Source organism: Xenopus laevis, chromosome 6S, assembly GCF_017654675.1.
Source record: "Xenopus laevis strain J_2021 chromosome 6S, Xenopus_laevis_v10.1, whole genome shotgun sequence".
NCBI classification, from domain to species: Eukaryota; Metazoa; Chordata; class Amphibia; order Anura; family Pipidae; genus Xenopus; species Xenopus laevis.
In genome coordinates, this window is record NC_054382.1 from 113,733,937 (window position 1) to 113,854,294 (window position 120,358).

At 41.2% G+C, this 120,358-nt stretch overlaps 3 protein-coding genes across 3 annotated transcripts; 1 reads left to right on the forward strand and 2 right to left on the reverse strand.

Annotated features, from left to right (window-relative positions):
* Positions 1-7,489: 7,489 nt before the first annotated feature.
* Positions 7,490-13,756, reverse strand: LOC108695387 (fibrinogen silencer-binding protein). Its single transcript, XM_018223863.2, has 2 exons — positions 12,979-13,756; positions 7,490-9,097 (listed from the first exon to the last, which is right to left on the reverse strand). Exons 1-2 carry the CDS (start codon positions 13,350-13,352, stop codon positions 8,575-8,577), a joined length of 897 nt encoding a protein of 298 aa, XP_018079352.1. The 5' UTR covers positions 13,353-13,756; the 3' UTR covers positions 7,490-8,574.
* Positions 13,757-35,266: 21,510 nt separating this feature from the next.
* Positions 35,267-83,259, reverse strand: virma.S (vir like m6A methyltransferase associated S homeolog). Its single transcript, XM_018223864.2, is given in 25 exon segments — positions 35,267-35,641; positions 37,908-38,048; positions 39,247-39,581; positions 39,669-39,832; positions 40,033-40,129; positions 42,246-42,406; positions 42,607-42,756; positions 44,639-44,771; positions 49,659-49,876; positions 50,098-50,347; positions 51,555-51,790; positions 52,976-53,520; positions 55,076-55,169; positions 55,609-55,691; positions 57,308-57,462; positions 66,062-66,553; positions 66,895-68,041; positions 68,796-69,068; positions 70,693-70,818; positions 79,357-79,531; positions 80,060-80,108; positions 80,946-81,032; positions 82,194-82,309; positions 83,072-83,145; positions 83,148-83,259. Coding segments are annotated over 25 exon segments (5,553 nt in total). The 5' UTR covers positions 83,245-83,259; the 3' UTR covers positions 35,267-35,486.
* A 40-nt stretch (positions 83,260-83,299) lies between these two features.
* cibar1.S (CBY1 interacting BAR domain containing 1 S homeolog) lies at positions 83,300-106,223 on the forward strand (the record flags this gene model as incomplete). Its single annotated transcript, NM_001095659.1, is given in 10 exon segments — positions 83,300-83,390; positions 85,519-85,648; positions 86,455-86,689; positions 87,894-87,962; positions 89,411-89,512; positions 91,852-91,857; positions 93,606-93,710; positions 94,407-94,520; positions 97,698-97,802; positions 105,972-106,223. Coding segments are annotated over 8 exon segments (765 nt in total), but the record flags the coding sequence as incomplete, so codon positions are not given.
* Between the last annotated feature and the right edge of the window lie 14,135 nt (positions 106,224-120,358).

Sequence of the window (120,358 nt, forward strand, 5' to 3'; positions counted from 1 at the left end):
AATGCTTTGTCTGCATTTTCACACGATAAGCCAAGAGTATTTAATGCTTGGACTTGGCTTACTATACACAGAGGCCTACAGATTAATTGGTGTGAAATAGAAGCATTCATTTTGTTTCTCTCGTGGGCAGCTCTTTTCCTGATGCGAGTTGCTAGGCAGCACACACACTGGAGATTTAATCCCAGATAAACAAGAGGAGAGTCATGTAAATATCATGACAGTACAAGATCCCAGATAAACAAAAGAGAAGACAGAAATCTTGGGATGGAGATCTAGCAGGGAATACAGAACATGCAGATGCTCTCACAAACACACAGGGGATGAGGGAGCCTGAAACAGCAATAATTTAGAAAAGTATCTCCTAAAATAAAATGTTAAATTAAGGTTAATGTTATAAAATATATTCTAGTACTGGCTCATAATGAAAGTGCCTTCTTGGAGTTCTTGTTGTTGTGCCTTCTTGGAGTTCTTGTTACTAGAGGCATTGGTCGTACAGGCATCTCCAACGAAATGCAACTGTCACTGATCACTTTTCATTGTGGACAATGGGAAACATCCTTAGTAAAGTTGATCATACACTGGACAACACTCTTTGGTAACAGACTGATCGGCCATAGGCTGAATGGAATGTTCGGTTGGCCTAACACTGTGGGGCACATTTATCAGAGGTTGAGTGATAGAGTTTTTTTTTTATTCAATTAACTTGAATGAACTTGAATGGTATCTTATATAGGAAAAGAATTGAACAGGGAGGCTATTAACATCTTCAAATGGGTCAACCATTGACTTCTACTTGAACTCAGCAGGTGGCGACCTATTGAATTCGAGTTACTTTAAGGGTCGAGGTATGATAAATCTCGAATTTGAGTTTGGATTTCCCCAACTCGAATTTGAGAGTTTTCGACCAAAAAATTAAACTAAAATTCGAATTCACCATTCAAACCTTATTAAATCTGCCCTTGTATGTTGTATGGGCAGCTGAACACATGTCCTTCCATTCATCCAAGCTGACAGTTTGAATGATTAGAACAGTAAAGGCCATGTCACACCAGCGGTTTTCTCCCCTGGTGTATCTATGCCAGAGGAGGAAACACTGATCCCCTTCATTTTGCCCCCAAATCACTGTGCTTTAACAGGTACATTGGCCTATAAGTGCACAGGTGGGTGCGTATTTTGTTGTGAAACTGTTTAGCGCTGAAGTCTGCCTTAGCTGTACACTGACAGGCTGTCAATGCAGAGTTATTTTAGGGCAGAATTAAGCAGATTCGTTTTTTCTCCCCCAGCATACATACTAGGGATGCACTGAATCCCAGATTCAATTCAGAATTTGGTCAAGGTCAATCATTTTTGTCACTGGAGTTTCCCAGTATTGTTAGAAGTGTCAGCGACACGCACATGCTCAGTGTGCTTTAAGCTGTTAAGCTTAGGGGTCGGGTTTGTTGAAAATCATCAAGCAGTAATCTAGGCTTCCCTGTCATATAAGCTGATGCTACAGGGCTGCCTATTATATTCTGATGCTAATTGTGTTGGTTTCTGAGCTGCCACAAACCAATAATCTAAATTATTTACTAATCAGCCGCATATTGTGTAATTTATCTTTTATATAGACAGTCCCTAAACTCAGTGACAGCAGCACAGAGCTTGTGCAGTGAATCAGCAGAAAAGTAGATTGCTACTGGGGCATCTTTGGAGACACAGATATTTACTGCTAAAGGACTGTGGTTGCCTTGGGCTGGTACAGAAGCCCTAAACATACTGCTTTGGCTTGGAGGTATGAAAATCAGGTTTACCGCCAAACAGAACCTCCTGTAGGCTGCCAGTCCATGTGGGGCTACCAATAGTCAATCACAGCCCAGAATTGGCACCTCCAGGAACTTTTAGCATGCTTATGTTATTCCCCATGTTTTTGTTTACAATTGAATGTGGCTCATACATAAAAAAAAAAAGTTCCTTTATCCCTGCTCTGGGCACTGATCAACATGCCATAGACTTGTTGAGATGTGAGTCTCCCCTCAAAAAATCTATTAAGCCAATGTATATTGATTTATCTAGAGATGAGTGACAAGATGGTCGAACGGACCCACTTGTCTGGATATTTTGAACCACATTTTCCAGGGATTTTATAAGGGTTTTTACTGGTTTTAGTTTTTAATGCATGAGCCACCTAGTAGGAGAACCTAACATGCTTAAGGATTGTAACTAATAATTAGTATCATGTAAAAAAAGATGTATAAACACATTAGAACAGACGCAAGGTATATCATAAAGGCAACAGATTTTGTTTTTAAATTAAATTCTCTTTACTGAAACTCAAACATAAGAGTGCACATTCATATTTCAAGTTCTCAGGTTACCGTGCCTGGCTTCAATGCAGAAAGCTGTGTACAGAGCAACTAAATCCTTTGTCTCTACATAAGTTTGTCCAATTCTAGATTTTGGGAATGAGGGGAAATAAAAACAAACTTAAAAAGATAGGGGTTAACAAAACTTAAAATCAGACAATTCTCTTCAATGGCGTGTTGCCACTGAGCCGAATTAAAGGAACAGTTTACTGTAAGATTAACTTGTAAGATGACTGACAGGGCAACCCTTTTGAAATAAAAAATAAAGTGGTAGAACGGTGATACCTTTATTGGCTAACTAATATAATCATAGCGAGTTTTCAGATCATTTTAGTTCCTTTTTCAAGCTGATTACAATGAAGCTGTGGTTTTCTCTGGAATACAGACAACATTCAGCTCAAAGGTTTAATGACCAACAAAAAGGAACATCAATCGGTGTGTCAAAGTCATTTAGGAGGGGATCTGCAAGAGACAAGCTGATAACGTACAAGATAATGTGGGTTAAAGAGGCTGAGTATAAATTAGGGCTGAATGAATTAAATTCCATATGATCCAGATACACATGTTGGTATTTCTGACCAGGTGCAGGCCTTTCTCAGTCCATATAATTATAATAAATCCAAGGCCCAGGTTTAGTCCCTTTTCCAAAGAATTGAAAGTTTCCATTAGTTTGTACTCCCACACTTTTCTTTCATTATCTGTTTTAAAATTGCCCTTAAGAACCAAAATTCTTAAATCTTGTATGGAGCAATGAGGGCCATTGAAATGATTTCTTATCGGTGTGTCGAGTTTTTTATTGGTTACAGTGAATCGATGGTGTGTATTTCTCTTTCTCAGACTTTGCTATACAGTCCCCCTGTCATGCATTTAGTGCATTGTATTAAAGGAGAAACAAACCCTTGCTACTAAAATCCCCTACCCTACATAGACCCCCTCCCTGCCCCCAATCTACAGACGCTAATAACAAGAAGTGCCTTATTGCACCCCACCAAAAATTGAACATAATCCTGTCGCAAAAAATAATGCCCACGCAAATGCCCTCAGACAAAATACCAATTACTGACAAATTAGAGGAGTACAGCATCCACGGCCGCTACAACTGTTCTTCTTCTAATGTGATGTACTTAAAACAATGCGCTTAATGCATAACAGGGAGACTATGGGGTTACGGGTATATTTATCAAAAAATTAAGTTAATAGTGAAATTCCGCCACTAGAGTGAAATGCCGCCACTCCCCATTCATTTATATGGGACTTTTAAAGGCGTATTTATCAAAGGGTGAACTTTCATTTTCACCCCATTGATAAATACGCCTTTTAAAATCCCATAGAAATGAATTGAGAGCTGCGGAATTTCACTCTAGTGGCGGAACTTCACTCTTTGATAAATTTACCCCTAAATCGAAGAGACTTGGGAGAAGTCTGAGAGAAATACACACCACCGATTCACTGTAACCAATAAAAAAACTGGACACACCGATAAGAAATCATTTCAATGGCCCTCATCGCTCCATAAAGGATTTAAGAATTTTGGTTAAGGGCAATTTTAAAACAGATAATGAAAGAAAAATGTGGGGATACAAACTAATGGAAATTTCAATGTTATGGAGAATGGACTATGTGGATCTGGACTAAGAGATCATATGGAATTCCTTTTATTCCACACTCCATTAGTTCAGCCCTAATTTATATTTAGCCTCTTTGACCCACCTTATCTTGTACCTTATCTGCTTGTAGCTCCCCTCGTAAATGACTTTGACACCTTACACATAGATTGATATTACTTTTTGCTGGTTATTTGACCTATGAGCTGAATGTTGTCTATATTCCAGAGAACATCACAGCTTCATTGTAAACAGCTTGAAAAAAGAACTAAAATGTTCCGAAAGCTTGCTATGATTATCAGGGCCGGCCTTAGGCCTATTGGACCAATTGGGCCCAATAGGGCCCCGCACCTCTGGGGGCCCCGCACCACAGGGCAGCACAGATAATATTTCCCTCAGCACATGATGCTGCCTGGCCTGCCCCCAACTTTGAGAGTCCAGCCCATCCCCAAATCCATAGGTCCAGCCCACCCCCAACTCTGATAAGCCAGCCTATCCCCCAACTCCATAGGTCTAGCCTGCCCCCAACTCTCATAGGCCCAGCTTTCCTCCAACCTTGATAGGCCCTGCCTGCCCCCAATCCAACCAAGCCTGCTCCCAAGCTGAATCGGCCCAGCCTGCCCCAAACTAATTGGCCCAGTCCACTCTCCTATTTCCTCCCTCTCTCTCTTACCCTGTGTGCCCCTATTATGTGCCCCTATTTCATCCCTCTCACTCTCTTACCTTGTCTGCCCCTTTCCTTTCTATTTTGTGCCTGTATGCCCTTATTTTCCTAAATACTTGGTGTGTCAGTAGCCAGCAACACTTTGTCTAGGGGCCCCGCCAACATGGTCCCAATTGGGCCCCACATTTGATAGGATCAGCCCTGATGATTATCTTCGTTAGCCAGTAAAGGTATCGCCTTTATATCACTTTGTTATTTTTTATTTCAAGAGGGTTGCCCTGTAACATTTTTACTGGCTAACACGTTACAACAACTTTACCTGCAGTTAATATGACTTATTAATACAGGTATGGGACCTGTTATCCAGAATGCTCGGGACCTGGGGTTTTCCGGATAACGGATCTTTCCGTAATTTGGGTCTTCATGCCTTAAGTCTACTAGAAATTCATTTAAACATTACATAAACCCAATAGGCTGGTTTTGCTTCCAATAAGGATTAATTATATCTTGGTTTGGGTCAAGTACAAGTTACTGTTTTATTATTACAGAGAAAAAGGAAATCATTTTTAAAAATTTGGATTATTTGGATAAAATGGAGTCTTTTGGGAGTAATTCGGAGCTTTCTAGATATTGGGTTTCCGGATAAGGGATCCTATACCTGCACTGTATTTTCTTCAGTTTTCAATCCAAATTGGTGAGATTCTGATCTCTAGCTGCCCCCTTGCCCTAGCAACCTGTTAATTGTATGAATGGCAAGTGAAAGATGAATAGGAATGTGTATGAGTAGACAGATATGTCATGAAAACTATTAATAACTATAAAAATATAGCCTCAGGGTTTTTGACTGACCCCAACAGCAAGCATTTTAAAAGGCATGCTAGAGGGAAACAAAATATAAAGGCAAACATTTAAAAAGCAAAATGTCTCATTAACAAATGTTAATGTTAAAATCTTTAAGGAGGAGGTAAAATCATACAACTAAAGGTGGCCATACACGGATAGATCCGCTCGTTTGTCGATGTCGCCAAACGAGCGGATCTCCCTCCGATATGCCGACCTTGAGGTGGGCAATATCGGGCTGATCCGATCGTGGGATCCTTCACGTTCGCAAACGGGCGGTCGGATCGCGGGACCGCATCAACGAACAGATGCGGCCGCGATCCGACAGGATTTTTAACCCCATCCGATCGAGATCTGGCCGACTTTCGGCCAGATCTCGATCGGGGAAGCCCGTCGGGGGCCCCCATACACGGGCCAATAAGCTGCCGACTTGGTCTGATTTGGAAGCTGTTATTTAAAGAGTTAATATCCCTAGAATAATCCTTATAGTCCCTGCTAATTACTATATGGGCGAATGTATCAATACAGGTCCCAGACAATAGCCCGTAGCTGCCAGACAGTAGAATTTCTTTAGGGCAGGGGCACACAGGTAGATTTGGTCGCCTGGCGACTGATCGCCTCTTCTTCGGGGAGACAATCAAAATGCCTTCCGCCTGCTGAAATGAAAAACCGCCTGTGGCAATGCACTTGCGGTGCTTCGATTTCCGAAGTCGTCTGAGGTTTCCTCGTGATTAAACTTCGGATTAAACTTCGGAAAACGAAGCGCCGCTAGTGACATGCCACAGGTGATTTTTCATTGAAGCAGGTCGAAGACACAAGGAAGCAATTCGGGGAGATTAGTCCCCCCCCCAAAAGAAGAGGCAATTAGTCACCGGGCAACTTAATCTCCCCGAATCTCCAGGTGTGCCCTTACCTTTAGACTAGGGAAAGCTGTAACCTGGCATCGACAGAAACCATGATTAAATGAACTAGCTGGAATTCAACCAACCATAGTTCCTACTTAGTGTCAATGATATGCAGCATGGCATATGATGTGCCAGTTCATGTAATCAGGAAATTTAACTAAAATGCTATGTCTAAATAGACCAGAAAATAGATTAGGATTTAGATAAAGCCCATGTTTTATTCTTTAACAATTGATAATTATTTAGCTCCCCTCCCATCTCATTGTTATCTGATATATGCCCTGAAAGCCAAATGAATGATCGTGGGGGTTTGGCCCTTCAAGGTCCACATATCTGGTGATGTGGCCACACAAGCAGTTCTAGCTGAGTATTATCTTATAAAACATAAATAATCTTGTAAACTCTAAGGGGTCATTTATGATTTACAATGCCCTCTGCATTGGCGCTCTGTTTCGGAGCACGGAAACCTGCTCCTAATCCCAAAAATACAACTCTGACTGAGTCAGTCGGTGATTGTTGGGAAAGAAGAAACATGTAGGTGTACCCCCTCCCTCCCCTGAATATGTGCATAATTTAGATTTGTTAAAAGAGCACGAAGGGTGGTGGCAGACGGGGAGATTAGTCGCCCAGTGACAAATCTTCACTAATGCTGGTGACTTATCTCCCCAAAATGCCTTTCCGCTGGCAAGAATACGAATCATCCGACGAGATGGCACACAAATCACTTCGGATTTCTGAAGTTGCCTGAAGTTTCCTTGTGAGGCAACTTCGGAAAACCGAAACAATCTGAATGCCATCCCGCTGGCGATTTGTATTCTAGCCAGCTGGAACACATTTCGGGGAGATATATTTGCTACTGCGGGCGACTAATCTCCCCAAAATGCCTTTCCGCTGGCAAGAATACGAATCCTGGCGGGGTGGCATACAGATCTTTTCGGGTTTCTGAAGTTGCCGCGCAAGGAAATTTCGGGCAGCTTCGGAAATCCAAAGTGATTTGTATGCCATCCCGCCAGTGATTCGTATTCTTGCCAGCGGGAAGGCATTTCAGGGAGATTATTCGCCCTCAATATCAAATATATCTCCCCGAAATGCCTTTCTGCTGGCAAGAATACGAATCACCGGCAGGTAGGGCTGTCATCTGGCCGGTATTTTGCCGGCCTGGCTGGTATAAATTATGCTTGATGCCAATGTTATTAATAGGAAAAAACGGCAAGAATATAGGAAGACCGATATTTCCAGAAAAGATGGCAACCCTACCGGCGGGATGGCCGCTGACAAGAATACAAATCACCGACGGGATGGCAAACGAATCACTTCGGATTTCTGAAGTTGCCCGAAGTTTCCTTCTGTATGCCACCCTGCCGGCGATTCGTATTCTTGCAAGCAGGAAGGCATTTCGGGGAAATATATTTGCTACTGCGTGCGCCTAATCTCCCCAAAATGCCTTCCCGTTCACAAGAATACAAATCGCCAGCGGGATGGCATACAGATCTCTTCGGTTTTCCGAAGTTGCCTTGCAAGGAAACTTCAGGCAAATTCGGAAATTTCTGAAGTGATTCATATGCCATCCTGGCGGTGATTCAATTCTCGCCAGTGGGAATGCATTTCGGTGAGATTAGTTGCACACAGTAGCAAATATTTGTCACCGGGAGACTAATCTCCCCGTCTGCCACCACTCTAAGGGCTGTGCTCTTATGTCTCTAAGTGCTCAAGCACTTGCGATTGGGAGAAAGTAAACTGTTACTGTTACAGTGCTCTCAGGAAGAAGGTCTTCTTGAGTGATCCCCAAATGATAGTGTCTGTATCTGCCATAGGTAGTTTTCATCTGAAGAAGGTTATTTTGACCAGTACAGTTGTCCCTGAGCCTCCATGTGGCTAATGTCACACAGGGCTGAAACTCTTGCATTTTGGTGCTGAAATCCACTCCTTTTGCCTGCACCCAGGATGATGCAGCCAAGGTGAGGGGCTGATTTCAGCATAGGGGTCAATTCTCTGCCTGAGTTTTTCAGCAGACCAGGTTACAGCCCCGTGTTACATTATCATTGTACTTCATCATAGAATGAAAGCCAACATATGAATGCATTTAACCAATATTCCAGTCAGTATAAGTATCCATAGATGTAAACAATATTTGCAAAAAAAAAACCATTTGTCTCTTTTGTAAACAACAAATAATTAAAACAATAATTAAAAAAAAAAAACCTTCAACAAAAAAAGTTTTATAGATTGCTGTATTCAGGCAGATCATGTCGCAGTTTCAATGCCTTTAATTTTTCCACCTTGATTTTTGCCTTTAATAGCTCCTCTTCTAGGTGTTGCCTTCTCTTCAAGCCTTCCCTCTTCTCCTTGATATAAAGCCCGTATTGTCTCTGATTGCTCAGAACGATTTCATGTTCTTTCTTCACCATTTGCAGGGTCTCAGGACTGCAGCCACAGGTTGATCTTAAACGTTCCCCAGTGTGACTGAAGCATTCCTCTATCCTTGGGACTGGGGGAGATATTGATAACCTCATGTCCACAGAGGAAAGGGAAGGAGATAATGATCCCTCTAGTGTATGCTGAAACGGCTGATCCTCAGGTTCTTCGATCTCAGTGGAAGGTGGAGGCTCTATGAGCAAAGATGGAGGTGGTTTCACATCTTCCTCCTCTGGCTCTAGCTGAACTGTAACAGAAGCATGTTGCTCTTGTAAAGGCAGTGACTGTGAGCTTAATCCCATATTCTCCTCTGAAGAAACTGGATCACTAAAATACACAAAAAATATCAGGTTACTCAATTATTCCTGTACAGGCAACACATATAGTTGAATAATTATTAAATCAGACCGATATCTATCAGGAACCTTTATGTGGTCCTCTTCAGAATTGTCTCTACAGTCCTGTAATGTGGTCTCATCATTGGCTCCAGTGTCGGACTGGGACACCAGAGGTCCACCCAAAAACCTTTGATTAGGGGCCCACCAATTAATCTTAGACCAGGGGCCCACTCTTTGTACTATTATTCTTCCTTTCCACACTCATCTATTCTCCTTTTCTTTACATACTTTAATCTATTATTCCATCTATTAAGCCACTTTGTTCTCATAGAAATAGGGAATGGCCATGAAATAGACCAAATATTTAGCAGCATGAGGGCCCACTGACACCTTGGCCCACCGGGAGTTTTCCTGGTATCCCTGTGGGCCAGTCCGACACTGATTGGCTCATAGCCTTATTGATTGCATTGGCCTGATTTGAGCCAAGTGGCTAAATTGTTTGGTGACAAGGATGTTTCAGTGTATGGCCAACTTAAATGGATACTGTCATGGGAAAAAATGTTTTTTCTAAACACATTAGTTAATAGTGCTGCTCCAGCAGAATTCTGCACTGAAATCTGTTTCTCAAAAGAGCAAACAAATTTTTTTATATTTAATTTTGAAATCTGACATGGGGCTAGACATATTGTCAGTTTCCCAGGTGCCCCTAGTCATGTGACTTGTGCTCTGATAAACTTCAGTCACTCTTTACTGCAAGTTGGAGTGATATCAGCCCCCTCCCTTTCCCCCCTCTGCCTGGTAGATCTAAGAACAGCACTCAAGAGTAAAATCCAGGTCCCACTGGGACATAACCAGGTACCTGACTGGTTGCTGTGGGTTATTGCACCTGTCTAAAATGACAGTGTATTAGAAAATAACCCCCTTTGGATATAAGTGTCTGGTTGCTAGTGCTGATCTAGGCAAGGCCCAGTCTTAGCTACTCATCAACGAGATTGGCACATGTGTAGGACAATGCCAATAACATAGGAGAGAGGTATACCCCTTCAGCTCTGCCGGCGGATTAACCTACACTAGTTCAGTGGCAAAGGATAAAACAAGGATGTCTGTTTAGAAACCCTGGAAGCTGCCATACTGCTTTTCTGAGCTTAGACTCTGTTCATAGACATCAAATATGGCCTTTTTAATTATTATTTTTTTACTACTAGATGGCGCTGTTCTCTTGGTTTTGAACAACTGCACAAGAAAAACGGTATCCTCTATTTAGAAGATCAATAACTACCCTGCTATTTCCATTAAATGCCTTACACGAAACAGAGTGCATTTATAACAGTTGGATCTCTTGTGGAAGCACCGCAACAGGACATTATATCCGTACAACTGTTTGCAAAAATGGATTGCTATTAAAAGCTGAAGTTATGCAACAAAATCCCTTTACTGTAGTGCAGATTAATTGGGTTTGAGTAAGCCTTAATAATCCTACATTTACCTGTACTACTACCCATGAAACTGCAATCTGTGCAGCCCTTCTGTTTCTGAATTAGTATCACTCAAGAGCTTTCAGAGGATGCTGGGATTTGTAGTTTAGCAGCAACTGGAAAGCAACAGGTTGGAGCTTTACTCTTGTTGCCTGAATGTACTATAGTACAATATGCTTTACATATTATAAATATGATGCTTTCTGGCATGAAGACCCTTGAAAACACTAGGGAGTTTCCTTGTTGCAAACATGTCCTAAGCTTCCAGGAGCCACATAAACAAAGGTTTGTCTGGGCTGGCAGGCTTACATCCTAGGACTGGAATTTCAGGTTTGGGCTGGTATGCGGAAAGGGAGCCTACACTGCAGGGCGGCAGGAGAACTGCTGCACAGAATTCCTTTTTTGTCATTATGCTGACTTGTGTTTTTCTGCAGGATAAAGCTGAATTGTGTGTACATTAGAATAACGAGACTGGGGGAGTGCAGTGTCTTCACACCTGTATACGTTGCACTAGTGACACCTTTCAAGCATTTACAGCCGGGGCTGATGGATCCGTATGTAACCTTTTGCATTTAGGTACAAATGTAGGACCTGCAGCAGGAAAAATAAAATCAATATGCACAGACACAAATTGTACTGGGTTTTGCCATAACACAATGTCAATTTAAACGGATTAGATAAAAATGAGCCGTTGAGGAAAACAAAAAAAATCTGATGTGTTAAACTGTCATTTTTAAAGCTCTTAAAGGGCCAGTAACATAAAAAAGCTGTTTGAATTCAATGGTGGGGGTCAGATGCAGATCAAGGCTGTCTACATATTTGTAGAATGAAAAGCTCTCTATAAAGTAGCACTGCTACTGTCAGTTGATACTTCATTTGAAGGTGTTAGGCAACCGATAGGGACATGTAATAATATATAAAGGTATGGGACCTGTTATCCAGAATGCTCAGGACCTGGGGTTTTCCGGATGACAAACCTTTCTGTAATTTGGAACTTCATACCTAGAAAATCACATAAACGTTAAACAAATCCAATAGGCTGGTTTTGCTTCCAATAATGATTAATTATATCTGAGTTAGGATGAAGTGCAAGGTACTGTTTTATTATTACAGAGAAAAAGGAAATCATTTTTAAAAAATTTGGATTATTTAGATAAAATGGAGTCTACGGGAGATGGCCATTCCACAATTCGGAGCTTTATGCAGAACGGGTTTCCAGAAAACAATACTGTTTCATTATTACAGATAATTTTTAAAAATTTGGGATTATTAGAATAAAATGGAGTTTATGGGAGACGGGCATTCCGTAATTCGGAGCTTTCTGGATAACGGGTTTCCCGATAACGGATCCCATACCTGTATATTCACTTTATGCTTCTCCTAGCCCTTTAATATAAAAACGAGAGAGGTAAATTGTTTTAAAAAGCCATTCCAAGGTTCCTCCTGTTAGGATTTGCTAAACATTTTTAAGAGGCGGATAAACTGATTAAATACTAATAGTGCTAGAGTGCTGCAGTCTGTAAGGCCAGTCTTAAGGGCCTAAGTTTCATGGAATATAGCCCCTAGTCCAAAAGGGCTCTCGAAATCGAGAATAAACTAGTCCAAAAGGGCTCTCGAAATCGAGAATAAACTGATTAAACACCATGGTACTGACAAGTGTATACGCAGTTTTGCCGTTAAAGCATACACAGTGGGGGATAAATAATTATCTTATAAATCAAAACTATGTGGATTTTGCAAAAAGAGTAGTGGATCCACAATCCAAAACTAGAGTGTTTTTAAAATATTTAAATAAGGACTACCAACATTCGAAAGAATACAATTTCTTTGGAAATATGGTAGTGGTTCCATGGAGCGGCACTCCAACATTGGTGGTAGAAATTGGAAGACACCTGTGCCATGTACCCACTTGTATGAAATCACGTGAGCGATGATTACCTGCACTTCCAGATATATAACGAAGGGCAGAAACCCACAACTAAAAATCAATGGCACTACAAAAACGAAGTGGGAGGACAATCTCTGCTGTAGCACTTTTTATGGAATAAAGACTTTCCTTCCCCTCTGCTTGAGGAATCCGTTTGTATAACCTAAAATCACACATCCATTCATTGGCAGGCCTCTTACTGACCACACTAAGGGGCAGCCTGAATGAGGACATTTAAGAAGGCATTTGCTAATCTCTCATTCAAGCAGCTGGTAATACAGTGAAGGCTTTTGTATGGCACACGCTGTAGTAATAAGTGTATTCATGATGACCTCTATACACAGTACTCCTCCTATATTAGGGCTAGTATTTTGCAACAGTGTTATTTACAAGCTGTGTAGCTAACCACATACATACACACAGGATAGATATATTAGTTACGCTTTATGCTACACAGAGGTATCTTACCTTTGCACTATGCTGATGTCTCGCCCAAAGCACAAGCCTCCAAATTGTGGGATGATCTGGACAAGTTTCTTTGTGGCCTCTGACACAGTCGTCTGGTAGTCAGCCTGAGATGTCTTGCACTGCATCAGCTCCTGCTTGCCGTACTCCTTCAGCCTCTTGTACAGCGTGCGTAAACCCTGCGGCGTGCGCGGCGGCCGCCCCGTCCCCATGGCGTTGTACTTTTCGGTGATGATCTCCCAACAGTTGTTTTTTTCTATGATGACTGAGTGTTTGTTGGTGTGCTCCTCTAGCACCCCTATGTATGGCTTCACCAGATTCAGCAAATCGAGCTTTTCAAACACTGTAAAATTAGACGAGCGAGCTTTCCCCGTCATTTTCCAGTTCTCCTTTTATTAGCAGCCAGTTCCTGGAGCCACCATTCAGCCTTGAGCTCTGCACAGCTCTTTTTCCCCCCACAGACACACAAACACAACAAAATCAGGCTTAACTAGGTTAGTCTCGCTTAGGCCTACGCCTACATGGGAGGGTTTATTAAAATTCCTTCAGCTTAATCTGACACAGGTTCAGGAAATCTTGTTTAAGACAGGCCTGACCTACATAAGACTTTGTGAAGAATGCTGAAAGACGCCAGGATGATAAACCTCCCCCCCACACACACACAATAATCTAATGCTCTGCAATAAGAGAGAGAGAGAATTTATAAAATGCAGATTAAAAGATAAGCGTGCTTTACTTCTTACACACCTTTCTGGATGTGAAATCCTGGCACCAATGTTAGGGCACGTTTACAGGGAGCCTGCAAACTTAGCAGTCGGTATTTATTGACTTGGACTAAATAATCCAGGTATATAGGAGGTGAGAGGGAAAGAGAAAAAAAAAAGAGTAAGGTTTTAAAATAAACGTGTGACGTGTGTATGAGAACCCCTGCTGGGGCCCCAATCAGCCTCTGTTCAGGCCTGCACTATTTGCATAATGCTAGTCCTGCTGTCAATCAGGATCTGTGCTTCCCCTAGCTGCTTAGGTTACACCCAAGGCTCAAACTCCACAGCAAAGCCCAGCCTCATCTGCATTGTACCTTCTGCTCAGCCATGGGGGGATTAAGGCGTTAGGGGGGGATTAAGGCGTTAGGGGAGTCTGTCTCTGCTGCAAAGCAAAGGGAACAGCAGCAAGAAAGGAAAAGACAAGGATTATTCATTGCAAATGTTTTGTTTTGTAATCATTCGCCTCCGCCAAGGGCAGAAAGAGATGCTGCTTTAACCCTCTAATTGCCAGGGCATTCCCTGATTGAAGGCTAAAACCGCATGGTTCTATAGTCAAAAGTGTAGCCAGATTCCCAATATAGTCAAGGCTTCTGAATTTCACGGGAAGCTTATGGTTGTCATCGTTTGTTGAGCACACATGATTCACCCAAATAAACATAAGAGAAGGGGCGCACTAAAAATTGTATCAGCACTTTTAATCAAAGAAAGATATATTGCACTTACAATGTAGCAGACATTGATTGGTCATCAATAAAGCCTGTCAAATCTGTTTCCCCAACGTGTTTTGTTGTGTCCCGACTTTCTCAAGAGTGATGGCGCGCTGTCACCCAAAGCCCTGCAGGCTAATTCATGTGTTTTCTAGCTCTGCTGGGGCAAAAAAAACGAAAAATGACTCCTGCGTAGACAGTTATCACCTTGTTTTACTGGCACGTTAAAGGTGGCCACACACAGAGAGAACAGCTCGTTTGGCGATGTCCCCGATATGACCGCATTGAGGTGGGCAATATTGGGCTGATCCGATCGTGGGCCCTAGGGCCCAATGATCGAATCATAATGAAAGGAATATGGGATGTTGGATAGCAGGACCGCATCAACAAACACATGAGGCCCACGATCCGACGGGATTTTTACTCCTGCCCGATCTACATCTGTCTGACCAGATACTGATCAGGAAAGCCCGTCGGAGGGCCCCACACATGGGCCAATAAGCTGCTGACTCGGTCTGTCTGCAGCTTTCATTGGCCCGTGTATGGCCAGCTTAAAGGGGTTGTTCACCTTCAAACAACTAGTTGTTTTACGATAGATCACCCAATTACTTTAAATTTTCTATGTGTCACTGTTTTTCTAATATTGAAGGGTAAAGAGGTTTTTTTTCCATCTTCTAAAGCAGCTCTGGGAGGGGGGGCGTCGACCCTGTAAACTGTTCTAAATTGATACATTTAGTTGATACTTTTTTTTTTTTTTGTCTTTGTCCCTGTTGAGCAGAATCTCTGGGTTTCATTACAGGCAGCTGTTAGAATTGATACAATAGTTGCTGATACTCCAGAGATGCTGCTGAGAAATGGATCAACTAAATATTGCAGAATTGTAACGGTTTAGAGTCTGCGCCTGAATTACTGAGCTGCCAGACTGAAACACCAGAGTGAGAGAAGCTGTGATTGCTCAGGAGAAAACCTCTCACAAAGACACTGATAAAACAGTGACACCCAGTGGCCAAATTATCATGGCATTTGTGAAAGTCATGCTTTGATTTATTGAGCAATTACATCTCACCACTGACCCTCTTTATACATGCCCAGATTTGGTTGGGCAGTGTGGCTGATATTAACCATATTGCCTGACGATTTGGGCATGTATCGTCAGTCACAGGACCAACTTCAAAAATCCCTCTTCAGCTCTCTTCTTGCCATTTCCCCTCTGTCTCATGTCTTCCCTCTATCCCTCTTTTATGCCCCTTTTTCTTTAATTCCCACTATGAACAGAGCTTGTGTATTGTCTCTGGTTTCAATGTGGGAAGCAGCTATACGATGTATAAAAGTTAATTTGTAGAAGAGCGCATAAGGCCAAGTTAGAGTCCAAAACCTAAACTATGCCATGTGGCACTTGGCTGCACAACTTGAGCCACCATTTTATAATGCGTGCCTTTTCCGGAAAGCCGGAAAGATGTGGGAGATGATGTCACAGGGGCATGGCTATGACTTCACAGGGCGGGTGGGACTATGAAGTGGCAATTGGAATTGGAAAATGGGCAGGCAAGCGTATGCCCCAGCTTGCTCTCTATGGGCGTGCATGTGACAGCATAGGATCTATAACAGGAACTAGAGATGTGCGGGTTGAGAATTTCTCGACCAGCACCCGACCCTAACCCACCCCCTCCCGAACCGCTCCTGGCCTGGGCCCGCTCCTGCCCTCTTTTTATAGATCCGCACCCGCCCCACAGTGACATCACAAAAGGGGTGGAGGTAGGCAGAAGTCTATAAATTCCAGTGCAGGAAGCCAGCAGTACTAGGTCATGGTTGCTGAGAGCAGAAAAAGAGCTCGACCCGCACCCGCCCGCAATCCGAAGATTTTGTGCAGGAGTCGGCCCAAACCTTCCCGACCTGCGGGTTTCGGGTCGGCCCACACATCACTAACAGGAACGTATGAAGCAAATGCACACCCTTACTTTTCCCAGTGTATTTGGCTTGGTGCACTATGATAGAGGGTTTGGCTACCTCCAGTATGGCTAAGAGAGAGAAATTTACCTGCACACAAGACTGTTTGCAGAGCAAGCCCTTGCTGTTTAATAACATTATTATTAATATTATTATTAATAATAAACAGCAAGGGCTTAGCCTTGTAAACAGAAGTCTTGAGTGACTGTGAATTTCTCTCTCTTAGGATAGGATCTGTGACATAGGACTTATCAGCCTGCACCTCCGGTGAAGAAAAGGTTTTTTGCATAATAGGTTCCCCTTAAATGAAAACTTATCTGCGCACCTTCCATTTCCAACCAATAGCACCCATCCTCGATAGGGATGTCGCGGACTGTTCGCCCGCGAACTAATTCGCGCGAACATCGACTGTTCGCGTCCGCCAAATGTTCGCGAACGTCGCGCGACGTTCGCCAATTTGGGTTCGCCTTAGCTGGCGCTTATTTTTGACCTCTCACCCCAGACCAGCAGATACATGGCAGCCAAACAGGAAGCTCTCCCTCCTGGACCACCCCCACACCCCCTGGACCACTCCCCTTCCATATATAAACTGAAGCCCTGCAGCGTTTTTTCATTCTGCCTGTGTGTGCTTGGAAGAGCTAGTGTAGGGAGAGAGCTGTTGAGTGATTTGAGGGACAGTTGATAGTAACTTTGCTGGCTAGTAATCTACTTGATACTGCTCTGTATTGTAGGGACAGAACTCTGCAGGGATTTGAGGGACATTTTAGGTTAGGTAGCTTTGCTGGCTAGTAATCTACCTTCTACTGCAGTGCTCTGTATGTAGCTGCTGTGGGCAGCTGTCCTGCTGCTGATCTCTCATCTGCTGACTGCTGCCTGTAACCCAATAGTCCTTGTAAGGACTGTTTTTATTTTCTTTTTTGTTTTTTTACTTTGCTACTATAAGAGCCCAGTGCTATTAGTCTAGCTGTGTTGGGGAGTGGGACTGGTGTGCTGCTCCTAGTAGTTCAGCACCAACCAGAGTAATTTTTTTTTTTTAATATATATATATATTTTTTTATTTTACTTATCTTACTGTTCTTTAACGTGTCCAGTGCTGTTTGCTGTTCTTCATAGTAGTGCACCAATAGTAGTGCACTTGCAGGCATTGTTTGCCCAGTGTGTTCTTCAAACAACTGCCACCTAGCTGTGTGAGCTTGTTCACATTCTGTCTAAATATCAATAATAATACCGTCTCCAGAAACACCACCTGAGTGACGTTTTCCAAGCAGCAATAATATATTCCGTATCCACTGCTGTAGAGTATACGTTGACCTTGCAGACATTGTTTGCCCAGTGTGTTCTTCAAACAACTGCCACCTAGCTGTGTGAGCTTGTTCACATTCTGTCTAAATATCAATAATAATACCGTCTCCAGAAACACCACCTGAGTGACGTTTTCCAAGCAGCAATAATATATTCCGTATCCACTGCTGTAGTGTATACATTGACCTTGCAGACATTGTTTGCCCGGTGTGTTCTTCAAACAACTGCCACCTAGCTGTGTGAGCTTGTTCACATTCTGTCTAAATATCAATAATAATACCGTCTCCAGAAACACCACCTGAGTGACGTTTTCCAAGCAGCAATAATATATTCCGTATCCACTGCTGTAGTGTATACGTTGACCTTGCAGACATTGTTTGCCCAGTGTGTTCTTCAAACAACTGCCGCCTAGCTGTGTGAGCTTGTTCACATTCTGTCTAAATATCAATAATAATACCGTCTCCAGAAACACCACCTGAGTGACGTTTTCCAAGCAGCAATAATATATTCCGTATCCACTGCTGTAGTGTATACGTTGACCTTGCAGACATTGTTTGCCCAGTGTGTTCTTCAAACAACTGCCACCTAGCTGTGTGAGCTTGTTCACATTCTGTCTAAATATCAATAATAATACCGTCTCCAGAAACACCACCTGAGTGACGTTTTCCAAGCAGCAATAATATATTCCGTATCCACTGCTGTAGTGTATACGTTGACCTTGCAGACATTGTTTGCCCAGTGTGTTCTTCAAACAACTGCCGCCTAGCTGTGTGAGCTTGTTCACATTCTGTCTAAATATCAATAATAATACCGTCTCCAGAAACACCACCTGAGTTGTTGTTGTTGTTTTAAAAAAAATGCCAGGCAAAGGCAGGCCGCCACGCAGAGGTACTAGGGGCCGTGCTGCTATGCTATCCTGTGGCCCTAGGAAATTGCCCAGTTTTACAAAGGCAATTACCATGAACTCCCAAAATGCTGAAGAGGTAGTTGACTGGCTTACACAGCACACCCCATCCTCTACCGTTTCTAACTTTGCCACAACATCCTCATCCTCCTCTGCTATGGGCACCCCACGTAACACTTCCTCCACCACCGGCGCCCCTTCTTCACTGGAGTCAGAGGAGTTATTTACACATGAGTTTCTTGAACTGAGTGATGCGCAACCATTATTGGCAGAAGAAGATGAAGGCGATGAGGACGTTACACCAGATATAATTCTGGCAGACAACACAACAGAGATGGACATAATGAGTGATGAGGAGGTTCTGCCACCACCTCTACTCCTCCTTCGCTCTCTACCTCGTCTTCTTCCTCTGCTTCCTCCTCCTCTGCTGCTGGGTCCTCCTCCTCCACACCTGTGCACCCCCAGCTCCCCCTAGGCTATTCGACGTGCCAGGTACGCCGTTGTCATGCTGTCTTGGGGATGACGTGCCTGGAAAGCAGAAACCATACCGGATCTGTACTCCTGTCATCTCTGCAGTTACAGGCCGATCGGTGGTTGACCCCACACCAACTGAAGATCGGAAAAGTGGTGTGTGACAACAGAAGCAATCTGTTGGCAGCACTGAGACTGGGCAATTTAACACATGTGCCCTGCATGGCACATGTTCTGAATTTAATAGTCCAACGTTTTGTCTCGAAGTACCTAGGATTCCAGGACATTCTCAGGCAGTCCAGGAAGGTGTCGGCCCATTTCAGACGTTCCTACACAGCCATGGCACGCCTTGCTGACATTCAGCAGCAGTACAACATGCCAGTCAGGCGTTTAATTTGCGACAGCCAGACTCGCTGGAATTCAACGCTCCTCATGTTTGAACGTCTGCTGCAACAACAAAGAGCCGTCAATGAATACCTGTTTGAACTGGGTGGTAGGACTGGATCTGCAGAGCTGGGGATTTTTTTCCCCCGTTACTGGGTGCTTATGCGCGATGCCTGCAGGCTCATGCGCCCTTTTCAAGAGGTTACAAACATGGTCAGTCGCACCGAAGGCACCATCAGCGACCTAATACCCTTTGCTTTCTTCCTGGAGCGTGCCGTGCGATGAGTGACAGATGAGGCTGTAGACCAGCGTGACGAGGAGCAGGAAGCGCACGATTTCTGGTCGGAATCACCAGAACGAGCCCAGGCACCTGCTGCAACGCAGGGAGAGGTGTCAGAAGTGGAGTCAGAGGAGGAAGGTGGCTTTGTGGAGGAGGAGGACCAACAGGAGCATGCTTCCCAGGGGGCTTGTGGTGACCTTTTGGGGACCCCTGGTCTTGTACGTGGCTGGGGGGAGGAGACCGTGGATGATATAGTCCTTGATAACGAGGAAGCGGAGATGGATACCTCTGCATCCAACCTTGTGAGAATGGGGTCTTTCATGCTATCATGCCTGTTGAAGGACCCCCGTATCAAGAGGCTTAAGGAGAAGGACCTGTACTGGGTCGCAACGCTACTAGACCCTCGGTACAAGCATAAAGTGGCAGAAATGTTACCAACGTACCACAAGTCCGAAAGGATGCTGCATTTACAAACCAGCCTGCAAAACATGTTGTACAATGCTTTTAAGGGTGATGTCACTTCAGGAACTCATCAACATTCCAGGGGCAGAGGTGCCAGTAATCCTGCCACGAGCGCACCTGCAAGGATAATGCACTTTGGCCACTCTGTAACGTCAGACATGCAAAGGTTTTTCAGTCCAAGGCAGCGCCAGAACCCTTCGGGATCCACCCTCAAAGAACGCCTCGACCGGCAGGTAGCGGACTACCTGGCATTAACTGCAGATATCGACACTCTGAGGAGCGATGAACCCCTGGACTACTGGGTGCGCAGGCTTGATCTGTGGCCAGAGCTGTCACAATTTGCCATGAACCTCTTGTCTTGCCCCGCCTCAAGTGTCCTCTCAGAAAGGACCTTCAGTGCAGCAGGAGGGATTGTAACTGAGAAGAGAACTCGCCTAGGTCACAAAAGTGTGGATTACCTGACCTTTATTAAAATGAATGAGGCATGGATCTCGGAGGGTTACTGCACGCCGGAAGACTTGTTCTGACTCCCCATGCAGCTGTGCTTCTCTGCACGCCGCATGACTCCACACACAGCTGTCCTTTAGCGTCCTCCTCCCTCCGCCACCGTTACAAACTGGGGTGCAAACCCTACTGGTTTCATTTTAATCAAAACTTTTTGGACAGGTAAATCCTGAGTTTTTCTGGCCTCTGTGCTTCAGTGGCTGCAACCAAAAAAATTCATATTTTCAGCATTTATATGGCATATTTTTTCTGGCCTCTGTGCTTCAGTGGCTGCGACAAAAAAAATTCATATTTTCAGCATTTATATGGCATATTTTTTCTGGCCTCTGTGCTTCAGTGGCTGCGACAAAAAAAAATTATATTTTTAGCATTCATATGGCATATTTTTTCTGGCCTCTGTGCTTCAGTGGCTGCGACAAAAAAAAATTCATATTTTCAGCATTTATATGGCATATTTTTTCTGGACTCTGTGCTTCAGTGGCTGCGACAAAAAAAAATTATATTTTTAGCATTCATATGGCATATTTTTTCTGGCCTCTGTGCTTCAGTGGCTGCGACAAAAAAAAATTCATATTTTCAGCATTTATATGGCATATTCTTTCTGGCCTCTGTGCTTTAGTGGCTGCGACAAAAAAAAATCATATTTTCAGCATTTATATGGCATATTTTTTCTGGCCTCTGTGCTTCAGTGGCTGCGACAAAATTTTTTTATATTTTTAGCATTCATATGGCATATTTTTTCTGGCCTCTGTGCTTCAGTGGCTGCGACAAAAAAAACATAATTTTTCAGGAAAGTACACATGCCTAATTTTTCAGGGTTCTGCAACAGTGGCAAAATCGCATCTTTTATGGTCACCGCAGGTGATCAATAAAGTAGACCAAAACTGGGCCCTCACTGCAGAATCAGTGTTTTTTGGTTCACTTCACTGTACATTGAATTACCTCTGCCTGACCGTGCACGTGCGCACAAGCACGGTGACTGCTAAACACACCACTACAGAAATATTGCCACCAACAGGACGAACATCCTGGAGGTGACAAGCTCAACTAGTAATTAAAAACTATTATTTGCTCACTTGACGGTATCATTCATGAAAGCTCTTTGCGTTTTTTTGCGTTGCAGTAAGCGCCGCGTTTTGTCTTTGCGTGTGAACAGGCTGTAACCTTTACACGACTTGATTGGCATGTAGACGCCGGACGTTTTAAAGCAGTTTATTACACAAGTTTAGAAATGTAGTGTGATTTCTGCCCTTTACAGCACAAAACGCAGCGCTGTGTCAACAATGTATTTTTCAGATACATTTTTGCCCTTGATCCCCCTCTGGCATGCCACTGTCCAGGTCGTTGCACCCTTTAAACAACTTTAAAATCATTTTTCTGGCCAGAAATGTCTTTTCTAGCTTTTAAAATTCGCCTTCCCATTGAAGTCTATGGGGTTCGCGACGTTCGCGAACTGTTCGCATTTTTGACGCAAGTTCGCGAATATGTTCGCGAACATTTTTTCCGACGTTCGCTACATCCCTAATCCTCGACCACATTACTGGGCAAAAATAAAAGTCCAGAATTTCAATCTGCAGAATTAAGCAAAGGAATGCACCAAATCCACTATTTGGGATTCGGCCGAATCCTTTGTGAAAGAATACCCAAACCAAATCTGAATTTGTATATGTAAATTAGGGAAGGGAAAAACAAATGTTACGTCCTTATGTGAAGAAAAGTCATGTGATTTCCCTTCCCACCCCTAATTTACATATGCAAATTTCGATTTGCATTTGGTTCGGCCAGACACAAGGATTTGGCTGAATCCTGTGGGAAAAAAGCCGAATCCTGAACCAAATCTTGGATTCAATGCATCCCTAATTATGCATTGTGGTCAGTGTGTCATGCCTAGGGCTGCCATCTGGCTGGTATTTTACCGGCTTGGCCTGTAAAAATGATGTTAATAAAGAAAAAAAATATAGGAAGGCCGATAGGTGGCAACCCTAGTCAAGCCCAGTGTCTTTCTGATGGCAGCAACTGTGGACCATTGCATGCCCAATGGAAGCCAGGACCGGATCAGATACAACCGCCAATGGCTGCCAAAGTGACAGACTTTGGAACAAACATTGTATCATCCAAACTACCCCATGTGCATGTTTTGTTTTGATATTTTTTTATAGAGACCTGCAATGTTCAGATGAATATGTTTCCCTTACACATATAAAGTAATTGCTGAAAATGCCCCAGAGCAACAAAATACATCTACTTTCATAGTTAGAGAGGTGGAGATTGTCTTTCAAGGATAAACTTTATTGCTGATGGAAAGGCATAGCTGCTCACCTGCTCTAGCACCACTGGAAGGTTGATTGCACATAAGTAGTACTTTAACAGCCTTTGCTTATTTATGGTTTTGAATAGTTGTAAAGGTCAATAAGCACCTGAAGATGAAATACTCTGAAGCATGTAAACATCTATAATGGTGTAATTAGAAGCTCTGTAATTAAGTTACAAGTCTTACCTCAAAAATATTTGAGCTAGGTCTATTATATTGCAAATTAAAATATACAGGTATGGGACCTGTTATTCAGAATGTGCCAGATAATGGATCTTTCTGTAATTTGGATCTTCATACCTTAAGTCTACAAGAAAATCATTTAAACATTAAATAAATCCAATAGGCTGGTTTTGCTTCCAATTAAAGGGCATGTAAAGGCCAAAAAATAAAACCCCATTTTTACTTTCTTTAATGAAAAAGAACCCTATCTCCAATATACTTTAATTAAAAAATGTGTACTGTTTTTATAAGAAACCTGACTGTATGCAGTGAAATTCTCCCTTCATTTACTGCTGTGGATAGGAATTGTCAGATGGTCCCTAACTGCTGAGCAGGGAAACAATCATACTTATGAACAGCAGGGGGAGCCCCCGCCTTACTTCCCAGCCATGCAGAACTCAAGCAGCTTTGTTTATGACGATCCCTAAGCAGCCCAGACCACACTGAGCATGTGCACAGTCTTAGTCTTGCAAAGATGTTTAACAAAGTTACAAGATGGTGACCCCCTGTAGCCAACTTTGAAATCATACATTTTTTGTTTTATTAGGGTTGTGGTGCAGTAAGTTCATGTTTATATTTAGTATACAGAATACAACATTTATAGCCTTATTCTATTTTAGACTTTATATGCCCTTTAATCATATCTTAGTTTGGATCAAGTAGAAGGTACTGCTTTATTATTACCGAAAAAAAGGAAATTGTTTGATTTTTTGGATAAAATGGAGTCTATGGGAAACAGCCTTTCCGTAATTCAAAGCTTTCTGGATAACAGAATTCAGGATAACAGATCCCGTACCCCCTTTAAAAGTAGGGAATATATAATAATTTATATTAAAAGACAATTTACGTTATGTTAAAATTAGGGATGCACCGAATCCACTATTTCATTCTTTGTGAAATATTCGGCAGAATACCAAAGCGAATCCTAATTTGCATATGCATTTTATATGCAAATTAGGGGCGGGAAAGGAAAAAGTATTGTCTTTGTTTTGTGATATAAAGTCACGTGATTTCCCTCACACCCCTAATTTACATATGCAAACTAGGAGTCGGATTCGGTTCACAATACAGAAGGATTCGGCTGAATCATGATGAAAAAGGCCGAATCCAGAACCGAATCCTGGATTCGGTGCATCCCTAGTTCAAATACAATTTACTTTCTCTTTATGTTAAAATAGATTTGACTCTAATGATGTAGAAACAGGCAATTTTGTACACGGACAGTTATTTAAAGCAGCATTTATGTTTAATAATGTACAGTGAAACTTTACTGGCCATGGAAACATTATATCTTGTCCATGAACTGCAATGAACTAGTGACTCCTGTGGTTAAAACGTCATTAAAATAGTTCTATGTTATAGTGCCCAGTGCTAAACTCCAAGACAGAAAATGCAAATACAGTAGTGTGCAATTTTCGGATGGAAAGTGCCATTTCGTCAGTGCAGTGTTTTCCCCCCCAGAATTCCAGAATCATTGCACGTGCACACTGAGTTGGAAACGCCTGCAAAGAACATTATATGTTGCCACATCCAGGGTAGTGTTAAAGTGACCACAGACATATTAATTATGATCTTTCCACCAAGAAAGATCATTTGTTTTCAATACAGAAATTTAGGGGCATATCTATCAATGGTCGAGTATAGAGTAAATAGAGTTTTTTTTTACCTCGAATGAACTCAAATGACCTCAAAACGTATTTTATTCAAGAAAAAAATCAAACGTTTAAAACTCGAACGAATGTTACCGACCCGAAAACTAGAATCAAAATCGCTGGCACTCGATTCACTGGGCCTCTGCCATTGACTTCTACATGAACTCGGCAGGTTTTAGGTGGCGTACTATCGAATTTGAGTTGTTCCCAGGGTTGAGGTGTGATAAATCTCGAATAGAAATTCGAGTTTGGATTTTTCCCAACTTGAATTTGTGAGTTTTGACCAAAAATCCAACTGGAAAATTCGAATTTACCATTCAAACTGCCCCATAGAGCTGAATTGTCAGTTATAAACAACAGAATTCTACCTGTGTCTGACAATTCCGCAGTAAACACTGGCCAATTATCAAAATTTTCCCATTTGGCCGATCTACGAGCATGTCTTTTGCGGATATCGGCTGACTCGTCCAGGGGTGCTTCGCCAATGAGGCGAGTTGAGGCTGTCGCCTCAGGAGCAGCGCCCCACTAGGTACCAGGGGCAGCAAAAATGCTGCTCCTGGTACTTTAAGAGCGAATTTCTGGGGGAGGGGGGGCAGCAGCAAATGCTGCTGCCTCAGGCAGCGGAGGGGCCAGGATCGCCCCTGGACTCGTCTTCCGCCAGGGAAGTATTGCAGTGCTAGCAGTGTGCTGCATGGGTGTTTTTTTTTTGACGCATTTAAAGCCCTGATGAAACTAATTGAAAATGTGTGGTGCTATTTAAAGGTACAGTAACACCAAAAAAATGAAAGTGTTTTAAAGGAATAGCACTATAACGTACTGTTGGCCTGCATTGGTAAAACTGATGTATTTGTTTCAGTAACTCTGCAGTAGTTTAAATAAAAAAGCTGCTGTGTAGCTACGGGGGCAGACATTCAAAGCTGAAATAGGAGAAATAGGAGAAAAGGCACAGGATACACAGCAGATACAGATAAGCTCTGTAATATACAATGGGATTCTTCAGAACGTATCTGTTAGCTACGGTGTATCCCATGCTTGAATTGCTGCCCCCATGGCTACACATGAGCTTGATGATATAAACTATAGTAGAGTTTCTGAAGCAAAACACCCATTACCAGTGCAGGGCAACAGTAAATTATATTTTAATTATTTGAATACACTTTTTTGGTGTTACTGTTCCTTTAAAGCCTGAGGTGCCCCAGCATCATCTGCTCATCCTGGTGGAAGGATGTCCAAAATCAATTCTGAACATTGTGCAAAGTTGGTACTTAAACAGTACATAACACTTACTAGCAGGGCCGGAACTAGGGGTAGGCAAAAGAAGCACCTGCCTAGGGAGCAAAAATGTGGGGGCACTGGGCAGGTACCCCTAGTCCGGGTTCACTCCCCTGCTGTTGTAGCCTCCCTCCTCTCCCCTCTACCTCCCTCCCCTGCCTTCCCCTTCGTTTCTCTCCCCTCCCTCCTCCTCCACATGCACTCACGGGGGGGGGGGGTAGCCAACAGGGGTACCTAGGGCACCCTGTCAGCATGGCCCGGTCCTGCTTACTAGGTTACATTCATCATGAAATTGCCCCTTTCTATTTTTACAAACAACCATTTAATGTGTGTTCTTATTTTTTGTTACATTAGATTATATGTATTTACTGTATATATAAGCACTTAGCTTCTGTTTGCATCAGCTCAATAAGTCTCCTTATATGCTTTACCCTCATTATTAAGTCAGTCACTGGCATTCGGTTCGGGATTCGGGCTTTTTCAGCAGGATTCGGATTTGGGCAAATCCTTCTGCATATGCAAATTAGGGCCGGGGAGGGAAATCTCATGACTTTTTGTCACAAAACAAGGAAGTAACAAATGTTTTCCCCCTTCCCGCCCCTAATTTGCATATGCAAATTAGGGTTCGGATTCGGTTCGGTATTCGGCAGAATCTGTCGCGAAGGATTCGGGGGTTCAGCCGAATCCAAAATAGTAGATTCGGTGCATCCGAGTTAAGACTGTAGCCAAAGTATGGGGTTTAAGGGCAGCTTAAGTTCACTAAGTCGTTTCACCGGTTCATTTTTCATGTTTTCTATAACAGGTCCATGATTGGGTTTCTCTGTGTGCTTTCTTCTACCCTGCTATATCAGTGCATGCACAATTTAAAGGGCTTGTTCACCTTTGCAGTAACTTTTAGTATGATGTAGAGAGTGATATTCTGACACAATTTGCAATTGGTTTTCATTATTATTTGTGTTTTTTTTAGTTATTTAGCTTTTTATTCAGCAGCTCTCCAGTTTGCAGTTTCAGCAATCTGGTTGCTAGGGTCCAAGTTACCGTAGCAATCATACATTGATTTGTATAAGAGACTGGAATATGGATAGGAGAGGGCCGAATACAAAGATGAACAAGAAAAAGTAGCAATAACAATTGTAGCCTTACAGAGCATTTGTATTTTAGAAGGGGTCGGTGACCCCATTTGAAAGCTAAAAGGTCAGAAGAAAAAAAGCAAATAATTTAAATAGTATGAAAAAAGTGACAACCAATTGAAAAGTTGCTTAGTATTAGCCATTCTATACAATTAAATTAAAAAGTTTCGAAGTTTAGAATTAACCATTTTATAACATACTTAGGGGCAGATTTATTAAGGTTTGAATGGTAAATTAGAATTTTTGAAAAATGTCAGAATGCTCAGAAGACACAAAGATAAGAAATGTATCAACTAAATGTATCAATTTAGAACAGTTTACAGGGTCGGTGACCCCCCCTCCCTTTAGAAGGTGAAAAAAGACACGTTACAATTCAATATTAGAAAAATGGTGACCACATAGAAAATAGAAAGTAATTGGAAAAAGTCGTTATTTCTGGTGATCTATCGGAAAACAACTAGTTGTTTGAAGGTGAACAACCCCTTTAAAAACAAAAAAATAAATAAATGTATATTTCTCAGAAAAGCATCCTGAATAAAAGGGTATGGCTAACTTGGAATGAAGCCTGGCCTTGAATGGCAAGGAAAGATAAAAACCATCATCAATTAAAAAACAACAAACAATTAGCAGCTAGACCTATGCCTCCACACCCTTTAGAGCTCAGACAAGTTTAAATCTGCAAATTTATGGTTCTGAATTTTTAACCTGTTAATGCGGTTGTACCAGTGGCTCTATATGAATAGATGGCCACAAAGACAACTTGTATGTTTCTACCCAGAACCCCCTAAGCAAGGGTTAAAAACTCCCATTTGGGCCGTGACACGGGGGATATTTTGTCACTACCGAGGGCAACAAAACATTCAGTTTCCTTCCCACCAGCAGTAAAGGAGATTTTGTGTACTCACCGTTAAATCTCTTTCTCTCCAGTCGCTTGGGGGACACAGGAACTATGGGTATAGCTAACACCACTAGGAGGCAGGACACAACAAAAAAGAAACTAATCCCTCCTCCTCCTGCTATACCCCAGCTCCCAGGCGGAGCCAGATCAGTTTGTACCAAAGTACGGAACAGGAGGTTACCAAACGAAAACATGAAGCCTGTAACTATATACATAAAAGAGTAACACTAGAGACTATGTCTGAAGGAACACGTGAAGGCCTCACCAGGGAGGGAAGTCCTGTGTCCCCCAAGCGACTGGAGAGAAAGAGATTTAACGGTGAGTACACAAAATCTCCTTTTCTCCTAGGTCTGCTTGGGGGACACAGGAACTATGGGGACATACCAAAGCTGTCCCAAAAATCACGGGTGGGAGGTAGAGGCCGACGTGGAACCAGCCACCGCGGCTTGCAGTACCGTCCTACCGAAGCGGGTGTCAGATGCCGCAAAGGTATCAAAGTGGTAGAATTTGGCAAAAGTATGGATAGAAGTCCAAGTGGCAGCCTTGCACAATTGTTCAGCTGAAGCCTGATTCCGGAAAGCCCAGGACGTACTCACACCTCTGGTGGAATGAGCCCTAATCCTAGCTGGGGGGCGTAGACCCTGAGCCGTGTAGGCCCTCTGTATGGCCTGCGTAAGCCAGCGGGAAATGGTCGCCTTGGAGGCAGGAAGGCCCTGTCGCGTCCCAGAGGGAATGAGAAACAAGGAGTCCGACTTACGGACATCCTCGACGCGATGAAGATAGTATTTGAGAGCCCGGACTGGATCCAGCAAATGGAGTGCCACTTCCTTAGGGTTAGCCGGAGAAGGGCAAAAGGTGGGGATGGTGATCTCCTGGTTGAGATGAAAGGAAGAAACCACCTTAGGAAGAAAGGAAGGAATGGTACGGAGAACCACCCTGTCCCCATGAAAGATGAGGAAGGGAGATCTGCATGAAAGGGCAGACAGCTCAGATACTCGTCGAGCCGAAGCGATGGCCACGAGAAAAACTGTCTTCCACGTGAGCCATTGAAGAGAGATGGAAGATAAGGGCTCGAACGGAGGCCGTTGGAGAGAACGGAGAACCAGAGAGAGATCCCAGGGCGGAACGGGGGACCGAACGGGAGGCCGAACATGCGCAACTCCCTGCAGAAAGGTCTTGACGTCCGCGTGGAGGGCAAGACGCCTCTGGAACAGGATAGACAAGGCCGAAACCTGGGATTTCAGAGAGCCCAAGGAGAGCCCCATGGAAAGCCCTTCTTGTAGGAAGGCCAACACGTTGGCGACAGAGAAGCGAAGGAGATCCGCTCCCTGAGCCAGGCACCACCGTTGATAAGTGGACCAGACCCGGTGGTAAGTCCTGGCGGAGACAGGCTTGCGAGCAGCTCTCATGGTCAGGATGACGTCGTCGGAAAAACCCTTTCTCTTTAGGATAGCGGTTTCAAGAGCCACGCCGTCAATTGGAGCTTGACGGGGCTTGGGTGAAGAATTGGTCCCTGATGAAGAAGGTCTGGGATTGCGGGAAGGGGCCACGGCTCGTCGACAGATAGGTTTACTAGGTCCGAGAACCAAGTGCGCCGAGGCCAATTGGGGGCGATGAGGATGAGAGCTGTGTGCTCCCTCTGTAACTTCTTTATGGTTCTGGGAAGAAGAGGCAGAGGGGGAAAGGCGTAGGCGAGACGAAAGTCCCAAGGAGCCGTCAGGGCATCCGCCGCTAGGGCCAGTGGATCCGTGCACCGAGCGAAGAAGAGAGGCACTTTGCGGTTGTGGCGAGAGGCCATGAGGTCGACCTCTGGAGTGCCCCACCTCTGGGTGATTAGCAGAAAAACGTCGTCGTTTAGGGACCACTCGCCCGGGTCCAGGGATTGGCGGCTGAGAAAGTCCGCCTCCCAATTGAGAAGTCCCGGGATGTAAATCGCGGAAAGATGTGCCTGGTGCGTCTCCGCCCAGCGAAAGATGAGGCCGATCTCGTTGAGAGCGCTCCTGCTTCTGGTGCCGCCTTGATGATTCACGTAGGCCACTGCTGTGGCGTTGTCGGACTGGATTCTGATCGCCTGGCCGGCTAGAAGAGGCTGCCAGTGGAACAGGGCCAGGCGGATGGCCCGAATCTCCAGAAGATTGATGTGGAGACGTCGCTCCGCGGAGGACCAGAGACCCTGTGCTGACCGTCCCTCTAGGACTGCTCCCCAGCCGGAGAGACTGGCGTCCGTGGTGAGGAGGCGCCACTGCGGGTCCCCGAGAAGCCTGCCCTTGGTCAAGTGGCTGGAGAGAGTCCACCAGTGTAGAGAGGCTCTCGTTCTGGGTGATATGCGAATCTCCTGAAGAAGGGATCTGCGTTTCCACGCCGAGAGGATGTTCCATTGAAGCTCCCGGAGATGGAATTGAGCGAAGGGGACTGCTTCTATGGTCGACACCATCACTCCCAGGACCTTCATGCAGAACTTCGCCGTGTGCCTCGGTTTGGAGAGAAGTAACAGGACAAAGGAACGAAGATGAAGGACCTTGTCCAACGGAAGAGACACCGTCTGCGTCTGTGTATCGAAGAGCATCCCCAGAAAAACCATCGACTGACTTGGCGACAGGGAAGACTTGTCGAGGTTGATGTACCAGCCCAGCTCCTGCAGCCGGTCCAAGGTCAGTTGGACTGCTTGTTGGGCTGCTGGGAAGGTCGGAGCCTTGATGAGGAGATCGTCGAGGTAAGGAGTGATGGACACCCCTGAGGTCCGGATCAATGCCGTGGCCACCGACATGATCTTGGTGAAGACTCGCGGGGCTGAAGTGAGTCCAAACGGGAGGGCTGAAAATTGGAAGTGCTGGTTTTGGACAGCAAATCGCAAGAACCTCTGATGGGGAGGGAAAATGGGGACGTGCAGGTACGCGTCCTTGATGTCGAGAGAAGCGAGGAACTGGCCCGGAGACATTGCAGCAATAACGGAGCGGAGAGACTCCATTTTGAACTTCCGCGGTCGGATGAACGCATTGAGTTCCTTGAGATCCAGGATTGGGCGTGAAGAACCGTCCTTTTTGGGGACCACAAAAAGGTTGGAATAGTAGCCCTGGAATTTTTCTCCTGGAGGAACTGGAATGATGACGTCCGAACGAAGGAGGTTGTCGATGGCCTCTCTGAGCGCCAGAGCCTTGGGCGGGTCTAGGGGAAGCCTGGACATGAAAAAGCGGTGAGGTGGAGGGGAGGAAAATTCTAAGTGATAACCCCGAGTCACCACCTCGTGCACCCAGGAGTCCGAAGTGAGGGTGGTCCAAGCGGAGGCGAAGTGCCGCAGTCTTCCCCCGACGGGCAGAGGCCCGAAGGGTTGATAGTCAGGCAGAAGAGGATTTGTTGGCCGGCTTAGAGGAGGGCTTACGGAACTGCCATGACGATTTGGTCTTATTCCCAAAACGCCCTCTGAAATTGGAAGATTGTCTAGGGGGAGGGGACCTAGACGACTTGGTCTGGGAGCCACGAAAATTCCTTCCCTTGCGAAAGGAAGGGCGAGTCTTAGGCTGGGGCAAAAGAGTACTTTTGCCTCCCGTAGCCTGGCTGATGAGCTTGTCAAGGTCGGGACCGAAGAGGAGCTTGCCCTTGAATGGAATGGAAGTCAGGGACTTCTTGGATGAAAAATCTGCGGACCAAAGCTTCATCCAGAGAGATCGACGGGCAGCAACAGCCAGAGCGGAGGAACGGCCTATCACCTGAGCTGCATCAAGGGATGCTTCGCAAAGGTAGTCGCTGGCCTCCTTGATCTGAGAAGCAAGTTCGGAGAGTTCCTCTCGAGGAACCCCGGAGGAAATAGCTCGACAAAGAGCATCCGACCAGGACTGCATGGCCCTAGCCACCCAAGCCGAAGCGAAGACCGGACGCAAAGATGTGCCGGTAGCGGTGAAAAGGGTACGCAGGAGACCCTCGATCTTCTTGTCCATGGGATCCTTGAAGGACGCTGCGTCAGGAACCGGCAGGGCTGTATTCTTGGAAAGACGTGACACGGGAGCGTCCACCGAAGGTGGAGAAGCCCACTTCTCAGTGATATCTGAGGGAAAAGGATAAAGTTTAAGGAAGCGTCTGTTGGGTTGAAAGCGCTTCTCGGGCTTGTCCCACTCTTGTTGAATGATCTGATCGAGCTGATCATGGGAAGAAAAAGAAGGAGAAGGGCGGTTCTTCCGCTTGAAGAGGCCCGAAGATGAACCGGAACTGGTTCCAGGTTCCTGTAAGTGTAAGGTTTCCAAAACAGCGGAAACAAGAGAATCAATAGCCTCAGAGGATAGCTTTGGGGTATCCTCCTCTTCATGATCCGAAGTCTGGGAAAGTTCGCCATCAGAGAGAGACTGGTCATCTCCAGAGGCTATGTGAAGGGGAGAATGGGAGGACTCCTCATCGCAGTAATAAAAGAAATAAATAAATAAAAACTAACTCCTAATAGGAGTCCATGTCCTAACCTCCTGAGGACACAACTAAAACTGATCTGGCTCCGCCTGGGAGCTGGGGTATAGCAGGAGGAGGAGGGATTAGTTTCTTTTTTGTTGTGTCCTGCCTCCTAGTGGTGTTAGCTATACCCATAGTTCCTGTGTCCCCCAAGCAGACCTAGGAGAAATGGAAATTGCCAATGGAAAGACTGAACTGCAAAGTAGCACAGATTCCTTGCAGGGAAAATTCAGGCCACTTTCCTCCACAGATTTACACTAGTGCTGGCAGGAAGGAAACATCCTGTGCGCCATCACCTTTAAGGGGTGTAGAATGAGGCATTTGTATACCTTGTTTTATGAAGGCTTTTAATGTATTTAACATACAATGGTGGGCATTTGGTTTCTGAAACCAGAGTACCTAAAGGAAACCCAAACAAGGACAGAGAAAACCCTCATTAGGGCCGGGCCAAGGTATTTTGGCACCCTAGGCAAGGGCTTCAATCAGTGCCCCGCATGTGTTCCTGCATCACTATTTCCCACCTTACCATTCATATTGTCCCCTGTATCTGTACCAGCACCTATGATATTGCTCCCATTTGTACCTGTGCCAACGGCAGTCAATCCCTCAGATTTTTCCCAAACCCCCAATCTGTAGCTGTAGCTGTGCCAGCATAAGCCAAAACATCCATCATATTGTTACCCCCAATCTGTACCTATGCCAGTGGCAGCCAAAAAAATCCATTATATTGCCCATAATCTGTACCTATGCCAGCAGGAGCCAAATATTTATTATTGCCCCAAACATCTGCGTACCGGTGCCAGGAGCCATAATATCATCCCATATACCTGAGCCAGCAGCAGAAAATCCCTCATATTGCCCCCAATTTGTACCTGTGCCAGCAGCAGCCAGAAAATCCACAATATTGCCCACAAATATGTACTTGTGCCAGCAGCTGCCAAGAAGGATGCCATGAGGGCTTGTGCCCCCAGTACGAATAACAGGCAAGAGGGTGTTGAAATAGGCAGTTTATAAAATTTAAAAACTATTAAAGGGCAAGCAAACCAGGGTTTAAAAATAAATAAAAAAAAAGTACTTCTTAAAAGTGTGCCCCCCCCAGGCCGGCGCCTACTCTGCCTACTCATAGTTCTGACCCTCATCACCATGCCCAGACTGGCAATCCATGCATTCAGGCAAATGCCAGAGAGGCTGCTGTAATATGCCATAGACAGTCATTATTTATTGGGCTAGTGGGGCCTGTGTGTATTTGAAATGCCAGAGCCTAATTTGAATCCCAGTTCAGACCTGCTCCCCACCCTAACATCTTTGGTTGTTGCATTTATCCCGTACAAAAAACTATATTGAGCATTAAATGGCAGGGCTATAGCATGACCAGCAGTCACCTGACAGTAGCAATGAGAATGTGCAGATCAGCTGGCAGATGTTTTCATCTTTAACATCTCCCTGATCACCTCCACTGTCCCGAAGTGCTTCAAAACCACCACCATTGTCCCCGCGCCAAAGAAGTCATCAGTGTCCTGCCTCAACGACTACCGTCCTGTGGCGCTCACCCCCATCATCATGAAGTGTTTAGAGAAGCTCATCAAGAAATACACGAAAACCCTGCCACCAGCACTGGACCCCCTACAGTTCTCATACCGTCAAAATCGCTCAACAGACGATGCAATGTCCACCCCCCTCCATCTGGCCCTCTCTCATCTGGACAAAAAAAAGACACCTACGTTCGAATGCTGTTCATAGACTTCAGTTCAGCATTCAACACTGTCATTCCTCAGCATCGGATAGAAAAGCTGAGCCTGCTTGGACTGAACACCTCCTCTGCAGTTGGATTGGAAACATCATCTCCACAACCACCACACTGAGCACCGGAGCCCCTCAAGGCTGTGCTTAGTCCTCTACTGTTCACTGGTTTACATGATAAATTCCGATATTCTAAATTTCTAATTTTTTTCAAATTCAAATCAAATTTGGACTATTCCCTAGTTGAAGTACACAAAAAATAGCTCGAAATTCAATTTTTTTTTCCTTTAAAAATTCACCTCAACCTTTTATAAATCTGCCCCTTAGTGGATACATTTCTCAGTAGCATCTGTAGAATATGAGCAACTATTGTATCAATTCCAACAGCTGCCTGTAATGAAACTCAGGGATTCTGCTCGGCAGGGACAAAGATAACAAATGTATCAACTAAATGTATCAATTTAAAATGTTTCACAGGGTCGGCGACCCCCCCCATGAGAGCTGCTTAAAAGGTGAAAAATGCCACTTTACACTTCAATATTAGAAAAACAGCCACATATAGAAAATAGAAAGTCATTGGAAAAAGTCTATTTCTGGTGATTATCTGAAAACAACTGAACTGAAAAAAGTATTGGAAGGTGAACAACCCCTTTGAGCTCTAGTGGTGTGATCTTATATAACTGAATGCGTGCAATGTGTATGTAAAGGGGGATCATCTCCAATGCACTCACTCAGATTTGTACCAAAAACATTATTGCCCCCCCCATCCCTCCCAACAAATCCCAGGAACAAGCACAAGACCTGCATTGTCTAATGTCCTGTTGGAGGGCGGCCTACAGAAAAGTCACTATCCAACCCCAATCGGCAGAAAATATTGTGACTATTGCTAAATAAGTCTAAACACAACTTGCTTTCATTCTTGTTTTATTAAAAAGAGCTGCAAGGAGAACCAACAAACACAGTAAAGTCACTAGACTGTACACAAAAATAAAATGCTTTACACAATAACATTCAGAATGTGTATCAAAAAGATCATCCAGAAGCGTTCAAACACTTTTTATACTGGTCCAATAGTGCAGTGAAGAGTCTCTATGAAATATTCACATATCCAACTGGATTTTTTCTTTCTACCGCGTGAAAGAACGAACATGGCGTCCTCTGTTTCCATTGCCACCAAGAAACTTCCCGCGTGAGCTGTTAGCACTGCTGGTGGCACTAGCCCACGATGGTCCTATACCTCCTCGACCTCTGGCCACCCTTTCACGTGGATTTGGGCGGTATCCTAATGAAAACAAGGAATACAAGTGGTTGGAGTCTGCTTTAATGTTATTTATTGATATACTAATACTATTACAGGTATCGGAAACCCGTTATCCAGAAAGCTCCTTATTACAAAATGGCCGTCTCCCATAGACTCCATTTTATTCAAATAATCCAGATTTTTAAAAAAAAGTTTCCCCTTTTCCCTGTAATAATAAAACAGTACTTTGTACTTGATCCCAACTAAGATATAATTAATCATTATTGGAAGCAAAACCAGCCTATTGGGTTTATTTAATGTTTCATTTAATGTTTTCTAGTAGACTTAAGGTATGAAGATCCTAATTACAGAAAGATCAGTAATCCGGAAAATCCCAGGTCCCAAGCATTCTGGATAACAGATCCCATACCGGTACGAATTATGATTACTAATTAATTTAAGGTATACCACAAAGATCTCCAGTTTAAAAACATCTAAATCACTTTCAAACCTGTCCTCAGGTCCCAATGGAATACATATACAGGTATGGGACCAGTTATCCAGAATGCTTGGGACCTGGGGTTTTCCATAATTTGGATATTCATACTGTAAGTCTACTAGAAAATCATGTAAACATTAAATAAACCCAACAGGCTGGTTTTGCTTCCAATAAGGATTAATTATATCTTTGTTTGGATCAAGTACAAGGAACGGTTTTATTATTACAGAGAAAAGGGAAATTGTTTTTTAAAAATGTGGATTATTTGGAAAAATCTATATGGGAGACAGCCTTTTCGTAATTCTGAGCTTTCCGGGTAACGGATCCCGTACCTGTATATGGAACGATAAACTTAACTTATTAATTTACAGAATGCGTGGGACCTGCTATCAAGAATGCGGGGGACCTGCTATCAAGAATGCGGGGGACCTGCTATCAAGAATGCGGGGGACCTGCTATCAAGAATGCGGGGGACCTGCTATCAAGAATGCGGGGGACCTGCTATCAAGAATGCGGGGGACCTGCTATCAAGAATGCGGGGGACCTGCTATCAAGAATGCGGGGGACCTGCTATCAAGAATGCGGGGGACCTGCTATCAAGAATGCGGGGGACCTGCTATCAAGAATGCGGGGGACCTGCTATCAAGAATGCGGGGGACCTGCTATCAAGAATGCGGGGGAGCCGCTATCAAGAATGCGGGGGAGCCGCTATCAAGAATGCGGGGGAGCCGTTATCAAGAATGCGGGGGAGCCGTTATCAAGAATGCGGGGGAGCCGTTATCAAGAATGCGGGGGAGCCGTTATCAAGAATGCGGGGGAGCCGTTATCAAGAATGCGTGGGAGCCGTTATCAAGAATGCGTGGGAGCCGTTATCAAGAACGCTTGGGACCTGTTATCAAGAATGCGTGGGAGGGCTGAAAAGCAGGAAGTAGTGTTCTGGCTATTATGTTAGACATCCAGTCACTCCAGCCTTTATACATTACATTTTTGGCTAACCAACTATATTAGAAACATTTTTTTATTTTGCACAGCCTATCTATTTACCCAGTTTTTATTTTCACACTGAACTGTTCCTTTTTTGCAGTATTTAATGCAGGATATAACAAAACCATACATATTTAAAAATAAATTAATTAATTAAAAAATAGGCAAATAAGTAGGGATGCACTGAATCCACTATTTTAGATTCGGCTGAATACCAAACGAAATCCGCATATGCAAATTAGGGTCGTGAAAGGAAAAAGTGGAAAAAAAATGTTTTGTGCCAAAGTCACGTGATTTCCTTTCCCACCCCTAATTTGCATATGAATATTAGGATTTGGATTAAATTCGGCCACTACTGCATCACTACAAATAAGTATGCCCAGCATGTTCAAGGCCTGCTTTTTGCATTGATGTTGAAAAGGGGGTAGTGTTTCACGAATGTGATGTGGCATGAAATTAATAGTTAGGATTAAACGTAGACTAAAGTGCATAATCTGTGTTTTTATGCATTATTTTGCATTCTACTCATTAGCATCGGATTATAGCTCAGGAATAGATGTTTGAAGTTCTCTTGTCATATCTCAAAGAAATAGGTGAAACGTATAAATATATTTCTTAACTGCTATCCCATTGGGAATAATAGGATAGCGGGATATAAAATAATAATATAGGCACGAAACACAAGGTGTATATACTTTTAATTTTAAGTCTGTAAAGTTAAAAGTTTAAACACTGGGGCAATAGTTTTGTACTAGATTAGCCATTTTCTAGCAGAACATTAATAAGCAGCTGTATATCTGTCAGAAATACACAGTGGGTACTAACCTGCAGAGCTTTGCCTGAGAGGAGGAAGAGGTGCTCTGTCAAAGTTACTCTGGGCTCCTCTACTTTCTACATAAGCCCCTCGTGGTGTAGTCTGCGGGCTCCAGTTCAGAACACGAACTCCTTCACGTCTGTTATAATTTACTAAGTACAAAACAGATGGCAATATTAGAAAGTTTTATTACTTTTATTACATCCATAATAAGCATTTCCCAGAAATCAAAATGTTTTAGCCTGATTTGCTATCTAAATACAAACAGTAAAAAGTCCATAGGCCCATGGAATATTAAAGGACATGTAAAGCCTATATTTTCCTAACATATATATAAGTGGGGCACATCTTCCCCACTCAAGCCACATCATTTGAACTGCATATACCCCTCCATTTGCCAGCGCCATCACATTTTCCTAAAACAAATAGCAGCTTTTACCCAGCGGCCATTTTCCCTCTGACATCGGTAACATTGACATGTACAAACAGGACATGTATGCTTTAAAGTTCATGCAATGCAGGTTACACAGGCACAACATACTTTAATAAAAGGTCCTGCTGGGGTTGAGCCCTGTAATGGTTAAGCTGAGCTCAGGAGAGGTGGTTAGGAGAAAAAATAGGATCAGACAGCTAGAGCTAGAACCAATAATTTTATCTCTTCATTGGCTATTAGACTGGAGAGTGTGTTTAGCTTCTGAGCTGAGAAGAACTGAGCATGCTCATAAGTCAACAAAGAAAATTTCTGAGGGAGAGGGCAAAGTGGGTTAGAGGAGGAGAAGGATTTCTAAGTGATTAGGGAGATGCTGCAACCTTCCTGTTAACCTTTTAACAACTTGAGTGGCAGTATCTAAAGTTCACTCATTACATTTTTGTGGGTGGGGTTTACATGTCCTTTAAGGTTAATTTTAGCAAGTACAGTAGCACTATGGAAACAAGACATATGCAATCAGGTCCCAATGCTTACAATATTAGTTAGTATGCTTAAATGGATACTGTCATGGGATTTTCTTTTTCCAAAAAGCATTAGTTAATAGCGCTGCTCCAGCAGAATTCTGCACTGAAATCCGTTTCTCAAAAGAACAAACCAATTTTTTTATATTTAATTTTGAAATCTGGCATGGGGCTAGACATATTGTCAGTTTCCCAGGTGCCCCTAGTCATGCAACTAGTGCCCTGATAAACTTCAGTCATTCTTTACTGCAAGTTGAAGTGATATCACCCCTCCCCCCCAGCAGCCTAACAATTTAGAAATAAAAACATCATAAAAATCATGACAGAATCCCTTTAAATTGGAGTCAAATGAAAAGCTGCATATATGGAGATTTATTTAAAAAAATTGCAGAAACTAACCTTTAGGGGCTGGTGGAGAAAAAAATCTGCTTTGGCTGTGGAACATTCCTCTTCCTCCTCCTCGGTTTCCAAGGAAACCCCCACGGGAGGAGACCTTCTGGGATACTTTTGGTGGCGGCCTCTTGGGTGGAAGGATTCCAACTGGAGGCACTTCTGTACGTTCAGCTGCCACAAAATCATCCACGTGCATTGAAGGTGGCCGGCTTGTATTTTGTTTCCTCTGCCGGAAGAGATCATGAGGACGCATGGCCTGTAAAAATCCACCTCTGCCCCTTCCTCTTGGGAGAGGCACAAAGTGAGCTCTTTTGGGTGGTTCAATGTATTCAGACCTGCCACTGGAAAATCAAAAACAGTATGTAGAGGTTGAATACCCACAGCAAATCCAGTCATGGGGAAAAAACACAGCTTGCAATGTAACTCACCTTGTAATAAAAGTCTCATGTTTGTGTTTCCCCAACTTGAAACCTTTTGTGGTTTTAGTCCGACCAGGTGATGAAGGTTCCAATAAAAAGGATCTTTCAAACTCTGATTTTAAATCAAAGTCACTGCAGCATTTCGCAGACAGCTCAAGCAAATCCACTTTAACCTACAAATATACAGATTATATTATATATAGAAATGGTATAGTCATTATTATTAATGTGAGATGTCTTCACATGGTGGATTTTACAGTACTTCTATTATGTTGCTATATTCTTATAGTTAGAATATAGGGACTGCCAAAAGGTTTCCGCCATGCAATGCAACTACGCTGGCAAACACTAAATTTAGGAGTCCAGGTTTTACCATGTCTAAATCTGCATCAGCTTCTTCTGGCTGGAAAGGTGTAAAGGACAAAGATTTCAGCTGTTCATCCACCATATCTGATAGGATGTACACCGTCCTAGAAAAAAGCAAAGACAGGTCAGATGCTTGTAAATTTAAGTCTTATGTTAATTTAAGGCTTATGTTAATTTTGAGGCTTATTGTAGAGCAGTGATCCCCAACCAGTAGCTTGTGAGCAACATGTTGCTCCCCAACCCCTTGGATGTTGCTCCCAGTGGCCTCAAAGCAGGATCTTATTTTTGAATTTCAGGCTTGGAGGCAAGTTTTGGTTGCATAAAAAACATGTGTACCGCCCAAAAGACCCACCTGTAAGCTGCCAGTTAAAGGGGCTACCAATAGCCAATCACAATCCTTATTTGGCACCACTCAGGTACATTTTTCATGTGTGTGTTGCTCATGGGTGAAAAAGGTTGGGGACACCTAGCAATGTTTTGCTTCAAGTTTTTTGCTCTTTCTGGCATTTCCAGGAACTAAGAGATCTGATCATATGCTGCTTTTTACTATTACAGCAGCAATCTTCACACTGAACCACATCCCAGACAGAGATGTTTTTATTGCCAGCCGTGAGGGGGAAATACAGTGTTATGACACACTACCCTGTAAACTCACAAAAATGTGGCATCCTATGAGGCTGGGTGAGAGAACAGGGCAGAGAGATGGGAGCAGGGCTTAAAGGACCAGAAACATCAAATTTCTTTAAAAAATTCGTTAGTATTCAACGAAAAATAAACAAAATTAAAAGACAAAAAAAAAAAATTTAAATTGCAAAGCCTTTATTAAGAAATAACTTACTGAAACTCCACTTCCGCTCCTCTTAAATAATGGCGACCATCCATCCTGCAGTGCTCGATTTCTCCTCCCCGGCTATTCTAGTGACAGTGAGTCTGCAGCGCTTCCCCTATTCCTTGCCTTCTCCTGCAGCAGCGGGCAGCCTCCAGACTCATGGACCTGTTGGATGTGATGTTTTGGGGGCTGCCAGTGGACATGCTGCTGCTGCTGTCCGGACTCTCTACCTCGGGCACATCGCTGAGTGCAGGGAGACATGGACTGAGTAGGAGACGAGATGCCGTTTTCTTTCTTTATATCCTGAATCCAAACCAGCTGGGAGGATTCAGCAGCGGGCACTGCCAGCCCCAGGCACACTCAGATGGGCACAGTGATGGGGAGCAAGTGGCATGCACACCCCATTGATCCGGCTCTCCCAGTACCTGCTGCTGCTGCTTGGAATAGGGGAAGCGCTGCCGAGGGAGGAGTAATCGAGCACTGCAGGATGGATGGTCGCACTGTCGCCTTTTTTGAAGAGGAGCGGAAGTGGAGTTTCGGTAAATTATTTCTTAATAAAGGCTTTGCAATTTAAAAGTTTATTTTGTCTTGGTGTTTATTTTTCGTTGTATACTAACGACTAACCTAGGCTGGAGGGGGGGGGGGTCTATATAGGGTAGGGGTTTTTATTAGCAAGGGTTTGGTTCTCCTTTAAAGGACCAGTAACATCAAAAAAACATTTTAAAAAATTTGTTAGTATATTTTTTTTTGCAAAATGAATCAGTTAATAGTGCTGCTCCAGCACTGAAATCCGTTTCTCAAAAGAGCAAACATTTTTTTATATTCAATTTTGAAATCTGACAAGGGGCTAGACATATTGTCAGTTTCCCTGCTGCCACAGTCATGTGACTTGTGCTCTGATAAACTTCAGTCACTCTGTACTGCTCTACTGCAAGTTGGAGTGATAACCCCCCCCCCCCCACCTTCCATCTCCAGCAGCCAAACAACAGAACGGTAACCACCTAACACAAGATAATAGCTGCCTGGTAGATCTAAGAACAGCACTCAATAGTAAAATCCAGGTCCCACATTCAGTTACATTGAACAGGAGAAACAACAGCCTGCCAGAAAGCAGTTCCACTCTAGTGCTGGCTTTTTCTGAAAGCACACAACCAGGCAAAATGACCTGACAGGCCTGTCTACACACCATTATTACAAAAAAAAAAAAAAAAAAAAAAAAAACACTTGTTGGTTCAGGAATTAAATTTTATATTGTAGAGTGAATTATTTGCAGTGTAAACCGTGTAATTTAGAAATAAAAACATCATAAAAAACATGACAGAATCCCTTTAAAGGCAGGTGTCCTTGCAATATATGTTGGGTAGACTTTGCTGCCATGGCTTAGAGCTTACCTGTTGTTGAACATATTCTGCAAAGAGTCTGTTGCAGGCAGAATAGGCTCCACCTCCTGGTCACTCAGAGGCACTGGAGTCTTTACAGATTCCAATATCTGTCTAAAACTAGACACGTTGTCCAGCAAGGATTCTAAGCTGTCATCCTCTTTGGATTGTTCCTAAAGAAATAAAAAAAAGGACAGGACACCAAAATTATAAAGACAACACATTTTGGACATGTGCTTTGGCCAGTAACAGTCACGTTCAGCACCATTTTACCAGTTCCCTTTTTGGTAGTCTATTATGCAAAAGATAGAGCAAACAGATCTTAACCCCAAAACAGCAGGTCTGTGCATAACAAATAGAAATGTTACTATACCAAAACAAGCTTTTCTAAATCCAGCAGTAAATTATCTGGTGTTGCTTCTTTGCTCAGAAGCAGGTGTTTTATTTCAGCAGTGGCGAGTCCTTGTGTTTTTGAAGGGTGAGATCCATCTACCTCCATCATCCCTCCATCTTCCCCACAGCCCTGTGTTTGAACAGAGAGCAATTACTAAGCAAATCTGAAACTACAGACACTTACATTGGTGATGTTTTGTTTCTCCTTCTTAAAGGAAATCTATCCCCCCCCCCCAAACAATGTAGGTCTCTATATAAAGATATCGCATAAAACAGCTCATATGTAAATAAACCATTTTCATATTTACATAATAAACTTTTTTAGTAGTATGTGCCATTAGGTAATCATAGATAGAAAATTGCCATTTTAAAAAATAAGGGCCGCCCTCTGGGGTCGTACGAATCACTGTGCACAGAGTTCTGTCTTGAGCTTCCACACTTCTTCCTGTTACAGTTAGAGCTGCAGTATTTCTGGTCAGGTGATCTCTGAGGCAGCACACAGACCATCACGAAATGGCAGCTCAAGGCAAGAGATGTAAAAGGGCAAGATTTACTTGAATATATAGACCAGTTTGGTAAGATTCTTTAATATGCCACTTAATATGATGTAAACTATCTGTTGCTTAAAGGAGAAGGAAAGGTTAAAACTAAGTAAGCCTTATCAGAAAGGTCTATCTAAATATACCAGTAAACCCCCAAAGTAGTGCTGCTCTGAGTCCCCTGTCAAAAGAAACATTGCATTTCTTTCCTTCTATTGTGTACACATGGGCTTCTGTATCAGACTTCCTGCCTTCATCTTAAACCTCATTGCCCTAGGCAAGAGCATGCTCAGTTTTCTCCTCTTCCCCTCCCCCTTCCTTCTCTGCTGTAATCTGAGCCCAGAGCAGGGAGAGACTCAGGCAGGAAGTGATGTCACACCATGTTAATACTGCAGCTCCTATCCTAAACAAACAGACTTTCTAGAGCTTTTTACTTAGGTATGGTAAAACATTCTACAGAATAAATATAGCATTATAGCTTGCACTATTGCAGCTAATCTATTCGCAATAAAATGCCTCCGTAGCTTTCCTTCTCCTTAAGTATCCCTAAGTATTCATTTTGGGGGTATAGTTTTCCTTTAACTGTGTATATCAGGTTCCGGTCAGTGCACTTTAACTATAATTAGCCTTGGAGTGCTCCCAAAAACCTCCTCTGACTCGCAGGTACCATTTCCCAACCCCACTAAGGCCCTGTTTGGCTGGTCAAATATCCTCTTGAACTGAGGGGAGGTTATAAGGAACTTGTTGTCAACCTGCAGTGACAATCACTACTTAAAGGAGAATTCAACCCTAAACTAAAAAAAAAACAAACAAAAAAAACCCCTTACCCCCCCCCCACCACACATAGACCCCCTACATCCTCCCCCCATCCTGGCTGCTACCCCGGGAAAATGCCCCTAACTTTTTACTTAGCCCTCTGTGCAGATTTAGGGATTGCAGTTCACGGCAGCCATCTTCCGGGTCTTCTGCAATTTCCGTCTATTTCGGCGCATGCACAGTTGTCGCAATTGCTTCAACTGCACATTTGCCGATTCACAGGTCTCAATCTCAGATTACCCAAGACCTGGAAGATGGCTGCGGTGAACTGTGATTCCTGAATCTGCAACAAGGGGCAAGTAAAAAGTTAGGGGTATTTTCCCGGGTTAGCAGCTATGCTGGGGGGTGGAAGAGTGTACGTAGGGTAGGGGTTCTCCTTTAAAGGTGGTTAAATTGCAAAGTGAGCCATAATACACATTGTAACATATCTGGAGAGATAAACCAAATGTAAATTAATACAAATTGATTTTTAATAATTCATTTTTAAATAATAATCAGGGAAATTCAAAAATGTTAGAAGACTGGCCTTTTAAGATTTTAAACTGAACTTGAGGGGCAATTGGGAGCACTCTCACCATAGACGTCACATTACAATGTTCCCCACTACAGCAGAAACAACACTTTCAACCTTGCATATAACAAGTTAAATCTACTTGCCATTGATTCGGAGTTCATTATCTGTCTCATGAAGTCCAAGAAAGAAGAAGCCAATTCGCCAGTGTCTTTTCCAAAGCCACACATAATGCGTTTAAGGAGGACATAGAGAGCGCTGTTGTGCTTCTTCAGTGAGCTGTAAAAAATATGCAACGCTTTAGTTACAAATAAAGTTAATAATTGTTTTGTGTTAATCTGAATTGAACAGATTATGAATGATGAATATGTAGAACACACATTTTCCTATACTTTGTGCTATGGTCAGTTAAAAAAAAAAAAACACAATGAGAATGTATTTCGGGTACACACAGGAACACAACATGATGCATTCCACAATTATGAGAATCTGTGTATGTTTGGGATCATTGAAAGAATAGAATGCATATTAATAATAAAAGTATTTGACTGCTGCTTTCGCATTAACTATATACTCCATGTGTTCCTCTTTGATGGGGCTGCTACACAAAATCTTTTCTTGCGCCGTTACCATGTGGTTAGTTTTAATGAGCTTGACTGCAGGGGAGCACAGCAAGAACCCAATTCTATTCTTTTCAAAGAGCCCATATGCACACAGGTGCTAATAAGAGCAGAATGCAGAATGTTGCGTTCCACCTGCATTCTACAAAGGTAATATGTGCAAGGAGTTTGTTCTCATCTAGTTTGTGTGCATTGCCTGCAAGTACTTCAGTTTTAATTCACACTCAGACATGCAAATTTATTGGCTCCTAATAAAATTGACCACTGTGAGAAAGAGAGATTTTTGTACTTACCGTTAAATCTTTTTCTCTTGTCCTATATTGGGGGACACAGGCATCGTGGGGATGAAGATCCTGCAGCTGGAGACTGGACACTAAGTAGTTAAATTTGACTCCTCCTCCTGCTGTGGGCTTCATCCCGTCTCCTCCTAACCCTTCAGTTTCGACCGAAGAAGGAACATAATGACCCAAAACAGAAGAGGAATCGAAAAACCCCCCTAGGAAAACTGTATAGACATATCTAAATACATATAAGAATGTAAACTCTGTAACATTGTGCCAACCAAAAAACCTAAACAGGAGATCAGTGTCAAACAGGGAGGGAAGGCCTGTGTCCCCCAATATAGGACAAGAGAAAAAGATTTAACGGTAAGTACAAAAATCTCTCTCTCTTGCCTAATTGGGGGACACAGGCACCGTGGGGATGTCCCAAAGCTACCCATGAGGGCGGGACACTGAGAACCCCAGGTGTTCAACTGATTACAGTCTGCAACACCTTCCTCCCGAAGCTGGCTTCGGCTGAGGCTTGTGTGTGTAGCCTGTAGAATCGTGTGAAAGTGTGAAGGGACGCCCAGGTGGCCGCTCTGCAGACCTGTTCCGCTGAAGCTTGGTGGCGGACCGCCCAGGATGTGCTGAGAGAGCGAGTTGAGTGAGCTCTCACCTTGAGTGGAGGTGGTTTCCCCTGCACTGCATAGGCTCTAATGATCGTAGAACGAATCCACTTAGCAATCGTAGACTTGGCTGCTTTGAGGCCGCACATCGGCCAATTAGGAATAATAAAGAGCGCCTCCGTCTTCCTAACATCTGCAGTAGCGAGCAAGTACGAAGATATTGCACGAACAACATCCAAGGTATGCAGTTTACGTTCAATAGGATTAGCGGGTTCCGGGCAAAAGGAAGGCACAACCAAATCCTGGTTTAAGTGGAATTCCGAGACCACTTTTGGCAGAAAATCAGGAGTAGGTCGGAGAACAACTTTGTCTTTGTGTATGATGGTGAAAGGTGATTTGCATGAAAGAGCCGCCAATTCAGAAACTCTCCTCGCAGATGTGATGGCCAAGAGAAAAACTACCTTCTCAGTCAGTGTGGACAGAGGCAACGAGTCAATAGGTTCGTAGGTATCCTCCTGAAGAACAGAGAGTACCAGGTTAAGATCCCAAGGAGGTACAGGATAACGATACGGTGGCGCCATCCGAATTGCACCTTGAAGAAAAGTTCTAATATTACTCCGGAGAGCCAACCTTTCTTGGAGAAGAATGGACAATGCAGAAACTTGAACCTTCAGGGAACTGACTGCCAGGCCCTTCAACAAACCGTCTTGCAGGAAGGACAGAACATCCCGTTCTCTTGCTTTCTGAGGATCCGTACCTCTGTGTTCGCACCAAGTAATAAATGTCTTCCATACTCTGTGGTATGCTTTGGCTGAAACAGGCTTGCGCGCCCGCAGCATGGTAGGGAGTGCGTCTGCAGGAGCTCCCGCTTTCCTGAGAACTAGGGCTTCAACAGCCATTCCGTTAAAGCCCACTGATGAGAAGTCGGGTGAACGATGGGGCCTTGTGTTAGTAGGTCTTCTCGCAGAGGAAGATGGAAGGGTTCGTCCTTTGCTAACCGCACTAAGTCCGCAAACCACGCCCTCCTGGGCCAGAACGGTGCTACCAGAATTGTCTGGGTGCCTTCTCGTTTTATCTTCTTTATGGTTTTTGGGAGAAGGGCCAGAGGAGGAAATACGTACGCCATGTCGAACCGCCACGGAATTACCAGGGCGTCTGCAGCATGAGCTAGTGGATCTGAGCTTCTTGCCACAAACCTTGGAACTTTTCGGTTGTTGCGGGACGCCATCAGATCGACGTCTGGCAGTCCCCATCTGTCCACAATGAGTTCGAAGACCTCCGGATGGAGACTCCACTCTCCTTGATCTATGGTTTCTCGGCTCAGGTAGTCCGCTATCCAGTTGTCGATTCCTGGTATGTGGACCGCCGAGATCGCGGGAACGTGACTTTCTGCGCATGCGAGGATATGGTTTGCTTCCCGAAGGGCTGCCTGGCTTCTGGTGCCGCCTTGATGGTTCACATATGCAACTGCGGTTACATTGTCGGACTGTATCCGCACCGCTTGACCCTGGAGTAATGGGGTCAGGTGTACCAGAGAATAACGAATCGCCCTCAGTTCTAGGAGGTTGATTGAAAGTAGTCTCTCCTCCTGATCCCAAAGGCCTTGGACCGTCGCTTGTTCGAGTACACCTCCCCACCCCCGTAGACTGGCATCCGTTGTGAGAATTATCCAGTGGTGGGGGGAGAACGGTCTTCCTCCTGCAGTGCGAAGGGGCTGGAGCCACCATTCGAGCGAGAGTTTTACTCGGTGTGGGAGGAGAATTTGTCGGTCGAGATTCTTCCGATCCTTGCGTTGGTGCAGCAGAATGGAGTGCTGAAGTGGTCTGGTGTGGAATTGAGCATAGGGGATTGCCGGGAACGATGCAACCATCGTCCCAAGGGTTTGCATGGCTGTCCGAAGAGACACACTGGGGGTACTCATGAGGTTCCGTACCCTGTTTTGTAAGGTGGTGGCCTTGTCTCGTGGGAGAAAGACTCTCCCGTTCCTGGAGTCCAATATCAGACCTAGGTATTCTATCGTCTGTGTAGGGGCTAGGGTGGACTTGTTGAAGTTGATCAGCCAGCCTAGGGCTGTCAGGGACTGGAGCACCTGTGTTGTATGGCGATGTGCAATGCTTGCGGATGGACCTTTTACGAGTAGATCGTCCAAATATGGGATGACAGGTATGCCCTTCAGTCCTAGCTCTTCCAGTGCCGCCGCCATCACCTTGGTGAAGGTACGAGGGGCTGATGACAGTCCAAAAGGAAGTGCTACAAACTGCCAGTGTCTTCCGTTGACAAAGAATCTGAGAAACTGGTGGTGAGCCGGGTGAATGGGTATGTGGAGGTAGGCGTCTTTGATGTCGATGACGGACATGAATTCGCCCTCTTCCATGGCTGCCAAAACGGACTGAATTGATTCCATCTTGAAATGGCATTTTTTTACGAAGGGATTGAGGTCTTTGAGGTCTAGGACTGGTCTCAGGGATCCGTCCTTTTTGGGAACCATGAATAAGTTGGAATAGTAGCCTCGGCCGTAGTCTGGTATCGGTACTGGTTGTATTGTGCCTGCTATGGCAAGGTTCTGAATGACCCCGAGGAATTTGTCTATGTTGATTTGACGAGGTAACCTTGAAATGAAGAACCGGTGAGGGGGCCTTTGAGTAAAGTCTATCAAGAGTCCTCGTGACACCACCCGAAGGACCCATTGGTCCCTTACTGTTGTTTTCCACACCTCCCGAAAGGATTGTAGGCGGCTACTGCAGCAGGTGGGAAAAAACCAGGGCTGTGAATGCAGGCAGCGAGAACCGTACACGGAGCCAGCGCTGGAGCCGCTTACTGGGTGCGGCGCAGGAGAGAAGAGAAGCCCGCGTGAGCGCCGAAGAAGCGGAAGCGGAAGTGCGTTCCAGCGTGGAACGCAAGAGCCGCGCCATGAGAAGAAGGGCGGGAGAAGCGGCGAAGGGAGAAAGAAAGGGCCGTGGGCCTAAACGGAATGCCTAGGGGGTGAGTAAAAGACAAGGGAGTGTCTATAACCTAAGAGAGTCGAGGGGGTAATGCAAAAAAATCTACTCACCCAAGATACCAGCTGATCCTTGCCCAGTGATGAAATCTCCCTATAGGAAAATACAAATAAAAATATATATGACGCAACAGCTCCATATATATCTGTATTTGCATCAGACTATACACCCTGGGTGGATGTAAGGCGCTGCTGCAGGCCTCCGAAGAGCGGGAAGCAGCGCAGGGAGATAGGAGCAAGCCTGCAGAACTCCGTAGAGCGGGAAGGCTGTAGGGCATAATAGGTAATAGCTGGAGGGGCTCTTGAACGAATCAATGTCCCCTTAGTGTGGCAAGATCATAACACGGAGTCCTGATCAGTTGCTCCAGCCACCATGATATGTGTCTCCTTCTGAGGACACTAAACGAAACTGAAGGGTTAGGAGGAGACGGGATGAAGCCCACAGCAGGAGGAGGAGTCAAATTTAACTACTTAGTGTCCAGTCTCCAGCTGCAGGATCTTCATCCCCACGGTGCCTGTGTCCCCCAATTAGGCAAGAGAAAGTGATAGGCCTAATGTGAATGATGCACAATATCTGCACTAAATATAAATAAAAAGGTGCCTCACCACCCACTATATAATATAATACAATCTTAGGGTAGAATAATTACTTTTCCTACCTCTTCAAGTGGTAGACTCCATAATCATGCTCTGATAGAAACATCATGGTTCTGATGGCAGTGAGAAGAGATGCATAACTGCTATCATTGTTGGCCAAAGTCTCCATTAGACTATCACACATGGACTGGAGAAGTTCTTTACTGGGCAACGCATTAGCCAGCTGTTCTTGTTCAGAAACCTGCGCCTCTGCAGAGTTTGGCAGGATAAGGGCAATGTCCTGAAAGTGAAACCATTCAATACAGATATGTCATGCAAAAAGATACTTCAGAGTGACTTAATAAGCATTTTAATCAGTCATAATGGATTTTCCTATCCCTTTAACCTATGGTAACTTGGTTGTTGATAACTCTAGTGTACATTATGTTTTCCATTTTGTATTTACGCTTTTCTACATTTCTTTTATTATGTTTTGTAATGCCCTTGGGGGGGCAGAGGTACCTGATCACAAAGGTACTGAATGATGGACGTAACATATTCCCCACACTGCTGGTGAATGACATTGTCAACTGTGGATTTCATCAATGTCAGAAGATCCTGAAACAACTCTGCGTATTGTTCATCGCCTTTGCCCCCACTAATCAGGTGTAATATTGCCACTTTACAGGCTCTGTGGGCTGCCAGGGAATCAAGAAGTGCAAGCAGCCGTGCCAGCTGTCCCGTGTACTGCTTCTCCTTTTCTTCTGGAGAACTACATTTTAAGAGAGAATACATCTTAAAAAAGGATATTGTTATAATAAACATTTAATTCACTAACAGAGACTGCTTAATAAAACGTAAATACAAACAAGACGAGAGCTCAAAGCAAAGATAAAATGTTTCCTTACAAGTTGTTAAAGGGGAACAATCGTGAAAATGAAAATTGAATATAAGCTTCCTCACGCTGAAGTAAGAAACTTTCCAAATATAATCAATTATAAATTTGGCATAATTTCTGAAATAATCAAGTTTATATTCACTAGTCCTCTCTCAGCATCCGTTTCTCTTCATTCTCTCTTCATGCAGCAGTTGGGTGTCAGATGAATGATCCAATGTATCTTATGGGGGGGGGGGCTCCCTTTCCTAGCAGATTAGAGTATTTCCCTAGTAGAGTATTAGAGTTCACTCAAATAACTGATTCCAGTACAAACACAATTTAAAAATAACTGCCTTTTGCACAAATCCTGCATGTAGAGAGACATGATGTCTGGTGATATTAATAGAGTGAGCTCTAATACATCTTCTAGGCAAAAGGAGCCCCCCTATAAGATATATTGGATCATTCATCGGATACCCAACTGCTAAACGAAGACAGAATGAGGAGAAACAGATGCTGAGAGAGGAATAGTGCAGATAAACTTGATTATTTCAGAAAAGGTACAGAATTTTTAATTGATTATATTTAAAAAGTTTCTTATTTCAGTATGCTAAAGCCAATATTAAATTTTAATTTTCGCAATAGTTCCCTTTAAGTAAAACTCCTACTATCCCACAGGCAGCATGTGTGATTATATTGACACATGTAGAATGTGGTCATGTTAGCAACAAACATATTATTCAGCTGAAATGCCAAGTAGAGAAAAATCCATGCTGGTATAGATATCACTAGTTATCTCTGTACATGTTATGAAAACACAGAAGGAAGGGATTACTTAACTAACACTGGAAGTACTCAATGACACTAGTGTTGCTAATTTTGCCAACCAGTTTATAGTTTTCTAACTTGTAGTAAATAGATTACAAGTAGTTTCATATTGGCTGCCATCTGTGCTATGTCAGTAAAGCAGCTCCAGTGAGTTCTCCCTGCTATGGAGTTGACAAAGTTTGATTTGCCGAGCCCCCAGTGCAGAAAGACCACGCCTCTGGAGTATTGGCTAAATAATAACTAAAAAGTAGTCTTATAGTCATATGACACATACATCTGCAAATGCTCCACAATGAGATCCAGTAATGTGCGCATAATTAGGAGAGCAGTGGGTGAGGCCAGGTCACAGAGCTGAATACAGATGCGCCTGACCATGTGCTGCAGAGGCTGGCAAGACGTTCCGGCGATGGAGCGCACAATATCCTGGAGAAGTTTGGAATGTACATGCAGGTGCATGCTCCACAGCTTTCTGGTGTTTAAAGCCACAGCAATACCCTCCGATTCAATAGCCTGAAAATCAAGGAAAGGCAACTTTATTTAGTAAACATTATAAAACCGTGGCTATGTCTATAGCCAGTCTTTCATGAGGTGCCCACACTGTATATAACAATAAAAGTGTCAACACCTATTACAAAAAGCTTATATAATCATTTGCAATAACACAAATGTAAATTTGTGATTTTGTAAATTAAATTAAACATGCTATTTTGCCCGCCCGAGAAAACCTGCGCTTAGTCAAACTGTACTTATGACCTTTGTATTGTGGGGTTCCCATGTCCTGTCTGATTCTCCATATTCATGCATTTTTAGGTCTTATGACAAATTTGCACATAGTGTTAAAGGACATGTAAACCCCCAACTGAATCACTGAAGAGCCTGTTTGAAATCTCTAAATACCTGCCACTATGGTTGTTCAAAAGTTGGTAGTAAGGCTGCAGCATCCCCTTAATCACTTAGGATTCCTTCTGCTCCACTAAACCACACAGCCTTCTCCCTTGGGAATTTTTCTTTTGCTGTTGGCCCATGAGCCTGCTCAGGTCTTCTCAACTCAGATTAATAAACACACCTTCCAGTCTAACAGCCAATGAAGATATGGCATTGCTGGTTCCCATAGAAACTCTGCTAGTTCTCTGCTCCGTTTTTTAAATCCTAACCCCTCTCCTGAGCTCAGAGTAACCATTACAGTGCTCAATCCAAGCAGGACTGGTCATCATAGTAAATTCTGCCTTTCTTAGCCTTCATTCTTTAGTTGCATGAACTTTACATCGCAGTTGTGCCGTTTGCAGATATAAATGCACTAATGATGTGTCAGAGGAAAAATTGCCCCCGGGTGAAAGCTGCTATTTGTTTTAGGGAAATGTAATGTCAAACAGCAAATGGAGGGGATGTATGCAATACAAATAATGCCATTAGGGTGGGGCCAACTTATAAACATGAGAGGAAAATGTTGGCGTTACATGTCCTTTAAAGTTATATAAAATATGTCAGGTTCTAGGGTACTTCTTTCTTTTGTATATGATTGCTGTGACACACTGATGAAGACGGTTTTACATTTTTTTCAGTTAATTCATTTTTGGGAGAGGGATCCTACATGACCGGTTTGAAGAGAGGTAAAGATGCTACCACCACTGACACCGTATAAGAAAGCTAAGAGTGAGGTGAACGTGCAAATAACTACCATTTATATTTTGTTACCTGTGTTGTCTGCATAGGAAGAGGCAAAGGCAGCAGCTCTGACAATATAATGAGTCCTGAGAAGAAGCCTTCAGGAACTTCCAAGATAGACAAAAGAACTTCCTTGAGCATCAGTGACCAAGTGTTATTAGCCAGTGTCTCCTCAGAGATTGTAAGTTGTTTATTAACTCCTTGTGTAAATGTTAATAAAATGTCTACTATATCATTCTGGATTTTCTGCTCTTCTCCATCCAGTCTTCCAGAGAGAGGGATAGAACAAAGGAGCATGTGTAGAGTGACCAATGTGCATGGCACCCTCATGTCTTTAAACTCAAATGAGCCACCACGTAAGAGTTCCATTAACATAGTCTTGAGCAAGGACAGGGTGCAGCGTACTACAGATAATGTAATAGCTCTGTACAATATGGTCCCCAGGTTTACATGCAGTCTCCATGGTTGGATGAGAATGCCATTCAGTTTCTGGAGAATACGTATAAAGGTGTCCAGGCCTTCAGCAGAAAAGAGCTGAATAACTGCGAGATTCCACTTTAGATCCTTCTGTTGGCCTACAATAGCAAGACCACAAACATTAAAAAAAAAAAATGCAATATTGATGGAAAATAAAAGTTTCTGGAGAGCTTAATTTTCCCTCTGAATAAACAGCTTTAATGCAGCTAATCAGCAAATAATTTTTATTTACTACAACTTACATAATAGCAGCAAAGTTTTGTGTTTCTGTTTTGGTTATCATTATAATGCTAGAATCAGAACATTTGGTAAAATGTTAACAATCCCATGTTGCGTACAGCATGCTGTATATATATATATATATATATATAAAAAAAAAAAAAAAAAAAAAAAAAGGAGTAGTCCATCTTAATATAATATATATATTTTTGTTCAGTGGCTCTCTGTGGACTTTCAGCAGCTAGGATTCAAATCACCCTAGCAACCAGGCAGTGGTTTGAATATAAAATAATGACAAAAAGTCAATGAATAGGAGAGGGCCTGAACAGAAAGATAAGAGTTACAAAGTAATTGCATTAATTTATTTATATTATTTATATAGTAACAAAAACGAACAATAAAGTTGTAGCCTTACAGAGAAATGTTTTTTTGGGTGCTGATAGTAACCAGCAATCAGATAGAATTTTAAGATTGAAACAGGCAGAAGAGGAAGGCAATTAATCTAAAAACCATAAATTGAAAATTAAACAGATTAACTACCCCAATAAATATAAAAATGCCATAAAATCAAAAAGAATTAAAAAAAAAAAAGTCTGTGAACAAGGAGACCCAGATTAAGGTTGTGAATTTGAGTACATGCATATTGTATTGTCATACTCCTAAACATCTAAAATCCATTAATGTTATTTTTATTTATCAAATATAATTAACTTGTGTAAATGTAACTAATGAGGGCATGGAAAGAGGTAGGTGGGGAAAAAAAATTCACCTTAAAAGACCTCAAGTGCATTTAGTTTTTTAGTGACTACAATAAAAAATAGAAAGCGCGACCTATATATAAGCTTTCATATACTATACCATTATTGAAAACCTGTCGGTATCGCTTTAAGAGGGGAAGGGCTGAGGAGGGAAGACAGATTAACGACAGCCATCTATCTCTAAACATTATCCACCTGGAGCACTCCAAAAATAAGTCAAACGCCAGTGCAGGTTATATAATATACATCCAAATAGCAAAACGCACTCAAGGTCTTTTAAGGTGAAAAAATCAAATCATATTTATTTTGACGTTTCGGCTCCTAACTCAAGCCGCCATGAGGAAGTGATAACAACACACATATTTAAACCATAAGATGGCGCCAAAATCAAATCGTGACATCAGGAAGTGCTTTTCATTGGTGATCATATTACAAGGTGAATGACCCAGCAGTGAATGGGTGTATACCCACCTTAGTGACTAATCAAACCCCGTGACAGACTTAAAAGTAGTTCTCTATCTACCCCTCTTTTTAGTGGAGGTATCGTTTCCAATATCATAAATTTTAGTCTATCTGCAGTGTGTCCCTGATCTATGAAATGTTTTGATACAGGTAATGTAGTATTGCCTAGATTCCTATGTTCACCAACACATGATAAATAAGGGGGTGAATTTACCTTCCACTGGAGCCGGAGGACAAGCCACATGGCAAAGGATTCGGAGAGCAGTGAGAAGGCCAACACCTTCTTGTGTCATCAGATTGTCTACATTCTAAAACAAAACAAAAAAAAAAAAATTTATATATGCAAACTGAATCAAACTACCCAATCATCGAAATATGGAATTATTCTTCAAAGTGGAATAGAGAACAAGTAAACCTTTTTTCCTTTCTATAATTACTCTAAACAGTCCCTAGACTAACCTTTCTCCCTACATTCAATTTTCTTTTTTTATAACAAACAGCAAAACTGCATTTCTTTTAGTTACTTTCTTGTCTAGCCTGAAGTTGCACCCCTTTACCTTTCGGAGCTCTCTCTCTCTCTCTCTCTCTCTCCACATCAGTGAAAACCTCAAAGTGCCTACTGTCTTTCTCCGTTTTAAGGTGGGCATTTTAGGTGTATACTGTCCATTTAAGGAACTCAACTACAATGTATTGCTCTCATACGTAGATTTATATTCTATATTTCTATATATACTATATATTTCTTACCTGCTTTATATAGTCAATAAGGCTTGGGATACAATTTATCTCAAATCGAATACCTTTTAAAGGTTCTAACCATTTGGCAAGTTCTACAACAGAAGGAAAGAAAAAGGGAAAAACAATACAATTATGGTATTTAAGACATAGAAAGGCATCAGATCTAGACAGATAAATTAAGATGAATGCATCTAAAGATCATGCTTGGTAAACACAAACAATTTTTTAGAGGTTAATTTCAGAACACTTGAGTTTGTCATTCATATGCTAAAGACAGAACGGTTGCAATTTAGAAAGTAACTTTTTAAAAATCCTTACACAGTACAGCATAAAAAAATTACATCAGAGTCATTAAAGAATTGGGTTACAATCTGGTAGATAAATCAACACTTTTTAGAAGCATTAACACCAAAGTTCATTAACTTTATATGGGGAACATATTCTATCATGGAGCACAACAGTTGGAAACACGGCAGTTGTAGAGCTGCCAGAATCAAAGTTGTTGTTCATCTTCCAAACACTTTTTTTCAGCTCAGTTGCTCACTAGAAATAAAGACTTTTTTTTCCCAATTGACTTGCAATTGACTTGACTTTGACTTTACAATTTCCCCAAAAATTAAAGGTAATTCATTCTTGCAGCTCAATATTCCAAGGGCAGAGTCTGAACTGCTTCAGTTTGCTACAGTAGTTGATGTATTTCTTGGCAGTATAATATTGTATCAGTCATAACAGCTGCCTTTAAAAGGAGACATAAAGGGTAGGTGGAAACCCTTATAATAGTGAAGGCATTAATGTAAAACATATGGTGTTGGTTTTACTTAGGGCTTAATTATTAACTTGAAAGAACGCCGGCGCTAATCACACGCGGCGGATCGGTTTCCTGAAGTCGCATGAAGTTGCCTCACAAGGAAACTTCGGAAAACAAATTGCTGCACGTGATTAGCGCCAGCGTTTTTTTCATTTTAGCTGGCGCAGATTGAGGGAAGGTGTTTGGGGAGATTGGTCACCGCAAAGACAAGGCGATTAGTCGCCAGGCGACCAAATCTCCCCAAAACGCCCAGTGGCCTTACCCTAAAAATGGCCCTATAGACCTGCTATGGTCTCTGTTTCAAAGGAGGGTGGGCATTTGCTAATGATGGCAGAAGCACAGTAAGAGGGGGGAGAGCCAATCACAGTCACACAAACAAAGACGGTTTTAGTTCCCTATCAGATCAGCCCAGTACAGCTAAAGATAAGAAATGCATCAACTTATGTATTGATTTAGAACCGTTTTCAGAGTGGGAGATACTCCCCTCCCAGAGCTTCTTTAGAAAGACATAGGAATGTGAAAAAAGTAACTCAGCTTCGATACGATAGAAATTAGAAAGTAAATGAAGAGTCTGACTTGCAGGCTAACTATATGAAAACAAATAAAAAGAAAAAAACGGTTGTTGGAAGGGGATTAGCCCTTTAAATGCCAAAGAAAAATAGGAAGTTTTAACTTACATTTTAGTAAAACTGTCAAAAACAGTAAGCAACTGAAAAAAAAGTTATCTAAGTGTCCTATCTAAGGACAACTAAACAAAAAAAAAAAAAAAAAAACTGATGGCGTCTAATAACCTCTTCCAGCTGCTGCTTACAAGTGCATTTTCAAGTTTCTCTGTGTATTAAGTATTGTAGCGCAGTGTAAGAGTTAAACTATATGCTAGCAGGAAAAGCTTAAACCTACCCTGAAGCTTGGAATTGTTCTCATCAGTTTTACACAGTTTCAGAAGAGGTGCTGAATGGCTCTCCAGAATCTGTACCTCACTGGAGGTCTGGACCACAAGCAGCACAAGCAGGCAGGCATAGTTATAGGCTACAGACTTCTTCGACTTTGTGTCCCTGTAACAGGAAAGAGGATTTGCCATTATAACTTAGAAACCATTTTGCTTTTTCATTGACATATACGGTTAGGATGAGGGAATTCTAAATGCACACATCCAGTATCATAATGTTGTTTACAAGGAAACCTATAAAATTATGAAAACAATGACAGAGCATAGTGTGGACCAGAAGCATGTGATGTGATAAAGTATGCAGATTATTAGAGGAAACAAGTGTGTGAACAAAAGTGACAACAGGATAATATCCTTCAATCATCACTGGCATGGCAGTACATAAACACAAAAGCAACACACACAAAGAATGTTGAAGTGAAGTTTGCTTTAACCCTTTAAGTGCCAGCAGAATTTCACATTTTGGTTACGCGAAATGCCAGCCGTTTTTAAGCATTTTGTGCTCTCTCACTTTAGGGGCATTTTCTGAGGGGAAACCTATAGTTTACCTAGGAAAACTATACATTGTTTTTTTTCGGTAGAAACTGAGCTTTCTAAATCTGCCTGAGTTTTCATGTATTTCCACCTGTGCAAAAAAATTTATAGTGCTAAATACCAAAAAAAAAAGAAAAATTACCATTTTTCATCGTATATCAATTTATACCAGAAAAATATTTCATTTTACAGATGAAAATCCAACTGATTTGGAAAGCCTTATGTCTCTCGAACGTGCCAATACCAGATATGTATAGTTTTAGGGAGATTTAGGACTTCTGTACAGCAAAAACTCCCGGCAGTATATTACTGAATTTTGAAAGCACTAAGGCAGAAAACGGCATGCTTTAGATTCCAAGGCAAAAAATCCTGAAACCATAGGTTTACCCCAGAAAACCATACATTTTTGAAAAGTACACATTCTGCCGATTACAAAATGGGTAACTATGTCTCTCTACTCCCAACTACCAAACAGAAAAGCTTGTCTGAACATAGCGGTTTTTCAAAATAAAATTCAAAATTTTGAAAAATCATTTCAAAGGTTTTATTTTGCTGCTCCGCATATCCCAAACTATATTAGGTACCAAGAAAAAGCACCTGCAATATGATTGCCAGGAGTCCACTGAACAGTTTGATACCCATTATGCATAGGTTTACCAAAGTATCTGGCATTTAGAGACACCAATATGAAGTTAGCACATCCAAATTGTTCAGGACTTTACTTCAGCTACTGAGAAATCAACACATTGACTGCATTTTTTGTGGGGTAAAAACACAGAAATATATATTTACCCCCCAAACCCATATATTTTTGGAAAGTACACATTCTACAGAATCTAAAATGGGTACCCATGCCTTTCTGCTCCAAACTACTGAGTCGCAAGGCTTTCCCAAAATTGTCGGTTTTGGTGAAATATCTGAAAATTGCCTCAAACCTTCAACTTCCCAGCACCATATCACCCATGTATCGTTATGTATCACAAAAAAGCACCCAAATTGTGATTGCCAGGGGTCCTCCAAACAGTTTGGTGCCCATTTTGCATAGGTTTACCAAAGTATCTGGCATTTAGAGGCCCCAAAATGAAGTTAGCGCATACAAATTGTCCTGTGGGTAACTTCATCTAATGAAAAATCAACACATTGACTGCATTTTTGTGGGGTAAAAACACAGAAATATATGTTTACCCCCCAAAACCCATATATTTTTGGAAAGTACACATTCTACAGAATCTAAAATGGGTACCCATGCCTTTCTGCTCCAAACTACTGAGTCGCAAGGCTTTCCCACAATTGTCGGTTTTGGTGAAATATCTGAAAATTGCCTCAAAGCTTCAACTTCTCAGCACCATATCACCCATGTATCGTTATGCACCAAGAAAAAGCACCCTAAATATGATTGCCAGGGTTCCTCTGAACAGTTTGGTGGCCATTGTTCATAGGTTTACCAAAGTATCTGGCATTTAGAGGCCCCAAAATGAAGTTAGCACATACAAACAGTCCAGTGGGTAACTTCAGCTAATGAAAAATCAACACATTGACTGCATTTTTGTGGGGTAAAAACACAGAAATATATGTTTACCCCCCAAAACCCATATATTTTTGGAAAGTACACATTCTACCGGATCTAAAATGGGTACCCATGCCTTTCTGCTCCAAACTACTGAGTCGCAAGGCTTTCCCACAATTGTCGGTTTTGGTGAAATATCTGAAAATTGCCTCCAAGCTTCAACTTCTCAGCACCATATCACCCATGTATCGTTACGCACCAAGAAAAAGCACCCTAAATATGATTGCCAGGGTTCCTCCAAACAGTTTGGTGGCCATTGTTCATAGGTTTACCAAAGTATCTGTCATTTAGAGGCCTCAAAATGAAGTTAGCGCATACAAATAGTCCTGTGGGTAACTTCAGCTAATGAAAAATCAACACATTGACTGCATTTTTGTGGGGTAAAAACACAGAAATATATGTTTACCCCCCAAAACCCATATATTTTTGGAAAGTACACATTCTACCGGATCTAAAATGGGTACCCATGCCTTTCTGCTCCAAACTACTGAGTCGCAAGGCTTTCCCACAATTGTCGGTTTTGGTGAAATATCTGAAAATTGCCTCCAAGCTTCAACTTCTCAGCACCATATCACCCATGTATCGTTACGCACCAAGAAAAAGCACCCTAAATATGATTGCCAGGGTTCCTCTGAACAGATTGGTGGCCATTGTTCATAGGTTTACCAAAGTATCTGGCATTTAGAGGCCCCAAAATGAAGTTAGCACATACAAACAGTCCAGTGGGTAACTTCAGCTAATGAAAAATCAACACATTGACTGCATTTTTGTGGGGTAAAAACACAAATATATGTTTACCCCCCAAACCCATACATTTTTGGAAAGTACACATTCTACAGAATCTAAAATGGGTACCCATGCCTTATTGCTCCAAACTACTGAGTCGCAAGGCTTTCCCAAAATTTATGGTTTTTGTGAAATATCTGAAAATTGCCTCAATGCTTCAACTTTCCAGCATCATATCGCCCATGTATCATTACGTAACACAAAAAAGCACCCAAATTGTGATTGCCAGGGGTCCTCCAAACAGTTTGGTGCCCACTGTGCATAGGTTTACCAAAGTATATGGCATTTAGAGGCCCCAAAATGAAGTTAGCGCATACAAATTGTCCTGTGGGTAACTTCAGCTAATGAAAAATCAACACATTGACTGCATTTTTGTGGGGTAAAAACACAAATATATGTTTACCCCCCAAACCCATACATTTTTGGAAAGTACACATTCTACAGAATCTAAAATGGGTACCCATGCCTTATTGCTCCAAACTACTGAGTCGCAAGGCTTTGCCAAATTTGGCGGTTTTGGTAAAATATTCTGAAAATTGCCTCAAAGCTTCAACTTTCCAGCATCGTATTGTCCATGTATCATTACCAGCATAAAGCATCCTAAATATAAACATAGGGGTCTACTAAACAGTTTGATGCCCAATGTGCATAGATATACCAAACTATGTGGCGCACAGAGACCCCCAAATGACAATATGTATAGACATTTTCACGGCTGACGCGCTGGCTGCTGCAATATAACCACCCGGTGTGTGTATTATGCGACATTAGACCACCTAACAGTACAGAGACCCCAGAAAACCATATATTTTCAGAAAGTACACATTCTGACGAATCCAATATGGGTAAATAAGTCTTTCTACTGCAAACTGCCAAACTGCCAAGCAATGCTGAACATAACGGTTTTTATCAAATTTCTGAAAATTGTCACAAAGCTTGAATTTTACCCCATTATATGCCCCACATTTCATAACTTAGCATAAAACATCCTAAATATGAACGCCAGGGGTCTACTAAACACTTTGATGCCCAATATGCATAGATATACCAAACTATGTGGCGCACAGAGACCCCCAAATGACAATAGTGTATATACATTTTCACGGCTGACGCGCACTGGCTGCTGCAATATAAGCACCCGGTGTGTGTAATATGCGACATTAGACCCCCCTAACAGTACAGAGACCCCAGAAAACCATATATTTTCAGAAAGTACACATTCTGACGAATCCAATATGGGTAAATATGTGTTCCTACTGCAAACTGCCAAACTGCAAAGCAATGCTGAACGTAACGGTTTTTATCAAATTTCTGAAAATCGTCACAAAGCTTGAATTTTACCCCATTATATGCCCCACATTTCGTAACTTATCAGCATAAAACATCCTAAATATGAGCGCCAGGGGTCTACTGAACACTTTGATGCCCAATATGCATAGATATACCAAACTATGTGGCGCACAGAGACCCCCAAATGACAATAGTGTATAGACATTTTCACGGCTGACGCGCGCTGGCTGCTGCAATATAAGCACCCGGTGTGTGTAATATGCGACATTAGACCCCCCTAACAGTACAGAGACCCCAGAAAACCATATATTTTCAGAAAGTACACATTCTGACGAATCCAATATGGGTAAATATGTGTTCCTACTGCAAACTGTCAAGCAATGCTGAACGTAATGGTTTTTATCAAATTTCTGAAAATCGTCACAAAGCTTGAAATTTACCCCATTATATGCCCCACATTTCGTAACTTATCAGCATAAAACATCCTAAATATGAGTGCATGGGGTCTACTGAACACTTTGATGCCCAATATGCATAGATATACCAAACTATGTGGCGCACAGAGACCCCCAAATGACAATATGTATAGACATTTTCACGGCTGACGCGCTGGCTGCTGCAATATAACCACCCGGTGTGTGTATTATGCGACATTAGACCACCTAACAGTACAGAGACCCCAGAAAACCATATATTTTCAGAAAGTACACATTCTGACGAATCCAATATGGGTAAATAAGTCTTTCTACTGCAAACTGCCAAACTGCCAAGCAATGCTGAACATAACGGTTTTTATCAAATTTCTGAAAATTGTCACAAAGCTTGAATTTTACCCCATTATATGCCCCACATTTCATAACTTAGCATAAAACATCCTAAATATGAACGCCAGGGGTCTACTAAACACTTTGATGCCCAATATGCATAGATATACCAAACTATGTGGCGCACAGAGACCCCCAAATGACAATAGTGTATATACATTTTCACGGCTGACGCGCACTGGCTGCTGCAATATAAGCACCCGGTGTGTGTAATATGCGACATTAGACCCCCCTAACAGTACAGAGACCCCAGAAAACCATATATTTTCAGAAAGTACACATTCTGACGAATCCAATATGGGTAAATATGTGTTCCTACTGCAAACTGCCAAACTGCAAAGCAATGCTGAACGTAACGGTTTTTATCAAATTTCTGAAAATCGTCACAAAGCTTGAATTTTACCCCATTATATGCCCCACATTTCGTAACTTATCAGCATAAAACATCCTAAATATGAGCGCCAGGGGTCTACTGAACACTTTGATGCCCAATATGCATAGATATACCAAACTATGTGGCGCACAGAGACCCCCAAATGACAATAGTGTATAGACATTTTCACGGCTGACGCGCGCTGGCTGCTGCAATATAAGCACCCGGTGTGTGTAATATGCGACATTAGACCCCCCTAACAGTACAGAGACCCCAGAAAACCATATATTTTCAGAAAGTACACATTCTGACGAATCCAATATGGGTAAATATGTGTTCCTACTGCAAACTGTCAAGCAATGCTGAACGTAATGGTTTTTATCAAATTTCTGAAAATCGTCACAAAGCTTGAAATTTACCCCATTATATGCCCCACATTTCGTAACTTATCAGCATAAAACATCCTAAATATGAGTGCATGGGGTCTACTGAACACTTTGATGCCCAATATGCATAGATATACCAAACTATGTGGCGCACAGAGACCCCCAAATGACAATATGTATAGACATTTTCACGGCTGACGCGCTGGCTGCTGCAATATAACCACCCGGTGTGTGTATTATGCGATATTAGACCACCTAACAGTACAGAGACCCCAGAAAACCATATATTTTCAGAAAGTACACATTTTGACGAATCCAATATGGGTAAATAAGTGTTTCTACTGCAAACTGCCAAACTGCAAAGCAATGCTGAACATAACGGTTTTTATCAAATTTCTGAAAATCGTCACAAAGCTTGAATTTTACCCCATTATATGCCCCACATTTCGTAGCTTATCAGCATAAAACATCCTAAATATGAGCGCCAGGGGTCTACTGAACACTTTGATGCCCAATATGCATAGATATACCAAAGTATGTGGTGCACAGAGACCCCCAAATGACAATAGTGTATAGACATTTTCACAGCTGACGCGCTGGCTGCTGCAATATAAGCACCTGGTGTGTGTATTATGCGACATTAGACCCCCCCTAACAGTACAGAGACCCCAGAAAACCATATATTTTCAGAAAGTACACATTCTGACGAATCCAAAATGGGTAAATAAGTGTTTCTACTGCAAACTGCCAAACTGCAAAGCAATGCTGAACATAACGGTTTTTATCAAATTTCTGAAAATCAGCACAAAGCTTGAATTTTACCCCATTATATGCCCCACATTTCGTAACGTATCAGCATAAAACATCCTAAATATGAACGCCAGGTGTCTACTGAACACTTTGATGCCCAATATGCAAAGATATACCAAACTATGTGGCGCACAGAGACCCACAAATGGATATATAGTAGATAAAATTTACATAGGCAAAACAAACTAACACAGAACAGTGTGAAATGCAAATAAATCACCAAAAACTAATAAAACCACAAAAATCAATGCTTTTTTTTTTCACACTAGTGTAATCAGCCACCAGAATTACCGTTTGAATATTTTAGCTGGGCCAAATCGATTATACGGACAGAAACAAGTGAACAACACAAATGCAGAGCTGAAAATGCAATAAAATGGCTAAAAATGCAATAAAATGGCTAAAAATGCACCAAAATACCCAAAATTGCAATATAACCACCAAAATAACATACAAAAGCTATTGCACAGTACGGTTAGCGAATACGCTATTCGGAACGGCAATAAAACATTTTTTTTAGCCCAAAAAGAGACGATGCGATAAGAAAAAAAAAAAAAAAAAAAGCCACAAAGCCATATATGTACATATGCGTGTGCACAACGGGTAAATTGCATGTTATTTGCGCGTGTGCAAGTGTACATGGGTGCTGTGAGTGTGTGTGACCCCCCCCAATCCCCAAAAATCTATGTGTGAGTGTGTGTAAGTGTGAATGTAAGTGTATATTACTGTAATAAGTGTGTGTTGGTGTGTTGGTGTGTTTGTGTGTTTTTGTGTGTGTAAATGTTACACTTACCTGGGGTAGATGCATCAGATCGATGAGAAAGGGTCCCACACAGCAGATCTCCAGCTCCAACGGTCAGCAGCCATGGGGGGGCGGAGCTGGGCGGAAGTGCAGCGCAGGCAGCAGCAGGACGCATAGGAAACGCGTCCCTGCTGCTGCTTTGGGGCCCCTGGGCGATCGCGCCCCAGGGGCCACACGATCCCCTGCTCTGCTCGTTGTCTAGGGGCAGGGGATCGTGAAGGAGCGGAGCGAGCGGCTCTAACAGCCGCTCCTCCGCTCGCAAACCCGGAAGTGCTGCAGAACGTAGAATCTACGATCTGTGGCACTTTGGTCCTTTGATCCACAGAACGTAGATTCTACGTTCTGTGGCACTTAAAGGGTTAAAGGGGAACTATCGTGAAAATGAAATAAGCTTCAGCATACGGAAGTAAAAAACTTTCTAAATACAAACAATTAAATATTCTGCATCGTTTCTGAAATAATCAAGTTTATCCTCAATATCCTTCTCTCATCAGTTTCTCTTCATTCTGTCTTCATGCAGCAGTTGGGTGTCAGATATTCATTGATCCAATATATCTTATAGGGGGAGCTCCTTTTGCCTAGAACAGTGATCCCCAACCAGTAGCTCGTGAGCAACATGTTGCTCTCCAACCCCTTATATGTTGCTCTCAGGGTCCTCAAAGAAGGGGCTTATTTTTGAATTTCAAGCTTGAAATGAAGTTTTAATTGCATAAAAACTAATTATAGTCCCAAGTAGAGCCTCTTGTAGGCTGCCAGTCCACATAGGGCTACCATATAGCCAATCATAGCCCTTATTTGGCACCCCAAGGGACTTTTTTCATGCTTTTGTTGCTCCCCAACTCTTTTTACATTTGAATGTGGCTCACGGGTTAAAAAGGTTGGGGACCCCTGGCCTAGAAGATGTATTAGAGCTCACTATTAAAATCACCAGGAATCCAGTCTCTATATATGCAGGATTTGTGCAAAAGGCAGTTATTTTGTTACATATTGTTTGTACTGGAATGAGTTGTTTGAATGGAGTAAGCTTTAATACATCTTCTAGGCAAAAGGAGCCCCCCTAGAAGATGTATATCGGATCTGTCAATGAATATCTGACACCCAACTCCTGCATGAAGAGAGAATGAAGAGAAAGACGCTGAGAGAGGAATAGTGAAGATTAACTTTTTTTAATTGATTGTATTTAAAAAGTTTCTTATTTCAGTATGCTGAAGCTTATTTTAAATTTTACATTTCGCAACAGTTTCCATTTAACACCACAGCATGTACAACAATGCATATTAGAACAACAGATATGTAAAGTGTATATGACTGCAATATCAAAAAGGAACCTTACCCAAGAGCTTCTGTGGAGCAAAATTCCATCAATGTTATGAGGCACTGCAAGTTCTTGTCAAGGCTGAAGACATGGGCAACAGCTGACCTTCCAACAGGGTTGAAGGTGATAAGATAAAGGTTGTGCAGAATACTCAGAAGGTTGGCATGATCGGTCTCTTCAGTAGCAGTGCAGTTCTGGAAATGGTTAAAGAGTTCAGAGATGTACTGAAGAGCCTGTGTGGCATGGAGTAGCCATAAGGCAAAAGATTCTTCACAGTTGCTATCAGATGGTATATTCTCCTCCTGCTCCTGCTCAGTTGCCTGGCACAAGGCTCTGGCAATGAGGTTTGTTGCTTCATTCTCACATAAGAGAAACAGAAGGCCATTCTGAGACTGTGCCAAGAATCTGAGGATTTCCCTGATAGCACACATCACTCCTGGGTGAGAACTGGCCCCTGGCAGAGAGAGCAAGAGGGTTGCAGAATCCACGAACTGGTGATGGTGAAGATACCTATAAGAAGGATAACATTTGGATGAAAAAGACAACTATTATTTAGTGCCACTAAAAACACACAATGTAAATTTCAAGAGGTAAACATAATTATTGTGCTGTTGTTTCTCTTCCTCCAATTATGTCCGAAGGAGTTACTGGTTTTTGCACAAGTTGCAAGAACCAGCTACATACACTACAGGACAAAGTCACTCAGCTTTTACCTGGTGGGCATGTATGTGCTGCCTAGAGAACTGCAAATTATACTATGGCTTCATGGCAGCTAACTAGAAAACTGCATCAAAACGGTCTTTTTTTACATTTGTATGCAATGTTTCTACTTTGTGTGTACAGTGGCTTACCGAAATAAGACAGGGTATGGATCATCCCTCTCCGGTGGTCCGGTGATGCGGGCCGACGTTGGGAAGGACTTCACTGGAGACTGAACCATTTTATGAGGTGCCTTTTCCAAGAGGTTCAAGATCTCATTCAAGAGGCCAACAAGTTTCTCTAAATCCCCTTCACTTACATTACCAGCTTCCATGACATGTTCCATCTCCATAGGCACCTCTACATCATTTTCATACGATTGAGTCTGTCTCTCAAGTGCATTTTCTACCTCCTGACCAAGTTCGTTTTGATTCTGAGGGGTTGCTGCAGTTTCTACCAGCTGGTCTCCCATCTTCTTCACGTCAGAAAGAATTTCATAAAAATGACACTTCAGCAGAAGAGCAGAACAGGATGTAAAGACCCTTACTGTCTGATCCAACAAAATCAACTCTAAGAGCTTTTGGTATCCACTTTTCCCTTGTCCTTCTGAGGGGCAATTCAAAAAGGCTTCCATCCCTTCATTGGTGCTGAGGACACTATCTAATGATCTAAAAGCATTCAGCTTAAGAGAAGAGGACACATGATCTGCAAATAGCAAGTTGTACAACTTTCCAATAACATTGGCATTTAAAAGAGCTTCTACTGCTTGCGACCCACACTCTGCCAGGGAGGATACAAGCTTTGTACCTGCTTTCAGCTGCCGCACATTTAAAGCAATAGGCTGCTGTAGAGCAAGCTGCAGGTCCAATGCTTGCATGGCCCAATCTACTAACTGACTGAGGTCATCTCGTCCAGGTTCCTTAAGAATCATAAAGCTCAATCCTTTCACAATTAAACCAGGGACTTCTTCTAAAGCAGTGACCCAATTAGAGCCTCTGTCATCTTGATACAGTTCAAGTAATTCAGTTAGCTTCACAGATGTTTCAATTGCTCCAGAGTTTTCTTTTTCTAGATCTAGACCCTGAAATCTGCAGATTTCATTTTCAAATGCAGTTCTGTATGGACAACTGAAGTACAGCAGAGGGCCCAAGTCCCTGTCATATGGGTCATAAGCCGTGGTGGGTACAGATGCCAAATCCTCAGGAGTATAATCAATGTCAAAACTTGGGTATTTAAATGCCTCTCGTTCAAAATCAGCGATCCCATCCTCATCGCTTGAAATTTGTTCATAGCCATCATCTGCCAAATGGAATAAAGATATTCTATTATCTTTTTAAGTCACACAGAAGAAACTGGACAGAGCAGTACAGCAATTTGAACAGTAAAGCATTAAAATGTAGGTTTCCCATTGCTATATTATGAATGTCTCACATAGTAATATAGTACAACATAGTAAGTTAGGTTTAAAAAAGACACACGTCCATCATGTTCAACCTTCTAACTCCATTTTAAACTGCCTAACTGCTAGTTGATCCAGAGGAAGGCTAAAAAAAAAAAAAACAATTTGAAGACTCTACAATTTGCCTCGGAGGGGAAAAAATTGCAATCAGACCAGTCCCTGGATCAATTTGTACTATGAGCTATCTTGCATAACCCTATATTCCCTCAATTGTTAAACACCATCCAACCCCTTCTTAAAGCTATCTAATGTATCAGCCTGTACCACGGATTCAGGGAGAGAATTCCACATCTTCACAGTTCTCACTGTAAAAAAAACCCTTCGGAATGGGTGACCTTGCGTCAGCTGGAAAGATCTACTGGTAAATAAAGCATTAGAGAGATTATTATATAATTCCCCTAATATATTTATACATAGTGATCATATCACACCTCTTCTTCAGTGTGAACAACCCCAATTTGGCCAGTCTTTCCTCATAGCTGAGATTTTCCATAGCTTTTAACAGCTTAGTTGTCCTTCTCTGGACCCTCTCTAAGTCAATAATGTCCTCACAAGTAAGAAGCATTTAGGCAGGCAAATCTAAATGAAACACACCCTCTAAATCCTCATCATCACCCTCATCATCTTCATCCTCTTCATCAGCTATGCTGTCCCCAGTCTGGTCATCTTCCTCATCCTCCTCTTCTTCAGCATTTAACTCGTCGTCGTCATCTTCATCCTCATCATCTTCATCTCCTTCATCCTGGGGATCATCTTCCCCATCATCTTCGTCTGAATAGTTGCCGTCAGGGTGGACAGAAACTCGATCAGGGGATATGGGTTCAAAAAGGCCTTCTCTATGTAATCCATCATCTTCTTTCTCTCCACCTGACAGAGTAAAGGAAAAATGACAAATCAAAGGGTCTGTCATAAAAACAAATCGCTTGGTATATGTAAGATACACTAAGTCAAATTGCACTGCCATAACTAAAAAAAAAATAGGGCGTTCGGTGATAGAGAACTAATTTTCCAATTAAGCATAATGCAATCCAAGACATACTTAAAGGGAACTATCCTGAGTAAGGAATAGGGCTAAGTTTTAACTTTCAATAACAAGCAGAATAGGAAGTTACTCTGTATACTATGGTACTTCAATATAATGTCCAGTTTAAATGAATAGTATCTCCCTGGAACTAAACTAATAAGGTACTATAAAAGAGGGCTGTTATAAAGACAGAGTACTCATTTACCCTCAGGTATTACTCAAATATTGCAATAGAGATGCAACAGTAGCAGACTTGCTGTTGTTCTATTGTAATTAAAAATATGACACCTACAGCAATTACACATAGGAGGAATGCCCTGCAGGCAAAATAACCTAGGCCTTAATTCTTAACTATAATATGTAAATTATGATCCCCATTTATAAACAGGAATAGGTTCCCTTTAAGGGCCTTAATAACAGATAGATAAGACAGCAGAGGTCATAATATCAGAGAGGCAGAGTAGGACACATTTCCAAAGGAACAGAGTCACAATTATAAAGTGAAGCTCAATTGTACCATTAGAATGTGTTACATTGGCAAAATATTAGTACATGCATAGAACAGTCATCCAGCTCATAAGGTATAAGCACCTACTATAAATGAGAAATGCTTAAGATACACACAAGAGACTAGCCTGAGGAGAGACAGATTACCAAAAAATCAAATTAGATACGCGGATTGCTCCTGACCCAATATGCTGCAGAGTAGCAGCTCAGGCAAATATATAACACAATGAAACAAAAATTGTGCAATTTGTATCCAATACTGCATTTACTGTGAAAAAAAAAAAGTTAAATACCCTTATGGTTTATAAAGGACTCATGCAGTTAGAAAGCATACGCAGTCTTATTCAACTGTAAAAATGCAGTAGGTTACAATAAAACTGCCGCAAAATAGTAGGGATGCACCGAATCCAGGATTCGGTTCGGTATTCGGATATGTCCGAATCCTTCTGCCCGGCCGAACCCAACCCTAATTTGCATATGCAAATTAGGGGTGGGAAGGAATATCGTGTGACTTTTTGTCACAAACAAGGAAGTAAAAAATGTTTTCCCCATCCCACCCCTAATTTGCATATGCCAATTCGGATTCAGTATGCTGCCGAATCTTTTGTGAAGGATTTGGGGGTTCGACCGAATCCAAAATGGTGCATCCCTACAAAATAGGAAAGCTGGATTATTTACACACAGAGACACAGAAGGAAAGCACAGCTCAGAGGCACAAGCTCCAGAGTCCCTGGGTCTTGTGCCGATTCTAGAGTTCTGCATTTCCTGGGAAAGTGGGATACGAACCCACAGTAGCAGAGCGACAAGCAGATTTGCAGAACAGACTACAGAGCATTTTGCAATACATAGGAAGCATGCTGGGAGGGGAAGAGGACGATTTCTTATGGTAACAGACCACACTGCGTTAGATAAAGCCTGCGGATTTACAGCAGATGAGGTAAACAAGGTTTCATCATTTACCCGAGGCTGGCATAGGCTCATCCTCGTCATCATCGTCTGGTGGCGGAGGGCCAGGGGGAGTTCTGGGCCCTCTCGGCTGCGGCCTTGGGGGGCTACCATTGTATTGATCGTCTTTGTCTTCTTCAACTGAAAGAAGCAGACCAAATGCAACCCACTCATTAGCAGAAGGCCCAATGTGTAGCGACTCGCACACATCTAATAAAAAGGAGCAGTACCGGTGAGATTTAATTTTAAAATACTATAGAAAAAGATCTATAGCCTATAATTCAGTGTGTATTGGACAGTCAACTTCTTATTAAAATATATATATTTTACAGGAGTTGCAGATAACAGTATTACTTGTCCTATAAATTTTCTGTAAAATGCATGCCCCACTATATGCCAGTAAAGCTACTGTCACACCAGGAGACTTAAAGGGTTGTTCACCTTTGAGTTTAGTTTTTTTTGTTCAGCAGCTCTCCAGTTTGCAGTTTCAGCAAGCTGGTTGCTAGGGTCCAAATTATCCTAGCGACCATGCATTGATTTGAATAAGAGACTGGTATATGAATAGGAGAGGGACTGAATAGGAACAGGAGTAATATAAAGCAAGAACAATAAAATGTGTAGCTTTACAGAGCATTTGTTTTTAGACGGGGTCAGTGACCCCTATTTTAAAGCTGTAAAATAGGCAGAAGAAAAAGGCAAAATTAAAAAAAATATATATATATATATAAAAACCAACTGAAAAGTTGTTTATAATTGGCCATTCTATAACATGCTAAAAGGTAGCGTAAAGGTGAACCACCCCTTTAACACGAAATACTTGCAGGGATTCCAGTTTTCCACATTCTGGTATAATCGCACCTGCACAATCCACTTCAAATGCTGGAAAAGATGCACCGGGTAGTGAATACGGTTGCAAATTGCACCCATCTTGTATTTAATAAGGCATCAATGGGCAAGGTGGAACTGGACAAGGGTACACCTAGCATACTACATGCAGGTAGGCACAAGCATTAGTAATAGGGATGGGCGAATTTTTTCGCCTTGTTTCGCCGAAAAAATGACGCCCATAGACTTGCATGGCTTTGTACGTCAAAATAAAAAGCTGCGCGTCAAAAAATGTTTTGACGCCCATAGACTTTAATGGTAGTCGGCGACATTTCAACAGCGGCAAATTTTTTGCCAAATGAAACGGGTCAAATTCGCCCATCCCTAATTAGTAATAGAGCTTTTTAATGGTGACATTTTGAGCCCCTTATTGAACCTAGAACTTCTGCCTACTGTCAAATAATCCACAATTTGCCATGTCTCTTTTTTTAGAGAAGAGTCGTGGATACAAAAAAAAAAACAAAAAACTCCTGGTGCGACCTCAGCCTAAATTTGTACACACAATTCCATCATTCTACTGTTTTACTGCAGGTTTGGTGGGGGGGGGGGGGGGCGGGAAGTACATTTTATATGGAAAACAGGAAATGTTAGGGCCAAGTGATAGGGCTGTATCTTTTGTACACATACAAAGGGGTTAACACCAGGGATGAGAAACTAGTGACCATTCAGATGTTGTTAAACTACAATTCCTAGAACTAACTTTTGGCGGTGACTAGGATACAGGCAGTTGTAGTTTAAAAAAAACCTGTAGGGCTGTGGTTTGCCCAATCCAAAATGAATTATAGTATTACAGAATGTTATTTAACTTAAATTTATTTTTATATATATATAAAAAATATTTTTATATATATAATTTTAAAAGGCATCCTGTCTTTCTTCTATAACCCAGGAGAGGCAAGGAGCCCAGCAGCTTCCCACTTCAGGAGTATCAGCTTTAGCATAAGGTTTAGTGACTGAACGTAAAATAGGCCTGTGTTGCTATAGCTATTCTTTTCATTTAAATAACTAGAACAATTCTTTCAGGGAAGGAATAATTCTGGTATAAGAACATAAAGAGTATGAATCCTTTCTACACTAGCAACACCCAACAGAAATATTCTGCTACTCGCAGGCTGTGCGGTCTGCCAATTGGGAACAATAAAAATCTGGATATAGTATCTACTATAGGACGGAATCTGCACTGAAAGACAGATTCAGCCACCAACCACAGTGATGATGTGTTTAAATAACTACTTGTATATTCTGGTAACAATACAAGTATCACCAAAAAGGTTGAACATTTCTAATTTTATTGCAGTGTATTGGCTATGCGCTGTAGTGTGTTCAACCATCTTAAGGGCAAGGCCAGACGTGGTGTTTTTGCTGCGTTTTTACGTTGCGTTTTTAAAAAAAAGAACAGCCAGGCGTAAATATGCATAAACTGCACTACCGCCACAGGACGCCAGTATTGGCGTTTTTTAGCAAAAACGCCAATACGTCAAGAAACTACTAAATCAATAGACTATGGGATCTGCACATTTGAAACCACACTTTACGTAAATACGCAGCGTATTTTAAATGTGACGTCCGAGAACAAGGAGAAGTGCATGTTGGGAAAAGAATCCTACGTGCTGAAAAACGCATGAAAAATGCATGTTGATGGTCACATGAGGTTTCAGCTGCGTTTTTATGCCCGGCTGTTCTTTTTTAAAAACGCCGCAAAAACGCAATGTCTGGCCTTGCCCTTAGGCATTGCCTCAGTACCAGACAGTCTAATTTAGTGTAATTCTAAAAAAGTACATTATGGATAAATATAAAAAATGACATGGGGTAGAGAATACCCTAAATATATAAGACTGCTTATGCCATTACTTACCACTCTATACAAAAAAAAAATAAGAGCTTAATATGTGTGTGATTTGCTGATATTTTAATTTGGAACAGGGTTAAATGTAAATCCTGTGAAATTCTTTGCATTTAACATAGGACGAAAATAAGGGAGACTTGTTTACTACCTATATATGCACACATAGGGGCAGATTTATCAAGGGTCCAATTTCAGGTTCATGAGAGTTATTTAAAACTCCCAAAAACTCAGATGAACTCAAATTTCGACCAATCAAAATTTATTTTAAAAAAAATCATATTTTTCAAAGTCCGGTGAATAGGATCGACACGCAAATTCGAATCGAATGCGATTCGTTTTTCAAAAAAAAAAATTTCAGGAAGTCTGCAAACAACTCCAAATTGATCCCAGGACATCTTCCACAGGCTAAAACAGCAATTCAGCAGGTTTGGCGAATAGTCGAATTCAAGTTCTTAAAGTCTTAAATAGAATAAGGCTAGAAATGCTGTATTTTGTATAATACACATAAACATGAACTTACTGCACCAGAAACCTAATAAAACAAATGTTTTATGCTTTCAAAGTTGGCTGCAGTTGGTCACAATCTTGCAACTATGTTAAATGTCTTTGCAAGACCAAGACCATGCACATGCTCAGTGTGGTCTGGGATCGTCATAAATCAAAACCGCACACGTCAACCAATATCTGCCATAGAAGCTGATACCGTAAGACTGATTAGTAATAATCAGAAAATGCAGACTGCACTGGGTCTGCGGATACAAATCTCAACACAGTCGCCGGCTGCTTTATAGGGAAACAAACAAAACTGCTTGAGGTCAGGGAAGTAAGGTCGGGCGCTGTCCCCTGCTGTTTGAAAGTATGATCTTTTTCCTGCAGAGCAGTTAGGGACCGTCTGAAGTTTCCTATCTGCAGCAGTCAAAGCAAGTAAAACGAAGGGGGAATTTCACTGCATACAGTCAGGTTTCTTATAAAACCGGTACACAATTTTTAATTAAAGTATATTGGAGATAGTTTTCATTAATGAAAGTAAAAATTGGATTTTATTTTCTTGCCTTTACATCCCCTTTAAAGGCCCAGTGTATGATAAACCTCGAATCGAACTCAAATTTAAAAAAACTCGAATCGAATTTTAACAGTTCCCTAGTCGAATTTCATAGTTTTCATGAATTTTCACTTTGACCCTAATAAATCTGCCGAATAATAAAGCAAAACGATGTCTTACATTTAAGGAGAGAAAATACCATGGTATAAGCAGAACTCAAGGAATTGTTCCCTAGCTTTACACCAAACACGATTTACTATAACTATAGAAACCGTCATTTGTGATATTTTAACCAGACTTAAATAGATCACGGTTAACCCATTCGATTTTTAATAAATGTCCCTCAAACTTTTTCTGAAAAAAGCTTTTAAAGGGCTAAAATCTGCACTGGACAAGCTTAACAAAGGCTGCCCAACATGTTCACTCTATGATAAATGCAAACATATTTTACTTTAACACTGCTCCTGCTTTATTTCCAGTGGCATAACTGAAGCAGGTCAAGCCAGCGTGCAGCGGAGTTATGGATGGGAAAGCAGTCATCGTGGATGTGGCAGCAGCACTGAAATTTTTGTCTGAAAATGGTGTAAAGTTATGTTACACCATTGCTTATTTCTGAAACATTAGGTCTACCAAGTCTCAGGTGTGCCTGTAGGCGCAAAGTGGAGGTAACGGCAGCCATTAGCCATATTTAAAGGACATGTATACCCAAAAAATTATTTTCTGTCTATTAAAAGAAACTTTCCAATATGAATTTATTAAAAAATTGTTAGTGGTTTAAAAGTTATTTGCTAATACAATTGCTATTTAAAGGGAACCCATCACCCAAAATCCTATTTTATCACATTAGTCAAGCAAAATGAACTTTAATTACACAATATAAATTATTTGAATCTTGTTTCCTTCAGTCTGGGAATTCAAAATGATAGCAAGCAGGCAGGAGCCATTTTGTGGACACACTGTTTTTAAAGGGGTTGTTCACCTTCCAAACACTTTTTTCAATTTAGTTGTTTTTAGATTGTTCCCTAGAAATAATGACTTTTTCCAATTACTTTCCATTATTTATTTTTTACGTTTTTTCCAAAATCTAAGTTTAAAGTTGAATGTCCCTGTCTCTGGTGTTTCAGTCTGGCAGCTCAGTAATCCAGGTGCAGATTCTGAACTGTTACAATTTTGCAACATTTAGTTGATACATTTCTCAGCAGCATCTCTGGAGTATTAGCAACAATTGTATCAATTCTAACAGCTGCCTGTAATGAAACCCAGAGATTCTGCTCAGCAGGGACAAAGATAAGAAATGTATCAACTAAATGTATCAATTTAGAACTGTTTACAGGATCGGCGACCCCCCCTCCCAGAGCTGCTTCAGAAGGAGAGAAATGACACTTTATACTTCAATATTAGAAAAACCGTGACACATAGAAAATAGAAAGTCATTGGAAAAAGTCGTTATTTCTGGTGATCTATCTGATAACAACTAGTTGTTTGAAGGTGAACAACCCCTTTAAGGAAAGCCTTGAATCATCTCAATCTTGTTTGTGCACCAGAATGGGGGACCTGATGTCCATCCCCATGCCCTGGTTACAAAATTTAATTGTGAATATAACGTGGCAATGTGGGGAGAGCAGTTACATCTAGGAAGTGATTTCTGGAAAGGGAAAGTAATTGTCTGCCCCGCCTCTATGCCCAGGGCATAGAGGAGGGGCGGACAATATTTGATTAAAAGCTGAGATTTTTTAAATGAGGTTACACCAGCTATGAATGCTTTAATAAAAAATAGAAATTGGATTTCATGTTTAATTTGAAAAGGACTTTTATTATACAGATTTGTGTGTCTGGGTGACATGTCCACTTTAAAGCGGCATTTGCTTAAAGGGGTGGTTCACCTTTACGTTAACTTTTAGTATGTTATAAAATGGCCAAAATAACTTTTCAATCGGTCTTTGTTATTTATTTTTTATAGTTTTTTAGTAATTTGCCACCATCTTCTGACTCTTTCCAGCTTTCAAATGGGGGGTCATTGACCCCATTTAAAAACCAAATGCTCTGTAAGGCTGCACGGTTATTGTTATTTTTACTTTGTATTAATCAAGTTTCTATTCAGGCCTTTTCTATTCATATTCCAGTCTCTTATTCAAATCAGTGCAAGGTTGCTAGGGTAATTTGGACTCTACTAACCAGATTGCTCAAATTGCAAACTGGAGAGCTGCTGAATAAAAAGCTAAATAACTCAAAAACCACAAATGATATAAAATGAAAACCAATTGCAAATTGTCTCAGACTATCACTCTCTACATCATACTAAAAGTTAGTTTTAAAACTCCCATAAACTCGACCAATCTAAATTTTAAATTTTTATTACCGCAATTAAAATCTAATTTTCTCAACTTGGACTAATTGAATCGACCCGAAAACTCTAATCGAATTCAATACGAATTTTTGTGTCCGAAAAATGCTCGAATGTCAGGAAGGCTGCAAACATCACCAAATTGATCCCTGGACCTTTCCCTTTGACTTAAGCTGGCCATAGACGCAAAGATCCGATCGTACGAATCGTGGATTCGTACGATTTTCGGACCGTGTGTGGAGAGTCCCGACATTTTTCGTCCGTCGGAGATCGGTCGTTTGGTCGATCGGACAGGTTAGAAAATTTCTGTCGGCTGCCGATAATATCTCTGCGTGTATTGCCGATCGTACGATTTTCAGAGGGAGACTGTCACTAGTGTTGTCAGACATAAGTATCGTACGATTGCCGTCAGGGGCAGAACATTGGGTGATCTGTTCTATTTGATCGGAATGGTAAAGACTTTGATCTGAATGGTTAGTGGAGGTTCGGGAGATGGGAAAGTCCGATCGTACATTGATTCGTACGATCGGATCTTTGCGTCTATGGCCAGCTTTATACAGTAATTCGGCAGGTTTTACGTGGTGAATAGTCGAACTCGAGTTCGTAAAGGACCATGGTATGATAAATCGCAAAATTCGAATTAAAACTCGAATCAAGTTTGAATAATTCACATTACACATTGACCCTTAAAGGAGAAGGAAAGCTATGGAGGCATTTTATTGCCAATAGATTAGCCACAATAGCACAAGCTAGAATGCTATATTTATTCTGTAGAAAGCTTTACCGCACCTGACTAAAAAGCTCTAGAAGCTCTCTGTTTGTTTAGGATAGCAGCTGCCATATTAGCTTGGTGTGCCATCTCTCCCTGCTCACTTATAGCTCTGGGCTCAGATTATAGCAGGGAGGGGAGGAGGGAGGAGCAAACTGAGCATGCTCAAGCCCTAGCCCTGGAGGTTTATGCTGAAAACAGGAAGTCTGATACAGATGCCCATGTGTACACATTAGAAGTAAAGAAATTTAGTTTTTCTTTTGACAGAGGACTAAGAGTAACATTATTTTGAGGGTTTTTCTGGTATATTTAGGTGGACCTTTCTGATAAGGCTTAGTTTTAACCTTTCCTTCTCCTTTAATAAATCTGCCCCCTAATGTTTTCTCCAGCAGCCTTATCTATGAATACGACATTGAACAAAAAGGAAAAAACACCTAGAGTATACAGACATATACTTTATACAACAAAATTTTATGCAGCACTCTGAAATGGTAGAGAAATGTGCTTTGATTTGTGCTGCAGCATAATTTGTTAGTATGGCTATGCCCCTAGCAGTGGAGAAAGCAGCCTGTATACAACACTTCACAAGGTAGTTGGTATAAACTGAGCTTATTTACTTTTTGGTATTGGATCCAAAATATACACTATAATAATCACCTTTCCCAGGGATCAAACAAATAACAGAAATGAAAAGTCTCCCTTTGCATTTGAACTTCAACACGGTCTACTGGGAATATTCTGAAATCACATCAAGGCTAAAAGTAATAGACAGATGTACAGATTGCACAATAGATCAGATTATAAAGCATCAGCACCACAAAATCCCAAGAAGCTAATTTGCAGCACAAAGAACGCGTTGTGTCTTAAAGGGGTTGTTCACCTTTAATTTAACTTTTAGTGTGATATAAAGAGTGATATTCTGAGACCATTTGCAATTGCTTTTCGTTTTTTATTATTTGTGTTTGAGTTATTTAGCTTTTTATTCAGCGCAGTTCTTCAATTGCAATTTCTGCAATCTGGTTGCTAGGGTCCAAATTACCCTAGCAACAATGCATTGCTTTGAATAAGAGACTGGAATATGAATAGCAGAGGGCCTGAATAGAAAGAGCAATAAAAAGTAGCAATTATTATATATTTGCAACATACTAAAAGTTAAATTAACGGTGAACCACCCCTTTAACACAGATTTCCAGCTTGAGTAAAAGTAGCGATTATTATACATTTGTAGCCTTACAGATCATTTGTTTTTTAGATGGGGTCAGTGACCCCCATTTGAAAGCTGGAAAGAGTCAGAAGAAAATGGCAAATAATCCATAGACTATAAAAATAAATAATGATGACCAATTAGAAAGCTGCTTAAAATTGGCCCTTCTATAACATACTAAACGTTAACTTAAAGATGAACCACCCGTTTAACACATGGATTTCCATCTTGAGGGCCTCCAGAGGATGGCGGAAGATAAATAAGACAGTTGCAGATCAGAATATCCAGATATGCACGAGCAGTATCACATTCCTTCCCAGAAATGGAAACAAACACTACTAATTTAGGCAGTAACTTTTGGCCACTATTATTAGACATATTAAGAATAGCCAGTTCAAAATATTACAGTAAGATACCATGGAAGCTGCTGGGCAACCTAAACTAAGAACACAAGAGCTTCAGGAATGTGTGTGTACTAAGCAACAAATTTACTGTTTAGGAACAAACACAAATTTAGATAAACAGTATGCAGATATGTAGAGGGCAGACATTAAAAAAACAAAAGCCTGTAAAATGAGTTATGGCTCACCATGTTTGGTATTTCTTTTGAGACCAATCTGTTGGTGCTGGGGTGGTGGTGGTGGAGGCGGTGGAGGGGGAGGAGAATCACGGTCATGGCTTATGATGACTCGGTCGACAGACCCATAGACAGCTAGAGTCAGGCAGTTGTACCATCCTTTCAGCACCAACCCATCTGTATTGATCTGAAAGAGATATATATAAAAAACAATCTTATCAAAGTCAAGCACCGAGTGGCATATGGGCCAGATTGACTGTAAATTAGGTTTTGCTGCATTGCTTTTTGGTTTATAAGCTTCGTGAATGGAGAACTAATATAGAACTTTTAGAAGCTGTGAAAACAGACGGTTTGAGAATCTATACCCCAAAAGGGTAAAATCTAAGAACACACACTTTTCATACAAGTACTATTCAATTGCTCAAAAAAGATAGAAGTGCAGGACAAATCCACGGCAGTAGTCAGACTTCAAAAACGTGGATTTGTCCTGCACTTTTTTGAGCAATTTATTTAGGGAATCAACACAGGATACCCTGCAGGACGACCAATAAAGCAATCAGTATCGGTGTGCTACGAGTTCATCTTATTCATTTTGGAATTACTATTCAATTGCCTCTGAATTTCTAGTAGTGGGAAATTACATGCGTGGCAGTATTAAATATTTATCTATGCCCAAAAATGTATGCCTTTTATGGTAACAGCCAGCTCTTATTACCTTAGCATTTGGCCGAAAGATGAGGCATGAGTTCTCATCATAATCCAAACTGTTGACAAAACACAAAAAAAACAAATTAGTAAGTTATGTACAAAGCAGTAATTAAAGGAGAAGGAAACCCTGTAGAAAAAAAACTCCGTACACCCCACCCCACATAAACCCCCCTCCCTCCTCCCCCCCAGGCTAACTGCCCCCCCCCAGGGAAATGCCGCAGGGTACAGCAGGTTTTTGCGGGTAACCTGCGGGTACCTGACCCGCTGCCGGACTCTACCGTGAAGTCTGCTGCCAGAATCTGCGATGGGCAAGGGGGGGCAGGGCTTTTTTCTACAGGGTTTCCTTCTGCTTTAAGGACCAATGCCATGTTTTCTATTTTAATCTTTAATAACACAAAACTAAATCTAATGGTGTTACCCAAAAGATACAAAGCCCTGTACTCATCCAGAAATGCAGTCATCAGGAGTTGCAGCAACACAGAACCAGTGTTATAAGTATATTAGCAGTCAGACAGACTTATTCTTGAGGTGGCAATAATCTTTATAGCAAACAATATCACCTGGTTATGATTGCCTATATCCCAATTTGGGGATACAGCAGAAAATGTTTAATAAGGTCCATCTCTACATCATAAAGTAGAGGCACACCATTAAAGGGAAATTACCGTTAAAATGCAATGTACAGTCATCTGAAGGACTGTATACCCCTTTTAAACAATTGCAGGATTGTCAGTCCTTTAGTTGCAGATGAAAAAAAGCTGCCAGCAAAGAGGATGCAGGTATATACTGTTTGATGTCCTGGACATTATATTCACTGTTTGGTCCACTCTGCCCCCAAACCTAAATTCAGTTTTAATTGCACTAATTGTTTTCTAGTAAGTCTGTATACTTACCTCCCCAGTCTGTCAAATACTGTAGCACTTGGCTTACTAACATTGTTGAAAAACAGGTCCAGGTGAAATGTATGTGGAGAGGTCTCCCTAAAAGCAAAAACATCTTATGTCAAAACAGACTCAGGAACAGGCTGTCAGCAATATGGGCACCAACAATGTGCTTATTAGCAACTATTTTTTTTTCTCCTTTCCGATGAAAATAAAAAAAATGTCTTTAGACAAATTGTTATGCACGGGGCTTGAACCCTTTTCATGCCAGGTATAGCCTATTAGAGTCAGGTGGAACAAAATTACTCCCAACTGTATAATCTTCAACTTTTCTGCCAGGCTACTCTATATACAGTAGTATTATATTATGTACAGTCTCGACCCATAGACAGTCAAGAGATAGTTAATGGCGCACACCATCAAAAAGCACTATATACAGAGGTAACTTTGAATACTTCTATGTATCGGTTTGTCTCTCTGATGCAGGGATACTAAATCTAAGTTTAACACTTTAGTTGCCAAAGCAGGCTCCCCTGCACAGCCTGGGAATTCAGGGAGCAGGAAGTGGAAATGAGGGAGGGATTATTAGGGTTTTTGCTGAAATATTCAATAAATCACTACAAGCACAATACTTCTACATCTATATGAGTCTCCTTTAATATGTTAATATTATATGGTTGAGACATAACGTCAGACCATTTTTTTGAGACATGGTTAAAGAATATAGGATTGGGACTTATAGTTTCAACTTAATTTTAGTAACTTTTAAAAGGTCACAGTGGTTTCAGACTTAAAAAAATTAATCAAAGCCATTATAATCACTGGATAGAGTACCTAAAATTTGGCATCCTACAGTAATTTTTACTTTCCTTCTACTTTAAGAGTTGAGAACTCTCAAAAGCAGCTTCAACACAGACAACCCAGAGTCCAATTTCAAGTGCAGCACCAGTATTTCTCTGTAGCAGGGAAAATGTATAATGGGGAAGTTAGCCTTAGCAGAGAATCGCATTTTGAGAGAGGCCAAATGCAGAGCAACAGCTCTCAGAAAAATGATTTCAATGATATGTTCCTGCACACATTTGATTATGTAGACAGAATAAATACAATTATTACAGTTTCTCCAAGGAGCTATTGAGTATCAATGCGATCACTTTCCTTAGAAACCATAGACGTGTCTAGAACTTTAATCGTTCCAAGACATGGAGGGAAGCAATGGTACAATTCAAAACAAAATAAAAAAGCTAGCATAACATAACTTACCCATAAGCCCTGCTATCTGGTAAACTGTTGTGTGCTCTGACTCCTGGTGGGATGACCCGCACTTCATTGATGTATACCACACATGGAAACCGAACAACATCAACATTGCTGCTTTGCTATAAAACAAAGTACAAATGCAGATAAAACAACAGAAGGTACAGGTGCATATACACAGCAATTTTGTTGTAATTAGGGATGCACCGAATCCACTATTTTGGATTCGGCCAAACCCCCGAATCCTTCTCTAAAGATTCGGCCGAATACCGAACCAAATCCTAATTTGCATATGCAAATTAGGGGTGGGAAGAGGAAAATATTTTTAACTTCCTTGTTTTGTGACAAAAAGTCATGTGTTGAGGGCTGCAGCAGGCACCAACCATTGAGCGCTGCAGCAGGCACCAACCATTGAGCGCTGCAGCAGGCACCAACCATTGAGCGCTGCAGCAGGAACCAACCATTGAGCGCTGCAGCAGGAACCAACCATTGAGCGCTGCAGCATGCCCTTAGAGAAAGGAGCAAATAAATGGGGGGACCCCAAAAGGACAGTCTCTGTTCCAGTATAGCAAGCGCCTAATGCAAGTTACAGGGATCACTCATTTAGACACAGTAGTTATGAGGTCGGAGAGCAGCAGGTACAGGCCGTGACACCCCCTATGAGGCAAATAACCAACACGTATAAAGCCAGTGACAGGAATTCCCCATAGGGCCAGTAAATGACAGAGCGGAGGCTGAAGCAATTGGAAGTAGCGAGTGTAGGCCGGATAACTCTCACTCACTGGATACAGTTTTCGTAATAAAGGGGAAGGCGGTTTCTCAAGTCACAACGCGCCCCTCGGCTCCCACACGTACCCCCCGGGAGTTCACAGTGTTACGCTCACCTCAGAGCTCTGGTGTTTGAAAGTGTCAAGAAACAGCAGCTCCATCGCGGACTCGCCAGCCATCTTTGATGGGGCGGGCGAGTGAGTAGGCGGGACTTCCGCCGAATCGACGGCATTTCCTGGTTGAGAACCCAGCTCCCTAATTGGCTGCTCTTCGGCTGGATTTCCCTCATCTAGTATCGTGATTGGTTGCGCTTCTACGCGCCTCCTCGATGCGGGCTTGAGGGGAAAAAGACGGCGATCCTGATTTCGGTCAGTGGGGAAAGAGCCCTCCAGCTGGCGCGGAACAGCATCCACCAGGTTGTAGAAAACAGTATTTGTAAGTGATCGGTGATTTAGAGCAGTTACGTGTGTATATACATTATCCTTTATATCAGTATTAGTTTAAGCGCCAATGTTCCGGTGCAGAAGGGGAAGGAAACATTTTCCTCCCATTAGAGTTTTCCCTAGGGCAACAGTAAGCTCCTTTTTTTATTTAAATTGATGCTTATGTCGTGTCTTACTCACCAAACACTGCAGGGTCAGCCAGGCATCTCAGCCTCACACTTGTTACTTGTGTTTCCTTTTCATCCACAGACTGAGCCCCAGCTGCTTTTACTATGTTATATATATATATATAATGGGCTATCTCTTACAGCTTTGCATTGTCTATGCTATTTTAATCATTGGCTTCCTTTTCTGTTTCTTTCCAGCTTTCCCATAGGGGTCGCTGACCCCAGCATCCAAAATCAATTGCTCTGTGAGGCTACAGTTTTATTGCTGTTGTTATTTTGCCATTGCTTCTATTTCTATTTATTCTCTGAATAAAAAGCTAAAGGTGGCCAAAGACGTAGAGATCTGCTCTTTTGGCGATGTCGCAAAACGACCGGATCTCTCCCAGATATGCCCACGTTGAAGTGGTCAACATCGGGCTGATCCGATACGAGTGGTCGGATTGCGGGACCGCATAGAAACGGCCGCGATGCGACAGGATTTTTTAACCTGCCCTATTGAGATCTGCCCGATTTACGGCCAGATATTGATCGGGGAAGCCAGTCGAATGGCCCCACACACGGGCTAATAAGCTGTTGACTCGGGCTGTTGGCAGCATTTCTTGGCCCGTGTATGGAGGCCTTTAGTAACTGTTAGGACAAGGCCAGACGTGGTGTTTTTAAAAAAAGCTCCGCCAGGCATAAATACGCATAAACTGCACTACCACTGAAACTAATGGAAAGCACACTATGGCAATTCACACAGGGCGCTTGCAAGCTGAAATCCGCCACAGGACACCAGTATTTGAGTTTTTCAGCAGAAATGCCAATACGTTAAGAAACTACCAAATCAATAGACTCTATGGGATCTGCACGTTTGAAACCACACCTTGCATAATTACGCAGCGTATTTTAAATATGGCGTCCAAATTCTCAATGAGAAGTGCATGTTGGGAAAAGAAACCTACGTGCTGAAAAGCACATGTTGACGGTCGCATGTGGTTTCAGTGGCGTTTCTTTTTTTAAAAACGCCACGTCTGGCCTTGCCTTAAGAGCTTTAGCACACGGGCAGATTCGTGGAGATTTAGTTGCCTGGCGACTAATAGCCTCTTCTTCAGGGCAACAATCTCCCAGAACTGCCTTCCACCTGCTAAAATGAAAAATCGCCTGCGGTAATGCACTCGCGGCGCTTCGATTTCCAAAGTTGCCTCACGAGGAAACTCATTAAAATCAGTGCGTGGTTGCTAGGGGAATTTGCACCCTAGCAACCAGATTGCTCAAAATGCAAACTGAAGAGCTATTGAATAAAAAGCGAAATAACTCAAAAACCTTTAATAATAATAAAAATTAAACCCAATTGCAAATTCTCATAATATCACTCTCTACATCATACTAAAAGTTCTCAAAAGTAAACCACCCCTTTAACTTTCTCTAACTTCCCTCTTTGATAAATATACCCCTTTGTGTGAACCCAAATGGAGCTGTTTCTTGGTCTCTTAAAAACCCCACAATGCACCATGCCCACTTGGGGTGAGTATGGTTATGGGATGTATTGGAAAATGAGCTAGATTTACATGGAACAAAGAACATCTTTCATCCAGACTTGGCCCACTCTGATTGGCTAGTTTATTAAGGTACATTTCATTTCAACCACATGAGAGGTGCCCTTTGGGACATTACTAAATTAACCAGCTTTAAATAGAGTGTCTGTCACTGATTTTCAGACTTTTTTTTTTTGTCTGCTTTTTTACAGTTACTGGGTAGACTACAAGAATGTGGCAATAAATGACACAAAACACTATATCCTGTTTATTTTACAGCAAGACAAAAGCATGTCATGCTGGCCAATGGGCATTTAGATATGTTTACTGTGCCGTAGCCAATTAACATAAGTTATATGTCCACTTTGCAGAAATGTTGCTGTGTTAAACTTGGATTCACAATTATAAATAGGATGTATTCCTTTTCTTCACTCAGACCTGTCACTTGGCACCATGATGGCATCAGGAAAGAAGTTTTAGGGAGATACACATTTGATGTTGAATTCTTGATCCTGGAGAAAAGGAGACCCTGTCACAATGAGCCAGACCCCCGAGGCCAGGGCTAGGTAACTACAGGCCTGTGTGTTCTTTGTACCAGTATGGGATCTGTTATTCGGAAGCAGATATTCAGAAAACTCCAAATTACAGGAAGGCAATTTCCCATAGACTCCATTTTAATCAAATAAATCATATTTGACTTTTTCCTATTTAATAATAAAACCGTACCTTGTGCTTGATACCAGCTAAGATATAAATGATCCTTTTTTGGGGGCAAAACAATTAAGGATGCACTGAATCAACTTTTTCAATACTTTGTTAAAGATTTGGCCGAATACCGAACCGAATCTGAATCTGAATTTGCATATGCAAATTAGGGGTGGGAAAAAATGTTTTTTACTTCCTTGTTTTGTGACAAAATCATGTGATTTCCCTTCCCACACCTAATTTACATGGCAAATTCTGCTGTAAAAGGCCGAATTTCCGAACCAAATCCTGGATTTGGTGCATCCCTAAAAACAATACAATTGGGTATGTTTAAATTATTTTTAGTAGAATTATGATCTGGAGATGAAAAACTAAAGAAAAAAAAAACTTTATCAGGAAAACTCCAAGCCCCAAGCATTCTGGATAACAGGTCCTACACCTGTATAGGACCTGTTATGTGCATTTATAACTTATGTGTATAAGTTTTATTAGTTCTGCATCTTGAATCTTGCAACTAACCAACCCCTCCACACCACTTTGGTTGGTCACTTTTTTTAAAGGTTTTTTCCAGCAGTCCTTGGCATTGCTGCTATATTCAATCACTCTGCATTCCGTTCATTGTGATGGCAATAACTTGCATAATACTTTTTTTTATTTGCTCTTCTAGAGACAATCAGACAAGACAGATACAAGAGAGTGTTAACAATGTGGAAAAACATTTTGGAGAGCTGTGCCAAATTTTCGCCGGATATGTCCGTAAAACTGCTAGGCTTAGAGACAAAGCTGACCTACTTGTGAGAGAAGTCAATACATATGCAGACACGGAAACACCAACTGTAAAACTTGGTCTGAAAAACTTTGCTGATGAGCTCGCCAAACTGCAGGATTACCGTCAAGCTGAGGTAGTCACAAAAATTGAAACAACATTACTATTGACATAAAACATTGTGGGGCCGATTCACTAAGGGTCGAATATCGAGGGTTAATTAACCCTCGATATTCGACTAGGAATTAAAATCCTTGGACTTCGAATATCGAAGTCGAAGGATTTAGCGCAGATAGTTAGATCGAAGGATAATTCCTTCGATCGAACGATTAAATCCTTCGAATCGAACGATTTTAATCCAACAATCGAAGGAATATCCTTCGATCAAAAAAAGATAGCCAAGCCTATGGGGACCTTCCCCATAGGCTAACATTGACTTCGGTAGCTTTTAGATGTCAAACTAGGGGGTCGAAGTTTTTTTTAAAGAGACAGTACTTCGACTATCGAATGGTCGAATAGTCAAACGATTTTTAGTTCGATTCGAAGGTCGAAGTAGCCCATTCGATGTTCTAGGTAGCCCAAAAAAACCTTCGAAATTCGAAGTTTTTTAACTTCGAATCCTTCACTCGAAGTTATTGAATCGGCCCCTGTGTGTCCAAAAACCGGGGTTAAAATATCTATTTAAACTCTTGCGCCTTTAAGTTGGCCTAACCTGCTAAAATTCAATAGGCTGACCAGATTGCTAAAACTAAGCATAAGAATAAATGACCTAAGTAGATCTTAGCCTCCTAAACTGGCCCTAATCAAACATTTGGCCCCTGGTGCAACATTTGAATCATAATGCAGGCTTATACAGACCTATCAAGAGAGGACCTCATCAACCGCCCAATGCAATCCCTATTCCTAGCAATTTTGCAAAAGGTTTTCATTATTTATTTTTTATAGTTTTTAAATTATTTTCCTTCCTCTCCTGTCTCCAGTTACAGGTGAAAGTTACTGACCTCAGCCACCAAAAACTATTGGGCTGGGAGGCTACAATAACTATTTTTAATTTTTATTGCATATCTTTCTATTCAGGCCTTCTTCTATCATATTCCATCTTTCATTCAACCCAAACAGGTGCACTTTGTTTCAAGGCAACGAATAATAGTTAAATACTGCTATAAGAACGTATTTATCTGCCACTTCCTACCTACTGTACCTCTATCTAACCCTGACATCAACTTTAACCACCCGGGTGGGAAATCAGGGATTTTTTTCCTGTATAGGAAATAAAAATAGAAATGTACTGTAACAAAATCTAAAATTCTGCTTTAATTAAATGCATTTTGTTCATTCAGGTTGAGAGACTTGAATCGAGAGTAGTGGAACCTCTAAAAAGCTATGGTAGTATAATCAAGCTTAAAAGGGTAGGTATGTACTTATTCCAGATTCTGAGTTTGGTTTGTAGAAGTGTGTTTAGGTAGACGTAATGCATACATTTCATCAGATGAGTTTTCAGGTAATTATGTTCAGCCTATTGTACTGTACTTGGTGCAAGGTGATACTTCTGCCCTACTTTTATGGTATCTTTCTGTTCCTTCCAGTTATAAAACAATGGAGTTTTAGCCAAGAATATATGTAACACAGTCAATGACATCTTCATAAAAGTTAAAGAAAAACAAAGCAAAATCATTAATCTCCTAATGTTTCATGAGACAAATACAGTACCCCAGGCAATGCTTCCTACATTTAGAATATATATTGCAACTGAATTTTAATAGGTAGACCTGAATGCAACGTTTTTCTGTGCATTGCTCAGTTTATGGAGCTTAAGAATTAAAGGGCATGTAAATCCCATTTTTACTTTCTTTAATGAAAAAGAAACCTATCTCCAATATACTTTAATTAAAAAAATGTGTACTGTTTTTATAAGAAACCTGACTATGCAGTGAAATTCTCCCTTCATTTATTGCTGTGGATAGTAATTTTCAGATGGTCCCTAACTGCTCTGCAGGGAAACAGTCATACTTATGAACAGTAGGGGCAGCTTTCTTTGCTTCCCTGTAGAGCAATTGGCGACTGTGTAGAGATTTGTATTGGATTTTATTTTTTGCCATTAAATCCCCTACTGTTTGCAACTCCAGCAGCAGGGACAAAGATCATGGAGCCAGATTTAAACAAATAAACTGGAATTCTATGTGGAGGATTATTTTGCTGCAGCCACTGGTTCTGCAGAGATTGAGAACGTTTGTATTAAACGATACAAAAACTATAAAAATCTATATCAGATTGCATGACAACACAGAACCCATTGCAGTCTGTATATTCTGCTTATTAATCAGTCTTGCTGTATCAGCTTCTGGCAGATATTATTTGCTGTTTTGATCATTTATGATGATCCCTGAGCAGCCCAGACCACACTGAGCATGTGCGCAGTCTTGGTCTTATGTTTAACAAAGTTAAAAGATGGTGACCCCCTGCGGCCAACTGTGAAAGCACAAATAATTTGTTTAATTAGGCTTCTGGTGCAGTAAGTTTATGTTTAGTATACAAAATACAGCATTTTTAGCCTTATTCTATTTTAGACTTTACTTCCCCTTTAAAGCTAATATTAAATGCAAGTAATCATTAGAACATGTTTCTTGAAAGTCATTCTAGAAGGAGCAGCCTGTTATTTTAAACCTCCAATATGTGTGAATATTTGATAGCTTTCTCTAGCCAACATCCAAGGTATAAAATGTTATTCAGGACCCACACTGCTATGTACCTAGAAAATATTTTTAAATGTTTAAAGTGCAATAGTATTTGTCTGTCTGAATAATATAAATGAGTGATTGGTTCTAAGACTAGAATTGATCTATTTATCATTTAACAGGAGGACCTTAAAGTGACTTTGACTGCTAGGAACCGAGAAGCAAAACAAATGGCTCAGCTAGAAAAAACTCGCCAGAGAAATCCATCAGATCGGCAAATTATAGTATCCTTTTAAAGCCAAATAAAGGGCATAATCCATATTGTAAGGTGTAACACTACCTGACAAATGTAGTAAAGCCTATGCTGGTCATTACAATTTGCATCCATTCTTAATACTTCATTTTTGAAGAAAATCTTTCTAAAAGGAAGCAACGAAGAATGCAATACAATCATATAATGCAATAAACTCCATCAATGCAAATAAAAACAATTTGCATAGTGTGATAGCTGGTCAAAATCCAAGTTTCACTACTATACTCTTTGCACAATGATTATTTTATGTGAACTGAAACAGCTGATTCAGAACTGAAATCTGTAAAAATGCAATAAAATCACAAAGATAAGAGAATACACAGAATGGTTAACACTTCTCACACTCAAAAACTCAGTACAGAAAAACAACATTTATATGTGTACATTTGTCAAAGTGTGTGTCCTGTTACAAATCATGACTGAGAGCCACTATGTGACTGAAAATGGTGAGGTGGAGCACTGAGGTTTGAGATGCAAAGACAATGGCAGACACGTGGTTTTCACATGTCTACTGTTATCCTAATTTCCTGGAGCAATTGCATCCACGGGACTATTTATGCCTATGCTCTGCTTATTGCCTGGAGTCGGTGGAATGAAACAGAAGCAGGTTACACTATGGGGTAAATTTATCAAAGAGTGAAGTTCCGCCACTAGAGTGAAATTCCGCAGCTCTCCATTCATTTCTATGGGATTTTGAAAGGCGTATTTACCAATGGGTGAAGTGAAAGTTCACCCTTTGATAAATACGCCTATAAAAATCCCATAGAAATGAATGGAGAGTGGCGGAATTTCACTCTAGTGGCGGAACGTCACTATTAACTTCACTCTTTGATAAATATACCCCTATGTAGAGTATAATGATTACTTTTTGCTCTCATGCTGAAGAGTCCCTATATCCACAGATTGTAGTTCGTAAAATCTGTAGCACTTAAAGTGTTAAAAATTGTGCAGCAATAAACCATTGATAGGGGCTGTTTTATCAAAGGTCGAATGTTAAGTTTTTGGGGTTTTTTTCCAAATGACCTCAAAATTCGAATACAGTAAAACCCCAATTTTACGGTTCTCAAGGGACCATGGAAAAAAACGTAAAATCCGGGAAAAGTAAAATAAGGGAAAGGTTTTAAGGACACATAACTGTGCTCCTTCAATCTCCAACAAAGCTGTTGCTTCCTTTTGCTACATTTTCAGTCTTGTGCCCCAGTCCCTAACTCCTTCTTTAGTACCGCTTGCCTCTCCGCACCCTCCAACACTGCTGCTGCTCCAGTCCTGTCCACTTTCTTCTCCAACAAAGGGTTCCCTCTACAGATTGCTTCTAAATCTTGCCTGCCTGCCCTCTCCCTTATTCTCAAGCAGGCTGCCTTTTCCCGATCACAATGTTCTGCCCCGGGCCCTTACTTCTGCTTAAGCGATTCCTGCCTCGATGAACCGAGTCATGTGTGCGGTCCCTTACTACGTCTTCCTCCTTGCCAGTTCCAGCAGAATTGTGCAGCGTGTCACAAGTTTCAAATGTCTTAACACTAAATGTTTTTATTGATAAAATAGAGCAATTGGCAAGGGACAAGCAACTTAAAACCCGGGAAAACGAAACGTAAAACAAGGGAAAAACTTCTATTGATATGCATTACAACAGGAAGGGACCACTGGAAAATAACGTAAAATTTCGTGAAAACATAAAATCCGGGGACGTAAATTCAAGGTTATACTGTAGTATCTTATTTAAAAAACTAGAACATCTAAAACTCAAACTAACATTACTGACCCGAAAATTTAAATCGAATTAGACTTAACTCGATTTTGAGTTTTTTCTCAGAAAAAACTTGAATGTCAGGAAGGTAATTAACATCTTCAAATGGGTCAAAGGACCTCTGCCTCTGACTTCTACATGAACTCGGCAGGTTTTAGGTGGCGAATAGTCGAGTTGTTCCAGGGGTCAAGGTATGATAAATCTCAAATTTGAGTTTGGAATATTCCCAACTCGAATTTGTGACCAATTTTGACCAAAAATCCAACTTGAAAATTCGAATTTACAGTCTGAAGCTTAATAAACCTGCCCTTAATGTTTGTAGTAATATATAAAAGCGTTAATCACTTAACAAAAGCAATAAATTGCTTATAATGTATCAAAAGTATACATTGCAAATATTGACTTTCACTTAATTGTCCTGTGTTCCCCTTAGTTTTCTTTCATATGCTACTGTATCCAAAAAATCGTGAACATTTGTAGTTTATGAACTATAGGAATATTTTAGAACTATTCCTTTCAACATTGAAATTGTCTTGATGTTTTTTTTTCTTTACATACATTTACAGTCACAGGTAGAAAAATTTCTAAGAAAATAATGGAAGAACTTCAATACTTCAAAGTCTTCAATAGTACAAAACAAACATTGTTATCCAGGAAAACAGGACTAACGGACATATTGAACATGATATTTGATTTAAAGTTTAATATAAGTAGTGAATATATGGGGTCACTGCTCCTCACAATTTTTTTTTTTTTCTTTCCTTACATTTTCTTAACTGGAAACCTTGGGAGTAATTTTCAGGATTCTTTCCTGCTAGTTTTTAAGAATGCTGGGTCTTGACTGACAAGCAGTGAGAGGCTGTTTGGGGGTAAAAAATACAATGGATTAAAGAACCCACATTTCATATGGGCGCCATGCAATTATATTATACTATAGTTAAAGGGGGACATACAGTGTTGTTCCACTCTGGATGTATCTGGATTACAGCTGCTCCTCTTTAAAAAGTTTATCAGCCCAGGATAGTTTTGAGCAGGACAGGCCACTAGATTCCTAGGCATCTCATTCTCCTTTTAGATTTAGACTCCTTTCCTTTCAGACTTGGGGTATGTACAGTATAAAAGGGTTTCAAGGTATTCTTTACTTGTACCAATTCTTACTAAGGTGCAGGGGATGCCTAGAAAACTGGGGAAAAATGGAGGTGACCTGTTCTGCTTAAAACTACCTTGGGCTTTAAAGGAGATGAGCACTGGCATGTTGTAAGAGATTAGTGTTGGTGGGGGGTGCGCCCTACATTGGTACTTTCCTGGTAACTGAAGCTTTCCTTGTCCTATAAACCGCACTATATCCATCCTTCTGATGTTTTACAGTATCATATAAGCATTCACTAGCTGCACAGTAATTACACACTTTCTTTTATTTTGTCCTCTGCTGAGAGCCTGCGGTACTTATGATAATGGGGTAAATAGCTATCTTTTAGTATAAATATTCATAGTTTTGTGGTAGAATACCATATATTGTACCTAGTATAATAGTTATAAATACAAACTCCCAAAGAGGTTCCATTAGTTTGGTTCAACCTCTCCCTTAGATGTTTTTGTCTTAAAGGGATACTGTCATGGGAAAACATGTTTTTTTTTTTTTTTTTTCAAACACATCAGTTAATAGTTCTGCTCCAGCAGAATTCTGCACTGAAATCTATTTTTCAAAATGTTTTTTTTTTCTATTCAATTTTGAAATCTGACACGGGGCTACTCATTGTCAGTTTCCTAGCTGCCCCCACTCATGTGACTTGTGCTCTGATAAACTTCAATCACTCTTTACTGCTGTACTGCAAGTTGGAGTGATATCACCCCTCCGCCCCCCCCCAGAAGCCTAACAACAGAACAATGGGAAGGTAACCAGATAGCAGCTCCCTAACACAAGATAACACCTGCCTGGTAGATCTAAGAACAACACTCAATAGTAAAAGCCAAGTCCCACTGAGACTGATTCAGTTACATTAAGTAGGAGAAATAACAGCCTGCCAGAAAGTAGTTCCATCCTAAAGTGTAGACACAAGTCACATGACTGGGGGCAGCTGGGAAACTGACAATATGACTAGCCCCGTGTCAGATTTCAAAATTTAATATAACACAATCTGTTTGCTCTTTTGAGAATTGGATTTCAGTGCAGAAGTCTGCTGCAGGGGCACTATTAACTGATGCGTTATGAAAAAAAACATGTTTTCCCATGACAGTATCCCTTTAAAGTGGAATAAAATTTTAATTCTATGTAATGTAAATCTTCTTTCCAATTAATGGTCTGTATATTTCCTTTTAGGCTGAAACAGAACTGCAAAGGGCAACAATGGATGCATCAAGAATTAGCCAGCAGCTTGAAGAAACGATTGACAATTTTGAGAAACAAAAAATGAAAGATATAAAGGTAATGATTTCAAACCTGATGTATTTCATTTATGTTGTCAGTACAGTGGCCCAGTGGTTAGCATTCATGCCTTGTAGAACTAGAGCCGGTGAACAGTCTGCACTCTGTATGTTTTCCCTGTGCTTGAGTGAGTTCTCTCCAGGTACTCCAGAAATTTAAATTTGCTCCTAATTCAGTTGATAATGCGGGGTGTAAATGTTATTGGGACTTTGGACTGTAACCTCCACAGGGACATGGACTGATGGAAAATAGGATGCAGAGGACAGTATTCCATAACCCCTAGCTGCCAGAGTGCACATAATGTCTCGCAGTTGCAGTTTCCAGTAGCAACCCATCAGCAATACCTTTGTGCAGTCTACTATTAAGGAAATGAAAGATCTTATTGGTTGCTATAGCTAACTGCACTGCTGCAATTTAGCACCTATGTTCATAAATCATCCACATTGCCTGTTACTTTGATGATCTAATACACCCAAAACTGTGTGCGTGTGTATTAGACTACACAGCTAAGCGATATGAAGGAGCCCAGTAAACTACCTTCATGTTATGGCTCTTAGCTCTGCAGATAATGTGCCGTTATACCCTATAAACTGGAAGCAGTATATACTGTAATTTTATTGAGTATAACAATACTTGTGCAAGATGAGTATATAAATTACAGCTAGTCTAATAATGTATTGCTCTTGTCCTGTATAGAAACTATTTACAGAGTTTGTAAGTATCGAAATGGTGTTCCATGGAAAAGCTCTGGAGGTGTTAACAGCAGCATATCAGCATATTCAAGACATTGATGAGGAAGAAGATCTTGAGGTAAGAGGTTAAAAAAAAAAATAAAAAAAAAAGAGGCACTATCTCCTAGAAAATGGGATGAAATATTTGGCTGTTTTTCAGTGGGGGTGCTTGAGCATAAATCCATGGGCTGTGAATTGCCCTGCATTACAAATCCATTAAATATCTGTAGGTTACAGTCCTTGTTTAGATAAGAGGAAGGCATTTGTTTTTATATTGTTCTGAATGCAGAGGGATTCAAGTTCCAGAATCCATCACTTCACAAGGTGAGTAAGGGATTGAATGACAGTGCCAGTCTAAAGCTGGCCATAGACGCAAAGATCTGATTGTATGAATCGAGGATTCGTACGATTTTCGGAACGTGTGTGGAGAGTCCCGTCATTTTTCGTCCGGCGGAGATCGGTCGTTTGGTCGATCAGACAGGTTAAAAAATTTCTGCCGGCTGCCGATAATATCTCTGCGTGTATTGCCGATCGTATGATTTTCAGTGGGAGACTGTCACTAGCTTTGGTTGGACATAGATATCGTACGATTGCTGTCAGGGGCAGAACATTGCTGATCTGTTCTTTAACTAATCTGACTGGTAAGACTTTGATCTGAATGGTTAGTGGCGGGTCGGGAGATGGGAAAGTCCAGATTGTACGATGATTCGTACGATCGGATCTTTGCGTCTATGGCCAGCTTAAGGGGGGTGGGTGGGGAAATGGTCCCTGCAAGTTGGAGACAGACCATCATGGTTTCATTTCAATCCTAAAAACAAACACAAATCAACCCTTAGTTTTTATCCTTCTAATTCTGGTGGAGGTCTGACTGCAGTCAGTATTCAAAAATTTCACAATATCCAAGGAATAGAAAAGAACCCCCACTAGAACAGACTAAACTCAGGCAGTCACAAAGTATTATTGACACACTTATTTATAGTCGGTTAATTAATAAGCACTTGAATAAACACCACTAGTCAGTGCATGAGGTTGAATATACCACTTATTAAATTTTTATAAAGTGCTGTGCAATAAGTTATAAAGTGCAGTGCAAAGGATTATTAGTGAGGAGCTAGGAAGGCCAAATTTCTTCTTTATCACAATATTCGGCAATTAATAAAGTGATACCAAAATTGATCACCAATTTCTAAATTACTAGTAATGCTAAAAGAGAATACGTTGATAGTTATAATTGATTTACTAAAATGAGAATATTGAATACATTAGATTATAAAGTGCTACAGTGCTGAATGAATTTAGTAATCCTTCCCAATTAATAAGGTTCAATTTGTTGATTAACTAGGCTGCCATTAAATAGGATAAAAACTAAAATCAATGCTCAAATTCATGAAGAAAGGAGGAAAATGAAAAAAGAGAAGGTGGAGTTGTCCCAAAACTACTACCTGATTTGTTCTATCCCTGGGACACCACAAAGGTGGAGAAGGCAGAGTAACCGGGACTGTGGTCTCGTAATTAACTAAGCCCTGAGCTGATTTAAGAGACTACAATATCCTATAAAACCACAATTCCACGGTCTCCTGGGAATTTAGTATTGCAGAGAAAGAGAAGGAGTTGAACCGAGCAAAGATTCTTTCCACCACCCTCCGAAAATTGTTTAACCCCAAGTTTGGTATATAGTTTAAAAGATAACCAGATCTGGAAATGAAACGCCGACGCGCGTTTCGCTATGTTAGCTTTGTCAAGGCGTAATAATAATAATAATGTTCCCTGGCACGCTCCCCAGGGAACATTATTATTACGCCTTGACAAAGCTAACATAGCGAAACGCGCGTCGGCGTTTCATTTCCAGATCTGGTTATCTTTTAAACTATATACCAAACTTGGGGTAATAATAATAATAATGTTCCCTGGCACGCGCCCCAGGGAACATTATTATTACGCCTTGACAAAGCTAACATAGCGAAACGCGCGTCGGCGTTTCATTTCCAGATCTGGTTATCTTTTAAACTATATACCAAACTTGGGGTTAAACAATTTTCGGAGGGTGGTGGAAAGAATCTTTGCTCGGTTCAACTCCTTCTCTTTCTCTGCAATACTAAATTCCCAGGAGACCGTGGAATTGTGGTTTTATAGGATATTGTAGTCTCTTAAATCAGCTCAGGGCTTAGTTAATTACGAGACCACAGTCCCGGTTACTCTGCCTTCTCCACCTTTGTGGTGTCCCAGGGATAGAACAAATCAGGTAGTAGTTTTGGGACAACTCCACCTTCTCTTTTTTCATTTTCCTCCTTTCTTCATGAATTTGAGCATTGATTTTAGTTTTTATCCTATTTAATGGCAGCCTAGTTAATCAACAAATTGAACCTTATTAATTAGGAAGGATTACTAAATTCATTCAGCACTGTAGCACTTTATAATCTAATGTATTCAATATTCTCATTTGAGTAAATCAATTATAACTATCAACGTATTCTCTTTTAGCATTACTAGTAATTTAGAAATTGGTGATCAATTTTGGTATCACTTTATTAATTGCCAAATATTATTGTGATAAAGAAGAAATTTGGCCTTCCTAGCTCCTCACTAATAATCCTTTGCACTGCACTTTATAACTTATTGCACAGCACTTTATAAAAATTTAATAAGTGGTATATTCAACCTCATGCACTGACTAGTGGTGTTTATTCAAGTGCTTATTATTTAACCGACTATAAATAAGTGTGTCAATAATACTTTGTGACTGCCTGAGTTTAGTCTGTTCTAGTGGGGGTTCTTTTCTATTCCTTGGATATTGTTTCATTTCAATCCTATGAAATCATATTTTTAAAAAAGTGCAAATATTGGACAGTTCAGATTGTGTTTATGCCCAACAGACATGTTCCAGTATTTTGCACTTATAATATCTATTGTCTGCATGTTTAGATACTGTATATGGCTCTGAATTATTTGGCTTTATTTACTTAGACCAGCAGTTCTAGATTTGCAGTTGGACATAGAGACTTAAGAAGTAATTAACATGTCTCTAGCCATAATTTGTCAGATATAAATCCTTACTTTCAGCTTTAAGGCAATTTTATGTTCTTGCTTAAAGGAGTCGGCAATCAGTCTGGGATTTAAGCAGAAAACATACAAAAAGCCGATTGCGTTATTTATTTGCTTTATTTATGTTTGGTTAATATCCCTGTATAGGACATACTGCATTTTTGTTTCATAATATATGGTGTGGATAAACATTAAATCTTAAAATACATTTTAGGTCTTCCGTAATTCACTCCATCCACCGGATTTTCAGTCTCGGTTAGATATCGTTCGTGCCAACTCCAGAACTGGCTCAACAAGCAGAGGGCCATCTGTCATATCAGTAAGTGCACATACAATGCTAACCAATTGTTGCCAGATTTCTATATATTTACCACTTGGTAATGTTGATTTAAGCCATTCCTGCCTAGGGTCTGTCACAGGCATTGTGTTTCCCATTCAAATTGGAAGCAAATTCCACTACAAGTGAATTATGATCGATGCAGTACTCTCTACAATTAAAAGGCCCTGCATTCACTGGGCCCAAATAGCTTCCATGTTATCTGCTATTCATAGATAGCCCTAAAAAGCTGTGCATAGAAGTCTTTCTTCAGTGCTACAGACAAGATTTGTAATAGTGACTGTTCTAACCTATTCCGGCTATATGGTAATTTTTAGCACAACTTGGAGACAGTAGAATCTGCAAATGATAGTTATTTTCTATGCTTTGGCCCTGCCCCTGTGGCCACTGCAATTTATTACCTCCTTGCAGATGAACTACAATACAAAACACCATTAAACTCGACTGGGTAGCATTGTAACTGTGAATGGCACTGTAGAAGCTACTGGTTGATGGGCTACATTATATACATTTTGCACCTGCAAGGAGAGCCACTAGCTGTTCTCTCATCAGTGCCAGGCAGTCATTTAAAAGGCAAGGAAACCCTGATCATGAATGCAGGTCTCATAAATAGTAACTAAGAGGCCCAGTCTGAATTTATCTCATTATTTTCCAAAAACTACTCCGACCAAATCCGCACAGGTTTTTTTCCCCTTATTTATCAATACATTTTCCTCAAAATTTCCTGTGTGGAGAAAAAATCAGAAAAATTCAAATCGTTCGAATTTTTAGAACGAAATTTTTTTGCCCAAAACCACAAAATCTTCAGATTATTGCACAAAACCCAACGCAGATCAATATATCTTCTGACTTCTCCCATTGACTTATATGCAACCTTAGCAGTTCTGAGAATTTCCATCCTCAGGGTATAATAAATCCTAAAATTGTAATTTTTTTCAGCTAAAAATTCAGATTTTATACTAAAAAAAACACAATTTTTTTTTTAGTTTTTTTTGCCATTCGGACTTTAATAAATAACCCCCTACATGTTCCCAACAATCTGCAATTCAAACACTTGGAGCATGGCACTTCCATCTAAGCCTGAGCTCACGGATTTAGATCAAGACCGGGTGCATGCCTAGAAGATCCCATGCAAAATCACTGCAAGTACGTACATTTTTCAAATGCACCGAGCTCAGAAAATTAACATTATTTTGGAAGGAAGAGGTGCAGGAATGAATTCTACCATGTGCATCGTAATGTTAAAGGAATTGTTCAGTGTAAAAATAAAAACTGGGTAAATAGATAGCCTGTGCAAAATAAAAAATGTTTCTAATATAGTTAGTTAGCCAAAAATGTAATGTATAAAGGCTGGAGTGATTTGAAGTATAACAAGTCAGTCAGGACACTACTTCCTGCTTTTCAGCTCTCTAGGTTTACACTGACTGGTTACCCTGGCTACCAGGCAGTAACCAATCAGAGACTTGAGGGGGGGCACATGGGTCATATCTGTTGCTTTTGAATCTGAGCTGAATGCTGAGGATCAATTACAAACTCACTGAACAGAAATGTACCATGTGGCCCCCCTTCAAGTCGCTGACTAAACTCAGAGTTATAGAGCTAAAAAGCAGGAAGTTGGATTCTGGCTGTTTTATTAGACATCCAGTCACTCCAGCCTTTATATATTACATTTTTCTCGATCGTCCCTAGGCAGCACAGGGCACTAATGGGTTAATATCAGCGTTCCCTCTAGGAGGCAGGATGGATCCAAAACTTTGACCCCTGTTAGGGGGCTTCCTCTTCCTGTATTAACCCCACCTACTTCAGTTTTTTTCCATCCTGCAGGAGGTAGGATGTCTAGGGAGCGTGGCTCCCATACATTCAAGGAATAATTAAATATATATTTTCATTTTTACAAGGCAAACTTCAGCACTGCCAGGTTATTGAAAATAACACTGCTGGTTTTCTTCCCAAGGCAAGCTTCAGCGCTGCCAACTCAGGCAAATAGCATTAACACCGCTATATTTCTCAGGCAAGCTGCAGCGCTGCCAACTCGTGGAAATAGCATCAACACTGCTATCGGTTTAAGGTAAGCGAGAGTGCTACCTATTACCAGGGCACGCTTCAGCGCTACCCGTACGGGAGAGGTCAAAGGCATGCTTCAGCGCTGCCATAGAGCCTTCCCGCCGCCATCCCCCAGTCACTCCATCAGCGTGACTTTCGCGCCACACGGAAGCTTCCGGCCGCCATTTAGGTGCGCAGCAAGACGCGCAGTGCTCAGCACAGCGGGGGAAACGAGCGGATAGTAGCGGTCACGATTTAAGACGGCTACACGTTTGGAGAACCACTTCTCAAAACGTACTTGATTCCACACATTTTGGAATTCTTGCAAGACGGCATGGAGAAGGGTTTGGGGGTCAATTCACTTAAGGTTCAGATTTCGGCGCTGTCAGTGCTCTTCCAAACACAAATAGCGTCACTGCCAGACATAAGAACTTTCATCCAAGCAGTAGGCCACATTAAGCCTCCATATAAAAATCCACTTCCACCATGGAACTTGAATCTCATACTCCAAGTATTACAGGGGCGGCCATTTGAACCCCTAGCAACAATAGACCTCAAATTCCTTACTTGGAAGACGGCTTTTTTAGTAGCGATAGCTTCCGCTAGACGCGTATCCGAGTTGGGAGCTTTAACTCACAAGCCTCCGTTCTGTATCTTCCACGAAGATAAAGTAGTTCTACGAACAATCCCAACTTTTCTGCCAAAAGTGTCATCCGAATTCCATCTTAACCAGGAGATTGTGCTTCCTTCGCTTTGTCCTAAGCCTAACACGGAAGCAGAAAGACGTCTACACAATTTAGATGTAGTACGAGCACTAAAATTCTATCTTCATAGAACAGACAAACTTAGAAAATCAGATTCTCTTTTCGTACTATATGGAACCAATTGCAAAGGTAACAAAGCATCGAAGATATCCATCGCACGATGGATCAAAAATCTCATAGTATTCATTTACAAACTCAAGGGATTACCTACACCACTAAAAGTGACGGCTCACTCCACTAGAGGCCTGAGTGCTTCATGGGCACTATATAATCAAGCATCCATGGAACAGATCTGTAAGGCCGCCACTTGGTCCTCGCTACATACGTTTACAAAGTTCTATAAATTCAATGTCTTTGCATCTGCAGAGGCCAGTTTTGGAAGAAAAGTTCTTCAATCAGTTGTTAAGTAGTTAAGGGTCTGCCGCTCATGTTAGAGCCGTTCATTCTTTGTCCTTACTACTATCTTTTTTTTTGTTAAACTAATTTTCTTCTTCCCACCCTTTCTCTAGCTTTGGGACTAACTCATTAGTGCCCTGTGCTGCCTAGGGACGATCGAGAAAAGAGGATTTGTTATCAGACTTACCGATAAATCTCTTTCTCGAAGTCCCGTAAAGGCAGCACAGGAAGTTTCCCACCCCATGCTTTCACTATACTATCCTCTTCATAAGCTGTGCTAGTCGAAACTGAAGTAGGTGGGGTTAATACAGGAAGAGGAAGCCCCCTAACAGGGGTCAAAGTTTTGGATCCATCCTGCCTCCTAGAGGGAACGCTGATATTAACCCATTAGTGCCCTGTGCTGCCTTTACGGGACTTCGAGAAAGAGATTTATCGGTAAGTCTGATAACAAATCCTCTTTTGGCTAACTAACTATATTAGAAACATTTTTTATTTTGCACAGCCTATCTATTTACCCAGTTTTTTATTTCACACTGAACTATTCCTTTAATAAACCTTTAAATGCACAGAGCTGATTTCAGAGGCCAGGGTTGCCAGTAGCAGGCATGTGAAAAGATTATATATATATATATACACACACAACACACACACAACACACACACCACACACACACACACACACACACACACACACACACACACACTGGTGTGAAAAACTATTTGCCCCCTTCCTGATTTCCTATTCTTTTGCATGTTTGTCACACTTAAATGTTTCTGCTCATCAAAAACCGTTAACTATTAGTCAAAGATAACATAATTGAACACAAAATGCAGTTTTTAAATGAAGGTTTACGTTATTAAGGGAGAAAAAAACTCCAAATCTACATGGGCCTGTGTGAAAAAGTGATTGCCCCCCCTTGTTAAAAAATAACTTAACTGTGGTTTATCACACCTGAGTTCAATTTCAAAGGTTATAAAGCCATTTCTAAAGCTTTTTGACTCCAGCGAACCACAGTGAGAGCCATTATCCACAAATGGCAAAAACATGGAACAGTGGTGAACCTTCCCAGGAGTGGCTGGCCGACCAAAATGACCCCAAGAGCGCAGAGACAACTCATCCGAGAGGCCACAAAAGACCCCAGGACAACATCTAAAGAACTGCAGGCCTCACTTGCCTCAATTAAGGTCAGTGTTCACGACTCCACCATAAGAAAGAGACTGGGCAAAAACGGCCTGCATGGCACATTTCCAAGGCGCAAACCACTTTTAAGCAAAAAGAACATTAAGGCTAGTCTCAATTTTGCTAAAAAACATCTCAATGATTGCCAAGACTTTTGGGAAAATACCTTGTGGACCGACGAGACAAAAGTTAAACTTTTTGGAAGGTGCGCGTCCCGTTACATCTGGCGTAAAAGTAACACAGCATTTCAGAAAAAGAACATCATACCAACAGTAAAATATGGTGGTGGTAGTGTGATGGTCTGGAGTTGTTTTGCTGCTTCAGGACCTGGAAGACTTGCTGTGATAGATGGAACCATGAATTCTACTGTCTACCAAAAAATCCTGAAGGAGAATGTCCGGCCATCTGTTCGTCAACTCAAGCTGAAGCGATCTTGGGTGCTGCAGCAGGACAATGACCCAAAACACACCAGCAAATCCACCTCTGAATGGCTGAAGAAAAACAAAATGAAGACTTTGGAGTGGCCTAGTCAAAGTCCTGACCTGAATCCTATTGAGATGTTGTGGCATGACCTTAAAAAGGCGGTTCATGCTAGAAAACCCTCAAATAAAGCTGAATTACAACAATTCTGGAAAGATGAGTGGGCCAAAATTCCTCCAGAGCGCTGGAAAAGACTCGTTGCAAGTTATCGCAAACGCTTGATTGCAGTTATTGCTGCTAAGGGTGGCCCAACCAGTTATTAGGTTCAGGGGGCAATTACTTTTTCACACAGGTTTGGATTTCTTTTCTCCCTAAATAATAAAAACCCTCATTTAAAAACTGCATTTTGTGTTTACTTGTGTTATCTTTGACTAATAGTTAAATGTGTTTGATGATCAGAAACATTTTGTGTGACAAACATGCAAAAGAATAAGAAATCAGGAAGGGGGCAAATAGTTTTTCACACCACTGTATATAACTGTCACAATATAAGGCTGATTAGTAAATAATTCAGATTATTGGTACATGGCAGCTCAGAAACCAACACAACTAACATCAGAATTTAATAATCAGCCCTGTAGCATCATCTTCTATTACAGGCCAATCTAATTTTCTGCTTGATAATTAGTGACGACCCAATAAGCTTAGCTTCTCAACAGCTGCTCAGAGCCCACTGAGTATGTGAGTGTCGCTGACACTCCTTACAAAACCCAAGATGAGAAACTCCTGTGAGAGGTTTGAAGTCCTCGATCATTACTACTATAGAGATGAGAAACATTGAGGATGGTTCAATAAGACCAGTATATAAAATATGGCATATCTAGGCAAGTGAAAAGGCAAGTTAAAAAGGGTGTGGGAAAGAATACCATATGAGAGTGTTAAAATCTACAAAAAAAAAGGTTTTTTGTTGTTTTGGGTTTTTTTTTTATTTTTGATGAAAACAACCAAGACATCCAATTTATAGCTTAGCTTTGTTGAAATTATACAAAGAATGTAAAATTAACCCTGACTCCAAAGGGAATCACATTAAAAAAACTCAAAGGGTGGAATTCACAAAAGTGTCGGGAACGGAAAAATGTCTTTAAAATGTTGTAGAAAGTGTCGTAGCAACAGCCGACAAATTCACAGAGCATTTCTCCGCCAATTTTCCGACATGTACGACACTTTTGAATTAGTGTCGTTAAAAGTGGGCCTGGTTTTTCGGCGCCACTTTTTAATTTTTATGAATTACTCGTAAACTCATATTTTTTTTTTACCAACAATTTTTCAGACACTTTAGGCTCTCCAAAACGAAAATGTCGGTGAAATTGTCTTTTGAAAAGTCTCGGTAAATGTCGTTTGTACGATGAAAAGATATACGACATTTTAGAAAATTGTCAGACTTACGAGACATTCAGAGATGGTAACATCTGCCTTTGTGAATTTGCCGTTCGTACGACATTTTACAAATTTGTCGACCGCCACTTCTGGGTGACTTATTTTACCGACACTTTTGTGAATTCCCCCCAAAGAATTTGTATTTTTTGTTTTAGCGGCAGCTCGTTAATCCATATTTTTACATTGGATTACAGAGGAACCTCCTGTATTGAAAGAAATTGTCATATCTAAGATCTCTTTGCCTCCAGGAAGTGATTAGATTTAGATATGGAGATCTAAAAATTGGAAAATGCTTTTTAGATGGTCGGTCTATATACCTAGATAATCTACAAATTGCTGATAGAAAAGAAGTTCAAACGTTTATGTACAATTTTCAATGTCATTTTTTTTTTAACCAAGTAATTAACTAAATATGTTTTTTTGTTTTATTTTTGCTATCAAGCATTGGTTTGAATTTCTGCATTGGTTTGAATTTCTGCATTGATTCTCTTGTCAATAATATTGATATTTTGTGATATATCTGAATGTGTACTGTATGTTAACACTTCAATTAAAACTATTGAAAAAGAATTTATCGCAAGGAAAAGAGGAGCCCCATCTGTATCTTATATTACAGCCCAGTTTAGTCATTAGCCAAAGTAACTACCCCCTCACTCCCCTGTCATGTGCAAGAAACCCTGTACGTCTTATGTACTAACTATGGGCAAATTTGCCCCTTAGCATTACCTGAAAGCAGCCAGTCAGGGATGAGCTTTGTTCATGAGCCACCTGCAAGAACAATTAAAGGTATACTGTCATGGGAAAACATGTTTTTTTCCCAAAGGCATCAGTTAATAGTACTGCTCCAGCAGAATTTTGCACTGAAATACATTTTTCAAAATATTCAATTTTGAAATCTGACTTGGGGCTAGACATATTGTCAGTTTCCCAGCTGCCCCCAGTCATGGACTTGTGCTCTGATAAACTTCAGTCACTCTTTACTGCTGTACTGCAAGTTGGAGCGATATCAACCCCTCCCTTCCTCCCCCCCCCAGTAGCCTAACAACAGAACAATGGGAAGGTAAGCAGATAGCAGCTGCTTAAAGTGATACTGACACTAAAAAATGAATTTTAGCATATGAATGTACATTGATTGTTACCTATAGGTCATGTTGATCATTTTTTGCTGAGAGGTTTGTTTTTGTAGATAATTGTTAGTTGAAGTTCCTAAGCCTGACTCTCTGACTTTGCCAACCTGACTGTCCCATCTCAGCCCGTTAGTTACAGTTTCTAATGCTAACGGACTCCTGCTGCACAAATATGGCAGCCCCCTCATACAGGAACATGGGGGATCAGACAGGTAATGTAAAAGCATCATGCAAATACTTTATGGCAAAGTTAGAAGTAGCTAGGGTCAGGCCACACTCGGCGTTTTGGGGAGATCTACCCAAACGCCTTCCCTCACTCTGCGCCGACTAAAATTAAAAAACGCTGGCGCTAATCACACGCAGCGATTCGTTTTCTGAAGTCGCCCAAAGTTGCCTCACAAGGAAACTTGGGGCGACTTCGGAAAATGAATCGCCCCGTGTTATTAGCGCCGGCTTTTTTTTTTTTTCATTTTAGCCAGCGCAGAGTGAGGGAAGGCGTTTGGAGAGATCGGTCGCTGCAAAAACGAGGCGATTAGTCGTCAGGTGACCAAATCTCCACAAAACGCCCAGTGTTTCCTGACCCTAAGTAAGAGAAATAACAGCCTGCCAGAAAGTAGTTCCATCCTAAAGTGCAGGCACAAGTCACATGACTGTGGGCAGCTGGGAAACTGACAATATGTCAAGCCCCATGTCAGATTTTCAAAATTAAATATAAAAAAATCTGTTTGCTCTTTTGAGAATTGGATTTCAGTGCAGAATTCTATTAACTGGTGCATTTTGAAAAAAACATGTTTTCCCATGACGGTATCCCTTCTGGTTATAACCGAGCAGTGTGATGTTGCCATTACTATTAGGGAATCTAATAGAACTATTTCATATACTCAGTTGAAGGTGTTCTTGAATACTGAATAGTAAAACGCCTTGACAAAAAAAAAACTTTTTTTTTATATTGAACAGCAACCTCCAGGAAACCGACAAAAAAATAGAATCGAAGATGAGGACGAAGAAGAGGAGGATGATGAGAATTCAACAGAAGATGAGAATTAGTGTTGTATTAAAGGATTTATTATTTTGAGCATTTCTAGTCATTGACTGGAAGAATAACTCCACTGACTCATTGCCTCTGATTGGATCCACCTTTATTTGTGTTTTGTCATCAAAACGCTGAAATGAAGGGGAAGCTTGCAAATCTGGGACATTTAGCTCCCTCTTTAATGGGCAGCATACCTCCTATTCAACATGAGTGCAATGAATAGGGCTTGTGCTAAACATACACACTTCCTATTGTATTAGTTAGTTAAATCTATGGGTTTTATTTCTTGCCATAAACTAATTAGCACCTGAAATTTAAAGCAAAGTCACATTCTTCTTCCAGTTCTTATAACCACACTCGAAAAATTCAACAGTCCAACAAGAAGCACTCTGTATAAACAACCCCCTCCCCTTAACACCAGCTGATGCCTTTGTTAGACTGTGAGATAAGGACTAGCGCCTTTCAGATGCACTGTTTCGTGCAAGAGATCACAATAGCCATAGATATTCCTTAATTAAAACAATAAGTATATTCAGCACACGCTTTACTTATTGCTCTCCTGTCGAACAATGGGGTGTAATCTCCCCTTTCATAGTATTTGTATATGTCTGTAAAATGTATTGTTGACATAAGCAAACAAACTATAACTATTTTCAATATAGAACAGCATAATTTATATGCCTATAAAATTTATTTTAATAAATGTTCTTATGTGGATTCATCTTTGGATCATTTCTTGTCAGTTGAGATCTATAAGGATTCGGGATGCACCGAATCCAAGATTCGGTTCGGGATTAGGCCGAATCCTTGTGCCCGGCCGAACTGAATCCGGATCATAATTTGCATATGCAAATTAGGATTTGGTTCGGCCGAATGTTTCGCAAAGGATACGGGGGTTCGGCTGAATCCAAAAGAATAGGGATATATGTCCTTTTTATAAACTGTTGGATTTGGAAATGTAATTAGTGTCCTGAAATGTATATATCAATTGGAGTAATTCATTTTGGGTTGACTTATAGAAAAGCCATGGCCTTTGTAATTAAACCAAAAGAAACCTCCACAGTACTTATTTGGGAGGGGGGGGTGGAAGTTGATGCTGAGAGTAATAGCCAGAGAGAAGGCAAGATATATCTATGTGGGTATGTTGTATGATAATGCTCTGTGGCCCTTTACCTCTGCTGTATGCTTTAGTACAGGCAATCTTATATGATTGTTCTCGAATACTGCACCATTGAAATTAGGCCCTTTTGAGGTAGGAAAGTGTGCAGCTTTCTATCCAGTTTTCGGAGAATCTTCACTTATGCCTCCTCCCTGAAATGAACTGATGTAGCTGATATAGGAGAATAAAAGGCTGTAGCTGAGCTCTGTTACCTAAGGTGACAAAATTACCCAAATTGTCAATTTATTACCAAGAAGAAGTACATACTGTGTTGTTGCTTGTATTGCATTCGCTTTAAAGGAGTAGCCTTTAAAGGAGAACTAAAGCTTAAAGTGCATGTAAAGTCTAAAATAGAATAAGGCTAGAAATGCTGTATTTTGTATACTAAATATAAACATGAACTTACTGCACCACAAGCCTAATCTAACAAATAATTTATGCTTTCAAAGTTGGCTACAGGGGGTCACCATCTTGTAACTTTGTTAAACATCTTTGCAAGACTAAGACTGTGCACATGCTCAGTGTGGTCTGGGCTGCTTAGGGATCGTCATAAACAAAGCTGCTTGAGTTCTGCATGGCTGGGAAGTAAGGTGGGGGCTCCCCCTGCTGTTCATAAGTATGATTGTTTCACTGCTCAGCAGTTAGGGAGCATCTGACAATTCCTATCCACAGCAGTAAATGAAGGGAGAATTTCACTGCATACAGTCAGGATTCTTATAAAAACGGTACACATTTTTTAATTAAAGTATATTGGAGATTGGTTTCTTTTTCATTAAAGAAAGCAAAAATGGGATTTTATTTTTTTGCCTTTACATGCTGTTGCACATTATGTTTTGGTCTTCTGTACCAGCCCAAGGCAACCACAGCCCTTTAGCAGTAAAGATCCGTGTCTCCAAAGATGCCCCAGTAGCTCCCCATCTTCTTTTCTGCTGATTCACTGCACATGCTCTGTGCTGCTGTCACTTACTGAGCTTAGGGACCCACTCACAATATACAGTACACATAGAATAGAAACGTCACAATATAAGGCTGATTAGTAATTAATACAGATAATTACTACATGGCAGCACAGAAACCAGTGCAATTAGCATCAGAATTTAATAATCAGCCCTGTAGCATCAGCTTATATTACAGGCCAACCTTATTTTCTGCTGGATAATTAGTGACGACCCCTAAGCTTATCTTCTCAACAGCTGCTCAGAGCCCACTGAGCATGTGAGTGTCACAGACACTTTCCAAGATGGTGACCCCCTGTGACAAGTTTGAAATCCTGGTTCATTGCTGCTATTGACAAGCTGAAACTTTAGGCTGGTGCAGTAAGTTTATTATATATAAAATATGGCATTTTTAACCACATCTATTTTTAGAGGTTAGTTTTCCTTTAAATTCAGGTTTAATAAGATAGACAGTGGCATCATAGAGTAGAAACCAAGGGCTCACAGAAAAAAGATCAGGGTAAAATTGACCCTGTCCCTCCTCTAGCTGAATAACCTCTAAACTGGTGGGTTTTGCGCTGGCGCAGAGATTGCATCTGCTCACCGCACTAGAAGAGCCCACATTTTCCTGGACATATAGGAGGAAAGCTTCTTTTGCAAACTCTGTATTTTATTTTTGCTATATGGATGGCAGTACCATACAAATTAATTATGCGTTTAGCTGACATGCTTTTCTCTACCACTAGGTGGGGCTCACACCCTAATATATTGAAAGGAGAAGAATTCCATGTAAGAATTTAGTGTTATTTACCCATACCACAGGAAAAGACCACAACATAAATTAAGGTGGCCATAGACGGGCAGATTGCGTTGTATGAAACGACTAATTTTAGCACAATCCGATAAAAAAAATCGTTATATTTATATATTTATTCCCAGACTTTACTCTAAATGGGCTTCCAGCTGGGCACCAGCAACCACTGCTTTGGGTGCTCCCACCAGGGGGTGCTCAGACCCAATGATTTGGAACCACTGATTTAATGTGGGATTGGTCCGAGTACGGCTACATACATTTATATGTATTCTGTCCTTCCATCTCTCAGATCTGCACCAAAGAAATGGAAAGAGAGGGATCTGTATCCAGGCATCTTATTGCTGGGCTTGCAAAACTCTCTGTTGCAGCTCTCTCTTGTGCTGTGGCTGTACCAGGAAGCCGTACTCTGAAAAGCAATATGTCTTCTCACGGCCAGTAGCCTCTAATTTCTGTAATAATAATAATCTGTTTAACACAGAATAGTTGTTATATCCATTAGCAGTAAATATTTCTGAACGGATGGAGACGATTGAGCTGATTTTTTGAAGCCTGTCAAATATTGTATTATGTTATAGAATGGCTAATTTTAATCAACTTTTCAATTGGCCTTCATTTTTAATTTTTTATAGTTTTTGAAATATATGCCTTCTTCTGCTAACTTTCCAGCTTTCAAATGGGGGTCACTGATCCCCATCTAAAAAAAACACTCTGTAATGCTACAAATGTATTGTTATTGCTAAAATCACTAATTGCTGATTATAACTGATGACATCAATATGCAATGTTTATAAGGATATATGTTACAGAATATTTGTGGTTGTTGAGTAATATATAGTGAATAAAGTACCCCCTTCTGTAAAATATAAGGATATTATAAGTCAACGAGGAGTTCTATGACCATATAAAAGCACGAAGGCCGAGTGATATCCTCTGATATGCTCATATTTTGCAACAAATACTTTATTTATTATAATACACAAGTTTTAGTGAGTCGTGAGAAAAATGACATCACTACTCACCATTTATAACTGATGACATCACTAGTCACCGTTTATAAGGATATAATTATTCATGGCTTTTTTTATATTATAAGGATACAATTTACAGGATTGTCATAGTTCTAGTGTATTATTAGGCTTTATATCCATGCCATAAATGGCATTTAAAAATTACTTTAAAACCACTGAAAATAAGTAAGGAATGGACAGTATATTGAAAATTAAATTTTCTTTCTTTGAGCTAAAATGTATTTTTGTGTTTACATTCCTTTTAATGGCAAACTGTGGCACCGGGTAAGATTTAGTAGTTCAGTGGTGCTGACAAATCTCCCCAGTCTCGTCCCATATCCTGCCGGCAATTGTGTCAGTCAGTGTTTCCAAGTGTCAGTTGCCTAACAATGCTTGCGCAGTTACATTAAGTAGGAGAGATAACAGCCTGCCAGAAAGTAGTTCCATCCTAAAGTGCAGGCACAAGTCATATGACTGGGGGCAGCTGTGAAACTGACAATATGTCTAGCCCCATGTCAGATTTCAAAATTGAATATAAAAAAATCTGTTTGCTCTTTTGAGAATTGGATTTCAGTGCAGAAGTCTGCTGAAGTAGTACTATTAACTGATGCGTTTTGAAAAAAACATGTTTTCCCATGACTGTATCCCTTTAAGGTGGCCCTTCATAAGCTCTCTGACTGATCAACCCATGGGACCAATGGATAAAAGTAATAAGGGCCACACATAGTAAGGCTGCTTTTGTGTTCAGTTGTGGAGCTCCTCTTCATAGATTTTGTGTGCCCCAATACAAAAAATGTTTGGAGGGGCCTGGTTCATGGTGATCTCCAACCACCCCCTGTCTCTCATTCCCGTCCCATGTCAGAGTATCCCATCCGCCTGTGTCCCCCTTTCCCTTGGTAGGCGAGTAGCTGGGAGGGAGCTATTCTTTTCAGCAATATAAGCAGCAGACCTTGTAGTCTGCCCCCTCCCACCAAAACCACAGGGTCTACGTTCTCTATAGCAGTGGTCCCCAACCAGTGGCTTATGAGCAACATGATGCTCAACAACCCATTAAATGTTTCTCTCGGTGGCCTCAAAGAAGATGCTTATTATTGAATTCCAGGCAAGTTTTGGTTCAATAAAAAACAGGTGTACTGCCAAAGAGAGCCTCCTGTAGGCTGCCAGTCCACAGAAAAGCCTACCAATAGCCAATCGTAGACCATATTTGGCACCCAGGAACTTTTTGCATGCTTATGTTGCTCTCCAACTTTTTTACTGTTTGAATGTGGCCCACGGATAAAAAAAAGTTTGGGGATCCCTGCTCTATAGTTAGACCGTGCACTAACCAAAGCCGCATCAGCAGATGATATTTTCAAATCTGTCCAGTTCCCAAACCAACCAACATCCATAATACATAGATATCAGTAGGGACCTATAGACCACCATACATGTACCAGCAATTATACTAAATTAAGTTTCATATGCTATTATTGGTATGTGTTTGTTCAGTTTAAAGGACAGGGTTCCATTGCACCCTGCATCCATGCATGCATACTGTACATGCCTCCCCCTGCCATCCCTCGCCCATGTAGTGCAGGTAAATTGTAGGTAGATTTATACTCATAGGGGTAGCCTGTGGCAAAGACCTGTCAATTTTGGAACAATAGAAGGCAGTGTACAAAGTGCATAGAATTGCTGCATTGTGGACGACTTTTGCCCTTTGCACAATGCCTTTGGACCCCATTATATTTCCATAAACATGTGTTGATCTAACGGCACACCCATTCACATAGGAGCAGCTTGCTTATAAGCATCTCTGTCCCTTTAAGGTCAAAAGGTTGGGCCGGAGTTGTATGTAGCTGTGGGCAATGGGCGTGGGAAGCCTCAGAGAAGCTGGAAAAACCACCCAAGCAACATTGCAGCAAGTCTTTTATTCTTCCGACCATTTACTTAATTTGCTACTGGGGAATCTGGTTTCAGGGAGGTACAGAAAATATACAGGATTTCTTGGGCTGGCTGCATATCCATGCCATCTCAGCTTGTTAGATATAGCTAAAGTTTGTTTGGATACTGTAACACATTTATAGGCAACCTGTTACCCTGTCGGAATTTTTTAAATACAGTCATGTGAGACATTTGGGAAATATAGTTCAGAAACATCTGGAGGGTCATATTTGCTTGTTCAATAAGAGCTACAGCTATTTATGCTTCAGATTGTAAAATGAAGGTTGCCTTTTCAGCTAAAGCCCTCCTTGAAGACCAATCATTGGTCATGGTTCCTCTAAGCCAGGGGTCCCCAACCTTATTAAACTCATGAGCCACATTTAAATGTAAAAAGACTTGAAGAGTAACACAAGCATAAAAAAGTCCATGGGGATGTCAAATAAGGGCTGTGATTGGCTATTTGGTAGCCCCCTATGTGGACTGGCAGATAACGGGAGGCTCTACTTGGAACTATACTTTATTTTTATGCAATTAAAACTTGCTTCCAAGCCTGTAATTCAAAAATAAGCACCTGCTTTGAGGCCACTGGGAGCAACAGCCAAGGGATTGGTGAGCATCATGTTGCTCACGAGCTACTGGTTGAGGATCACTGCAATAAGCTGAAGAATTTGGCACAGATATAGGGAATCACTGGTGTACCATTGACCCACAGGACCACAAATTTTGAGTGCTTTCAGACCAAATAGCCATTCTCCCCAATGCTCACCCTAGCTGGCCTTCACTGACTGAGGTGGCCATATATGGCCAGATATGCTCGTTTGACAAAGTCACATGCTAGGCAAAGCTGATAAGATTGTTGGCTCTAGGGCCAGCTCTCAGATCATCTATTGATGCCTACAGAGTTCTGTTGGATGAGGACCACAGCAATGTGCCAATAAACAGTTCTCTACAGCTGACCAGAGGAGAACTCTAAAAATCGTACAGAAGTGAATAAGACTCTGTTATACTTTTGCTATACAAAGGTAGATGCAAAGTGCACACCCAAAATTTATAGTGAGGTGCTTATACATCGGAGACAACCCATAATTGCCTCCACATTAAAGGAACAGTAACATCAAAACAATTAAAGTGCAATAGAATAGAGTGTAACTGGTAAAACTGCTGTGTTTGCTTCAGAAACACTACTATTGTTTATATAAATAAGTTGCTGTGTAGCAATAGGAGCAGCCATTCAAAGGAGAAAATGCTCAGTTCCACAGCAGATATCAGATAAGCTCTGTATAACATAATGGTGTTATCTGTTATCCACTATTTAACCTGTGCCATATAGACTTTTTTCAACTTCTGCCATGGCTACACAGCAGCTTGTTTATATGAACTATAGTAGTGTTTCTGAAGCAAACACATCAGTGTTACCAGTGCAGGGCAACAGTACATTATATTGTCATTACTTTAAAACACTTTCATTTTTTGGTGTTACTGTTCCTTTAATACCAGCAGATATACGGGACCGCACACTCACAGATCAAAAAATTAAAACGTTTATTAATTTATGAATTACATAGTATAAAAGCCCGACGCATTTTGACCCCTAAGGGTCTTCATCGGGGGAAAAAAAGTACAAGAAAGGGCAGAAAGATCGGTCACAATATATACCTGTTTGCTAAACATGCCCTTTATGTCCCCTGAAGTTGTAACACAGGTGTCTCTCTCTTTGTTTTCAGTTACAGACAAAAACAGATCAACTAAAATACTTAGTTGGATTATTGATTTGGATTATTGATTTTCTCAAGGTGAAGCAATCAAGAGGAGAATTTTATACTTCCCTCGCCAACACATTAAATAGCTGGACTTGTTCGTACAGCACAGCGTTGCAGTACAGGGAGCACAGCTAATTTGCCTTACAGGCCTACAGAGAGGTGGGGACCCATGTCAGCTGCTTCTAAGCAGAATATGTAGAACTGGTCTTTTAGCCTTTAGGGATAAGGCGTAGTCTGTACAAAAACTCATTGGCAAATCAAATAAGTATGTAAATACGTCTTTACTGGTTAAATGCCAGAAGGTGCTAGGTGGTATTTTTCTAAAGTACAAAGCCAAGTAGAGTGAAACAGAGTAAGAGTTAAGATTTTACGGATTGATTCTTGAATTTAAAATATTTCTGCATCTATCACCATAAATTAAACATTAAATTAGCTAAAAGTCCTGTATAAAATGCAGATATGGGGACTGTCACTGCATACCTCCCAACTGTCCCGTTTTTGGCAGTACAGTTACAACTTTGACAGCTCAACCCGCAGTCCTGGATTGTTATTGAAATGTCCCCACTTTCTCTTTGATCTCCTGCACTGAACAGCCAGGAAGAGAAACAAAAGGGCAAATTTATTAAAGGGCGAAGTGACTACCGTGAGCAAAAATTCGCCAGCGTGACTTCATTTTGGTACTTCGCCGATTTACTAACGGTCACCGGCGTAACTTCGCTAGTGAGGAGATAGACTCTAGTGGTACTTCGCTCCCTAACACCTGGCGAATTTGCGCTCTGGCGAATGGATGTAACTACGCAAATTCACTAAGATGCGGATTTTACTGAACGTTACCTCTTGCGCCAGACTTGCCTTCGCCACCTCAGACCAGGCGAAATGCAATAGAGTAGATAGGAGTTATCAAAAAATAGTTTTTTCCTTTTTCAGGGTGATAGGCTGAAAAATAGCGTAAATTTTTTTGGGAGTACCCGGCTTCCCCCCTACATTTCCTAACATATGGCACATAAACTATACACTGGGCTCATGTGTAAGGAAATATAATAATTTATTAAGGTTTCCCGGGCTTGTGTAATGTAATGTATTTGATGCAACATATACGTCCATTCAACTTTAACTTCCCGCCGAATGCAAATTATGCAACGCTAGCGCAACTTCGCTTCGCTTGGCGCAGTAGCACTAGCACAACTTTGCCGGTGTTCTCCACCCTGGACGAAACTGGATTTTAGTGAATTAGTGTTGTCCTGGCGAATCTACGCCTGGCGAAGTGTTGTCGCTGGCGAATTTTTGGAGGTTAGTGAATTTGCCCCATGTATCTAAAATTTCATTGGCTTTTGGCAGAGAGCCCAGAATACATGGCAGGTGCACTTAGATACATTTGTTACCATTAAAGATAAGCAAAGAAACAATTGTAACAATTTAAGATAAGCATGTCTCTTGGGGAAAGTGTGACTTGCAGCTTAAAGGGCAATTCACCTTCATTGGCAAAACTGTAATAACACATAAAAACCTGACATTAAGTTAACGCACAATTGGAATTTGATAGAATTTGTGAACCCTGGACATCATGGGCAGCAACATTATAATCTAAATGATACCTGATTATACACAATTTGTGTGAGTTAGTCTGCTATATCTTGTAAATTATGTCTTTTTTGTTTGTTTAAACTAGGGATGCACCGAATCCAATATTTTGGATTCGGCTGAATCCCCAAATCCATCTTGCAAGATTCGGCCGAATACCGAACCAAATCCTAATTTGCATATGCAAATTAGGGGCGGGAAAGGAAAAAGTGGAAACAATTGGTTTACTTCCTTGTAAATTCACGTGAAATCCCGCCCTCCCCACAATTTGCATATGCAAATTAGGATTCAGATTCGGTTCGGCCAGGCACAAGGATTCCACGAATCCGAACCCTGCTGAAAAAGGCTGAATCTTGGCCGAATCCCGAACCGAACCCTAGATTTGGTGCATCCCTAGTTTAAACAAATAATACCTTTAAAAAAAACTGACACTAAACCCCCCAGAAATGTGTTCAAACTTTCCATAACCTACCAAATTTTGTAAAATGGACATGGTAATTAGGGGGTGTGGCCATAAAATGGGCCTGGCTGGTTTTTTTGTCCCTCTTTTTATTTTCAAAATGTTGGGAGACATGTCACTGTGCCATTCTTGGTACCAGCTGATATTAGCCGGGTCTGGTCATTGGTATAATACTATGTTACAGCTCATCAAGCTGCAATGCTGCCCTTGCAACTACATTGTATAGTGCTCTCATTATTCCGTATTTATTTTAAGGATGCCCAACTGCAACCCTCCTGCTGTTCTAAAGCTACAACCCCCACCATTCCCTAGCAGGTAGTGAATACCCTGGGATGCTCCAAACTATATCTCAACAACAGATTTCCTGCTGCATTCATTGTTTTGGGCCCCTCTTCTCTAACCCTGACCTTGACTGTAAATGAGTAACGAAAGTTCCAATAAAGGATCATTTTGCTGTATTCAAAAGAATGGATGTATCTGGCAGTTTATGAAAACTAAAGCTGGACAAAGAAGTAGACTAGCAATACTACACATTGAGGGTCATTTATCAACACTGGGCAAATTTGCCCATGGGCAGTAACCCATGGCAACCAATCAAATCACCGCATTCATTGTTCTTCTTACAGTTGGCTTTAAAAAGCGATTCACTGATTGGTTGCTATAGGTAACTGCCCATGGGCAAATTTGCCCAGTGTTGATAAATGAGCCCCATTAGGTTTTGGGCTTCATTAGTAGCCTAAGCAGGTGATCTCAGATCGTAATCCCTGTGTATCTGAAGATGCCCCAGTAGCTCTCCATCTATATTTCTTCTCTTTCACAGCACACCTCTGGGCTGCATTCAGTTGCCTGATCTTAGGAAAACACTCACAATATACACCATAGCATATATAATATAAAAGGGACTGTACAGGTATGGGGCCTGTTATCCAGAATGTTTGAGACCTGGGGTTTTCTTTCCGTAATTTGGATCTTCATACCATAAGTCTGCTAGAAAACCATGTAAATATTAAATAAACCAAATAGGCTAGTTTTGCTTCAAATAAGGATTTGATTATATCTTAGTTTGAATCCAGTGCAAGTTACTGTTTTATTACTACAAAGAAAAGGGAAATCATATTTAAAAATCTGGATTATTTTTTTTTGTTTATCTCTTTTTATTGATGATTAACAACAGATTACATTACAGTAAGTTATTTTTCAGTACCAATACAATAGAACAATTAAGCTATGTAGTTAAGTAAACATGGTGATGTCATAATATGTGAGAAAAATCTGGATTATTAAGCGCCTCCTCTATGGCCCTGGCAAACCACTTGTACAGGGGTCTGCACTCTGCCTTCCTGCACACCACTTCAATGACTCCAGTCATGAAGATCTATGACATATATACTGTATGAAAAAATTATACCCGAGCCCAGAAACATGGTCTCTGGGCACCCCCGTTTGGGATAACCCGAAACTCCCACACTTTAAACAACTCACTGATTCAGGACTTTGGGCCTCCCTAGGTATTAAGTATCTGGTACAAATTGTAGAGGGAGGGCAGCTTAAGTCATTCCTGGTCCTCAAAGAGGAGCACCAACTACCAGCTAGAATGATTTTCCGATATATAGAATTGAGTCATGCTTTTCAAACACAGTTTCAGGTTAGACCCCTCAAAATAACACAGTGCTCCCTCGAACGATACTTTAGGCGACATGAACAGCAAAAAGTGGTTTCCTGGATATACGCTATTCTATAAAACCCCTGGACACTCACTTAGAGAGGGTGCGTTTAAAATGGCAGGCCGACATTCCAGGAATGCATGGGGAGGCATGGAACGCAGTCTTGTAGCAAATCCTGGTACTTAATATCTCTAATAGGGACAGGCTAATCCAGATCAAATTCTTTCATAGGACCTACCTGACGCCCCATAGACTGGCAAAGATATATCCGGGAACCCCTGACACCTGCTATAAATGTGGGACAGAAGGAGGAACTCTATACCATGTCTTTTGGGAATGTCCTCACATGCAGAGATATTGGGGTAAGGTCTTAAGTTTCATTCAGAACAGATTTGCACTTCCTTATATACTCTCCCCGGAACTTTGTCTAATGGGAGTTACGGAGCCTCTCACCCTTCCCCCATACCACAGGCAGTTCTATCTGCAAATGCTATATTTTGCAAAAAAGGCCATTCTACTCACGTGGAAAGACACTAGACCTCCCACTTTGGCCATATGGAAATCACTGGTTAACAATGTCTTGCCACTGCAAAGGGCAGTATATCTAGCTAGAGGTTGCCCTGATAAATTTCAGGCAATATGGGGTGGTTGGATTGACCTGCCAGATACAGCAGTAACATGCACATGAACGTGAGTGATATCTGATTTTCACCTCTATACAGTATGCACAAATTACCTAAAGTGATTGTACTGATGTGAGACATTGCAAATGTTTGTTTTGTTAAATAAAAACTTTTTGAAAAAAAAATCTGGATTATTAGAATTAAATGAAGTCTATGGCAGACAGCGTTTCGGTAATTCTGAGTTTTCTGGATAATGGGTTTCTGGATAACAGATCCCATACCTGTAATGTATTTCTGATTCACAATACATGGAAACTCAGAAACCAGTGCATTATGCATAAAAAAATTCCCTACATCATTTTATATAATACAGTACTGTATATGAACCTTAACAAATTACCCCTAAGCTTAGTCTCTCAATAGTTGAACGAAGCATACTGAGCATGTGCAGTGTCACTGACACTCATATGATGGGCTCATAAGATCCAAGATGGTCAGTTCCTTTTGATATATGTAAAGATCTGAAATAGTGCTATTACCGTATAGTGCTACTATAGTGCTGGTATAGTAGGCTCAGTATATAACATATATAATACAGCATTTTAGCCATACTCATTTTTCAGGCTTTAGTTCCTTCAATGTCTACAATGTTTAGAGAAGAAGCTGTGTTCTCATTTATTTTAACAGTGCTACTCAGTGAGTACTCCGTGAGTAGCACTTATGCCAGCAGTCTCTGTGTGGCTTTACTACTTGTACTACAGTTTCTATCACATGACCCATAAGATAGGGACCATAGATTGCAAGCACCACTGATTATTATTATTATTATTATTAACATGTATTTTTAGAACGCCAACATATCCTGTAGCGCTGTATAATAAATGGATTTATACAAAGAACATACAGAATTACATACATAGTGACCAGTAACAGATACAAAGGTCCTGCCTAAAAGAGCTTACAATCTAAAAGATGTGAATGATAATCTCTGTAATGTGTTGTAAAAATAAATGTCTCAGGGCTATTTAAAGGAGCAGTAACGCCAATTTTTTTTTTAAAAATTGTATAGAACAAAAAAAACACCAAGCCATATGTAACTTTAAAATCGCAAAGTCTTTATTAAAAATGAACTTACCGAAACTCTGCTTGTGCTCCTTTTCAGAAAAGCCAACAGGGTGGCGATCCATCATGCGGTGCTCGATTTCTCCTCCCTGGCTATCTCCTATAGAAGGCAGGGAGGAGAAATCGAGCTCCGCACGATGGATCCTCGCTAGGGTTGCCTCCTGGCCGGTATTTTACTGGCCTGGCCGGTAAAAATGATGGTTGATCCCAATGTTATTAATAGGGAAAAAAGATAAATATATAGGAAGGCCGGTATTTTTTTTCCAGAAAAGGTGGCAACCCTAATCTAAGAAGAAGAGTAGTCACTAAAGAAAAAAAGCACAGAAGAGCAGCCATTGCTCTATGCTACACCTGCTTAATAAATTAAAAATTAAGATAGCTATACACGCACAGATATTATTGTACAAAAAAAATTTTCGGATGATAATTGGTGCATGTATGACGGAAGGATTGGTTAGCACGTTGACCGGCCCAGGCGAAAAATTTTCATTGGGTGCCTTTGAAGGCACCTGAGAATCAGCCACTATTAGTGCTGAATCGTCACATACAGATAGAATTCTATTGTTTCTACCTGTACATCTGATGATTCAGCTCTACACGTGTGTATTGAAATGAACAATCTTTCTTGGAAAGATCTTTTCCAGGAAAGATCGTAATTGTTAAGTCTATGGCCACCTTAAGAAATCAATCTGTAGATTCTGGCAAATGCCACAGGACAGGTGCTGCTGTAAGATGCCACAGTCATTGTATATTGGACTTAGGGTTGCCACCTTTATTAAAAAATTTTACCGGCCAGTGGGGGGAGGGCACCAAAAGGGGGGGAGCTATGCGGCGTGACACTAAAAGGGGGTGGAGCTATGTGGTGTGCCGCTAAAAGGGGCGGAGTAACATCGCACAGTGCTGGAAAAAAGGTAAGTTATTTTTTAATTGGGGGCAGGCCAGGGGCTTTTTTTAAAGGGTATTTCAAATTACCGGCAATTGCATTGACGGTAAATTTGCAATACCGGCCCGGCCTTGGCAGGTGTTTTACCGGCTAGGCCGGTAAAATACCGGCCGGTTGGCAACTCTAATTGGACCTGAGTGGGGCTATT

Excerpts from the sequence above, each read along its gene's own strand:
- LOC108695387 (XM_018223863.2), bottom strand. The coding sequence starts at position 13,352 with ATGACGGGGAAAGCTCGCTCGTCTAATTTTACAGTGTTTGAAAAGCTC. Across the intron at positions 9,098-12,978 it reads GACATCAGCATAGTGCAAAG|TGATCCAGTTTCTTCAGAGG; the intron begins GTAAGATACCTC and ends TGTGTATTTTAG.